This window comes from Passer montanus, unplaced genomic scaffold, assembly GCF_014805655.1.
Source record: "Passer montanus isolate IOZ18808 unplaced genomic scaffold, ASM1480565v1 scaffold1, whole genome shotgun sequence".
In the NCBI taxonomy this organism is placed as follows: Eukaryota; Metazoa; Chordata; class Aves; order Passeriformes; family Passeridae; genus Passer; species Passer montanus.
Window position 1 is genome coordinate 26,661,158 of NW_024356504.1, and position 122,164 is coordinate 26,783,321.

The following is a 122,164-nucleotide window of genomic DNA, read 5'->3' on the forward strand; positions in this document are numbered from 1 at the left end:
ACCATCCCCAAAACCCTTTGGAGCCTTAATGAAAATGGGAAGTAATTTCCTCTGCAGATTGAAAGCTGTACACTTAGCATGGCCTCTTCTCACTACAAAGATCATTTTCAGTGGATCATTTTCAGGGAAAATTGGCCAGAAGATGTCTCTGAGATTGCTGTGTATCTCTGATTTCGTGTAGTCTAATCCTCATCTAATTACTTAAAAAACCTTTAGCTGGAGCTTCAAACTTTTAATGGATTCTGGGAAAATGTGAGGTGCAGAGGAGGATTCCATAAACTCCCAAGGCTCTGCTGGTAAGTGCCAGCTGTGGAATGGCTTTCATTTAAAGGATTAGTGGTGATGAAACCTTCTGTGGAGCAGAACTGGAACAGTCCTTGCAGAGTCTGTGTGCCTCAAGTGCAGGGAAAGGGGAGGAGTGGTGGATGGAAATCTTCATTAAAAAGAAGAAAAAGAGAAAGGGGAGGGATTAGTGCTATAAAATCCTTTGTCCAGCTGGGATTGCCACTGGCTGAGGTGGTTTTGTGCTCTCTGAACATGCTGAGGATATGATGTTCAATTTGAATTCCTTTATTTGTGCATGTCTGCAGCAGGATTGGAATAGGGATTTCTGTTCTGTGTTGGGAATATCTTTCAGGTAAGATTGTGGAATCCTGCCTTGTCTAAGCAATTTATGCTGGACTTCATGAGCAGAGTTTTAAATGTCAGGAACTAGGAAATGCTGGTTCTTTCTCTAATAAGATTTCTATTTCTTTATGGATTGGCTGGAGTTTTGGTGTGTGTTATCCCAACAGGCTCCCCGGATTTGCCTGCAGAGAAAACACTTTCAAAGCTCACTTCCATGTTTCTGCTACTTTGAGGGTTTGCAACATTCACACTTTAATTGGAAAGATTGGGAATAACCTTGGTAAATTAAAGCCAGCAAAGTGCTGCTTGGGAAAGAAGGGAGATGAGGGAGGAGGATTTTTTCCTAAACTGAGTGAGCTGTGAAGTGTTTCCATCTGAACAGAGGAACATGGGAGATAATTCCTGCTGATCCAAGCAGCCAGCTGTGTAGGAAACATTGGATGTGTTCCTTGCAGGACCCAGCAGCAGGGGGGGATGTGGAGGCCCCTGCTCTGCTTGGGTTGTGCCATCCTGCCCAAAATGTCATTCCCTGATGAGAGAACTGAGCAGAGCATTTGCTCCTGGAGTGCCTTCCAGGAGGAAAAGGGAGTTTCAGGAGACATTCCCTGTTTTCTCAGTGACTCGCTTGTCTCAGTCACCTGCTCCATCTCTAAATGCAATCTCTGTGTCCTTTAGATGGTTTTTTTATGGTTTAATCTCAAAAAGTTAATGAGCACACGTGTAAGTTATATTTTGCTATGAATTTAACTCAGTTAATCAGTCTGGTTTGTAACTTAGTAACTCCAGTTTAAATAAAAATAAATTAATGTAGGTTGAATAGGACTAAAATCTGAAACTGACAGGGAATAGAGTAACCCAAATCACTTTTGGGATCCCTGGATCCCAGAATGGTTTATGTTGAAAGGGACCTTAAAACTCACCTGTGCTCACACACAGGGACACCTTCCACTGTCCCAGGCTCCAGGCCCCATCCAGGCTGGCCTTGGACATTCCAGGGATCCAGGGGCAGCCACAGCTGCTCCCCACCCTCCCATCCTGACAAATTTCCTGAAATTAGGATTGTCTTACAACTAAGAATAGTAAAATCTGTTTAGTCCAGCATGCCTTCAATGCACAGAACTCTGGTTGAACTCCAACACAAGTGGAATTACCCAGGGAGGATGATGGAGAAGGATCACAGCCAGGAGCGGAGGGAGGCAATAACCGAGGCAAATTACAGACAATTTGTAACAGATAAAAGATCAGGCTGGTTTATCTGGTGGGAGGCCACACCTGTGTCCCCCCGCTCCATCCCTGGCACGGTGGTGTCACTTTGGGCACGTCAGTGCAGATCACCGTGACGGGAGTGCGGATCCCCCGGAGGGAGCAGAGAGCAGCACGGCCCAGCACGGCTCAGCACGGCCCAGCTGCGCTTCCCAGAGCTCGGCAGCGCCTCGGGCTGTCTGTGGCACAGCAGGAGCTGCCGTGTCCCTCCGCTGTCACTCGCCAGGGCCTGGCTGGTGGCAGCAGTGCTGGCTGTGCCACCAGGGCTGGGCACGCTGCGGTGCCGCTCCCGCATCCCCGCGTGTGGATACCCGGCCTGAGAGAGGGAGCCAGGGAAGCTTTCCCAGGAATTGCTCTGGGGAGTTTGAGAAGCTGAGAGGAAGAATGAAAAACAATCCGCAGCTGGTGTTTTGAGCAGTTGTTTCTCACAACAAGGTGTTTACCAAAGGGCGGTTTCCTAATTAACCAATGGGTGACAGGTGTCATTAAGAACCAGTCGGGTTCTGGGTGAATGATGTTGGTTATAAATATCGGGACATTGTGATAAAGTAAGCTTTTATGCCTTCTGAAAAGCCATGGAGTGTGTCGCCTTTCTTCCCGTTCCTGACTCAACGGTGGCACCCGAACTCACTGAGCGCTGCCCTGGGGAAAGGATACGGCAAACAGCAGCACATCCTGATTCTGATCCTGAATCCTGCCCTGGAAACAAGGACACTGCAAACAGCAGCGCTCCCTGCTCCTGCTCCTGATCCCGAATCCTGCCCTGGGGAAAGGACACGGCAAGCAGCAGCGCATCCTGATCCTGATCCTGAATCCTGCCCTGGAAACAAGGACACTGCAAACAGCAGCGCTCCCTGCTCCTGATCCTGAATCCTGATCCTGAATCCTGCCCTGGAAACAAGGACACTGCAAACAGCAGCGCTCCCTGCTCCTGATCCTGATCCCAAATCCTGCCCTGGGGAAAGGACACAGCAAGCAGCAGCGCATCCTGATCCTAATCCTGAATCCTGCCCTGGGGGAAAAGACACCTCAAACAAAAGCACTCCCTGATCCTGATCCTGAATCCTGCCCTGGGAAAGGACACCACAAACAGCAGCTCTCCCTGCTCCTGATCCTGATCCCGAATCCTGCCCTGGGGAAAGGACACTGCAAACAGCAGCGCTCCCTTCTGATCCTGAATCCTGCCCTGGAGACAAGGACACGGCAACAAGCAGTGCTCCCTGATCCCGAATCCTGCCCTGGGGAAAGGACCCCGAAAACAGTAACACTCCCCTGATTCTGATCCTGAATCCTGCCCTGGGGGAGAAGACACTGCAAACTGTAGCACTCCCTGCTCCTGAAGCTGATCCTGAACCCTGACCCTGAGCCCTGCCCTGGGGAAAGGACACCTCAAACAGCAGCGCTCCTTTCTCCTAGTGCTGATCCTGATCCTGAGCCCTGCCCTGTGGAAAAGGGCCCCGAAAACAGCAGTTCTCCCTCCTCCTGATCCTGAATCCTGCCCTGGAGGAAAGGACATCGAAACCAGCAGCAGTCCCTCCTCCTGATCCTGATCCTGAATCCTGCCCTGGGGAAAGGACGCAAAAACAGCAGTGCTCCTTCCTCCTGATCCTGATGCTCATCCTGATGCTGATTCTGAATCCTGCCCTGGGGAAAAAGTCTTGAAAAAACGGCAGCGCTCCTTCCTCCTGATCCTGATCCTTGCCCTGGGGAAAAGGACACCGCAAATCGCAGCGTTCTCCTCATCCTGATGCTGATCCTGATCCTGATCCTGAATCCTGCCCTGGGGAAAGGACGCAAAAACAGCAGCGCTCCTTCCTCCTGATCCTGATCCTTGCCCTGGGGGAAAGGACACCGCAAATCGCAGCGTTCTCCTCATCCTGATCCTGAATCCTGCACTGGGGAAAGGACACCGCAAACAGCAGCGCTCTCCTCATCCTGATCCTGATCCTGATCCTGAATCCTGCCCTGGGGAAAGGACACGGCAAACAGCAGCACATCCTGATCCTGATCCTGAATCCTGCCCTGGAAACAAGGACACGGCAAACAGCAGCGCTCCCTGCTCCTGATCCTGAATCCTGATCCTGAATCCTGCCCTGGGGAAAGGACACGGCAAACAGCAGCACATCCTGATCCTGATCCTGAATCCTGCCCTGGAAACAAGGACACTGCAAACAGCAGCGCTCCCTGATCCTGATCCTGATCCCGAATCCTGCCCTGGGGAAAGGACACGGCAAACAGCAGCGCATCCTGATCCTGACCCTGAATCCTGCCCTGGAGACAAGGACACTGCAAACAGCAGTGCTCCCTCCTCCTAATCCTGAATCCTGCCCTGGTGGAAAAGACACCTCAAACAAAAGCACTCCCTGATTCTGATCCTGAATCCTGCCCCGGGGAAAGGACTCCGAAAACAGCAGCTCTCCCTCCTAACTGAAGCTGATCCTGATGCTGATCCTGAATCCTGCCCTGGGGAAAGGACACTGCAAACAGCAGCGCTCCCTTCTGATCCTGAATCCTGCCCTGGAGACAAGGACACGGCAACAAGCAGTGCTCCCTGATCCCGAATCCTGCCCTGGGGAAAGGACCCCGAAAACAGTAACACTCCCCTGATTCTGATCCTGAATCCTGCCCTGGGGGAGAAGACACTGCAAACTGTAGCACTCCCTGCTCCTGAAGCTGATCCTGAACCCTGACCCTGAGCCCTGCCCTGGGGAAAGGACACCTCAAACAGCAGCGCTCCTTTCTCCTAGTGCTGATCCTGATCCTGAGCCCTGCCCTGTGGAAAAGGGCCCCGAAAACAGCAGTTCTCCCTCCTCCTGATCCTGAATCCTGCCCTGGAGGAAAGGACATCGAAACCAGCAGCAGTCCCTCCTCCTGATCCTGATCCTGAATCCTGCCCTGGGGAAAGGACGCAAAAACAGCAGCGCTCCCTCCTCCTGATCCTGATGCTGATCCTGAATCCTGCCCTGGGGAAAAAAGTCTCGAAAAAACGGCAGCGCTCCTTCCTCCTGATCCTGATGCTCATCCTGATGCTGATTCTGAATCCTGCCCTGGGGAAAGGACGCAAAAACAGCAGTGCTCCTTCCTCCTGATCCTGATGCTCATCCTGATGCTGATTCTGAATCCTGCCCTGGGGAAAAAGTCTTGAAAAAACGGCAGCGCTCCTTCCTCCTGATCCTGATCCTTGCCCTGGGGAAAAGGACACCGCAAATCGCAGCGTTCTCCTTATCCTGATCCTGATGCTGATCCTGAACCCTGCCCTGGGGAAAGGACACCGCAAACAGCAGCGTTCTCCTCATCCTGATCCTGAATCCTGCACTGGGGAAAGGACACCGCAAACAGCAGCGCTCTCCTCATCCTGATCCTGATCCTGATCCTGAATCCTGCCCTGGGGAAAGGACACCGCAAACAGCAGCGTTCTCCTGATGCTGATCCTGATCCTGATCCTGATCCCGAATCCTGCCCTGAGGAAAGGACACCGCAAACAGCAGCGTTCTCCTCATCCTGATGCTGATCCTGATCCTGAATCCTGCCCTGAGGAAAGGACACCGCAAACAGCAGCGTTCTCCTGATCCTAATCCCGAAGCCTGCCCTGGGGAAAGGACACCGCAAACAGCAGCGTTCTCCTCATCCTGATCCTGATGCTGATAGGTCCCGACTCGCACAGGGGCGTTTAAATCAGCGCTTAAGTGACACCAGAAGATGGCATCAGCTGCCTGCGATGCTCCTTAACTCTTTCTGCAGCTCCATGGAGCCTCTGTGCGTTGGGATTGGGTGTTTTCAGTGCTTTCCTGCCCATTCGGTATTTTTATGGTTGCTTTAAAACTTCCTGTAACATAAAGACAACAGGGTTGTTTTTTTTCCGAGTTACAACCCTTTTATTTAGGTGATTTATTAACCCAAATGTAAAGATGGTAACTTGGAAAAAATGTTTTGTGTACTCAATAATGACCTGAAACGTTTTGCTGTTTTATACAGTGGTAAAATCAATTTATTTATTTTGAGCAGACCCATTTTTTTAGGTGGGTTTACACGAAGTATATGACTGTGCATAACGTGAATAATTTATATGGAGATGGAGATTTATGTGTGTACTTTACATTTTTTTAAGTAAGGGTATATTGAAGTGTCTTGCAAATGAGAAGCAATTCCTGCCAGCACAGCCCCAAGCACTTTCTCATGGAGTATCTTTGGAGTGCCAGTGCTGCATTTCCACATCCAAACTCCTGTGGAGGTCTGAGGAAGGAACCCCTGTGGCCCTGATCCCAAAGAAATCCTCCCCTGCCTGGTCCAAGGAGATGCTGGGTCTGGGATAATCATCCTGAGAGTGTCGGTGCTGCAGATCCTGTTCATTTTGCTGTGGAATTTGTCCCCTGCCTGGCCAAGTGCTCCTGCAGCCCAGTCCCTCCTGAGCTGTGGGTGTTGTCCGTGCCTTTGGTGATCCCTGGGGATGCAGAGCACATAATTCCTGACCTCAGTTCCTCCTGGCCGCCTCCTCAGCAATTTCCAGCTCATTTCTGCCTGTTCTCCAGCCTGCCTTTATTTATTTTTATTCCTGCTAAACACTTTCATGCTCTGCCTTTGCAAACATTCCCTGGCGCACTCTCAGTGTCCGTGGGACATTAACTCCGGGTGACATTTAAAATTGCCTTCTGTCACAGGGATTCCACCCTTTTGGTCCCTCCTGGGAGAAATCCTTTAGCCCCCCTTTCCCCTGAGCCACATCTGAGCACCGATGACACCAGGATATCAGATTTCTGCCCCTGGCCGCTGCCGAGGCCCCGGGATCAATGGGATGTGCATTAACGCTGCTCTGCCTGCTGACAGCTCCCGCCCCTGGCCAGCACCGCTCCTTGCACGGAATTGTTCAGCACAGCAGAAATTCAACCTTGCTGCTTCCTCCTGCGGCTCCCTCCCAAATCCAGAGCTCATTCCTGAAGCCTGGCAGCAGTGAAAGGGAGCAGTGGTAATGCTGAAGTGTGCCCTTGATGCCTCAGGTTCGAATCAATCCCTGCTGTATTCTGGAATACTGTCCAGCCTCTGCTCCATGGCAGCCTCTCAAGGCATCATCCCCATTTCTGTGGGATCACCTCTGTCACAATCCCTGTCCTGATTTGTCACCTGTCCCCTCCCTGGTTTTCCTGCAGCCTCAACACCTTGGCTCCCCTGCAGAGAAATGGAATTTTCTCATTCCTTTATGAACTCCCAGTCCTCAAGGAGTGGATTTGTTATTCCTTTATTATTCCCATTCGTTATTCTGATATCTTGGGTGTTTACTGAGGTGAGGTTGGTTCAGCTGGGGAATTTCTTCAGGAAAAATCAGAACTTGCTGTCAGACCATATCTGATCTGCCAGGGTGAGCTGAGCTGGGGAGCTGGAGAGCTGGGAAAGTGGGAAAAGGAGATAACATCCAGGTTCTCTTTTTGTGGTGCTGGTGTGAAGGCAATTTCCTTTATGAACACCCAATCCTCAAGGAGTGGGTTTGTTATTCCTTTATAATTCCCATTCGTTATTCTGATATCTTGGGTGTTTACTGAGGTGAGGTTGGTTCAGCTGGGGAATTTCTTCAGGAAAAATCAGAACTTGCTGTCAGACCATATCTGATCTGCCAGGGTGAGCTGAGCTGGGGAGCTGGAGAGCTGGGAAAGTGGGAAAAGGAGATAACATCCAGGTTCTCTTTTTGTGGTGCTGGTGTGAAGGCAATTTTCATATGTTCAGGTGTAAGTAAGCTCAGAAAAACATATATCTAAGTGGATTTCTTCTAAGTGCACAGCTGAAAAATGACATGGTTTGAGAGGTGAAAGAAATGAATGAAGGTGAAAACAATGAAGTATTTGAGCTCTGCTTTTCTGTATTTTCATGGTTTTTTATAAAGCAGGTTCCCACCAAACTGTCCATCCCACCTTCGGGCATCCAGCCCAGCTTGGGAGGAGATCCCAGACCCAGGGAGGTGCTGATCACTCCCAAATCTGCCTGAAAATCCATGTTCCTACCAGGCTGCTTCACCTAATCTGGTAATAAGTAGTAAAAATAGCAGCAGCTGGGTGACAATTCAGTATTGTCTGCACTCCAGACAATGTCACGTTGTTTGTGACAAAGCTGCTGAGGAAAGATGGCTCTCTGCATTCTTCCTGATGGCAGATTATACCTGCTCTAATAGAAAAATCGAGTTTTGCTTATCTCACTCCAAAATGAGCGCTCCATAATGGAGGAAAATAAGGATTAATTCATCCAAAGACTCGTCTTTTATGACTAAGCCCCTACTTGTCATGACTAACAAATTTGCTATTCAGGGTAAAAGCTTGAAACATAAGAGAAATAAAAGGGATAATTGGTAATCCAGGGGAATAAATCCCATTATGTAATAATGGCTTATCACATGCTGCACATTGCTGACTCTCCCCCATGGAATTGCTTTTAGGAAGGGTGTGAGAGGCTTTGTTGCCAGCCTGCTCCTCACGTCCACCTCAGGTAATGACTGGAAAAAGGGGAGATTTCCATCAAAATGCTGCATGATCTTCCACCCTCATCTCAATTGTGCAGCTGAGGGTAATTGAATGAAACTCTGGAGGAAAGCAGGAGCTGCTGGAGCTTCTGCAGCTTCCCAGAAGGCATCATGGATGTCTGGATTCTTCTTTAAGCAGAGGTTCTTGTCGGGAGAAGCTGATGGAGGAGGAGGAGGAGACTTCCTGTGGTATTTCAGACTGTTTTGAATCATGTGAGTGCAGGCAAATAAACAAGCCAGGAGGGAGTGGTGCAGGTGGTTTTAGCAGGCAAGGAAGGAGCATTTTTAGGGAAGGAGGACGAGGACAGCACCCTGGTGAGGAGAGCAGGCTCCAGGCTGCTTTTCCCAGATGCTGATTCACCGGCTGCATCGAGACAAACTTTGTGTCAGCCGAGCAAGGTCAAAGCCCAGAGGCACCACTGCTTCTGCTGCTCTTCCCAGGGACGGACACGGAGCGATATTCCAGGAAAAATACCCTTTAACCTGGCCTCAGATCCACCTGTGGCAGAGGCAGAGAGAGAAAAAGCACTGAGGGGAGATGCCAAGGGCAGCTTTGAGCTTGGAGAGGGCTCTGTTGGAGCAAATCCAGAGGATCAACACGAGCTGATGTGGAAAGTGGAACACCTTCCCTGGAGACGGGCTGGGAATGCTGGGGAGAGGGTTGTGGGGAGAAGAGAAGGTTGTGGGGGGAACGTTGTGTGCAGAGCACGCAGCAGGCTTCCAGCATCTGCAACGAGCTGGAGAGGAACTGGGGGAAAAATTTAGTTTAGATAGAATGAAGAAATCCTTCGCTGTGAGGGTGGGGAGACCCTGGCACGGGATGCCCCTGGATCCCTGGAAATATCCCAGGCCAGGCTCGATGGGGCTTGGAGCAGCCTGGGAGAGTGGAAGATGTCCCTGGGCAATGGAAGGTGTCCATGGATAGTGGAAGGTGTCTCTGGGCAGTGGAAGATGTCCTGAGAGAGTGGAAGGTGTTCCTGGGGCAGTGGAAGGTCCCTGGGGCATTGGAAGGTGACCTGAGAGGTAGAAGGTGTCCTGAGAGAGTGGAAGGTGTCCCAGGGCAGTGGAAGGTGTCCCTGGGCAGTGGAAGGTGTCGAACTGGGCTTGGAGCAGCCTGGGAGAATGGAAGGTGTCCATGGACAGTGGAAGGTGTCTCTGGGCAGTGGAAGATGTCCTGAGAGAGAGTGGAAGGTGTTCCTGGGGCAGCGGAAGGTCCCTGGGGCATTGGAAGGTGACCTGAGAGGTAGAAGGTGTCCTGAGAGAGTGGAAGGTGTCCCAGGGCAGTGGAAGGTGTCCCAGGGCAGTGGAAGGTGTCTCTGGGCAGTGGAAGGTGTCCTTGGTGCAGTTGAATGTGTCCTTGGGGCAATGGAAGGTGTCCCTGGGCAGTGAAGGTGAACTGAGAGGGTGGAAGGTCCCTGGAACAGTGGAAGGTGTCCTGTATCAATGGAAGGTGTTCCTGGGGCAGTGAAAGGTGTTCCTTAGCAGTGGAAGCTGTCCTGGGCAGTGGAAGCTATCCTGGGCCAGTGTAAGCTATCCCCGGCAGTGTAAGCTCTCCCGGGGCAGTGGAAGCTGTCCGGGGCAGTGTAAACTATCCCGGGCAGTGGAAGCTGTCCCGGGCCAGTGGAAGCTGTCCCGGGCAGTGGAAGCTATCCCGGGCAGTGGAAGCTGTCCTGGGCCAGTGTAAGCTCTCCCGGGGCAGTGGAAGCTGTCCCGGGCAGTGGAAGCTGCCCGGGGCAGTGTAAGCTGTCCCGGGCAGTGTGAGCTATCCCGGGCAGTGGAAGCTGTCCGGGGCAGTGTAAGCTATCCCGGGCAGTGTAAGCCATCCCCGGCAGTGTAAGCTGTCCCGGGCCGGTGCTCGGGCTCATCCCGGCGCGGCTCGGGTGCTGATCCCGGCGGATGCGGCGGGGGGAGGCCCGGCGGAGGCCGCGCAGCCGCGCCCGAGCGGGGCCGGTGCGGGGCGTGTCCGCGGGCCGCGCAGCCCCGGGCCCGCCGCCGCCATGGCGGACCCCGCCGAGTGCAGCATCAAGGTGATGTGCCGCTTCCGGCCCCTCAACGAGGCCGAGATCCTGCGCGGCGACAAATTCATCCCCAAATTCAAGGGCGACGAGACCGTGGTCATCGGGGTGAGTCTGCTGCATCCCGCATCCCGCTGCGGGCGCGGCGAGCATCCCTCGGCGCGGGGCGAGCATCCCTCCTTTCGCGGCGCTTTTCTTTTTTTTTTTTTGAGCATCCCTCCTTTCGGGGCGAGCATCCCTCCTCTCGGGGCGAGCATCCTCCCGGCGGATCCCCCCATCCCCTCCATCCCCTCCATTGTTCCCGCAGCCGCGGCGCTGCCCCCCACCCCCGCCCGGCTGCCCCCCACCCGCCGGGCGAGCGGCCCCGCGGTGCCCGGGGGAGCCGGGGGTCTCGGGGGAGCCGGGGGGCGCGGGGGAGCCGCGGGCTCGGGCGCTGATGTCATGCCGGGGACTGGGCATGCTCGAGCGGGGCCGCCCGCGCCTCCGCCGCGCCCCTGCGGCAGCGCCGGCACCGCCGGAGCTATCCCGGGCCCGGGAGCGCATCCCGGGAGCGCCATCCCCGTGCCCGGCAGCCCCGCAGAGCGGCGGCGGCACGGCGCTGGGCAGCGCTGCGGGATGACACCCAAGTTTGGGTGGGTTTTTTTTGGTTTTTTGGTTTTTTTTTCCCGGGTTTAAAACGATGAAATGAACCCAAATCGCCTCCCCCCGCCCGGCCCTGCGCGCCCCCCGCGCTCTGCTGGGGCTCGGCTGAGCCGGGGTTTAATGGGAACAAAGGGTCGGGATGCGGCTCCTGCCCAGCCCCGCATCTTCCCTTCCCCTCTCCCTCTTCCTTTCCTTTTCCCTTTCCCTCTCCCTCTGCTTTTTCCTCTCCCTCTCATTTTCTCTTTCCCCTTTCCCTCTCCCTCTCCTTTTCCTCTCCTTTTCCCTCTCTCTCTCCTTTCCCTTTCCCCTCTCCCTCTCCCTTTTCCCCCTTCCCTTTCCCTCTCCCTTCCCCTTTCCCCTCTCCCTTTCCCCCTTTCCCTCTCCTTTCCCCTCTCCCTCTCCCGGAGCAGGTCCCTCAGAGGGCAGCCCTCAGAAACCCCCGGTGTCTCTTTGGGTGAGGGTTCAGGAGCAGATTTTTGGTTTAATGTCCAACCAGCCTGGTCTGTGATGCTTTATTTCATATTTATATATATATATAATATTGTATATAAATATTTCATATACTGGTCATCTGTGGTATCCATTTCATATGCTGCTCATCAATAACATGTTCCATGCTGTGTGGTGATGAAGAGACCCTAAAATTAATTGGCAGCACAACTCCTTGCACAATTCGTTAAAATCCTTACCAAAACCTTGAGGTCACCAGAAACTTTGCTGGTGAAAGTTGCAGAACAGCCTTGAGGGAAAAAAAAAACCACAAAAAAAAAGGTGAATTATGAGCATAACCAGCATGTGATTGTTATTTTTTTTAATAATTTTTTTAATGGCCTCTGTCCTGCCAAATTAATTGTGTTTCTGTGAAGGTTAAAGCCGTGGCACCCCCAGCAGCCTGTTAACAATAGAATAATCAAACTGGTTATCAATCTTGGGCAGCAGCAGAGGGCTGGGTTATATTGGAGAGAAAATGTATCTGTGCCATTGTGATGGCTGAGAAACAAATGTCAGCAAGTTCCCCTCCCCCTAAATAAACAAACCCTCAGACATATTAAAAGCAGATTAAAATACAGCCCCTGTAAATCCTTTACAGTGCTGTGTTTTGAAGGGAATTGGAGTTTGGAATTCTCTTTTGCCACTCATAATGTGTCTTTGTCTACAGAGTATCTGTTGGCTGGGAAAACAGTAACTGTGATGCTTTGGGAAAGGTTTTTTTGTCTTGCAGGCAGGAAATAATTCTTTTGGTGAGGGTAAAAAGAGGAAAAAATAACAGCAACTGGTAATTTCCTACCGTGGAAGTAAAAACAAATAGAGAGAAACAAGGAAAGTGCACGTATTTATTGATATAGATGTGTGTTTTACATGGATGTTCAGGTTGGGGGAGGGTGATTTGCTACCTTGAAAAATCTACTCAGAAGCTTAGAGTTTGCCTTTCCCTTCCTAAGGCGAAAACTGTAATTATTTAGGATTTTAATCAGCTCAACTAATGCGATATGTCCTCAAACCCAGCTCCTGTTTTCCGAGGAGGAGCCATCAGCTGGAGCTCTGTGGGAAGAGCTCCACTTTGGTGGAGTGGAAGTGAGCTCAGAAACCTCCCCTGATTCTTTGTCCTCTTTAATTGCAGCCCTGAGCTCTGGTGGAACTCGGTCCCCAGTGGATCCTGCTGCAGCAGGAGTGGGGAGTGCTGCTGGTTTTTTATTATTTTGGTTGTTTCATTGCTGTGGAGTGGCTGCTTTGCTCCAACAAATAACGCCCGGCAGGGGCAAGGGATCCTGATCTGTGGAAAGGCAGCACCAGAGCAGAGTTCCTTCTAGGAAAAGCAGGATTTCAGCCTTCAAAAGCTCCAGGGAGCAAAAATAAACCAGGACCAACCACTTTTTCTTTTCTTTTTTTTTTTTTTTGTTTTACTATATAGCATTTGAAAACACTGCAATGCAGCTTTTATTTTTGATCCATGGATTGGAAAGAGAAGGGTTCTGTTAAAATTTAAGAATCCAAACAAAACTATCAACTTCCCCTCAGAGGAATTAGGTCATTATGTAAGGGAAAAATAAAATATAACTGATTTAAGGGAAACATCTATTTTTTTTTCTTCTGACTAGTAAGTCTGAATAAATTTATTCCTTCCCAGTAAACACAGGGAAGAGGCTTTCTCCCTGAATTTCCCACTGTCATCTCCTGTTACACTTCCCTGGGGCCTTGGGCAAAAACATTACAGATCATGACTTGGTGTTTCTGGGAAGGAGCAGCAGAGAGGGGAAGTTTAACCACTTAGGCTGAGTTTGCTTAGGCTGGGCTGGGGCTGTGTGAGCAGAGCTGCACCAGGGCAGTGTCCTGAGTCCTTTCCAGCTAAATCCCTGGAACTGGGATTTCACCCTGGATTTTGGGTTTATTTGGTGTCTCCTGTCCAGCTCCGTGAGAAGCGTGGAGGGTGAAAACATTTTCCCTTGAATTCCCTTTGCTTCAACCAGACAAAACCTCCGTGTTTCCATTCTGCCAGGAAGTTTAAAGCACAAAAACCCTTTGAGGTGAGTCTGCCCTGTAAGCAGGGCAGGAAAAGGGGATAAAGGAATAAACCCAGCACTTCCTTCTGCGCTTGGCTGCAGCTTGGATTTACCTCCCTCTGCTCCTCTGCAGCCTCAAGGTGACTCTCTGATGGATTGTGCTGGCTGACAGACCTAAAAATGTGGTTTTCTCCTGGCCTGCTGCTGCTGGGGGAGCGTGGAGCTGTTTGCTGGGGGGGCAGAGCCCAGCAGCTCCCGGCCTGCCCTGTTCCTGCAGGTGCCTTTATCCCTCAGCACCTGGAGGGAAGGATGCAGAGAGCCTCAGCACCTGCTGGGATAATCCCTGGCTTAGGTTTGGGGCTTGGCTTTATCCTTGCAGCCCAGCTCTGATGTAAAATGAATAAGAATTTAGCTGTGGAATGGGTTAAAAAAATTTCTAAGGGATTGTAACCAGGAAATAATTTGGCTTCTGATGGAATGGAGCTGAGTTTTACATCTCTTGTGTCTCACCCTTCATCAAGACTGATAACAGAATAAAACCTTTTCAAACCCCTCCCAGCTGCCCCTGTAGAGCTGGGATTTTCCTACAAGTCCCGAGTGGAAAAGAGGAGCTGGGAAGCAGCAAAAAAAGCAAGGAGCAGCTCCCAGATGGAGGGACCTGCCGGGAGAGCAGCACCTCCCATCCCTGCCAGCCCCTCCAGCGCAGCACCAGGTGTTTCCATGTTTTCACCTCCTTTTTCTCCTGGGCGTGGAGCAGGCAGGACCGGGATGATCCTGGGGTTGTCCAGGCAAACACCTCGTGGTTTTGGGAAGCAGAACCCCCCAAAGCAGCTGGGGAAGCTGGTGCTGTTCCCAGGGGGATCAAAGGCTCTCCTTTGTGCCTGTCAGCTGCTCCTGGCGCTGGGATTTGGAAAGCCGGGCTTAGCGGAGCTGCTGAGCTCTGCAGAGCCTCCCCCTTCCCCTCCCTGCCCATCCCGGGGAAATCCAGGAGAGCCCAGCCATGGCAGCACCCCCAGGTCGGGCTTTACTCCCGGGGTGGAAATTCTGTTGTGTCAGGGGTGAAATATTGCCCATGAATAACTGATGTGGCCCAAGGCAAATAAATCACCCGCCCCTGCCTGCACTGCTGCTCTGCAGGGTCCTGTGCCACGGGAGGCATTCCCAATATTCTGGGAGAGAGAGGAAAACAGGGATTGGGGGCTGATTCCTGTCCCAGCAGGGTTGTGATTCTGTTTTATTTATTTATTTATTTATGTATCTATTTATTTATTTATTTATTGCAATGCTTTCTGCTGTAAGTACTTTTTGGAACGTCTTGTGGAGAGATTCTCGCTTGTTTTCACCCCTAATGTATTTTATTTCATCCCCAAAATATTCTGCTGGCTTCACTGGTGTATATGGTACCTTTTATTCCACATGATACCAGTGAAGTCAGCAGAGTCTGTGCATGCTCTAAAACCCCTCCTGTACAGAGATCTCTGTTTAACACTTGTCACTCTGTGTCTATATTTATATATTATATATCTATATATGTATATATATTATATATCTGTATCTATATTTATGGTTTATTTTATTTATTTATTTATTTATTTATTTATTTATTTATTCTGCCCCACATGGTCCTGCTACAATGCATCTTTCACAGTTCTAACTCTCCAAAATATCTGGTCTTTTTTGCAATGCCACCTTTAGAAACTCGTTTCTGGTTGCATCTCTCTCTCACCAATGCCATCTCTATTCCATTCCCTCCTGAGGCAGCACAGCTTATCTCAGAGTACACAAACATCATTTTTGTACAAACTTTTTTTGTTTTGGGAGCCAGGTTTTGGGAGTCCTTTCCAAACCCATTTCCCACAGGGACTGAGCAGGGTTGGTTCAAAGCAGTGTGAGCTTCCAGCCAGGTTTTGGGAGTCCTTTCCAAACCCATTTCCCACAGGGACTGAGCAGGGTTGGTTTGACAGGAAGCTTTTGCTTTGCTGAGAGGGACTTTTGGGATACAAACACCAATTTTTTTCCCCAATTTCTGGATAATTGGCGTCTCCAGGCAGGTGCCAAAGGCTTTGTGGGAGCTGTGTGTCCCCCAGGTGTCCCCACCCTCCCTGCACTCCCTGGGATTTTCCTGCAGCCTGGAACAGCTCCTGGGTCCTGCTGCTCTCTCTCATTCCATGAATTTCTGTGCTCATCCCCTGTGGCTGTGGTGCTTTCAGGTCAGACTATTTCCAGAGCTCAGGACTGACAGCTCTGCCTCTGCCTGTGCTCCTTCCTCTGGGGTGGTTTTGCTCCCTGGCTTCCTCAGGAAGAGCAGGATCCTTTGGGAAAGAGCAAACACAGGATGGTCCCACTGGCTCTGGATCACTTTTTTTATTTCCTGCACAAAACCAACTCCATTTGCTGAGGAATTGCTGTGGCTGTGCAGGGAGCTGCTCCCAAATTTGAGATTTGAAGCAATTCCTGTGCTCCACACTTGTTCTGTGTGGAAGATTACAACCAGGGGCCTGAGCAGGGTTTGGCTCTGCTTTTGCAGCATCTTGGTAAAGAATGGAACTGTTCTGGGGCTGATTACCAACAAATATATTAATTTCTTGTGGCAGGGAGACTCCCATGAAGTGCTGAAATAAATGTGCCCTCGTGTCAGTGGAAAAATGTCTGTGCTGATAAGGATTTCTCCAAATATTCTCCTTTTCCACCGTGCCTGTGTCTAACCCCAGGACCTCAGGTTTTGGGGTGAGTGGCAGCCACTTCAGCTCCTGGGATTATTCTGCTGGAACTGACCCAGTTTTGGGAGGTGTTCCCAAGGCAGGGATGCTTCCCAATAAATTTTAAAGCAAAATCCTTTTCTGCTTGGCCCGTTCTTGCTGGGTTTAAGGCAGTTCTGTGGTCTGGGGGGTTTTGTTTGATTTTCCTCGGCTGTTCTCCTCCTGGAGTGGGTATTCCTGCTCCTCCAGGCCTGGCTGCCAGAGCTGAGCTGGGATCAGTGTGTGTTTTGTGGATGGAGCTGCTCCTGTGTTTGCTTTGCTGTTCCCTAAAAGAGTGGTGAGAACTCAGGTGTGAAAATGGCTTCTGTTCCTGGCTGGTGCTGCTGGAAAGATGATTTACTCCCAGTGAAATGCACATTTCCTCAGCCAGGCAATTTCCCTCCTGTGTTTTCTCGGGGCATCTTTTGTTCCCTTTTCCCAATCCCCTTTGGGCATCCTTCTCCAAACCCATCCTGTCAGAAATATGGATTCTTACTTAAACCTTCGAAACTTAAAATACAGGTGATGGATTTCAGAGAACTAAATTGTCAAACCACAGGAAAATGGAATTTCAAGCCACTTTGTGTTGTCTTTTCTCTTCTGGAACCTCTTTTTTTTGGGATCAGGAGGTTTAAACATCGAGCATCATTCCTGGTTATCCCAATCCTTTTCCTTCTCCTGGGATGCACCCATCAACCCCTGGGCTTGGATTTCTTTTGGCAAGTGTCTGTTGAGCCTGGTGCACTGAGATTTGGGATTTTTGGGGTTATTTGGGCTGCTTTGTGTGCTCCACTGGAGAGGATTTCCCCCAAGGCTCCCTGCCCCAGGGGAGCTCCCGTGTCTGCTCAGGGTTTCAGACTGAGAATAAAAGGAGGAGAATTTTATTCTCTCTGCCAGGAGAATAAAACCTGTTCAAAAGGAGAAAATTAGGGATGCAATGCCATTTGTGAGGCTTTAATGTTGAACTTTTCTTTTTTTTTTGTAGGAGTTTCTGTGAGGAAACAGGCTTGGGAGGAAAGATGATTTAATTTTGATTTTTGTTGAGGGTTATGACTCTGCTGCTGACACCTTTGGCATGATCCTGGGGGTCTCAAAATGCCTCACTTGGGATTTGTTTCCTTCCAAAATCCCTTGTTCTGTGCTGCCTGAGGTGTCTCCAGGTGTTCCCATATATTCCTAAAACCCCCCCAGGATCCCATTTCCCCCTCAGCTTCCATGCCCTGGGGCTGCTGAGGCGTTCCTGGGGAAATTCTGCCTGGGATGCAGAAGTTTATTTGGAATTTGGAGTGAATCTTTTCCTCGAAAGATCCCTCCTAGACAGGCAGGTTTGCTTGTGGTTTGTTCTATTTTTCTTAACACCTCCAGGGATATTTTTGTGCCTGTTTTTGTTGGGCTCTTCAAGCTTGATGTGTCTTATCTTAAAATCACCCATATTAATCCCAAATATTCTCTTTATTTTCCATTTTTTGCCTGATTTGGTGTTGCTGCATCCTTTTAAAAGCCAGGTGTGGAGGCAGAAAAGGGATTTGGAGCTGCCCAGTCATGGTTTGACTTTGGGTTTGGCTGTGGTGCTGCCAATGTTTGTTTTTCCAGCTCCCCTGGAAGGTGCACGTGGGATAATGGTGCTTGTGTGTGAGCTGAAAAAAATGCCTTAATTCAGTTTTATTGGGTTCTGCAGTGTGGGAACATTGCAGAAGTAATCCTGGCAAAACAAAGCAAATGCAGCAGCAAAAAATTATCTCAAAATATCCAGAATGGGATCCCTCACAGCCTTAAAGGTGTGGGGTCTCTGGCATGGGGTTGCTGGTGGATTTTTGGTTTTGTCCATCCATTTCTATGTATTTATGGCCTCTTTGGCTTTTGGACTTAAAAAAAAAAAATTAATTTTTTTCCATTTTTATGGGAAATGCTTGTGATCATCATCAGATTCCTGTAAAAATATCAATAACTGGTGACAGGACAGCTCCTGAAAATGTCTGTTTTCCAGCTGTGAGGCAGAGCCTCATTGGCACCAAGAATGTGGGATTTTTCTTTTTTCCCCCATGAGAAATGAGTATCCAGAGACACAAACTTAAATATTTAATAGTGTTCTTTGCTGAAAGTGATTCATTTTTATTCTCTCTGCAGGGAGAATTCCCTTTTCCCTGCCTAGTTATGATGATGGACAGGAGGTGCTCTGGGCTGGTGTAAAAACTCCTCTGCTGGCTCAGGGAATGGGGGGAACCTTGGAAAACTGGGCTGGGTCTGAGGCTGCTGCAGAACATTTCTCCTCACGAGGAGGATTTGATACCAAAACCACACGAAATCACCCCAAGGCCTTCAACACCTTCTTTGCAGTACCAGACATCCCCAAATTCCCCGAGACATTCTTGCTGTGGCAGCATTTTCCAGTCAGCAAATACGATTTTGGCAGCTCCTGAGCTGAAAACCTCTGGCTCTGAGGGGTGAAAGTTGAATTTCAAAGCCACCCTGATACCCAGGAATTATCCTGGCTGTGGATTATTCCCTCGTGGAGGAGAGGCTGAGCGGGAGAGCGTTCTGTGAATTGGGGGAACTGGGTTAGGGAGTATTTTTAGCCAGGCTCTTGCAGAAGTTGGGTTTTTCTGCAGCTGTAATCCTTTTTTTTAAATTTTATTTATTTTTTTCTCTGCCTGCACTGCTTCTGTCTCTGCTGGATTTGGAGCAGGGAGATGGGGGTGATGCTGCAGCTTCTCCCAGGGCTGGGGGATCTCATCTCCTTCACTGGGGGAAGATCTGCCAAAAATCCTCCCAGAAAACCACCTGGATTTTTGTTAATGCACCTCCACTCACATCCATCCTCTGCTTCTGTCTCCCATGGCCTTTTACCCCATAACCTCCTTTTGTTTTATATTGCTATTCTCCCTCTCTCCTTTTCTATTGCTTTTCATCTCTTCTTTCCTATCCTTTTTAATTTTCTCCTCTCTCCTTTTCTATTATTTTTTCTCCTCTCCTTTCCTATTACTTTTTACTTTTCTCCTCTCTCCTTTCCTATTACTTTTTACTTTTCTTTTCTATTACTTTTCTCCTCACTCCTTTTCTATTACTTTATTTTTCCCCTCTCTCCTTTCCTATTACTTTTCTTCTCTCTCCTTTTCTATTATTTTTCCTCTCATTTTTTATTACTTTCCCTTCTCTCCTTTCTTCTGTTACTTTTCCTCTCTCCTTTCCTATTACTTTTTACTTTTCTTTTCTATTACTTTTCTCCTCACTCCTTTTCTATTACTTTATTTTTCCCCTCTCTCCTTTCCTATTACTTTTCTTCTCTCTCCTTTTCTATTATTTTTCCTCTCCTCCTTTCCTATTACTTTTTACTTATTTTCTTTTTTATTACTTTTCCTCCTCTCTCCTTTTCTATCTTCCTCTCTCCTGTTCTATTGCTTTTTACTTTTCTCTTCTTTTCTTTTTTATTACTTTTCTCCTCTCTCCTTTTCTATTACTTTATTTTTCCACTCTCTCCTTTCCTATTGCTTTTTACTTTTCTCCTCTCTCCTTTTTTATTATTTTGCCCCTCTCTCTTTTTCTATTACTTTTCCTCTCCTTTTTTATTACTTTTCCCTTCTTTTCTATTACTTTTCTCTCTCTCCTTTCCTATTACTTTTTACTTTTCTCTTCTTTTCTTTTCTATTACTTTTCCTCTCTCCTCTTCTATTACTTTTTACTTTTCTCCTCTCTCCTTTTCTATTACTTTTCTCCTCTCTCCTTTTTTATTATTTTGCCCCTCTCTCTTTTTCTATTACTTTTCCTCTCCTTTTTTATTACTTTTCCCTTCTTTTCTATTACTTTTCTCTCTCTCCTTTCCTATTACTTTTTACTTTTCTCCTCTCTCCTTTTCTATTACTTTTCCTCACTCTTTTTCTATTACTTTTTCTCTCTCCTTTTTTATTACTTTTCCCTTCTCTCCTTTTCTATTACTTTTCCTCTCCTTTTTATTACTTTTCCCTTCTTTTCTATTGCTTTTCTCTCTCTCCTTTCCTATTACTTTTTACTTTTCTCCTCACTCCTTTTCTATTACTTTATTTTTCTCCTCTCTCCTTTTCTATTATTTTTCCTCTCTCCTTTTCTATTACTTTTCTCCTCTCTCTGCTTTTCTATTATTTTTCCTCTCCCTCTCCTTTTTTATTACTTTTCCCTTCTTTTCTATTACTTTTCTCTCTCTCCTTTCCTATTACTTTTTACTTTTCTCCTCTCTCCTTTTCTATTACTTTTCTCCTCTCTCTGCTTTTCTATTATTTTTCCTCTCCTTTTTTATTACTTTACCCTTCTCTCCTTTTCTGTTACTATTCCTCTCTCCTATTACTTTTTACTTTTCCTCTCTCCCTGTCTATTAAATTCCCCCTCTCTCCCCTTTCATCTTGCATTTTACTGATTTTCTCCTCCCAGGCCCTCTCCCTGTTTGTTTTTTGTATTTTCCCCCTTTCTGGGTTTGGTTCTTTCCCCCTCCCTGGCACCTTCCACAATTTAACTTCAAAGCAAGAACGGTTCAGCGCTGCAAACAAACCTAAAAAGCAGAATTAATCCCAGGAGCACGTGGAGAAACATTCCCCTGGATGGAAAAATGTTTGTGTTGGGATGCAGGATTTATTCCCCGTGTGTGCAGCCCAGATTTCCTGAGGATTAGGGGGTAAATTCAGCCCTAAACTTCAAAAAAAAAGCTGCTGGCAGCAGCAAAAACCGATTTCTGTGCCCTGGGTGTGCTGGGGGAAGGTGGGAATGCTGGGAAATGGGGGAAAATCCCAAAATTAGGGGTTTTTGTGGCTGGGTTTGTGCCAGAATGGAGCAGCGAGTCACTAAATCTGGGATATTTGTGTTTTCCTCAAAGTGAGCCATTCTTCCTTTTATTTTATATATATATAAATATATATTTATATATTTTTATATTTTTATATTTATATTTATATATTATATAAATATATGTAGTAACATATATTATTATAATATATGCTATAATATATATATTACTATATTATGATGTTATTATAATGTTATTGTTATATTATATCTATATAATATCTATTATAAATGTGGGATATTCTTGTTTCGCTTAAAATGAGCCACTCTTTATTTTATTTATAATACATATATTTATATATTATATAAATGTATGCAGTTAATAATGTGTATGATTATATGATAATATATGCTATATAATATATATTACTATAATATTATGTTATTATATCTATGCAATATATAGTATAAATATGGGATATACTTGTTTTGCTTAAAATGAGCCATTCTTTAATTTTTATTTATTTTTTATTTTATTTATTTATTTTATTTATAATACATATATTTATATATTATATATTTCTATATTATGTATTTATATAATATATACAATACATATATTTATATATTATATAAATATATATATAGTTAGTAATGTGTATTACTATATTATATGTTATATACTATATAGTATTATAGTATTATGTTATTATAATGTTATTGTTACATATTATTTATATATTTATATCATTTAAATAATTATGTATTTTAATATAATTTATACATATTTAATAATTTAAAATTTAAAAATATTTTAAGGATTTAAAAAATTAAATTCAATAATAACGAAATAATTATTAAATCTCCCTTTTAATGATTATTTCCACCCTGTTAATGATTATTTGCACCCCCTGCTAGTCGCCAGCCCCAGGGTCTTGCAGGTTTGGCTTTGCTTCTGCTGGGGAAAAATCAGATTGAGGTGGGAAAAAAAATGCACAGGGATTACATCAGCACTGCTAAACCTGAATTGTACCAGAATTAATAGAGAATAATTGAATACTGGATAATGGCAGCCTGGGCTGGAGAATTCAGCACCAGCTGGGGCTGGAGCTGCTCCCAGGCTGGGCTCTCTGCAGGCCCCAATGCATTTCTTGCTGCAGCAAGGTTATCAGCCAGAAAATGACTCAATTATTTAAAAATAATTTTTATCATTAAAAGGTATTTTTAATAATTATTTTTTGCTCACAAAGAGCCTCCAAAAATCACCCAGAAAGGCCCAGCAGTGCAGCTCAAAAAGAAAACTCTGCAGCTCTGTGTGCTGTGGGGGTGCACTGGAGGGGGTTGTGGTGTCGGGGGGTTTTGCCAGCTCAGAAATTCCACTTTTATTCACATTTCTTTTTATTTGGGTGTTTGGGCTGTGGGAACACAGCCAGCAGAACCTGGCCCCAGCTGCAGGTGCTCTTCCCACCAAATGCTGCAATTCCCCTCAAATTTTGGTTCAGACTCCAACAAATCTGCATTTCTCGTTCCATTTATGAATCAATTAAATGAATTAATTAATTCAATTTAATTCATTTCATAAACAAAATGAATTAAATGAATGAATTTGCCAGGGATGCAGAACTTGAACACTCTGTGTTCCTCCTGGTGGCTGGTGCAGGAATGGGGGAAGCAGCAACTCTGGTCTGAAATGGTTTTTAAGGGGTTTTTGGTCTCTCTCTGTCTCATTTCCTGGTACAATTTAATTAACTGGGATGGGATTGCTGGGCATCACCAAACCAAGGATGCTCATGGCCCTGCCCCACAAATAAACAGATTTTCCAAACAGCACCGGGCTCTCTGTTCGGGAATTTCCTATTCAGGCTTTCCTAGACCCTGCTCCCTCAGGGAAAGAATCCTTACTTTTAAAAAATATTATTGAAACTTCATTATAATTATAAAAATGATAAGTTTTGTATCATTGACTCTTCCCCACGTGCATGTGCTTGAGGAGGACAGGTGTGTGGGGTGTGGCTTGGGGTGTGAGCAGGTGTTTGGGGTGTGAGCAGGTATTTGGGGGGTGCTATGGGGTTTGAGCAGGTATTTCATGTGGAATGAGATTTGAGCAGGTGTTTTGAATTTGAGAAGGTGTTTGGGGTGTGCTATGGGGTGTGAGCAGGTATTTGGGGTGTGCTGTGGGGTTTGAGCAGGTATTTCATGTGGAATGAGATTTGAGCAGCTATTTTGAATTTGAGAAGGTGTTTGGGGTGTAGCATGGGGTTTGAGCTGGTATTTGGGGTGTGGCATGGGGTGTGAGCAGGTATTTGGGGTGTGCTGTGGGGTTTGAGCAGGTATTTTGGATTTGAGAAGGTGTTTGTGGTGTAGCATGGGATTTGAGCTGGTATTTGGGGTGTGGCTTGGGGTTTGAGCAGGTGTTTGGGGTGTGGCTTGGGGTTTGAGCAGGTATTTTTGGGTTGAGAAGGTAGTTTGGGTGTGGCACAGGGTTTGAGCTGCTGTTTTGGGTGTTCTGTGGGGTTTGAGCAGGTGTTTGGGGTGTGGCTTGGGGTTTGAGCAGATATTTGGGGTTTGAGCAGGTGTTTGGGGTGTGAGCAGGTATTTGGGGTGTGCTGTGGGGTTTGAGCAGGTGTTTGGGGTGTGAGCAGGTATTTGGGGTGTGCTGTGGGGTTTGAGCAGGTATTTCATGTGGAATGAGATTTGAGCAGGTGTTTTTGGTTTGAGAAGGTAATTTGGGTGTGTCACGGAGTTTGAGCAGGTATTTGGGGCGTGGCAGGGGTTTGAGAAGGTAATTTGGGTGTGGCACAGGGTTTGAGCTGCTGTTTTGGGTGTTCTGTGGGGTTTGAGCAGGGTTTTTGGGTGTGGCACAGGGTTTCAGCAGTATTTCATGTGGCATGGGGTTTGAACAGGTATTTTGGGTTTGAGCAGGTATTTGGGGTGTGGCACAGGGTTTCAGCAGTAGTTCATGTGGCATGGGGTTTGAACAGGTATTTTGGGTTTGAGGAGGTATTTGGGTGTGGCACAGGGTGTGAGCAGGTATTTAGGGTGTGAGCTGCTATTTAGGGTGTGGCACAGGGTTTGAGCAGGTATTTGGGGTGTGGCAGGGTCTTGAGAAGGTATTTGGGTGTGGCCTGGGGTTTCACCAGGTATTTGGGTGTGGCACAGGGTTTGAGCAGGGTTTTTGGGCTTGAGCAGGAATTTGGAGTGTCAGTGGTATTTGGGGTGCAGCATGGGGTTTGGGGAGGTATTTTGGGTTTGAGCTGCTATTTTGGGCGTGGCAGGGGGTTTGAACAGGGGTTTTGGGTGTGACATGGGGTTTAAGTGGGTATTTGGGGTTTGAGAAGGTATTTGGGGCGTGGCAGGGGGTTTGAACAGGGGTTTTGGGTGTGACATGGGGTTTAAGTGGGTATTTGGGGTGTGCTGTGGGGTTTGAGTTGGTATTTTGGGTGTGGCACAGGGTCTGAGCAGGTATTTGGGGTGTAGCATGGGGTGTGAGCAGGTATTAGGGGTTTGAGTAGGGTATTTAGGTGTGGCACAGTTTGAGTGTGGCACAGGGTCTGAGCAGGTATTTGGGGTATGAAGAGCTATTATTTGGGTGTGAGCAGGTATTAGGGGTTTGAGTAGGGTATTTAGGTGTGGCACAGGGTGTGAGCAGTTTTTTGGGGTATGAACAGCTATTATTTGGATTTGAGCAGGTATTTGGGGTGTGGCATGAGGTTTGAGCAGGGTTTTTATTTCTGAGCAGGTATTTTGGGTGTGGCACAGGGTGTGAGCAGATATTTTGGGTGTTACAGGTATTTGGGGTGTAGCATGGGGTGGGAGCAGGTATTAGGGGTTTGAGTAGGGTATCTTAGGTGTGGTACAGGGTTTGAGCAGGTATTTTGGGTGTGGCACGGGGTTTGAGCAGGTATTAGGGGTTTGAGTAGGGTATTTGAGTGTGGCACAGGGTGTGAGCAGGTATTTGGGGTGTGAGCTGGTATTTAGGTGTGGCACAGGGTGTGACAGGTATTTGGGGTATGAACAGCTATTATTTGCGTTTGAGCAGGTATTTGGGGTGTGGCATGAGGTTTGAGCAGGTTTTTTATTTCTGAGCAGGTATTTGGGTGTGGCACAGGGTTTGAGCAGGTTTTATTGAGGTTTGAGCAGGTTTTTTATTTCTGAGCAGGTATTTGGGTGTGGCACAGGGTGTGAGCAGGTATTTAGGGTGTGAGCTGCTATTTAGGGTGTGGCACAGGGTGTGAGCAGGTATTTAGGGTGTGAGCTGCTATTTAGGGTGTGGCACAGGGTTTGAGCAGGTATTTGGGTGTGGCACAGGGTTTGAGCAGGTTTTATTTGGGTTTGAGCAGGTATTTGGGGTGTGGCACAGGGTTTGAGCAGGTTTTATTTGGGTTTGAGCAGGTATTTGGGCGTGGCACAGCCCTGGCAGTGCCCAGGGCAGGGCACAGGGCTCAGATCCCCCTGCAGGGATCCCTGTGTCCATCCCTGCAGGGAGGGCTCTGCAGGTGGCTGCTGTCCCCGTGGGGGCTCTGCCACCCCCACCAGGGCTGTCCCTTGGGATGCTGAGCCCAGTTTCACCATGGATTTGGGGGCGCAGACCCTTCCACTGCCATGGAGCTCTTGGCAGGACTTGTCCTGACACGGTGCCACCAAAAGAGCATCCCAGAGCCTGTGAAGGTGCTGTGGTTGTTCTTGTGCTGCATGGAGCTTCAAGAACGACCAAACCTGGCTGTGACAAAACCCCAGCCAGCTCTGTGATTGTAGGAATGAAGGGATGGGGTTATTTTAAAGCTAAAAGTGATTTATTGCTCAGATAAACATCACTCCCAGGGGCTGTGAGATTTTAGAGGAGCAAGGCTTTGGCCATAGCTCAAGAGTAGTCCCAAGTTTTGTTACAGGACAATACAGAACTTTCTAACCCAACAGACAGCTGCCACAGGGTTCATTTTGCTTTTCTAACTTAAGTTTCTATAGTATATTTATTTCCTATGGTGTACTTATAGGGTATGTATAGATTCCATAGTGTATTTAATTTCTATAGTGTATTTATTTTCTACGGTGTATTTATAGTGTGTGTATTTATTTTCTGTAGTGTCGTTATAATGTATGTGTGGTTTCTCTAGTGTATTTATAGTTTATGGCAGAAACTAAGTAAAAGTTCAGGGTTTTAGAGTTTAAAATAGAAAAAAGTAAAGTACAAAGGTAAACAAAGAAATAAGGATGCAGTACTGTAGTTTTTGTGTCATAACTTAATTAGCTAAGAAAAATTACACTCGCATGAGTCCATTAGATGAAGTATTTAAGAACTAAGTCAAAAATATAAATATCCTTGTTGGCAGTGTTTTATTGGTGAATAAATCCTTAAAAGGTTTTGTGAGTGAGAGTCTTGTGACCTTCTGAGCCATGCAGTGAAGATGTGAGCCCAACTCACCCTTCCTGCCTGTGCAAAGAAAAGCAAAACAAACCAAATCCTCAAAACCACTCCAGAAATCCCATCTGCAATTCCTTCCAAGATCCCCACAGGTGAATTATCCCCCCTGGGAGGTGCTCTCAGGGATGTCCCTGTGCCCCCTTGGGGGTGGCCCTGGCCAGGGCTGTCCCCTGAGCCCTCGGTGCTGCTGCCAGGGCCAGCTCTGCCCTGGGGCCTCTCCCGAGCCCCCCCAGGGCCCCAGAGATCTGCCAGGGACAGGCTTAACAAAGCTGAGATTAACTCAGGGCGCAGCTGGGATGGGGCTTGGCTCCCCAGCTCTGCTTTGTGTGGCAACTCCACCTGCTCTGCTTTTTTTGGGGTATCCCAAACCCTGCTCCCCCCGTGACTGCTGACCCTTCTTCCTCTGCTGCTCCAGGGTGGGTTTCATCTCCTGGCTGGGAAATTCTGCTTTTGCCAAAGGAAAACCAGAACATTCCCTAAATAACAGCAAAACCACAGGAGTTTAAAATCAGTTTCCAAGTGTTGAATTTTGACAGAATAAATAAATCATGGGATTTAGGTTGGAAAAGACCTTTAGGATGATTGAAGCCAGCCTTTCCCCAGGGAATCCACAGCTGCCCCACGTCCCCAAATGCCACATCCATGTGGATTTTACATCCCCCCCGGGCTGAGGACTCCAGCACTTTCCTGATCACTTGGTCACCCTTTTTGGGAAGAGACTTTTCCTGATATCTGGGATTTTCCTGATATATGTTCTCTTTTCATTCTCAATTTCTCTCTTGTTAGAGGGGTTTCAGTTGATCAGTTATGACACCTTTCTTTCCCATTTCTTCTACAAAAACTATTTCTCTGCCTTTTTTGTCAAAACTCTTAATTTGCATTGTTTTATAACCAAAAGAAATTCCCAAATTCTCTTCTCCCATTGCTGTTAGGGACTAGGTCTGAAATGCTGGAGCCTGGGAAAAACTGGAGAAAATTTGGATTATTTTGAGCCTGGCAGTGACTTGGTTGCACCAGTGCAAGTCAATAATGATGAGAGCTGCTACTCTGAGTATTGCTGTGTCAGAGCTATGCAAAAATGGTGCTCAAGAGGGTTTTTTAATAGCTGCCTTTGTTTTGGGAGATCTTTACCCTTCCTTCCTGGAAGGGTCTTTTTCCAGGTCGTGCATCAAGGTGGAAATAATTGAATAATTATTTAATTTAAAATAATTCCCAGGCTTTGATTTCCTGAATTGCAGTTCCACACCCAGATAAAATGATGCTTTCTGAGGGGGGGATTTGTTGCACGGAGTTAAAAGTTCCTTCTGCTGGCAGGAAGGAAAGTGGATCACTGGCCACGAGCCAAACTCCAGCAGCTCCACAGAAATATTCCCAAGGGAAATCAATAATTAAGCCCCCTCTGCAAAAGCAATGCTGGGTTTGACTTCAGTTGCTCTGCAGTGCCTGCTCATACAGGCCTGCTGGCTTTCATTTCTTTTCCAAATGAGATTTAGGAATATTACCAAGATTTGAGGATTTGGGCGTTTTTTTGATGTTTTGGTTTGGCTCAGTGTGTTCAGGTTATTCTGGATAAATTTCCTTATTCTTTTTCTTTCCTTATTCTCTGTCTTTCAGGGATGAATTTTCACCCCCTGGGTGATTTGCTGCTGTCCCAATGTTTTTATGGGGCAGAGGAGGGGCTGGGATGGCAGCAGCATTTCCCGAGTCAGTACAGCTGGATTCTCCTGGTTTTTCTGACATGCTTTTATTTTCTCTATTTGTTTTCAAGCATGTTTTCAATTCTCAGCAGGCACAAATGGCTTTGGGAGGATGGGATCCTGTTCATTTCTTGGGCTTCACCAGCAGCAGCAGCCTTGAGCTGCAGCATCCCTGTGAGTGGTGGGGAAAAGAATTCCCTCCATCTAAAAAACTCTGGAATTCCAGGGGGATTTGCAGGGCCAGCAGTTTATTCCACTTGGGAGTGGAGGGAGCTTTCCAAGGGAAAAGGCTTTAATTCCAGCAGCTGCAGGGAAGGAATGGGGCTCATTCCACCTTCCCAGGTGGTGCCTCCACTCCCCAAAAGCACAGGAGAGTTTGCTTTGAGCAATTCCGTCCTCCAGGCCTGCAGGTTTCCATCTTTTATTTATAAACCCTCGCCTGCAAGAGCACTTAGGGTGCTGGGAGGTAATTCCTATTAATTAATCTGCTGCACCTCTCGTTTCCTGGCGGTGGGGCTGAAGGTTTGGGGTGTGGGTGCCACAAATCCCCCTGGGATCCCCCAGCTGCATCCCTGGCCTCAGCACACAGCCACGGGGTGTTCATTTTTTGGGTTTTTGTTTTGGTTGAGGTTGGGATTAAATGAGTGAGGTGGTGTTTTTTGTTGGGACTCAGGTGTTTATTCGTTTTTATTCATGTTACAGTTTTACAAACTGTGAGTTTTGCAGTGCTTTCTTCCAGCAAGGTGAAAATGGAGCTCTGTCTTCCTATGAGGCTTTTTAGGGATAAACTGTCTAATTAAGAAATGGCATTTAAATTGTTTTTGTTTTTAACTTAACAACTGACTACTTGTATTTTTAATTTTTGATTTAATTACACAATATTACTTGAACTTATGAAGAAGAAGGTAAAGAAGGTCTCTGCTTTAAAACCTTGAGATCTTATTTTATATATTATTGTATTCTAAACCTTAAACTCTCAGAGTGGGTGACAATGGCAGGACTCAGCCCAGCCAAGGGAGTCAGGCTGAGCTGGGTGATTTGGTTTGTGCAGCTTCCCTGAGTGATGCAGGGCTCAGGCAGCCCTTCCAGGGGGGGCAGGATTTAAACAATATTTTAAAAATAATTATGAATATAGAAATATATTAATATGGAAATAATATAATAATACATATTAATAATAACATAGAATATATATAATGGAACATAGTCTATTATTATAGAATATATATAGTTATATTAATTAATATTATAGAATATATAATGTAATATTTATTAATATAATGTTATAAATAATAAATTAATATAATACATAGTATATAATATAAAATATTATAGTAATAAATAATATATAACAATATATAATATAATAAAATAAATTATATATAATATGTACAGTATATAGTATAATTTCATAATGCAATATATTATAATATAATAATATATTGATATATGTTATAGTAATATTAACATAATTATATCCTATTTTTATTTATTAATATTTATTAATATTTTAAAAACAATATATTATTTTTATTTATGATTAAAGGGGATGCAGGCAGGGGGGGAAGGAGCCCTCCTGCTGCCTTCCCCAAGCTCCTGGCCCCAGGGGCAGTGTGCACACAGGGCTCGGTGCCCTGGGACACGGGGACCTTGTCACCTTCAGCCCCACTTGGCTGGCTGGCCCTTAGACCCCAAGTGCAAAATGCAAATTTCCTCACCTGGAGGAGGAGTTTGAAGGAATTTTGGGATTGTGCAGGTGCAGTGTGGGGCGTGGCAGAGCACAGGGGCAGCAGCAGCTGCTTCCAGCTGGGGCTTTTGTCCCTTTTGTCCCTTTTGTCCCTGTGGTTCCCCCTCAGGTCAGCCCTGGCTCTCCCTTTCCTTCCCTTTGTCCTCCCCTGGGTGATCCTGAAGTGGCTCAGAGCATCCCGCTCTGCTTTGGGGTTGGAGGGACCTTAAATGCACCCAGTGCCAGCCCTGCCATGGCAGGGACACCTCCCCCTGTGCCAGGCTGCTCCAGCCCCATCCTGGCCTGGGACGTTCCAGGGATCCCGGGGCAGCCACAGCTGCTCTGGGAAACTTTTCAGGGTCCCCCGCCTGCTTTGGTGCTGCTGTGAGAATCTCTAATTTTGGTTTCAGGCTGAAATCCCTCAAATGCCTCCCCCCAGCGCCTCCAAACCAAACAAATCCAGCATTTTTGTCTGCCTGGTCCCTTTCTACTCCAGGATTGTATTTAGGCTGTGTGATGAAGGCTGGAATGATCAATCTGACTCCATCTTCTCAGAAGGCCAATTTATTATTTTGTGATACTGTATTATATTAAATAATATTAACTAAACAATACCAAACAACACAGAAAGGATACTTACAGAAGGCTAAAAAGATAATAATGAAAACTCGTGACTCCTTCCAGAGTCTGACACAGCCTGGCCCTGATTGGCCAAAAAGTCAAAATAATTCACATGAAACCAACGAAACAATCGCCAACCTCATTCCAAAGCAGCAAAACACAGGAGAAGCAATGAGATAATTATTGTTTTCCTTTTCTCTGAGGCTCCTCAGCTTCCCAGGAGAGAAATCCTGGCAAAGGGATTTTTCAAAAAATGTGAGTGTAACACTCCAGCAGCTGGGAATTCTGTTCTGAGCCCATGGTTTTTATAAGGGTTTATTTTGTGGGGTCAGTGCCTGCTGGGGAGGTGTCAGCCCCCCTGGGGATTCAGGGATTCATCCTGGAATTCCAGCAGGGCTTCCCACCCTCAGCAGGAGCTCTGAGCACGGAGCTCTCCTCATTTCCTCTCCCTGGGGAATTCTGGGGAGTTGAGGTGGATTTATTTATCGATCAAACCAGGAAATGTGCTTGGTTATTTTTAATTTCTTTAATTGAGGCTGCATTAGCCTCTGCTAGCTCTGCTCTGTTTCCTGGGTAAATTCAGGTTTTATGTTGAAAATCCTTTTTTGTGCTTGTGAAATCCTCTTTGGTTTGTTATTTTTTTAATGCCTTTAAACCCAACAGGAAACCAAAGAAGTGAAATAATAATTGTCAACGTGTCTGAGCAGAATTGCTGTTGGTATCCAGGGCCAGAGCAGAGTCTCAGCACTGAGCAGGAATCGTGTGGGTGGCTCGGAGCACTTATCCCAGCCATTAAGCAGCAGTGGCACAAGCTAATGGAGCAGATTGGCAGGGGGGCTGCAGGAAGGCAGGGAAATGTGATTTATGGATGGCAGATAGCACACTGCATGCCACGAGAAACTTTGGAAAATAATACATGGAGGTGCACAGGCAAAATCCTTGGCGTGGCTCAGAAAACAACATTTTCTGTCTGGCTGCTTATTTGCTGGAATTGCTGCCTGATTTTGGTATTGAATTGCTGCCTGGTTTTGGTATTTAATGCAGGATGAGTTACATCTGAAACAAGAAGAAAAAGAAAGCAGTTGTGCCACTTGTGAAGTGACAATAGGGAGGAAAGGGCTGAAAATCGGGATTTTCACGGTTGCTCGTTCTCCCTCCTGCTTTGGGGCAAACCCCTTGGATCTGGAGGCTGCTGCCTTTGTAGGGTGGACGTGGCTTTTGTTGCCTTCGAGGAAAACCTGTCAGGAAGGAAGAGATTACAACAATAACCCAGATTACAACAATAACCCAGATTACAACAACAACCAGCCCCACAGGGCTGGGTGGATGTGGCAGCCAGGAGCTGAGGGAGTAGAAGGAAGGCTCAGGAAGTTCCCAACATTTCTCCAACACCACAGACCCATCCGGGAACTCCTGGAGGAAAAAAAAAAAGAGGGTTTTTGTGGGTTTAGAGCACAAAAACCCTCCCCAAACCCCCCCAGCTGCTCTCATTGTGTGCACTCAGTGGAGATGCTCTGTCATCCCCCACGTTCCTTTATTTCCTTCAGATTTTTCCAGCCTTTCAGCTTCCCAAAAAAACTCCTGAAGAGGAAACATGACCTGTGGAGCACATTTATGGGCTGATGTTTTACATTTGCAGCTTTTCAGCCTGGGCAGATAAATCCCATTTGCAGGCAGAGCCTCTTCCAGCTGTGCGGGGCACAATTAGGATAAAAATTGCCTTTTTTTTTTTTTTTTTTGAGGCTATCTGACATTCCAGGTGTGGGATGCTCTGTGGAATGAATGGATGTTTGAGGTTGTGTATTAGTGGGATTTTTGGCCTGGAGCTTGGGGTGAGCAAAATGGGGGAAAAGGAGGTAAAATTCTGAGAATCTGGGAAGTGGTTTTGGAATATTTGAGCCCTGCTCCTGCTGGGAGCGCAGAGCTTTGCCTGGCTGGGAGCATCCCAGTGTGGGAAGGTGTGGAGAGCCAGAATTTGGGGTGGGTGCTGGCTGCTCCCCCAATTTCCTGGGAATGGGGGAGGTCTGGAACCAGGAGTCGCCTCTTGTGTCCTACGGGGGGGTCCTTGGGTGGCCCCAAAGCTGGGAATTATCTCCTGAACTGCTTGGAAATCCCTCCTCATCCTGGAACCCCAAAGCCCCAGGCTGGAACGGGGTCCCTGAGGGAGCAGAAGCTCCTGATGGGATCTCTGGGACAAAAAGGGTGAGTTGAGCAGGGCCTTGCTGCCAGCACCTCTTTGTGCACCTCCCTCAGCCGAGGCTGGGTTCCAGCCTCCTCCTCAGCCTTGAAGGGGTTAATTTGTCTTGGTTTCCACCCCATCACCTCCTTGGGGGTGCCCTGGCAGAGGGGGGACACCAGCAGCTGTGATGGGAGATGAGGAGGATGCTGCACATCCCCTTTGGATGAGGGATTTGTGTTTCAAATGGAAATGTCGTGCTGGGAGTGGGGCTGGGGGAGCAGAGCTGGCTCGGGAGGGTTGAAAAGCCTTTGAAGTGTCACAGAAATCTGGTTTTAGGGCTGGCTGTGCCTTGTAAGCAGTGACAGTGGCTGCAAGGAGGATCAAGCTTTCCTGGGAGCGCGACGCCGTGTATCCGTGTGGGAATGTCAGTCCTGGTGTCACCTGGGACAGGGAGCTCAGGGTGCCACCAGCCCCTCAAAAAATGGAATTGTGGAGCTCAGGGTGACACCAGCCCCTCCCAAAATGGAATTGTGGAGCTCAGGGTGCCACCAGCCCCTCAAAAAATGGAATTGTGGAGCTCAGGGTGCCTCCCAGAATGGAATTGTGGAGCTCAGGGTGACACCAGCCCCTCAAAAATGGATTTGTGGAGCTCAGAGTGACACCAGCCCCTCAAAAATGGAATTGTGGAGCTCAGGGTGCCACCAGCCCCTCCCAAAATGGAATTGTGGAGCTCAGAGTGACACCAGCCCCTCAAAAATGGAATTGTGGAGCCCTTCCCACAGTGTGGGAAGTGGTTTGTTGGTGCTGGGGGTGAAAATCACAGCAATTCCTGAATAAAATTAGCAATTCCTGAACAAATCCAGCAATTCCTGAATAAATCCAGCAATTCCTGAATAAAATCCCAGCTGAGGGTGCCGTGGCTGGGATGGGCTCCTGGTTTGGGTCGGAGCTGTGCTCTTGGTGACACATTTGTGTTTCCAGCATGGAAATTAAACCAGTGGGGTGTTGGGACAGTGCTGGGACAGTTCTGGGTCACCTTGGGCTCAGCAGAGCTTGGGACAGCAAATTCCAGTTTCTCTCTGGGCTGTTCCCACAGCACAACTTTCACTGCTTTGTAGGAGAGAACAGCAAAACTTCTGCAAATATTTGCAGGGCTATTGCCCCAATATTTGCAGGATTATTCCCCCAATATTTACTGGTTTAATCGCAGGATTATTCCCTTGACATTTATGGGGTTATTGCCCCAGTATTTACAGGATGTTTCCTTTGTTATTTACAGGATTATACCCCAAATATTTACAGGTTTATTTCCCCAGTACTTACACAACTATTCCCCCAGTATTTACAGGTTTATTTCCCCGAGATTTACAGGAATATTCCCCTGATATTTACAGGATTATTCCCCCAATATTTATGGGATGATTCCCTTGATATTTACCGGGTTATTCCCCCAATATTTATGGGATGATTCCCTTGATATTTACAGGGTTATTCCCCCAATATTTATGAGATGATTCCCGTGATATTTACAGGTTATTCCCCCAATATTTATGGGATGATTCCCTTGATATTTACAGGTTATTGCCCCAATATTTATAGGATTTCCCCTTTGATATTTACAGGATTATTTCCCCAAAACTTACATGGCTATTTCCCTGTATTTACAGGGTTACTGTCCCAATATTTGGGGGGATTATTCCCCCCATATTTACAGGTTTATTCCCCCAAAAGTTACATGGCTATTTCCCCCAATCTTTTCAGGATTATTCTCCCAATATTTACAGGATTAATCCCTTGATATTTACAGGATTCTTCCCTTGATATTTACAGGGTTATAGCCCCAATTATTACAGGGTTTGTCCTTTGATATTTACAGGATTATTTACAAAATTTACACGGCTATTTCCCTGTATTTACGGGGTTACTGTCCCAATATTTACAGGATTATTCCCCCCATATTTACAGGTTTATTGCCCCAATGTTTACAGGTTATTCCCCCAATATTTTCAGGATTATTCTCCCTATATTTACAGGTTTAATCCCTTGATATTTACAGCATTATTCCCTTGCTATTTTCAGGGTTATTGCCCCAATATTTACTGGGTTTTTCCTTTGATATTTACAGGTTTATTTCCCCAATATTTACATGGCTATTTCCTCAATACTTACATAACTATTCCCCAATATTTACAAGATTATTCCCCTGATATTAACAGGATTATTCCTCCAATATTTACAGGATTATTCCCCCAATATTTACCCCAATATTTACAGGTTTATTGCCCCAATATTTGCAGGAATATTCTTCCAATATTTACAGGACTATTCCCTTGATATTTTCAGGGTTATAGCCCAAATATTTACTTGGTTTTTCCTTTGATATTTACAAGGTTATTCCCTTAATATTTACATGGATATTTCTTCAATACTTATATGACTATTCCCCCAATATTTACAGTGTCATTCCCCCAATATTTACAGGTTATTCCCCCAGTATTTACATGGCTCTTTTCCCAGTACTTACAGTGTCATTCCCCCAATATTTACAGGTTATTCCCCCAGTATTTACATGGCTTTTTTCCCAGTACTTACAGTGTTATTCCCCCAATATTTACAGGATTTTTCCCCCAGTATTGACAGGGTTGATACCTTGATACTTACAGGATTATTCCCCCACATTTTCCCCCCAGTATTGACAGGGTTGAAACCTTGATACTTACAGGATTATTCCCCCACTATTCACAGGTTTATTGCCCCAATATTTACACGTTCATTTATTCCCATGATATTTACACGATTATTTCCCCAAAACTAACATGGCTATATTCAATATTTACAGGGTTATTCTCCCAGTATTTACAGGATTATTCTCCTGATGTTTGCAGGATTATTCCCTTGATATTTACCATGTTTTCCTTTGATATTTCAGGATTATTCCCCCAATATTTACAGGTTTATTCCCCCAATATTTATATGTAATGAATGGCCATTCCCCCTGAATTCCCAGGAGGGGAAGGAAACCCCCAGCTCCTGCTGTTCCAGCTGATCGTGTCCCACATCCACGGCTGTGAGCACGCAGGGAACATCTGCCACCTTTTATTTCCCAGCCACAGGGAAAAAATGGCACTGGAGCACCCAAAATGTCACATCTGTTCAGCCCTTAAAACATTCCTCTGTGACACAGCTTCCTCTGTGGGAAATTCTGCATTCCAGCCTGGGAAACTGGGATGGTAAAGTGCCGGAAATGTTCTTTATCTCATGGAGTTTCTCCTTTTTTTTTTTCTTTTTTTTGCAGCAAGGGAAGCCCTACGTGTTTGACAGGGTGTTACCTCCCAACACAACCCAGGAACAAGTTTATAATGCCTGTGCCAAGCAGATTGTCAAAGGTAGGTGATGCCCTTGGTCATTGTCCCTCCTTAGGGCAGGGGGAAGGATGTCTCTGTGCCCCAAGCTGCTTAAACACTGGATAATCAATGGTTGGAGAGTTGAGCAGCAGTAATTCCAAGGCTTTCCATTTTTAAAGGGGTTGTCTGAGTGAAAAAAAAAAAAAAAACCAAAAAAAAAAAACCACAAAAATGTCAGTAATTCCAGGGTTTTCCTTTTTTTAAGGGGTTTTCTGGGTAAAAACAAAAACAACAACAACAACAACAAAAACCCAACAACAAAAAAACAAACCACAAAAACAAAAAAAACCCAAAAGAACTGAAGGAATTGCAGCAGTCGTTCTGTGTTCTCTCCTTGATATTCCACACAAATCTGGTTTTTGGGATATAAGGGGCAAAAAGTGTGGTTTTGCTGCAGTTCAGTGCGGGATGAGCATGAAATATCTGCAAAATTGAGTGTGAGGAAGGGCCAGTGCAGGGCCTGGCGTGGGAGCTGCTCTGCAGGCAGAGTTTGCATTTCAGACTGAGTGAGAGCACAGCACCTTGTGGGAAACACCCTGGTTCTGGGACCAAAACCTTCAGGAACTGGGGAAATGTCAAGGCTTTCACTTGACAATCCAATTTTTTGGGGTGCATTTTAATCACAGGCTGTACTCCCCCATAATTAAAAAAAATATATAATATTTTATATAATATTTGAATTAATATTTAATAAAATAATTGAAATAATGTTTAATATAATAATTGAAATAATGTTTAATATAATAATTGAAATAATATTCAATATACTCATTGAAATAATATTCAATATACTCATTGAAATAATATTTATGTAATAATTGAAATAATATATCATATTATATAATAATATAAAAATAACAATCATCCTCACACTTGGTTCTGGTGCTGGATGATCCATCCTTGGTGACATTGATAAAAAAGATGCTGAGCTGCAGAGTACCCACAGCACCCTCACTCCAGCCCCTGGCCCTGCACAGGACACCCCAAAAATCCCACCAGGAGTTTGGGGTTTTTATTATTTTTCAGTCCAAACAATAATAAAATAATAAATTAGTAAAACAAAAACTGACAAAACGCCAGTTTTTATCTCCTCAATCCACCCAGCTGGATTTGTGTGCCTGAATTTTGCATTTTTCCTGCAATTCCATGGATGGGGGGAAAGTCTGGAGCCCGTTTGTGTGGCCTGGGAGGAAGAAAAATGCCTTAAAATGATTTTTTTGGGTGCTGGGCTGCTCTCCCATTTAACACATGACTTTTCTGGTCACAGATCTGGGCTCTAAACACTGAGTTGTAGAACTGGGGAGATGAGGGGTGAAAAAGAGAAATACAGAGCTAAGAACGTGCCCATGAGTTTGTGGTGCTGCCCAGGGAAAAAAAGACAGCAGAGAAAAAATGTGGGGAAAAAATGGAAATCACTGAGGGGAGAGTTTGGATTGAGAAAAATACTTGGAGTTTTTTTTTTAATGATGTAAAAATCCCACCTGATCTTGCTTCGGTGTCTTTTTTAATCTGATTATTTTCCTCCCCTCCCTCTGGAGTTTTGTGCAGGATTTTTTGTCTGTTTTTTTTTTTCTTTCTGGGTTCAGTGCACAGATGGTCTGTAAACGACTAAAGGTGGAAAACCTTCCACCAAAAATCACCTCAGAGCTGACACTTCTGACTTGTTTTCACTGCAGCTGATGCAGAGGGCTATTTTAAATTTATTTTTTATTTATTTTTTTAATAGGAGAAGGTGGGTTTTGCTAATTGGGAAGGTAAATTGCTGATCTCTGCTTCCTCCAGCAGAAAATGCAAATATTGATGCAAATTCGGAGCAATTTTCCTACACAGCAGTTCATTAATCAGGTTATTTCCCCCTGGCTATGAGCTCAGCTGGTACCTTGCCTTCACCTGGACATAAAAATCCTTTTTTCCCTTTTCCCCCCATTTTTTCTCCCTCTTTTTCCCTGCTTTTCCTTCTTTTTCACCATTTTGCCTCAGATTTTTCCCCTATTTCCTCCCCTCGTTTTCATCCTTTCCCCTATTATTTTTCTCCTATTTTTCCCCCTATTTTCCCCTATTATTTTTCCCGTTTTTCCCCTTTCTCCCCCCTTCCCCCCTTTTTTCTCCCTTTCTCCCACTTTTTTCCATTTTTGTTTTTAATTCAAGCTATTTTTTCAATTTAACCAAGTCTGGCACGAAGATGAAATATTAATAATAAACCTTTATGGAATACTACAACTGGATTTTTTAAATCCATTGAAGTGTTGTTTATTGTCAGTTATTTTAAACTTTGTTTCCTTAAAGCAAGGATAAGCAGTGTCTCTGTGAGCAGATGAGGATGCTGAATTAATTAAAAATGAATTGTTAATTCCAGAAGAGCAGCAATTATGGCCTCTAACTTTGTCACTCTCTGCAAGATCCCTTTTATATTTTTCTGATGTATCTTCCTTCCTGTCTGGAGCACCTACATGGAGAGGCAAATAAGGAGATTATTTGTGTATTTATGTAAATTATATAATTTAATTAGTATAAAATTCATATATAATTTAATTTAATACGTGTCATATATGATATAAAATAGAATTTAATTTAATATAATTTAATTATTTTAATATAATGTGTTGCTATATAGGTAATATATTTTATGCATATTATATATGCTATATATATTCTATATATAATATAGAATATACATAGTGTAGATATTATATTATATTATATATTATATTATATATTATATTATATAGCATGACATATATTATATAAAATGTAATTTAATATAATTTAATTATTTTAATTTAATATAATGTATTGCTATATAGTTAATGTATTTTATGTATATTATATATACTCTATATATAATATAGAATATATATAGTGTATATATGTGCATTACATAAAATATGTAATGTAATATAATCTAATATAAAATATTATATAACATTATAAAGTATTATAGATCATATAAAATAATTGATTTAATATTTAATTAATTCAAATTTTTTGCTTGGAAACCTCTATTAATTGAGATCCAGAGGATGGGAAACATCACAAAATACAATTTACAGTCCCCCAGCCTGCTGGAACTGGGCATTAACCCCTGCAAAGTCAATATTTTTCTCTCTGAAATATCAAATTATTCACTGCCCTGAGAGAAGCTGAGTTCCCAATTCCTCTTCACTTGGCTTTCCCCTGGCTTTGCAGAGGGTTGGGAATTAATGAGGTGAGCTGCAGAAGTGGAGAACAGGGGGTGGGGTTTGTAATGAGGAATGGGTTTTTTTTAATTTGTTGGGTTTTCTCCAGGGTTTAAATGCAGCCCAGCTTTGGTTTAAATTCTGGTTTTAAATGCAGCCCAGCTTTGGTTTAAATGCTGGTTTTAAATGCAGTCCAACTTTGGGTTTAAGTGCTGGTTTTAGTTGCAGTCCAGCTTGGCTTTAAATTCTGGTTTTAGTTGCAGTCCAGCTTTGGGTTTAAATGCTGGTTTTAGATGCAGTTCACTTTGGTTTTAAATACTGGTTTTAAATGCAGTTCAACTTTGTTTTTAAATTCTGGCTTTAAATGCAGTCCAGCTTTGGGGTTAAATACTGATTTTAAATGCAGTCCAGCTTTGGCTTTAAATACTGGTTTTAGATGCAGTGCAGCTTGGTTTTAAATTCTGGTGTTAAATACAGTCCAGTTTTGGTTTTAAATACTGGTTTTAAATGCAGTCCAGCTTGGTTTAAAATACTGGTTTTAAATGCAGTCGAGCTTTGGGTTTAAATGCAGTCCAGCCTGATTTTAAATACTGGTTTTAGATGCAGTCCAGCTTTGGGTTTAAATACTGGTTTTAAATGCAGTCCAGCTTGGTTTAAAATACTGGTTTTAAATGCAGTCGAGCTTTGGGTTTAAATGCAGTCCAGCCTGATTTTAAATACTGGTTTTAGATGCAGTCCAGCTTTGGGTTTAAATACTGATTTTAAATGCAGTCCAGCTTGGTTTTAAATGCTGGTTTTCAATGCAGTCCAGCTTTTTCTTCCCCATGTTCCACAGATTTATTGCCTCATCTCTGATGTCCAGAGATATTTTTCTCCCCAAAAAAGGGACATATTCCAATAATCCTGTAATTCTAGAATATTGATTTTATGATGCTTTTTTTGGCCCAAAATGAGCTCAATATCTCGTATTTTCCCCATTTTTTATTGCACAAACTGCTCCCCATTTCAGCTTCAGCACTGCAAAGACTTGGGGAATGCAGATTGTTCCTCTAACAACCTGCATTAAAGAGGTTTCATTGTTTTCCTTCCTCTTGCAGATGTTCTGGAAGGCTACAACGGCACCATCTTTGCCTATGGACAGACCTCGTCAGGAAAAACCCACACCATGGAGGTACAGCAGCAGGAAATTACACCAGTCTGGGGCAAGGAGCTGAATAAAACACACATTTGTCTAAATAAATCAAAATTTATCTAAATAAATAGCAAATTTGTCTGAATAAATGACATTTTTTCTAAATAAATCAAAATTTATCTAAGTAAATCACAAATTTGTCGAAATAAATCAAAAATTTGTCAAATAAATCAAAATTTATCCAAACAAATCACATTTTTTCTAAATAAATCAAGATTTATCTAAATAAATCACAAATTTGTCTAAATAAGCCACACATTTTTCTAAATAAATCACAAATTTGTGTAAACCACAAATGTATCTAAATGAATCTCAGATGTATCTAAATAAATGAGAAGCTTGTCTAAATAAATAAGAAATTTATTTAAATAAATCAGAAATGTGTCTAAATAAATCAGAAATTCATCTAAATAAACCATAAATTTTTCTAAATCAATAAAAATAACAATAATTATAAATATAGTACATAAAAGTAATATAGATAATATTGTCTCCTATATATTACATATGTAATTATATTTAATAATAAAATCTAATAAAATATACTGCTACTACTATTGCTACTACTAAATTATTATTTTAAATAAAAAATCCACAGACATTTATGCTGATTTAAACAGTGGCAGCTGTGGCTGAGTGTCCCTCACACTTCAGGATTTACACCTGGAGTTCCTTAAATCCAGTCTAAAATCCAGATTTTTGTATCTATATAAAAATATAAAAATTGTATTTAAAAAATTAAAATCTGTAAGGCCCTCCCATTCCCGAGTCACCTTTGGGGTTTGTGTCCCAGGGGAAGCTCCACGACCCTCAGCTGATGGGAATCATCCCCAGGATCGCCCACGACATCTTCGACCACATCTACTCCATGGATGAGAACCTTTTCAGCTTTACACCTGGCTTTCCTTAACTCCAGTCTAAAATATAGATTTTTATATCTATAAAATCCAGAAGGCCCTCCTATATATTTAATAACAAAATGAAAATGAGGCAGCAGGAGGATTCCCGTGTCACCTTTGGGGTTTGTGTCCCAGGGGAAGCTCCACGACCCTCAGCTGATGGGAATCATCCCCAGGAGTGCCCATGATTTACACCTGGATTTCTTTAAATACAGTCTAAAATATTGATTTTTTTTATATATACATACATATATATATATATAAATTATATATAAAATTTAAAAAAATTATTTTAAATAAAAATCCACAGAGATTTCTGCTGATTTAAGCAGTGGCAGCTGTGGCTGAGTGTCCCTCACATTTCAGCTTTACACCTGGCTTTCCTTAACTCCAGTCTAAAATATAGATTTTTATATCTATAAAATCCAGAAGGCCCTCCTATATATTTAATAACAAAATGAAAATGAGGCAGCAGGAGGATTCCCGTGTCACCTTTGGGGTTTGTGTCCCAGGGGAAGCTCCACGACCCTCAGCTGATGGGAATCATCCCCAGGATCGCCCACGACATCTTCGACCACATCTACTCCATGGATGAGAACCTGGAGTTCCACATCAAGGTGAATTTACATGGAATTTTGTGTGCAGTTTTTATGGAGTCACCCCTTTTGTGGGATGGCTTGGTTGGGATAAATCCATGGGGAATCTGCCTTGTCATCTTCTGTGGGTTTTTTTTTCCCTCTCCTCCATCCCTTTCACAACACAAATTCCAAGATTTATTAGTGATGTTGCTCCTGGTTGTTTTTTTTCTGGAGGGTTTGTCCAGCTCAGGTTTGCTGGAAGCAAAAATTGATTTTTGCAGCTCCTCCAGAGATTGGACCCTGCTGGTTCTGACCATAAACACCACGAACATTTGGGGAAAATCCTGACATCCTGTCTCCAGGATGTGGGATTCACAGTGGGGAGAGCTTGGGCAATCCATGGAAACGTGTTCAGAAGGGATTTTTGGATTCTTTCTGATGTTTTTCCATGTCCTTTCCCTGATCCCAGCCGTGTGAGCTCCCAAATTCTTGGGAGTGACCTTGAATTCCCAGGGCCCATCTGGGGTCCTGGGGAGCTCCCAGCTCTGGCCCAGCTGCAGAGCTGGGGTCAGGCTGCAGCTCCTGTCCAAGCAGACACCAGAAAAATGGGAATATCACTAAAACTGCCATGGATTGCAGGGAAAAGGAATTTTCTGTGTCATCCCTGCCCCAGAACTAAGCCAGACCTAAAATCTGCAGGAGCTGAGCACAGGAGGGTGTGAAGCCACTGTCCCTTCTCCTGCTGCTCACCGAGAGTTTTCTGCACCTAAAACTTAGAGATAAGATTAAAAGCCACACTTTTTTGTGCTATTTGCATTAAATCCCTTGAAGTGGCTCCAGAGGAATATTTGTGAAGTTACTCAGTGTGAGGACAGAAATGTCAGTCTATAAATTAATATTTTAATAATTTTGTACCTCTGAACCAGCTTCTGGAAGGGCTTGGTCATGCATTGGGAACCTTCTCAGCAGTGAGGCACAGACAGAAAAAATATTCCAAAATGAAACTGAAAATATTCCTAATAAACATGAAATACTTACAGAGACCTTGGATAGTAAAATGAGAGGAAAGGAGACTTGATGAAATACCAGGGGTTTATTGATACCTAGAATGCAGCCATGTGCTGTTCCAGCTAAATAATCTGGAAAAACCCTCATTAGGGAAGGGTTAGGCCCCTCTCCCCTCACATATTTTTGTTTCTTTCTGTGGGTCAAATCCCCTTTTATTAAGAAACTCATTCATTCCATCATTTTCCTCTCTTTTTTTTTTTTTTTTGAGGACAATTGTGTCTCTTTGTTACAGCAAAGCTCATTTTCATTCTCTCCTTTGGATTTCATTCAAGGCAGAAGCACCACACGTGCTTCATTTGAAAGTTTAATTCAATATGTGTTGCTGAGGCTTATGGAAATGGAATGGTGAAGGTGCTCTCTGTTTTTTGGGGCGGTGAAAATCAATGTATAGTTTTTACAATCCCCAAACCTGCAGCTGCACAGATATGGCAGGAGCTGCATTGGTTTGATTCCATTCAATATTTTTTGTCAATTTTGCCTATGTTAAAAAAAAAAAAAGAAAAAGAAGAAGATAAGGTTTGCCTGCAGGTTTTTTTGTGTACTTTTCCATTGATAAATGGAGGGAGATCAATGGCTTGTAAACCATTCAAGGTACAAATGTGTTCCCATGAAAGATGGAATTCAAACTGAGTGGGAGGTTGGGTTTTTATTTTTAGTTTGGTGCTTTGACAGGGATGGAAACACAGAGGCAGCAAGACATTAAATCAGCAACGTTTAAACCTGTGATGTTTGTGATTATTTAATTAGGTTTCCTACTTTGAGATATATTTGGACAAAATAAGGGACCTGCTTGATGGTAAGTTCTGTGTTTATTTTACTGAGTGCCTCGGCTTCATCCAGAGCTTTGCACCAAAGCCTGAGGGGGAGCAGTGACTTTATTTGGGAGGGGATTAAATTTAAACTGGAGAATTTGGCAGTTTCAGCCATCTGATCTGTGCACCTGCCTCTGCAGAGCTTTGCTGTGGATCTGAGAGCTCTGAGGATCCCACGAGGCAGGGCTGGGGCTCCTTGGCAAGGGGTGTTCTTCAAGGAAAAATGATTAAAAAAATAGATTTCAAAATGCAGGGAGTGGTTGAGAATTATCCCTCGCTTCTGGCAGGCAGTGTGGTGGGAGCATCTGCTCCTCTCACAGCTCGTGTCTCTGCCTCTGCAGCTTGTGTGTTAATAAAGTGAGTTTTGTTCATCAGTGTGAGCACAGAAAGCGCTGCAAATGTGGAAATATGTGTAATTATAGAAATGGCTGCAAAGGTAGAAATGGCTGTAAAGGAAGAAATGTCTGCAAAGGTAGAAATGGCTGTAAATGTAGAAATGGCTGCAAAGGTAGAAATGTCTGTAAATGTAGAAATGGCTGTAAAGGTAGACATTTCTTAAAGATAGAAATGTCTGCAAAGGTAGAAATGTCTGCAAAGGTAGAAATACCTGCAAATGTAGAAATGGCTGTAAAGGAAGATATTTCTGAAAAGGTAGAAATGGCTGCAAAGGTAGCTCTGAGCTGCTCTGAATTCCAGGCTGCTCTCCTGTCTCCTCTGCTTTGCCAAAGCCCAGCTTAGTCTGGGTTGATTTCATTCACCCAAGCAATAAACAAAAGGTTTGTGCCCCAAAGTGAAATTTAAATGAGCAGGTACAAGATTGACAGAGCAGGAAATGATTCCTGCGTGTGGGAAATAGTGGAGGTTCAGAAGGAGTGGGGAATGACTGCAGATCTCAGATACAAATTTCCATCCTCAAAATGTGTCTGTCATGCCTGGAGCTGACACTTTTATGTATTTATTACTCCTGGAATATTCCTGATGATCTCCACGTCTCTCTCCAGTGTCAAAGACAAACCTCGCTGTACATGAAGATAAAAACAGAGTCCCCTATGTCAAGGTAAAAGAATAATTTAACCCTCAGCTTTTCATTCTTTCCCACAAATGCATTTATTTACACATTTCCATTTGCATCCAGTGTTATTTGCTGAAATAATTCAACTCCTGTTTGAAGCCTTGAAGGTTCGGGTTGTGTTGGTTCCTGGGTTTAAACAAGTTTCCTGAAATATTCATGGGCTCGAATCATGTTTGTTTTATTCTCCTGACTTTGAACATTGCCATTTTGTTAGGATGCTGTTAAATTTTAAGTATTCAGATTCTCCTTTCATGTCAGATATGAAAGAGAACAACTTGAGCAATTTTGTTCTTTAATATTTTGCTGCATGGGTGCTGTAATCTCGCAATAGTTCAGTAGATTGGTTGGGGTAGGGATTTGTTTTATGACTTTCTAGGCCCTCACTTGATTGCAATATGCTTGACACGAACATATGTGAGCCTAAATAATGTCTATCTAACATTTTCCTGTTTATTCTCAGCTTGAGGAGCAAAAAGAAATTGATAAAATAATTTATTGCATTGAGAGAGAAGGACTTGCACTTTGTATTGTCGCTTGAGGGAGAAAAATTAACTTGGGGTTGATTAAATTAAATTAACTTGGGTATGAAATCTAACCCAAATTAGGAATATATGTTGTTATTGAAAATTTTCCACAGAAAACATGTTATTCTGTGTTTTCTGTGGAAAATATCATGCTGTGTGTCTGGATTTCACTGAGTCTTTAATCTGTGGGAAAAATTGGTCCCAAATTTCCCTGGAAGTCACCTTGAGGTGGGGTCAGGTCCGTGGGATCCTGGGGGCTGCTGATGCTTCTCCTAATTACTGTGTGCTCATTAGTGCTAAAGGAGCATTGCTGACTGCCACCTCGTGTCCCCAGGGCTGCACAGAGAGGTTTGTGTCCAGCCCTGAGGAAGTTCTGGATGTCATCGACGAGGGGAAGGCCAACAGGCACGTGGCTGTGACAAGTGAGTGTCCCCAAATCCTGCAATTCCCCGGGAGGGGCTGGGGCTGCTCCCAGGGGATTTATGGATCCTCCCTTGCAGGCTGTGAGCTCTCCACTCAGTCTTGGTTCTTGGGTTATTTTGTTCCTCTCAAGGTTGGGGTTGAAAGTGTTTGAAATGCTATTTCGTGTTTAGAATCAGAGGTTTATTTTAAAATATATTTTATTTTCAAACAATTTTTTAAATTTTAAATATATATAATATATTATATATATTATATATGATATATATTTATTTTAAATATATAATTTATATATATAATTTTATATATTTATATATAAAATATATTATTTATATATAAAAATAATTTATATAAACAAATAATTTATATAAATACATTATATATTATTAATATTACAATATATTAATATATATAAATATAGTGTATCATTGTATATGTTTATATAAATATATTATATATATATATTGCAGTTTTCCAAGCTGTGAGTTCTACAGTATTTTACTAACCAAATCCTGCAATTCCCCGGGAGGGGCTGGGGCTGCTCCCAGGGGATTTATGGATCCTCCCTTGCAGGCTGTGAGCTCTCCACTCAGTCTTGATTCTTGGGTTATTTTGTTCCTCTCAAGGTTGGGGTTGAAAGTGTTTGAAATGCTATTTCGTGTTTAGAATCAGAGGTTTATTTTAAAATATATTTTATTTTCAAACAATTTTTTAAATTTTAAATATATATAATATATTATATATATTATATATGATATATATTTATTTTAAATATATAATTTATATATATAATTTTATATATTTATATATAAAATATATTATTTATATATAAAAATAATTTATATAAACAAATAATTTATATAAATACATTATATATTATTAATATTACAATATATTAATATATATAAATATAGTGTATCATTGTATATGTTTATATAAATATATTATATATATATATTGCAGTTTTCCAAGCTGTGAGTTCTACAGTATTTTACTAAGTAGAATACTGTACAATAATGAAGTATATAAATAAATAAACAAATATAGTATGTTATTAAAGCAAATAAATTCTCCATAAGAGAATGCAAAACGATGAGTATTTACAGGAAAGCGTGTGAGAAAGTTTGTTACAAGGATGTAAACATCAGAAGGGTTAGAAAACCTTGAAAAATCAGGGTGGCAATGAGGAGTGCAGCATCCAGCTGGGTCAGGCACCAGGGGTCAGCTCTGTTCAGTGTTTTATTGATGACATGGAGGAGAGATTGAGATTTTAATTGGTAAATATGCAGATGACACCAAGCTGGGAGCTGTGTCCATCTGCTGGAGGGCAGGAGGGCTCTGCAGGGAGGCCTGGAATGCTTGGAGGGATGGGCAGGGCCCGGTGGGATGGAGTTTAATAAATCCAAGTGCCCAGTCCTGCATTTTGGCCACAGTGACCCCTGCAGTGCCACAGGTGGGGACGGTGTGGCTGCACAGTGCCAGGCAGAGAGGGGCCTGGGGGTGTTGGGTGACACGGACACGAGCCAGCAGAGTGCCCTGGTGGCCAAGAATCCCAATGGCTCCTGGCCTGGAGCAGGAATGGGGTGGCAGCAGGAGCAGGGAGGTCACTCTGCCCTGTCCCTGAAGTGATGAGGGCACACCTGGAGTGCTGGGCCCAGCCCTGCCCCTCAGCTTGGGAAGGACCGGGGACACTGAGCACATCCAGAGGAGGCTGGAGAGGAACTGGGAACACAAACCCTGAGAGGAACCCCTGAGGGGCCTGGGGGTGTTGGGTGACACGGACACAAACCAGCAGAGTGCCCTGGTGGCCAAGAATCCCAATGGCTCCTGGCCTGGAACAGGAATGGGGTGGCAGCAGGAGCAGGGAGGTCACTCTGCCGTGTCCCTGAAGTGATGAGGGCACACCTGGAGTGCTGGGCCCAGCCCTGCCCCTCAGCTTGGGAAGGACCTGGGGACACTGAGCACATCCAGTGGAGGCTGGAGAGGGGCTGGGAACACAAACCCTGAGGGAGCTGGGGGGGCTCAGCCTGGAGAAAAGGAGACTCAGGGGTGCCCTCATCACTGCACAGCTCCTGAAAGGTGCCTGTGCTCAGCTGGGGCTGGGCTCTGTCTGCAGAGCACACAGCCTGCAGCTGCACCAAGAGAAATACAGGCTGGATAGTAGGGAAAAGTTTTTCATGGAAAGAGTGATAAAGTTCTGGAATGTTCTGCCCAGGAGGTGGTGCAGTCCCCATCCCTGGGTGTGTTTAACACAGCCTGGATGTGGCACTGGGGGCCAGGGTTGAGTTGAGGTGCTGGGGCTGGGCTGGACTCCATGATCCTGGAGGTCTCTTCCAACCTGGGCATTCCGTGATTCTGTGAATCCTCTGGATCCTGTGAGTTACACCGAGACCTGCCCAGATTCTCTGGGATTTGGGAATTCGGTGGGGCCGGCTCGGATGGGATGGAATTCCCTGCCAGGTTTGGAGGGCATTTTTAACAGCAGCCGTGCCCTGTGATTTCAGACATGAACGAGCACAGCTCGAGGAGCCACAGCATCTTCCTCATCAACATCAAACAGGAGAACGTGGAGACGGAGAAGAAGCTCAGTGGGAAGCTCTACCTGGTGGACTTGGCTGGCAGTGAGAAGGTCAATTCTCCTTTTTCCTCCCCTGGACCCCGCAGTGAGGATGGGAGGGTGTCTCACTGATTATAATGAAAAAGGATATTTTAATTTTCATTTTTGAATGTGGGATGGAGAAAAGGAGTAGATCAGAATTATTGGCATGAAGGACAACCCTCCCAAAACCTGCGTGTATAGTGGAGTGAGTTGAAGCAGTGTATTTTTATTCACATTTACATCTGTGTAGCTGAAAAAAGGAATGTAATTTTAATATAATTTAGATATAATAATATGAAATTTATGTATATATTAATATAGAAATAATGTTTTATATAATTTAATATAATTTAAAAAATAATTTATCAAATGAGACATATTTTAACTTGCTTACATTGTCATGTCCTGTTTCTAGGTTTTTTGGTAATTATTCCACATATTAAATGAATGATATCCCAGCAGTTAATGCAATTTTCAATTCTACTCAAAGTTCCCTGAATCTTGATTGTGGTGACTATTTCTGCTTTCCAATGTAGAAAAAATAAACCCCAGAAAATTACTTTTATCTATTTACCAAAAGAGTAATGGTTTGGAACAGTGCTGCAATGCAAAAATGTTTCCCAGTTCTCATTCTGGTGTCTTCTGGAGTGTTTAAAATCAGCTTTATTGGGATTTTGGGTTGCTCATTGGGACACGTTCATTGATAGCCCATGGGTACAATGAAAAAGTGATTTGTCAGAGTAATTAATCATGTTAATGTCTATGATTGCACAGATTTGTTAAATTAAAAGCTCTTTATGATGTTTACAAAATGAGGGCCTGGGAAGTCACTCCTCTCCTCTGGAAAATCAACTTTTGTGGTTTGTTTTGGTACAGAAAATCTGAAATATGGATTTCTTGGGTAGGTTGTCTTCTTAAAAGACACAACTGCTTTTCCTTCATGTCATGGGGCATTTTTAGGTGAGAGTACAGATAGTTTTATTGTAGAGAAAAAAAATGGATTTATCCTGTATTTGGACACATTAGATAATCCAAATTTTGTTTTATTTGTGTAGTAGCAGAAAGGAAAAATACCAGCAAGTTAGGACTGTGTAAAATAAAACTTAGCAGTGTGGAACACAATACATTTGTCTTGCTGTGAAAATTGGGTTGTTTTCCACTACGTCTTGTTTTTTGCCTTTTAAAGGAGGCAGTGGCCAGTAACAAAATCTATGATTTTTGATGTTTTTGGGTCCATGCAAGGATAAAAAGACAAGATGCTCATTTTGGGGGCACTGGGGTGGTGCTCCCTGTCTGTAAGGAGAGCTTGGCCTTGGGAGGGGTTCCCAAACGCCCTCAGGTGAGCACAGACTTCTCCCTGAATACAATTCTCCCTGAATTAAATAAAATTACAGCTTGCTCTTGGAGTAGGAGAAAAATGGAATTATTCCAGGTTTGCACTAGCAAAAAATTTATAAGAGTTGGTATAAAAATGGGATGTAAAAGTTGGTGTAAAATTCTCCTGAATTTTAAAAAGCTAAGCCAGGCTTTGCTCCTCCAGGAGCATCTTTAGGCGCAGCTTTGCAGGGCTGGAGCTTTGTGCTGGAGCAGAACCTGACTCTTTCCTGCTCTCTTTGCAGGTCAGCAAAACTGGAGCAGAGGGGGCAGTTCTGGATGAAGCTAAAAATATCAATAAGTCTCTGTCTGCTCTGGGCAATGTGATCTCGGCCTTGGCAGAGGGAACTGTAAGTAATCCTGCCTGGGGGTGAGGAGGGGTTTTTGTTTACCTGCTTTTTGCCATCCTCAGGGAATAACAGGAAAGGAGTAAAAGGAGCTAACATTTCAGCTCTGGAGGGAGAACATACTGGCTGTTAATAAAATATCAACAAACAAAATATTGTCACAAAGCAGTGGCACTTTGGCTGTTTGAGATGAGGAATTAATGCTCAGTGATGGCGCTGGAGCAGCTCCCAAATCTGGGCACAGTCACAACAAACTGTGACTCCTGCCAGCGTGGACTCACCTCCTCCCTCACCCCACTGGTTTAAAGAATTGCTCTTTTGCTTGTGTTTGGATTAGAAAACCCACGTTCCCTACCGAGACAGCAAAATGACCAGGATCCTGCAGGATTCCCTGGGGGGGAACTGCAGGACCACCATCGTCATCTGCTGCTCCCCCTCCGTCTTCAACGAGGCCGAGACCAAATCCACCCTGATGTTTGGCCAGAGGTGAGTCCCATGGGCATCCCTCCTCCCTTGGAATCCAGAGGGTTTTTTTATTGGTAAAAAAATCTGGAGAACTTCAGAGAGCTAGCTCTTTATTCCCAGTGATTGCAGGAAAATCCTCCAGGAAAATCGAGGTTAATGCTGGCCAGGAGCTGCTTCTAGACATCCATGGAAGGATGTCTAGAAGGATTCCTTCCTGGTTGATTTTCCTGCAGGAAGTACAAAGTGTTATCTCAATTCCTTGAAATTTTGTGGGAAAGGTAAAGGCATTGAGCAGTTTCCTGTGGAAAAATTCAGTCTTGCTTTATTTGAGACTTCAGAAAATCTAAATTTTGTTTTAGTTGTGTAGTAGCAGAAAGGAAAAATAGCAGCAAGTTAGGACTGTGCAAAATAAAATTTAGCAATTGCACAACACAATACAATCCCTCATCCTTTGGAATCCAGAGATTTTTTTTTGGTAAAACATCTGGAGAACTTCAGAGAGCTTGGTCTTTATTCCCAGTGATTGCAGGAAAATCCTCCAGGAAAATCGAGGTTAATGCTGGCCAGCAGCTGCTCTGCTTGGGAGCAGAGTGGGGTTGAAAAGTGGGAAAGGGTTGGGAAATCCATGGAAGGATGTCTAGAAGGAATTCTTGGATTCCTTCCTGGTTGATTTTCCTGCAGGAAGTACAAAGTGTTATCTCAATTCCTTGAAATTTTATGGGAAAGGTAAAGGCATTGAGCAGTTTTCTGTGGAAAAATTCAGTCTTGCTTTATTGGAGACTTCAGAAAATCTAAATTTTGTTTTAGTTGTGTAGTAGCAGAAAGGAAAAATAGCAGCAAGTTAGGACTGTGCAAAATAAAATTTAGCAGTTGTAGAACACAATACATTTGTCTTGCTGTGAAAATGTTGGTTTTTTTTTCCACCACATGTTGTTTTTGGCCTGCTAAGGAAGATAAAGGCACTGGGCAGTTTTCTGTGGAAAAAATCAGTTTTGCTTTATCTAACAGTGCTGTTGATGCTTTTCAGAGGTGTCTTCTTCAATTCCACCTCAGGGATGATTAAAAAATATCTCTAAAAAGTAGGAAAATTAAAGAGTGTGGGCTCTGTAATATTGACAACTTTGAGAGCTTGCCATGGTAACTCATGGATCTGATGTTTGGAGGATCTGGACAATTGAGGAATAAGAAGTGTGGAAGGATCCAGAAAGAAAATATCTCCTCCATGTGTGTTTATTGACAAGAGTGATATGAAATGCATTGGGAAGGTTTGCAGAAATAGGTCAGGCTCATTATGCAATTACTGCTTTTGTGGTAATTGAGGAGAACTGGGATCCTTTGGAAAATTACTCGTTTTGTTTGATTTGTGTAGTAGCAGAAAGGAAAAATACTAGCAAGTTAGGAGTGTTTAAAGAGAGTTGAACAGTTTGAGGATACAATAGCTTTGTCTTTGTTAAAAATTGGGCTGTTTTCCACCACGTGCAGCTTCTGGACTGCAAAAAGAGGCAGTGGCCATGAGCAAAATCAGGTTAAAGAGTTGCTTTGTAGGTTTTTTTCCCCATTGTGAGCTGAAGATGATTTTTAGCTATTGAAGATCCAAACTTGCACTGATCAGATCATGTGTTGAGCAAAACCTGCATCCTGAGATGCAGGAATGAAATCAAGAGCATGAACAGCTCTGAACTCCAGCTGCCAAGTTCAGTTTCAATTTACATTCCCCCTGGTTTCATTCCTCTTTCCAGCAATGAGCAAAATTTGCCTTCTTTTGGGGCAAGGCAGTTTTCTGGCTGACTCTGCACATCCTGGCTAAATATTCAACACTTTCCTGGGAGGAGGAACATTTTGGGGGTGATCCTCACTGAGGACCAGGATGGCAGTGCAAGAGCTGGGAAAACAGGGAAATATTTGTGACAGAATCCTCATGGACAGCAATTGAATTTGTAGGAATTCGGAACAGTCAGGAAGGAAATAATTTGTATTTCCCTGGGAGGACTGGTTTCTCTGGCAGGATTTTGGGTGGGAATTTTGGGAGTGGGGGTTTTTTCCCAGGCTTTTGGGTTGTTGTGTCTCATTTTTCTGATGTGGCACAACTGAGGAGCTGAATGGCATTGCAGGGAAGGTCCATGACTCATGGCTGATTGCTGATTTTTCCTGGGAAAAGAAAGAGTTATGTCACCATTAAAATAAATGTCAGGAATGAAATCCATCTTCAGAGGAGCTCTTGTACCAATCAAACTGTACAAGTGCTCCTCTGATAGTAGTGAATCAGCTTTTTCTTTTTCTACTCCATCTTGTCTCATGTTTTTATCTCATTTTTAACTCTAGTTGTCAGTGAGGGCTTCATCCATCATCAGGAGAAACTTCCTGGTGTGGTGATTTGTTTCTTTTTTTTTCCCTGGTACAGTTAAAAGAGTGGAAACTTGAGCTGTGCTTTTAGCAGAGACAAAGTGTAAACCCTGACCATTAGGAAATGATTTTAAAAGCACGTGGTTATTTAAAAAATACTTTTAAGGTAATAAAAGTCCTGCTTGCCACAGAGTACAAATGACTGGAGCTTTATAAACTGCTGAGGGTTTATCTGTTATCCTTTTCCTTATCCTCTGCTTTATTCAACAGCACTGGAGGCATTTGAAGGGACTCAGTGTCTGAGCAGTGAAGGGCAAAGATCTGAGGCTTTCTTAATTCATTCTGATTGCTTTGGTTTCCCTTTTCAGTGTGGACTTGCTGGAGTAGGTGCTGGGCATTGTTTTCTGCTTGCTTTGCATTTCCTGGCACAGTTGGTTGGGTTGGGCTGGAGCTGAGCACTTTGAGAATAATGAAGTAGTGGTGGTTGTTAGGAGGCTTGAAATTTGGGATATTTTTGCCTAGGGAGGCAGGAACTCCTTCCCCTTTCCCCTTTCCCCTCTCCCCTTTCCCCTTTCCCCTCTCCCCTTTCCCCTTTCCCCTTTCCTTTCCCTTTTCCTCCCCTTTCCCCCTTTCCTTTCCTCTGGACACTTCCAGGGATGGGGAATCCACAATTCCCCCACTCATTCCCCTCTGTATGATGGAAAAATCCCCAATCCCCATGGCTGCACTGGGAAAAAACCCCCAAAGCAGCTGCCCTGGGATTTGTTTGCAGGGCCAAGACCATCAAGAACACGGTGTCTGTGAACCTGGAGCTGACAGCAGAGGAGTGGAAGAAGAAGTACGAGAAGGAGAAGGACAAAAACAAGAGTTTAAAGAATGTTATCCAGCACCTGGAGCTGGAGCTGAACAGGTGGAGGAATGGTAGGTGCCAAAAACTGGGAGCTGGATGTGGCTGTGTTGAATTCTTGCCCTAAATCACAATTTTTATTAATTGTGTCTGGCCACTGAATCTAAATTCACATTATAACTCACACTTCATAATAATAATGAAAAGTGGAGAAGCAAAAAGCAGACAAAGCAGCAGCCGTGTGTGGGAGAAACCAGTGAAAATGCCAAAATTGGTGAGCACAAGCAGGCATCACTAAAGTTAATATTGTTAATGATAGTAATAAAAAAAAGGAAAGATGTCATTATAGATTTTTTTAATAACTCTTCTCCTCAGGCATGAGAATCCTTGTGCTTTAAGGTAATTGGACCTTGGGTTTGGGGATTTTTTATAATTGAATTTCACATTAGAATAATTAATTAGTCCTTTAGTACAATGACAGGGAGTGGCATCTGCTTAGAAGAATCACCATTTGTCTGCTCCTGTGGCTTCTAAATGAAGTTTTTTGTTGAGATCAGCCAATTTTCTGGTTAGAAAAGGGGGGAATTGCTGTTCAGGGTAGGTTGTAACATCAGCTGTAGGATGGTACAGGAGGCAGAATATGGATACACACAAATGAAAGAATTTTTATTGAAAACCAAATTTTAAAAATGTAAGTTAGTCTGGAACACTGGCAGATAATTTTAGCAAACAACTTTAGTTTGAATTGTTATTTCTTATTTTAAAAATCAACCAGCAAAAAAAAAAATTAAAAAAATTCAAAGCCTATTTTATTTTCTTTTTAGAAAAGCTTGGATGGATCCTTTTGTTTAAACACCCTCCTCCCCTCCCTGGGTGCTGCTGTTACCCAGCTCTTAATTTGAATTGTTTATTTCATATTTTAAAAATCAAACAGCAAAAAAAAAAAAAAAATTTAAAAAATTCAAAGCCTATTTTATTTTCTTTTTAGAAAAGCTTGGATGGATCCTTTTGTTTAAACACCCTCCTCCCCTCCCTGGGTGCTGCTGTTACCCAGCAATGCATTCAAAAGATTATTGATTTCTTGTCTGACCTTGTGCACTCCCATCCTCTGGAAGGATGGAGGCTTTTTACAAAGGGAATGTCCCAGCAATCCCATCTTGGATAACATTCCACCAGCACAGCTGATTCCAGGAATTAAGGATTTATCCTACAAAAGAAAAGGATGGCAGGGAATGGGTGAGCTGAGCATTTCAGCTTCCAGGTGCTCAGTTTTTCTGTGTTTTACAGGCAGGAGGTTCTCATCCAATGAATGAGAAATTACACATTCCTTTTGGGAATATTTAATCCCAAACTGTTTGTCCTGGTGGATCCTCCACAGCCTGAGGAACATTCTAACCAAACCCACCTTTCCTTCCCTGCTCCAAGAGCAAAAAATCAATTCCCATTTCCCTCATTAATAATAGAAAATACCATCAAGCCTTCAGAAATAGGGCAGAAAATCTTTGGAGTCAAGTGCCTTGATAGAGTTGATGCTGCTTGATTTCAAATTCCACTTTTTCCATGGTTTAAGGTGGGGGAAAAAAAATCATCTGCTTAGTTGGCTGTGCTGTTTCTTGCCCTTTTTGTTTTGCTCTGGGGCCTCACTCAGCCTCTCTGGGCTTTGATCTGTTGGTCCTGCTGACCTGTTCCCCTGCCAGTGAGATAAATTGGCAAGAGGAATGGCTGGTGAAGCTTTCAGGAGCTAAAATATTGGAGTTTTTTTCCTGGAAAAGGAAATAACCTTTACCCTTCCCACCCCCTGAGCAATGTGTGCAGCATCCAGGGCCTTCCCCGGCCTCTGGTGAGGGTGGATTTAATTTCTGCCATGAGCAGCTCACCCATCCCTCTTCTCTGAGCCTGTAATTGTAGCCCAGGGCTGTTCCTGAAGGAAATATTCCTTGGGGACAGGGATTTTGTAGGGAATGTGTCTGCTGTGCACAGAAAAACCTCTGGAAGCTGGTGTTTGTGCTGGAATGTGCAAGGTAAAAGTTGAATGTTGTTTTAAAGACGGCTGTGCTGGTCCATCCTGGAGCTGGAAATCCCTGGAGGAAGAGATATTTAAATGGCAGCAGATTTTAGGCTGGAATTTGGGGGGTTTCCCTCCTTTTCTACACCTCTGCTGCAGTCTTTACACCACCACCTTTTTTTCAACCTGCTGCTGGATTTTATTCTTCCAAAACTCCTAAGTTTACACTTTACTTGTTGGTCATGAGACACAAAGAAAATGCTCATTGGAATAGGCAGCTGCAGGTTTTTCTTATTTGTCCTCCTTTTTTTCTTGCTTTCTATGTCAACAACCTTGAAAATTCGTTCAGGGGTAAAAATGGATCCTCTTGTCAAACCTCTATGGCTGACAGAAGTTGCTGTAAAACATTTTCCACAGTTGTGTGTGCTCCTGGGCTGGGATTGAGATCATTTGTCCTTGGTGCCCAGCTGGAGCAGGAATTGTTTTGTGTCCCTGCTCTGTGCACAGAGCTCAGCAACCCTTCATGTGAAGCTCAGAACTGCACACTGAAGCAGCACAGAGCCTGAAACATGGAAAAGATAAACCTGAGGCATCACATGGAGTTTGAATTTCCATGGGATCATCACCCTCATGAGGGTGGCCACCTCCCCACTCCTTTTCCTTGTCATTTGGAGTGGCACAAAGCCCTTCCTTGACCAGGAATGCCCATCCCTGGATTTGGGATTGTAGCATTTTCACGAGCTGTGTCCCTGCAGGAGAAGCTGTGCCCGAGGAGGAGCAGATCAGTGCCAAGGACCAGAAGAACCTGGAGCCTTGTGATAACACCCCAATCATTGACAACATCACCCCCGTGGTCGCCAGCATCTCCACGGAGGAGAAGCAGAAATACGATGAGGAGATCGCCAGTCTCTACAGGCAGCTGGATGATAAGGTGGGAATGTTGGGTTCCGGGTGGGAATGTTGGGTTCCGGGTGGGAATGTTGGGTTCCGGGTGGGAATGTTGGGTTCCAGGTGGGAATGTTGGGTTTGTTGGGTTCCGTGTGGGAATGTTGGGTTCCGGGTGGAAATATTAGATTTCAGGTGGGAGTGTTGGTTTCCAGGTGGGAATGTTGGGTTCCAGGTAGAAATGGACAATTATCACCAAGATTTTTGTATTTTTTGCTCCATTTCCTCTATTTGTGTATTTTCACTCTATTTCCTTTTTTGCTCTGTTCGTGTATTTTTGCTTCTGTTTCTATTGGGAGCTGGAAACCGTTGGAAAATTCCAAATACTGCACAAAAGCAGATCCTGTCAGCTCTCCACACCTTTCCCTGTGCAGACAGTGTTTGGGAGCATTCTCCAGGAAATCAGAACAAAGTTCTCTGATAGTTTTAAGTCCAGGCTTTCCCTTTTCTGAAGTGATTTGTGTGAAATCCCTCAGCAAACTGTAATGTCATCTTGGAGTTACCAGGGGAAAAAAAATCCTAGATTTTTAAGGAAAATACATCCCCTTTTGTTGGTGTGGTTGGAGCTGCAAACACAGCCCAGAGGGGTCATTTATTTATTTCTTTGCACAGCTTGAGGGACATCAGTGGCACTTAAAGCTCTCAGCAATTCCCTTCTCCAGCCATTAAGAGCTTTGGCTTGTGGGAAGAGGAAAAGTGGGGGAGAAAAAGGCCAGAAAAAGCCCATTCACCACCCTGGATGAGAGCAGCAAAAAAAGAAAGGGCAGCTCTCATCATGAATCAATACTCAATTTTAAATTCAGTTGTAATTAGCAGGAAAAAAGCAGAAAAAGCCCAGTGTGTCCTTGCCTGTTAATATGGAGGTTTGGCTGTTTGTGGACACAGAGGAATTGTGTTTAAACCTGAATTTTGATCTCCCTGCTATTGAAAAGAGCAGTTTTCTGTGTGAAATGACAGCTTTTCTCTGATTGCCATCTCCAGCTTTTCCACATTGATCAGGAAAAGGAAAAAAATTCAAAAAAATTCAGTCATTCTTTCACTTTGCTCATCAAAAGCAGCAAAACCCAGTAAATTGTTCTGGAGGGAACTAGCAGCAGGTTTGGGTTTTTCCCTACAAAACATGGGAATAATTTGACACAGGAAATTAGAAGATATTTGATCCCAACAACAGGGATCCCAAACTCAAAACATCATAATTTATAGCAGTGTTGACAGCTTTTACAGCAGAGCTCCATTTATATATATTTTTTATGGTATATTTATGTATATTTACTTATGTCCATTTATTTTTCTTTCCCCTCATACCACTCAAACATACACAAAGTTTTATTCCCCTTTCTTTCCTAGAAAGAGGAAATAAAAAGAGATCAAATGAGAGCTGTGAACAGAAATTAAAGATCTCCACCCCTGTTTCATTGCAGGATGATGAAATCAACCAGCAGAGCCAGCTGGCTGAAAAGTTAAAGCAGCAAATGTTGGATCAAGAGGAGGTAAGAAGCTAAAATAAATAAACCACCCTAAAAAAATCCCTTTATATTCTGCTCCTGAGCCCCTTGTTTAATGATTCTGTCCCAGCTGTTCATATTAACTGGCTAAAATTCAAGTGGAAAAGGTGTCAGCCAGGCTTCAACTTGAAATTTCATCATATTCTCATTAAGCCTTGATAAAAGTCCTTGCAATAACAGTCCCTCCTGCTGGGAAGTGATGCTGGAGGTCCAAGGTAGCAGTGGGGCCAGGATTTTTCACTCCAAATGTGATTTTTGATGTGGCTCTGCCCATTCAGGTTTCCAGACACGATGGACTACAGGCAATTAGAGATTTCCTGATATTAGATTACTAATTATCATTATTTTGGCAATTAGAGACAGCAATCTGTGAGATGGAAAAACCTGATAATTGGTGCTGCCCCAGATTTGCTGTAAAATCTTGGATTGCTCACTTCAAGCTTTAATTGCATCATTTCTGTCCCTAAAATTGGTTTTTGTTGGGTTTAGGATGGGGAACGGGAGCACTAAACTCAGTCATTCCCTTCTGTGAGGAGTTCTGAGGATGCAAAATGGGGCAATAACACCAAATTCCCCAAATGTTGCTGTGGTATTTCTCAGGAATTGCTTTTAGTGTGTATCCAGGCCCTCAGTGAGGGTTTCCAGGGTGTTATTGGAGAAAAAAACAACTATTCATGAACATGTCTGGTATTCATCACTCAGAGTTCACCTGCCCCTCTGGGGACCTGTCCTGGCCAGGGGAATCTCCTGCTTAATTATTTTATTTCATTTCATTTCATTTTATTTTAAGGTGAAGCTCCTCATTCTTTTGCCAAAACTTGATTTGATTTTGATTGCCCTGCACTGCACAGTGCTGCTTGTGACTACATAATAAAATAATAAAATAATAATAATAATAATAATAATAATAATAATAATAATAATAATAATAATAATGTCCTGCTTAATTATTTTATTTTATTTCATTTCATTTCATTTTATTTTAAGGTGAAGCTCCTCATTCTTTTGCCAAAACTTGATTTGATTTTGATTGCCCTGCACTGCACAGTGCTGCTTGTGACTACATAATAAAATAATAAAATAATAATAATAATAATAATAATAATAATAATAATAATAATAATAATAGTAAATGATGCACTTAAAGTGCACTATAATAATAATGGACTTGAAGTGCATTATTATTACATATTTGTAATAATATAATATAATATACACATATTCTATTAATGTGTAAGATTTATTATTACATAACAGTAATAGATGTTATTTTATTATATAATACTACATTACTGTATATACATATATATTATATACTGTATATAATTATAATATTATAATATAAATAATATTATTTTATTACATAATACATTACTGTATTATAATACATTATTGTATTATAATATACAACATGATTATAATGTATTATTGTTATACAATAATATATTATTGTATTATAATGTATTATTATAATGATTTATTTCCTGATGTGCATTATGAGTTTATTGGTGTCACCTCACTTCTCCCCTCCTTTTCCCATCCCTTTTCTCACCCGAGGCTGATTTCCCTCGCAGCTGTGCCTTGGTTTTGGGGTGATCTCCCTCCCTCCTGTTTGGGGCACAATTATTCCTCACCCTCTCTGTTCCAGGGCCACCTCTGGAAGATCAATCAGGTTTTCAGTGCCCATTTCCCCCTTTTTTTTTGCACATTCCTCGTCCAGCTTTGCTAAACTCCAAAATGTCTGCAGCTGGTGCTGTCCAGAGCCCTTTTCTGCCTGGTCCCAGCTCTTGTGCAGCCCTTCCCTGGCAAGGAGAAGGTTTAATAATATTGATATTATAATCAAATTTTATTATTCAAGGTGTTTCCCCACATCAGCTGTCCCTGCTCTCCCCTGGAGATGTGATGAGCTCACTGATCCACCAGCAGCTGCCTCCCTCTGCTCCCCCTAATTAACCAACCCTTGTTTGATGAAGCTTGATGAAGCCAGCAGGTTAATTATAAACCTGAGGCTGATTTTGGGGGTTTTTGGTGCCTTTTCACCTCTGGCTGCTGCATCAGGTGGGTGTTCTGGGGGATTCTGGAGATTCCATCCCAGGTGGAACAGATCCATGGAGGGCTGCAGCTGTGGGCCTTTTCCCCTTGCTCACAGCTCATCTTTATTGGTTTTTTGGTGGTTTTTGAAAGCCTTGCTCCATTTTCCCACACAATATCAGCCAGAATCTCCTTGTTCATGCTGCAGGTGATGCTCAGCACTTCTTGAGGGCATGGCGACGTTCACACAGAACATTTCTGAAGTAAATGTAAACAATAGCTCCATCTGTGTTTAGCAGGAAGATGATTTGAAGCTATTTTGTTGGTTAAATATTTACATGCCATCTGGCTGTGGCAATCCAATGGCTTTTTCCATACCGTGAGTGCACTTCTGAGGCTGCAGCATTACCAGGCAGATAAATTTCCTTTACATCTGAGTCCTCCCTGGGCACGTGCCAGCCTCCAGAGCTGCCTGCCTGCTTTCCTGCTTTCCACAAGCACTCTGAGCCAAAAAAAGGCTATTTCTTCTGGGACATTCTGCTTTTTGGGTGGTCTGCTTGAGAGAAGTGGGGTTTTTTTCGCTGGGGTCTCACTGAGCTGCTGGGTGGGCAGATCAGGAGAAATCCACTCTGAACACTTCAGCAGAGAAGGTTTTATTCCACTGTCTTCAATATTAAACCAATCCATAATCCATATTTCTTGGGAAGGAGTGAATTCTGTGAAAGAATGCCCAAACTTTGCTGTTGGGATGAGCATGAGGCCCTCCCACATCTCCTGCACTGGTTTTATCTGTTGCAATTCCCTGTCTGATGTTTTTGTGCCATGTCAAGGCCTGGTTTTGTTATGGTTCTTGAAAGTGCAGTATTAGCAATAAATGTTAGGTGTCACTTTTATTTATTTCCACATCATCCTGCAGTGCAGGGCTGCTGGTGGGGCTGGGGTTGTGCTGAGGACACCACAGCTGCATTTTCAAAGCTTTAACATCTCACTGAGCATTGCTTCAAGGGCAAGGGACAGTGACCTCCCACAATCACTGAAACCTCGGCAGCAAGCAAACAGTAAATTTCAGAAGTTTTCCAGCTTGAAAACACTCACTAAAGTGTGTGTGAAGTCAGTATTTTCTTCTGAGATTAATATTTTCCCTCAGCAAACAGGAGCAGCTAATCTGTCCTCAGCATCGTCCTTCAGATGATAACAGAGAATAATCGTCTTAGGTTTGCTTATCAAACTATTTCTGAGAAGCCACGAGGTCTTTGAGGCTGCCTCAGAGAGCTCTTTTCCCCCAGCTCAGCTCAGAGCCCTGAGCCTCTGGTGGAACATTTGACTTTGTGGGATTTTTATTTTTTTTTTTGGTCTGGGCTGCAGCACTGGATTGAGGGCAGCAAATGTCTTTGGAGCTCTGATACTGCTTAAAGTCAGTTTCTCTGCCTCGGTCTTGGGTCATAATGGGATTTGATGAAGATTTTTCTCATTGAAGTTCAGAGCTTCTTTTTGTGCTTCCTTCAAATGCTTTTATGCTGGAACTGCTGCTGTTTCCAGGATTTCTCCCCTCCTGCACGCACGATTTGTGCTCACTCTTTTTTCCCCTCTTTGCCTGTTTTTCCCCTCTTTGCCTGTTTTTCTCCCTTTCAACATTGCCTTTTGAAGGAGTTTTTGGGTCACTTAATGCCGCTGTGATATTCCTCCCCAGCTTTTGGCCTCCACGAGGAGGGATTACGAGAAGATCCAGGAGGAGCTGACCCGACTCCAGATCGAGAACGAGGCGGCCAAGGATGAAGTGAAGGAGGTGCTCCAAGCCCTGGAAGAGCTGGCTGTCAATTATGACCAGAAATCCCAGGAGGTGGAGGACAAAACCAGGACCAACGAGCAGCTGGCAGATGAGCTGGCCCAGAAGAGTGTAAGAGCAACTTGTTCATCCTCTTGGTTCTCTCCTTGCACCCCAAATATTCCCAAAGGGCTTCCCAGAAACCTGCTGGAGTCACCATCTCTTCCCTGTCTTAATTAAACAACGAAATTAAGGGAATTCAGAAGCTGCTCTGAGGAAGTTGGTGGCAGATTGTGGCTCTTGCAGCAAGAGACTGGATGTGAGAAGTGGCCATCCTGTGTTTTGGGTATTTAAAAGCTGTATTTTGCCAAGAGAGCTGTGAAAATCTGCCTCATGCAAATGGCAGAGTTTTGTGGTTTGCTGGACGCTGTGCTGTGGAGCTGGGATTTTACAGGGAGCCAGGGGATCTCAAGGAAGGAATCAGGAAAAAAAAAATTAATCGGCTTTTTCAGCTCTGATGTGTCCTGATCTTAAGCAAAAAATGGGATCTGAGCAAAATCAAGACTGGTTTAGTAGCTTAAAACATCTTTTTCCCTTAATTCATTACACCAACTTAAGGAGCTGTTGTTAACAGATCTGTTTCATTAAAGACTTTGTTATCTCCCCCAGTAAACCAGATTACCACAAAATCCATTGGAAAAAATTGAATTTTCTATCCCTCTCTACCTATTTCTCTGTGATTATCCTCCTTTGATGTATTATGCAAATCAGATTCTTAGCGGATTTGCTACATTTAATAGATCTAAAGTAGCCTTTGGTGGCAAGTGAGTTGTGAAAGTGGATTATGCCAAGGTGGAAGTGGATGTGTCACTACATTGTGCCAGCAAGCATGAGGAAAATGCCCCATGAAAACTGCCCAGCCTGCAGGGGGGAGGGTAATTCTTGTTTTTAAACTTTTCCAGAGTGCCCTGACAGCGACCCAGAGGGAGCTGGGCCAGCTGCAGGAGCTCAGCAACCACCAGAAGAAGAGAGCCACAGAAATCCTGAACCTGCTGCTGAAGGACCTGGGGGAGATCGGGGGAATCATCGGCACCAACGACGTGAAAACTGTGCGTGGGCTTTGTGCTTTGTGCTTTGTGCTTTCCCAGCTCCTCCCGCAGGGAATCACCCCAGCAAAGCAGGGAGTCCCACAGGGGCTTTGCCTTGGGAGGGGCTTAAAGCTCTTCTGGTTCCAAATCCCCTGCCTGGGACAGGGACACCTTCCCCTTTCCCAGGTTATTCCACCCTGTTCTGAGCACTGCCAGGGATCCAGGGGCAGCCCCAGCTGCTCTGGCAATTCCAGCCCAGCCAGGAATTCCCAGTTCCCAATGTCCCACCCATCCCTGCCCTCTGGCAGTGGGAGCCATTCCCTGGCTCCTGTCCCTCCATCCTTGTCCCCAGTCCCTCTGCAGCTCTCCTGGAGCCCCTTCAGGCCCTGCCAGGGGCTCTGAGCTCTGCCTGGAGCCTTCCCTTCTCCAGGGGAGCATTCCCAGCTCTCCCAGCCTGGCTCCAGCCCTGGGAGCATCACAGATGTGGAATATGAGGATCCAGCAGTTCTTGTCCCAGGACATTCTGTGTAAATCCTGGCTGAGCACACAGGGGGACACTGCAGAGCTTTTTGTCTGGCTGGGAGTGATGCCCAGTAAAGGCTGACCTAGAACAGAGACCAGACAGAGCTAAAGAATACAGCAGGGATTGCTCCAAGGATCTCCTCCATGGATGCACCTCGGGCAGCACCAGAGCCCAGCCAGGGCTGCCCCCAGGATGAACCCAAATGGCCCCAAAATGCACGAGCGCTGCCGGGGTCTCTCCCTGGGCTCAGCTCTGCTCCATGTGCACATTGCAGTTCAGTGGCCAACCCCAGCTGCAGCCCCTGCAGTCCCACCCTGCTTGTTTTTCTCTCTGCAGCCCACGGGCTTTGTGCTCCTGGCCTGGGATTGGGATCATTTGTCCTTGGTGCCCAGCTGGAGCAGGAATTGTTTTGTGTCCCTGCTCTGTGCACAGAGCTCAGCAACCCTTCATGTGAAGCTCAGAACTGCACACCAAAGCAGCACAGAGCCTGAACAATAGAAAAGATAAACCTGAGGCATCAGGAGAGGCTCAGTGCCTGAGCTCACAGCCCCCACAGTTATTCCCAGCTCAGTTTTTGGGGCCAGAGCCCATCTAGGAGTCACTGAACTGATTAATGGGAGGTCTGAATTCCCCCCAAAACTACACACACATAGCCCAACTCCTTCCCTCGCTGGCATGACCCAGAATTCCCAGCATATGAAAATACTGGCTTCTGAGGTGGCCAATTTTTGATCTGAATTTTGGTGCACATTTTGGCTAGCCCTGCTTTGAGGTTTGCCTTTGGCTCTGTGTGGTTTGAGGATACAGTAGAGGAGGTGGCTGCTCACTTTGTCACGTTTGCAGAAGAACAAAATGATGATTTCAGAGAAAATATTTGTATTGTCATTGTTAAATGGCAGCGATGGAAGCTTTCCATGGCCTGGAAAAATCTCCTTGGTGGTGTTAATGCCATCCTTGTCTGTTTAAATCCACATGAAAAAATAGCAGTGGTTGAAAAGTGGCTAATTACATTTTTGAGATGTACGAACATTTTTGTTACTTTTAGTTCACTTTTTGTTGAGGTCCTGCCAAGGCTCTCAGGCCAGCAGCAGCTCCAGCCTGTCCTGCTGCAGAGGACACAATCCCTGCTGTCCCTGTGGTGCTGCAGCCTGCAGCCTTTGGAGATGTCACAGCAGCCTCTGGTGGCCGTAGGAGCAGGGACTGGGAGAGGGAATCTTTGAGATGGAGGCAGAGGCAGTTTGGTACAGGTTTTTGTAGGAACTGAGATGTCAGCACTTCAGGGGACAGCTGCCAGTGGAAATCAGGCCAGACTGAGGAGCGTTTGAGAATAATTTCAAATTTGTTGGCAATTAGCATCTTCTCCAAATGTGTCTAAGCTCAGAGCAGACTGAACATTTTGGAAGATGTGTCATTTTTCAGGATTTTGGGGAGAAGAAGCAGCACATGTTCCCTTCCCCTTGGCAGTGCTGGGAAAAAAGGGGAAGCAGATGAAGTTGAGCTGTGTTACTGTTCAGGGAGAACCTGCACAGCTCCTCAGCTGGAAGGGACCCACAGGATCGTGGATCCAGCTCCTGGTCCCACACAGACACCCCAAAATCCCACCCTGAGCATCCCTGGAGCACTGTCCAAACCCTCCTGGAGCTCTTGGGAATGTGCCCATTCCCTGGGGAGCCTGGGCAGTGCCAGTACCCTTTGGGGAAGAGCCTTTTTCTGATTTCCATCCTAATGCCTGGGTATGATATCCATTCACACAAATGTGAAATATACAAATAAGTAAAAATAAAATACGTAAGATAAAAGGACAAATCAAGCCAAAAATTCTGAAGGAAGATGTCTCCTTGATATAATAAGCACTCATTGCTTTGTGAAGGGTCCCAATTCTGATTTTTTTGTCTTTCAAATATGAGTTTTAAGTTTTCAGAAGCGACTTATGCTCTTCTCCCCTGCTCCAAACTCTCTTTCTAAAATGACCCCTGGCCTGTAAAACCATGCCAAACCCCAGGCCCAGCCGCCGGGCTGGCTCCCAGGGCAGGAGAAGCTCTGGGTGCGAGCAGCCGTGTGCTCAGTTGGCAGATGTGAACGGCGTGATCGAGGAGGAGTTCACCATGGCCCGGCTCTACATCAGCAAGATGAAGTCGGAGGTGAAGTCGCTGGTGAACCGCAGCAAGCAGCTGGAGAGCGCCCAGATGAACTCCAACAGGAAGATGAACGCCAGCGAGAGGGAGCTGGCGGCCTGCCAGCTCCTCATCTCCCAGGTGGGTCTGCTCCTGCCTTCTGCAGGCCCTGCTGGCCCTGCCAGCCTCCTTCCCCATGGAATGTGCGTGCCAGCAGGGAGGAACGGGCCTTGTGGAGCGCAGCAGCGTGGCCTCGTGGGTCTTGTGTTGTCTGCTCTCTTTGCTCCCTGTCATAGTTGAGGCTGGGACAATACGAAGAAACACGCTTTGTTTTCAGAATGGAGCTGTTCAAACTGTTTTTGTTATGTATTTTTTATTATTTATATTTTGTACATTCTTACGAAGCTCCTAAGTTTAGTCGTTGGCCACAAGAAACAAAGTGCTCACTGGAATAGGCAGCTGCAGGTTTCTCTTATTTATCCTTCTTTCTTTCTTGGTTTCTGTGTCAATGACCTTGGTAGAAAATTCTTTTAGGGGTAAACATGGATCCTCTTGTCAGTCTTCTCCGTGGCTCACAGAAGTTGCTGTAAAACATCTTCCACACCTCTCTGTCCTGGTTTAGGGCAAATCTGGGAGAAAAACTCCAAAGGGGTTCCTTTAGAAAGTAGATTTAAGTGGTCCCTCCCCCACGTGGTTTGGGAAAAGATTTCCTTGGAGAAAAGTGGAAAAAACCTGTTCATTTAACAGGCAAAGCATTGACCAGCACAAAAAATCAACACTATTAAACAATAAAACCTCTTGCCACTCCAAAAGAGATGACAAACTCAGAAAGTCCCCTTGGTGGGCTGTAGCTTGGCTCACTCAATCTCTTATCAGAAAATGTTCTACTCAATCTTTTTAATTAAGATGCAATCATCCAGACTATCTTAATTTTTATCCTCAATTGGGATCCAGCTCTATCTGTCACAGGTGGAGCTGTGCAAGTATTTCCTGGGTGAATAAACAGGGGAAATAAGAGAGGATTGGTGTAAAACCAGTGGCATTTGTGGCCAAGCCCTGGGTTTCCATGGGGTACTTTTTGAAAGAAAATGAGTCAAAATTGTAGTGTGTCTGTTGCTAAAAACATTTTAATCTCAAGCTCTGTCAAGGGAAATATAGGCTGGATATTAGGAAAAAGCTTTTACGGAGTGATAAAGTTCTGGAATGGTTTGCCTGGGGGAGATGGTGGAGTCACCATCCCTGGATGTGTTTAACAGAGCCTGGATGTGGCACTGGGTGCCAGGTTTAGTTGAGGTGTCAGGAAACAGGTTGAACTCGATGATCTTGAAGGTCTCTTCCAACCTTGTGATTCTGTGTGTGTGATTTTGGGTGTTTTCACTACAAACTTTGCTGTTTTCTATTTACCCATAAGCCCTTCTAGTTCAAGGTTGTTGGCCAGAACCAAACCAGCAGGATGGCTGGGGAGAGTCCATCTGAGCTTTTGCAGGCTGAAGATCCCAAAGCCACCTCGAGGCTGGTGCTTTTAAAAACCTGCTGTGCTGCTGGTTTAACACCAATCAGGAGCTTCCAGGGATGTTCTGGGATTACTGCCTGAATTCCAAATTAGGCTACTAAGTGAAACTCTGAAAACACAGCCTGCTTTGACCTCTTAGCTCCTTCCCAGCCATTCTGCTGTGAGTTCTCCCAGTCATCCCCTCTGGATGTGGAAGTTCTGTTTCCTCCCCTTTTCGGTGGGACAGCTGTCCCTGAGCTGCCAGGGCACGGCCGTGCTGCTCCCCTCTCACTGCTGTTCCTTGTCTTTTGAAGCACGAAGCAAAGATCAAATCCCTGACAGACTACATGCAGAACATGGAGCAGAAGAGGAGGCAGCTGGAGGAGTCCCAGGACTCCCTCAACGAGGAGCTGGCCAAGTTACGTGCTCAAGGTACAGCCCTGGGGCTTGGCATTCCTGTCTTGGGAGACTCAGTTTTGTGTCTTAGAGAAAAACTATAAAACCCCACACAGATCCTTTACCAAACAGCACCAATCACTCTTGCTGAATGTTCTGTAAAATATACAAAAATATTTCTGTAAAATAAGGATTTGTCTAAATTTCAGTGGTCCCTCATTCCAAACAAAACTGCTTCCCTCAGATGGGCACAAGTTGTGTCTTTCCCAGCTGACTTCATTTTTAAGGTTTGCTTGGCTTTCCCCGCCCAATTTAATGTGGAAAATGTGCAGGTATCAAAAGGAGCTCTTGTAGCTTTGCTAAGCTCCTGGGTTATATCAATTTATAACAGCCTTAAAATCATTCTGGATTTCTGCACGAGGGATTTTCCCTCTCTGAGGGAGCAGCAGGTGGGGACAAGACTTTGTAATTTTTAAAAAATTTTTTATCATCTCCTGCATTGTTAGAACAGAATCTTTACTCCATCTCCTGGAATAAATTAAATTTATTGAAAAATCTAAAATATAAAATAAAAACTGTCTCCATCTTTAAACAGAAAAAATGCACGAAGTCAGCTTCAAGGACAAGGAGAAGGAGCACCTGACACGACTCCAGGATGCCGAGGAGATGAAGGTAGCTTGGCACAGTGGAAATTTTGAGGGAATTTCTTGGTGAGATTGTTCATTGGGGTGGAATTTTGTCTTCCTGTTCACGTGGCAAAAAATTAAATTGATTCACCTCTGTGTTACACTAATTTTTTGCTGCTGGAGCTGTGCTGAAGTCAATTTGCTCAGTAGTGAATGAGGCTGCTGGGGTTAATATCATTTAGGTACTTATAAATTTGATTTTAAAAGAGGCTACTTCCCCAGTGTTTGGCTGGAATTCGGATTATCTCCTGGAAATAATAATAAAATATATAAATGTGTTTTCTGGTATTTTTCCTTCGGAATGCCAGGAAATGTTTGCAATAATGAGTCGTGCTGATGGGGTTGCACGTTGCAGACAAGGAAAAATACAGTTTTACAAGGACAGTGATAGAAGTTTGCCAGCTGCAGAACTTTTCCCTCCATCATAAACATTTTAAGCAGTTGTAAAGTGATTAAAGCAGTTGTGATTAAAGTGCTTGTACTTTACAGCTCCAAGGAAAAAAGCAGTTTGTGTTAGCAGTCTAAAGACATAAATTGAGTTTTTCCTGTTGCTTGAGGCGTATTTACTCCTAGAGTTTAAATTTAAATAACAATTTCAATAGCAGGGCTGTGGATAAACAATTCTCAGAGGTTTGGGTTTTATTTCTGTCACAGGTAGAGCTGTGCAAGTATTTCCTGGGTGAATAAACAGGGGAAATAAGAGAGGATTGGTGTAGAATCAGTGGCATTTGTGGCCAAGCCACAAATAGGTTTTCATGGGGTACTTTTTGCAAGAAAATGAGTCAAAATTGTTGTACATCTGTTGCTGAAAAGGTTGGATGAGCAGGCCCAGAGTTCGGTGATGACAGAAGGAAATGCCAGGCAGACTCCTGACTGGATTTTGTGGTTCCCCTCAAATGCAGAGGCTGGGGAGGAGGGAGCTGTGTGTCCCTGGGTGGCTCTGATTCCCTGCTCTGTGCTTGCAGAAGGCTCTGGAGCAGCAGATGGAGAGCCACAGGGAAGCCCACCAGAAGCAGCTGTCCAGGCTGAGGGATGAGATCGAAGAGAAGCAGAAAATAATTGACGAAATCAGGGAGTAAGTTCACCCTCCCCGTCCCTCCTCTGGCCTGGGATGTTTGGGCTTGGCTTTGTTAGGTTTGATTGATGCTTCTTTGCAAGTTCTGTCCTTACACGCAGCAGCCAACCCTGTAATTATTTTGCAGGCTGGATTACAGTGCCTTATTCTTTATTGGGGAGCTTTAACAAGGCCATAAAAATTATAGAGTTTTGAAAAAAGGGTGATGTTGCACCTGCAGGTCAGGAGGTGAGAGGAGCTTGGGGCAGAGCAGGTTTTAAAGGATCGTGGGATCATTTGGGTTGGAAAATCCTTTAAGGTCATTGAGTTCACCACTGAACCACATCCCCAGGAAGGTTTTGAGATTCTCACAGCAGCCAGTCCTGCCCCGACCATCGGAGAGTGACTCCAACAGCTCCTATTTTCACACATTTCTATATTTTTTCCTCACACACCAATGTGACTCTGCTAGGCTTTCCTCCTGTGTTCTTCCTTTTCTAAAATCTAGGCATTATTTTATCATATTTATTGTGTACGGACAAAGATTAATTGTAGGGAAATGAGGAAGCAAGGCAGAAAGATGCCAATAACAATTTGGGTCCTCCTCTAAGGCAAACAAAACAAACCACTGAATTTAGCTCTCCAATATTTTAAAATAATGTCCTCCAGGTTCTTCATGCTTCATTTCTTCCAGAGTTATTCAGTAGAGAGTTACAGCTTTACTTTTCCTCTGCCCAATCCCATTTTGTTTGTGGAGATTTTCCCTCCCTTCCTCCTGAGCTGGGCTGACTTTTCCTTTCACATTTCCAGCATGAACCAGAAGCTGCAGCTGGAACAGGAGAAGCTGAGTGCTGATTATGATAAATTAAAAATTGAGGACCAAGAAAGAGAAATGAAACTGGAAAAGCTCATGTAAGTGCACAGTTTGGTATCCCTGAACCTCTTCACGTGTGGAAAATGTGCTAGGGAGAGGGATTTGTGTCAGAGTATTCACACTGAAAATATAATTTTAGTAGCAAAGTCAGCAGGAGCTACTAATAAATAATTACCAATTACTTTCTATTTTTATATCACAGGCTTTTCAATAGTGGCTTTGATCACTACCAAAAAGAGATCATTAGAGCTCTGATTTTATGAAATATCCCAGCAAACCTTAAATCTCTAATTCCTTAATACACAGCAAAACAAGCATGAAAGAAGTTGGGAATTTGTTGTGGAGTTTCTTGACTTTTTTTGGGGTTTTAAATCAGATGTTTGAGTAAAAGCCTTTCCTGGAAACGAGAGAGAAAAATCCCAAGTGTGGACACAAAGATGGAAGTGGTGACTCAGTCTTTCCAAGTGATAAAATTGGATATTTGGGGCAGTGAAAAGCATAATTAGAGATGTGCAATTTGCTGCCACCTGCAGATGTGCTGCTCCAGGTGGATGCTGTTGATTCTCCTTTGTTTTTTGTGATTGATTTTTGTTTCATGTTGTGATCTTTCCAGCCTCCTTAATGATAAAAGGGAACAAGCAAGAGAAGACCTTAAAGGGCTGGAGGAAACAGTGGTAGGCCTTAATTACACTTTATTCAGCTTTTCCCTCTCTATCTGTACACCCTGGTGATACATATTTTAATTTTTGAGTAAACAGCTTTGAACTACCTAAATTAAAATTTAAAAAGGTTGGTTTTACCAGGTTGGATAAATTGTTCTCTTCAGTGTGGTTTTGGGGCTGGGTGGGGTTTATTTTGTGCATTCACAGTGATTCATAGAGAGAAAATCCAAAGTTCTTTTCTCCTCTTACCAACTCAAACCCAAGGAGAACTTTTACACCAGAGCATCTACTGTGTCCTAGTCATTTGTGCTTTTCTAAAAATTATTGTTTTGTTATTTTTATTCCAGGCAAGAGAGCTCCAGACTCTTCACAATCTGCGCAAGCTGTTTGTCCAGGATCTTACCACCCGTGTTAAAAAAGTAAAGCTCTGCTCTTTTAAACCCAAATCTTCTCTTTTTCCCCAGTATTCTTGTGATTTGCTGGAAGCCTTTAGTGCATGCATTTACAAAATGGGATAATGTCTTTTTAGTATCAGTGAGAAACAAGATTAAAGATGTTGTGATGTTTATCAGCTTTTATTTGGTCCTAATTTGATAAGGAAAATGTTGGTGGGTGAGGGAAGTGAATTTATCCAGTGCAGTTCAGCTACAAAATTCTCAAAGATGATGACCTTCAGAAATTATTTAGTATAACTTGATTTTCCTATTCAAGATCCCCCCATAATTGTTCAGTAAAAATAGATTGGGGTTTTTTTTGTGTAAGGTGAAATGCAATTCTTAAAAATCAAACAAAGACTTAAAATAATTTCTCTTAAATCTGGGGCTCTGTAAGACTTTTTTGCCTTTGGGGAGCTCAAATTTCCAAGGAGCTGAACTTCCCCTTGAGTTAGTGCCTGGCTTTGCTGAGTGTTGCAATTTTGTGTGCAGAGTGTTGAACTGGATAGTGATGATGGAGGTGGAAGCGCGGCGCAGAAGCAGAAAATTTCCTTTCTTGAGAACAACCTGGAACAACTTACAAAGGTTCACAAACAGGTAAAGGTTCTTTTCTCCTCCTTTCCCCTCCTTTCCCTTCCTCCATCAAAAAATGCACTTTTTTAATATTTACAAGGGTAATTTTGGAAGGTAACTTGTCTGAGGAAAAGCTACCCACTAAACTCCTTGGAACTGGGAGCTAGAGCTGCTCTTCCCACTCTCTGTACTTCTAGGAATGTGGTAAATAAGGAAGTTTTTTCCTATGAAAATAGATCGGTTTTGGCACTAGGAAATACATAAAAATAGCTGTTTTCTGGATGGATTGTGCATCCCCAATTTGACTCGTGGCCTGAAGCTGCTCAGAGGCACCCTGGAGGTGGTTGGAGTGGATTCAACCAGCAGAGTTTTCAGTGAAAACAATGGAATTGGGGTTTTCTGTGCAGCTGAAGGGCTGGTGCCTCCCTGGGGTGCCAAGGTTGGTCATTTCTGGGCTGGTCCATTTGTGTGTCGTCCCTCCTTCATGGAATTCCAGTTTCATACAATCCCAGATCTGGAATTAAAGCTCATCCAGTCCTATCCCACGTGGGAATCCAGTCCAGCCCATCCAGTCCCATGTCCCACACCTTCCACTGTCCCAGGCTGCTCCAAGCCCTGTCCAGCCTGGCCTTGGATACTTCCAGGGATCCAGGGCCTCCCCACCTTCACAGGGAAGGATTTCTCCCTGAAATCCCTCTCCCACTATGCTGAAGCTGTGTGCCACTGTTCAGGTGCACAACACAAAGCACTAAAGCTGTTTTGATTTCTTTTTTGAGCAGTGGCATGACAGTGTGCACTGCACTCTCCTGAACTGTATTAGTGACCCACACTCCCAGATTTGCTTTAATTATTTCTGTGGAAGTGCCCAAAGAGCAGGAAGTGCTGGACTGTGACAAGTGTCTGCTAAGGTTTGGGGTTTTCAGATTCCCAGGGAACAGATGGTTTCAAGACCTACTTTCTAAATGTGGAAACTGGGACATGTTCGGAGTGGTTTTTCTTTTACCATTTTGCCTTTTTTTTGCACTCGTTTCATGCATCTGCTGGCTTTCAAATGTGGATTTTTATAGCTCTCATTAGCGTGTATTTACTCAAAATCAACTTGGAATCCACATCTTGTAGGAAACTTTCAGAGAAAAGTGACATTGGACTTGATACCATCCTGCTTGAATTTTGTATCACAGCTATTTCACACAACAAGGGTTCAGCACTTGCAGAAAAAGCACATTGTGACAATGTTTTTTTAGCTTGTTTGTGTTTTTCTCCAGCACTAAGCCTGGCCCAGCAGGTGTAAAATGCTCTGATTGTTAAACAACGTGTGAATGTCAGGACATGCTGTTGCTTTGCTGCATTATTAATGTGGTTGTTAATCCACTTTTAGCTCGAGAAAAAGGAGAATCACTCCTTTGGAGCAGATTTCTGTTGACTTCCAGCAGTGGTGTAATCTGTTCAGTAGAAATTGTGCTGGCTTTTCTGCCCATTTGGATCAGTTTTGTGTTTATTAAAAATCAATCCTCTCTTGGCTGTTGCTGCATGGGAGGTCAGATGTGATTTGTATCATTGATAGACCTTGCTCAGGTTCATGTTAAACTGAGGAGGTGCACGAATTCAAAGTTGCCTATAATCATTATATTTGTAGTTGCAGGCCTAAAAGTGATTTCTTAGTGAAGTTCCCAGTTTTCCCACATGGCTGAGTAGGGAACACAGAGGTGAACACATCAGAACCACTGGAAATTATGCACTTGGGGTGATCCCTGGTGTTGTCTGTAAAACTATTATTTTAAAATAATGAGGTGATCGAGGATTTGCAAAATCCTGGAAATTTCTCTGTTCTGCTGCAGTTTTGGATGTGTAGAGAAGCAAATCTGGCTGTCAAGTGCTTTGCAGTAGCAGGGCTGGTCCTGGAGTCCTCATCTTTCAGGATCAGCTCTGTGGAATCTTGCTGAATGGAATAAACTCTATTTTTCTTTGCTCTTTCTGGACAGTTTAAATGAATATCACTCCTCAGCCAGAGAAGTGAATTTTATGAGTAAAACTGAGCTTGGATGATGCTCTCAGGCACAGGGTGGGATTGTTGGGGTGCCCTGTGTGGGGTAAGGAGCTGGACTTGATCCTTGTGAGTCCATTCCAGCTCAGGACATTCTAAATTTCTATTTAACCTAGGATTTTTACATAAATTTCTGGAATAAACCTGTTTTATTTTAGTACATGACATATGGAGAGCATGGTGGTGTTTTCTCTCTCCTCATGAGGGGACTTTTCCTGCCATTTTTCTGAGGAGATTTTTGTCGCTTTCTTTTGAACTTGTGGGTCCATTCCAGCTCAGGACATTCTAAATTTCTCTTTAAACTAAGATTTTTTACATTAATTTCTAGAAGGAATTGATTTAATTTTAGTACATGGGACATGGAGAGCAACCAGTGGCATTTCCACTCTCCTCATGAGGGGAGTCCTCCCGCCATTTCTCTGAGGAGATTTTTGCTGCTTTCTTTTGACCTTGTGGGTCCATTCCAGCTCAGGACATTATAAATTCCTCTTTAAACTAATATTTTTACATTAATTTCTAGAGGAAACCTGTTTAATTTTAGTACACGAGGTGTGTAGAGCAACCAGTGGCGTTTTCTCTCTTGTCATGAGGGGACTTTTCCCGCCATTTCTCTGAGGAGATTTTTGCCACTTTCTTTTCACCTTGTGGGTCCATTCCAGCTCAGGACATTCTAAATTTCTCTTTAAACTAAGATTTTACATTGATTTCTAGAATAAATCTGTTTCATTTTAGTACATGACGTATGGAGAGCATGGTGGCGTTTCCTCTCTGTGAGGCAGCTTTCCCGCCATTTCTCTGAGGAGATTTTCTCCCCTTTCTTTTGACCTCCTTTAATTTTGCCTGGCTTTCCCCCACAGCTGGTACGTGATAATGCAGATCTTCGTTGCGAGCTTCCTAAGCTGGAGAAACGCCTTCGAGCTACGGCAGAGAGAGTTAAGGCCCTGGAGAGTGCACTGAAGGAGGCCAAGGAAAACGCCATGCGCGACCGCAAGCGCTACCAGCAGGAGGTGGATCGCATTAAGGAGGCCGTGAGAGCCAAAAACATGGCCCGGAGAGCACACTCTGCCCAAATTGGTGAGGACATGGAGCTAAAGGGGCTGCCCACGTGCTTCAGGCTCGGGTGGTTGCTGGGGGTTGAGGGGAGGGAGTAAAACATAGGGGTTGCTTCTCCCCTGCTGCACAGGAATCTTCAAAGGCCTCGCTTTTTCATGGAATTTGCCCCACCTCGAGTTTAAAGAGGCTCTGCTGTTCCACTGGGTAAATAAAGGGCATAATGGGTCTTGTGTGCCCTTCTAGTGACCTGAAAACTTGTCTCCTTAAATTAGTCTCTGACTTTCTTCCTCCTCCTCCCCCTGCACGCTCCCTCTCTGCTTTCATTCTTTCCTTGCCTTGCTGAACCTTGTCCATTTCTCTTTTTTCCCCCTGATTACTCCTCCATGTGATTTAATTCCAAAAAATCTTCCTTTGTACTCCAGATATTGATATATCTCCCAGGCACAATGTAAAGCGTGCGCACAACAGAAGCATGGGGCAATTCTTGGAATGATTTCTTGGGATTAAAAAGGATAATGGTTTAGATGGAGATGACAATATTGGGATATTAAATCTTGAGGGGGAATCACACAGCACAAAGTGTCACCTCCTGAATGCTTCCTCTTGTAGGAAACCATCCAAGCTTTTTCATGACATCTTCTGGAATGGTGTAAATTAGACATAAAAACTGCCTCACTGCCCACCAAGTGACTTCCCTCTGTTGTTGGACAGTCCAGAATCTTTGCAGATCCAACGCATGGGAAGGTGGAAGGGCTTTGCCAGCAGGAAAAAGGATCTGCTAGCAGGAAAAAGGATGTGCCAGCAGGAAAATGGGTGTATTTGTTGTTGGCCAAAGCAGGGAGTGCTGTGTTCTGCACAGCTGGATCAGAAACCACTGAGTTGGGAAACAGTGGGGTTTCCCTTGGAGGAGAAGGGGAGGTGGGAAGCTAAAATGGGAAAGGTAAAATGTCTTGTTTGGTGCCTCCTTCCCCTGTGCAGCCAAGCCCATCCGCCCTGGTCACTACCCAGCGTCCTCTCCGACGGCCGTCCACGCCATCCGAGGGGGAGGGATGTCCAACTCCAGCTACTACCACAACACCAAATAAACGAGAGGTAAGGCCCGAGTAACTTACTCACCTCTTCTCCCACTGATCACGCAGTTCCCTTATATTTCATCTTGCTTTTAGGAGATCCACAGTAATTTTTTTTCTATTTTTAGTAGTTGTTTGCTGATAATTACAATACTCGTTAATTGAGTGCCTGTTAAGAGGCTTTGCCAGCTGCTGAGGAGAGGTTTTATTTTAATGACTTAGCACTTAAAAGTTTTTTAAAAACTGCTCTGGTAAATCTGGACCAAAATTCACACACAGAGGTATGAAACTCATGTAGTAAAAATACAGATCCAGAGGTTCCTTCTGCCAGCATCATCTTCTGCTTTCTGTACCATGGATGTGTTTCTATGTTGGGATATTCTAGCCTGGGATAGGGGTAGAGCAGCTGTCAGTGGCAACAAGCAACATCTCCAAATTTGAGTGTCACCATTTGGCACACTTTGCACTCTTAGTTCTCTTCATTAAAATAAAAAAAAAAATCCCTAAATATTTTACTTTAATTGCCAGGGCTTGAGAGTTTCTCCTAAGCAAAAGATGAGCAGCATATTCCCAGGAGACTGTTCCATGGACTCCATCCTGCCATTTCTTTCTTTACATGCTCATTATTGGAGAGATTTTTTATCTGCATTATTTTACATGATCACTTTATGCCACAGACATGCCAAGAGCCGGATGGCAGCGGGTGGCTGAGAAAAGCAGCCTGGGGACAGCAAACTTGTCCCTCCAAGTTTGGCTTTCTGCCCTCCTTGAGGATTAATTCTGTCTCACAACTCTCTTTATGGTCTGTGGTCTCCTTGAGGCATTCTTGGTTGTTTTTAGCTTTTTTTGGGGAGTGTTTCATGTCAGGCTTGCATGCCAAGCATCCATCACGCCACACTCAAGCTGTTATTGTGCTGGGGGATTGTTCCTGCTCATTGTGTTTGCCATGAGCTTCCAGCAACAAATATTTCCTCTGTGGATAAATTAGGGCAAGGCTTTGCTGAGTGGTTTTGTCCATTCTGGTCTGAAATTGGCTTTTCCACCTCAGGAGTGAGGTGCCTCTGCCCATCTGCTTCATTGCATTCCCACCTCTGTGACCTGGCAAAAAGTGGGATACAGAGCCTTGTCAAGGATTTCTAAACATTTCTTGTAACAGCTACTCTGAGGGGGAAAAGCTGCCACCTGCCTCAAGTAAATGCACCTTTAATTTGCCAGCTGCAGTGAAATGAAGAGTCAGACTCAAACAGGCCACACGTGTCAGGTGAACAACTGTAGATTAATGAAAGGTATTAATGAAATAACCACACTTCAAACTAGATGGGTTTGTAATAACAAGGCAGGACTGTGGAAGCCAAGAAAAAGCAATCAGGAGGCATAAAATACCAGATATTTCAGATGTTGAGGTTTAAATTTGAGGGCTATGGAGATGAGCAGGTTCAGGCCATGTTGCAGAGGAGCACCAGGGAAAATGAGGCTGGAGTAAAAGAAGATGGAACATACCAGGAGAAACTGGATAAAGTTACAGCTTGGGGTTTCTGGAAAAAACAGGAAAAATTTGGAAACCAAATGGCAGCCCTAGAGGTTGGAAAGAAACCATTTCAACAATGTGTTCTAGATTTTTTGCTCACATCCAGAAATAAGTGTGGAAGGTGTAGTCCAGGAGGCTGCAGCGTGATTGGAGAAGGTCAGTTCTCCTCAGTTTTGGTCCTTTGGTTAAGAATTTTATTGGCAAATTCCAAGTATTTGGCTGCCAAAATTGGGAGTATCTGAGCAACCTGAATTCTGAGCCTGGATGGAAACCCAGGGGTTGGAGTAAGGGTGTTAGTAAAGGTGCTGCCAGTGCAGGGAGAACTTCATCCAGATTTTTTCCTGATTATTGTTCAGACATTCCTAGGCTCTGCAGAAAGTGCTTTGGAATGGGGCAGCTCTACCCAGCTGGCACTAGAACAAAACTCTCTTTTGTAGTCATTTAACAGCAGAGAAATAAAATTGAAGTTCCTGTTTCAACATTTGCTGAGGAGAGATTTATCTTGTGTTCATTCATTATTCACCATAAAGATAAAAGACACTTAGTGCTGTTAGACTGGTCGGTGGTTATGATTGATTAACCCAGCAGATGGAAGAGAAAGAAATGTGGGTTTTAATAAAATGTGCTTGTATAATGTGCATATATAAAATTATAGAGTATATTTTTATAATATTATCATGATATTATATATGAGATATTTCAGGTTTTTCTGTAAACACTTATTTTATATATGTGTATATATATCAGGAAAATATTTCTGTCAGGAGACAGAGAACAGAAGGATTGGTTTGAATTTGTATTTTTTCATCCTTTTGATTTTATAATTTTCAAATTCTGCTGCTGTTACTTTCCCCCCTCCCACCTTATTACATGAGATAAAAACACACCAGCTCTTCAGCACATCCAATGAGCCAAGAGAAAAATCCCATGAAAGGAAGAGAAAATTAAAGGGGAAAAAAAAGTTGGAGTGTTTGTGGGAAATGGATTTGTAGAAAATTCTTAAAACTTGATAGAAGGTTCACATAGTGTGTATCTGTATGTAAACTTTGAGATAAGAAATGTTGATTTAGAAATACCATGGAATAGGACAGACATTGTTGAGAGAGAAATGGAACTAGAAATAAATTTCAAGGGATGGTTTTGTAAAAAAAGACTGGATACTTTGGAGAAACAGAACTATGAAAGATGTATTGTAGCAGGACTCATGAGGGGTAATTTTATATTATTGGCTTTAAGGCATTTGTAGTATGATGTGGTAAAAGCTGATAGGCTAAGAAAGGTTTATATTGTTTTGTAATTAGGAAATAGTTGGGTTTTGATTGTGATGGTGTGAATTTTAACACATGTTGAGAATTTTTTACAAATCCATTTCCCACAGTGTTTGGGTGAGACATAACTCCAGGCTGCAGAGGTGGCAGGGAGTGAATTCCATCAGGATCACTGGCTCATTTTGTGAGACCCAAATTCCATAACTTTTTAAAACGTGATTGCAGATCTTTGTTTGCTGCCCATCCCATTTGGGCGCTCTGCTTTCCAACCCCCCAAACCCACTAATTTCCCTTCCCTTTCTCGCTCTCTCTGGCAGGTCAGTTCCACTTAGCATGTTAAGGACTGTCATTAAGTCACATTAGTTTCTTTTTTGCCCCTCTCCAACCCGGCCCACGTCCTGCCCATCCTGCGCTTCCCACGGCCGGCGGCGACGCCCCGCTCCAGGTACTCCGAGCTTCGTAGGATCTCCACGTGTACAGAAGTGTCCAGCTCAGCTCCTCCAGATCCTTGTACAGTGTCTGGAACATCCCCACCTCAGTAAGGATGATAGGGAGTCTGCCACTCCGAATTCCACCACCCCTTGGCGCTGCTTAGGTTGGGGCTTCTCCACTCAGAGTGATGCTTTTGGTTTGTTTTTTTTCCGAGTCCTCCGTTGGCATCGGTAATTCCCGACTTCTGGCATCAAGGAATTAATTACTCAATGACCAAGTGCCATCAAAGGCAGGTGATTGTGCTCTGTCATGACTGATTTCCTGTATAATATACATATTATTTTATATTTTTAGGGGATGAAAATGTGCTGCTATGTGGTTTAATTTTACTGCTTAACATTTTCAGAAGGAAATTTCCCCAAAGAACCATTTGTAATATCCTGATTTAAAAAAAAAAATATCTTTGGACTGTATAAAATAACCTTTATTGCAGTACCTGGTAAAGAACAAATGGGATGCAGAGAAATCTGTTAGTATAGATGTAGGATTTGAAGTTTGGTAGTTCCATGAATTTATCTGTGTGACCTGTTTCAAAATTCAGCTCCTATTCCCTTGTAGTTCTCCCTACAGTGGTGGGTTTTCCTGGAGTGGGACGGCTTAGCCACGTGTTTGTAAGAGTTGTTCCCTAGGAGTTTTTGAAGGATTTCAGAATGCTGTGGAAATCTTGCCTTGGAAAATCCGACCAGCATCTCCCCCCTCCTCCTTTCCCCAGACAAGCCCTGATCTGTTCACACCGGAATTCAGATCCCGGAGGGAACAGTCCCCTACCAGAACAAAGGAAAATAAAATCCCCCAAACCTTTCCTTAGAAAAAATCCTAAAGGAGGTGAGAGTTGTACACTCGAACTGTCCTTTGTAGAACAAATTTGGGAATTTTTTTTGCTGGGATGTGAGGAGCCCGTTTCCAGGGGAAGGGAATGTCTTTCTAAGCCATTATATCCACACATCCTGTGGAAGATCCAGAGGGAAGGAAAAGCCTTCCCTGGATCTCTCAGACAGCAAATTTCCATCTTCCCAGCAAGGGGGCACTGGAATTGCTCTGGGAAGGTTCTGCTGGCAGGCAGAAGGTGCTGCTCCTCCTTTTCCTCCTCCTCCTCCTCCTCCCTCCCTCCCCATCTCCTGGGGCAGGTGGGACTCCAGGAAGCCGGGATTCCAGGAAGGCTCCAGGAAGCTGGAATTCCAGGAAAGCTCCAGCCGAGCGTAGCCCTCTGGTCTTCTTTTGCAGACGTTTGCTCTTTTTTAATTTGAGATTGATTGGGATTTTTTTTTAATTTCTGAATGTGTAGGTGTAGAGCTCTTCAGTTCCGTAGAGCGTTTTGGAAGATTGTGAGTTGACTTTAGGTATTTTTTTCTACTGAAATTAGGGTGTTGCAAAGTAAGTTAAACTTAATTTAACTGGTTTTTGTTTTTTGTTTTTTGAGGTGTGTTTTTTTTTAATGTTGCACTATTTTGGGGGAGCATTTTGCTAAACATATTTAATGAAGTTGCAGATTTGCATGTATTTAATTTATTTTGTATTTTCCAAAGTTTTATATTTTCTTTCGTTACGTGCATGTGCACTGCCAGAAGAATGAACTGTGAACTTGCCATATGCAATCTTTAATAAAATCACTAACTCAGAACTCCTCTGTGCTATCTTACCAGCTGGTCAGAGCTGAGCTTTCTACTAGGAATTAATAATCCTCTTGTTTTGGTTCTAGGAAAAGATCCCAAGCTTATTTGCTGTCGAAGATTTTTGTACTGTAGGCAAACTTTTTGTTGTGTCTCTCAGAGTTCGGTACAGAATTCTATTGTAAATGCAGCATTCATGACAACAAAAAGGTCTGGATTCCTCAAGGCATCACCAGGAATTTTTGGGGACAGTTCTGCCAGCTCCCTGCAGCTTGAGGGAGAAGTGAACTTGGACATCTCTTCCTCGTGCTGGTGCTGATCAGCCAGTCAGTGCCACCAGCAGCAAAACGACGAAGTTTCTCCAAGTTCCCTTTTACACCAACACTGCAGGAGGACTTTCAGCAGTGCCCCAAAGATGCCTTGGCCTAAAATCCTCAAAATTAAATACCCGAGATATCTGATAGTTGGAAATTACAAATTCTCACTTGAACATACTCTGCTTGTATCAATTTTTATTTTTGAAGCCTATTTTAATTAGGCAACTTCAGTTTGTACCGCGTGTTGTATATTCAACTTTTGTACCATTTCTAAGGCTTTCACATTTTATATCTGGAAAGGAAAACCACACATCTGCTCTGCAGAGATCAGAACCTGTCTCTTGCTGTTTCCTGACCCCATCTTCCTTTCTTTGCTCTTTGAGTGTTGTGTTCTATTTATTCCAGGCTCATTTTTAAAGTTGTGGTTTGTACAGCGCAAATGAAATTTCACATCCAAAAATGTCATGCATGGGACAAACTGGGATGGAAATACCATTCCCAAATGGAAAACGGATTTCAGATGGAACTAAAGTGCATATTGTTCTTTTTGCTAGTAATTGAAAAGTATTTCTGGCTCACTTGAGCTTCTCTTATTGATATGTTCAAATATCCTGTGTTTGTCCTTGAGTTTACGTTTCATCGACTTGTTTTCTGGAAAGCAAGGAAAGTTTTAAGCTTGGAAAGACCTTGGCTGATGCATTTTTAAGTTTTGTATTAAACTCAACAAGGGTGAGAGCTGGATTATCCTGAAGATGCTGAAAACTTAAAAATAAGTCACCAAAAAAATTTTGCTACAACAATTCGCGCCCACAGAGCCTTGAGTAGCTTTTCAGTTTCACTTTATAAAGCCTAACGGACTAAGATGCACATTTGTCTGAAATCTTTATAAATTATAGAATCATGGAACAGTTTGGTTGGAAGGGATTTTATAGAACAGCTGATGGCAGGGACACCTTCCACTGTCCCAGGCTGCTCCAAGCCCTGCCCAGCCTGGCCTTGGACCCTTCCAGGGATCCAGGGGCAGCCACAGCTGCTCTGGGCACCCTGTGCCAGGGCCTGCCCCCCCTCACAGGATTCCTTCCCAATATCCTGTCTAACCCTGCCCTAAGGCTGGAAAATAAACGAAATCAAGATTTCTAATTTGAGCATGGTTTTATTGGAAGAACTGTTTAAACAACAGCGACGCAGGTCCGAAAGAAAAGGGCTCACCAGATTCCCCTCGCTGGAGGAGAAATACCTCACATAACCATGCCTGAAGTACTCCTCCACGGGGGGACACAGAGGGAAAGGAGTGGGCAGGATAATCTGGATCTCCCCTTGCTTTGGTTTTGTCCTCTGTGTGCCTGCAGGAGCCGTCCATCCGCTGTGCGGGATGGAGGCCCCCGGGCTGAGGCACTGCGTAGAGTTAGCCCTGTCTAGTCTGTAAAGTGTGTAACGTGTACTGCAGATGTGTATTCTCTGGGCTCTATGTATCTTTACAGTAGTGTTCAATTTAGGAGAAAAAAAAAAAGAAGAGAAAAACAAAACAAAAAAAAAAGATAAATAAATGGTGGACACGTTTTGCTGGTAACAAGGGGAAATTTTTTTATTTTTTTTTTTTGCCATTGCATCAAATGATGCTGAACTGTATTAAACTCTTGATAGCAGACCTGAACCCTCCTCCTCCCCCCAGCCCGTGGAGAGAAGTCTTTTATCTTCGTGCTGAAGTTCTGTCGGAGATGGATGGATACACTGGCAGACTGCATGATGTATCATTCGAAATCCGTTACAGTGGAAAATAAAACTGAACTGAACTCTGCCGTGTGGGCCTGGTGTGACACGGGACAGGGCACTCCGTGCAGCAGCGACAGCTCCCTGTGACAGGGACAGGGCTGAGGGCATGCCTGGAGCTGTGTCCGGGCATGTTTAGGGTGGGTGTCAGGGCAAGGCTCTTCCCCATGGGGTGCTGGCACTGCCCAGGCTCCCAGGGAATGGGCACAGCCCCAGAGCTCCTGGAGAATTTAGAGATCGCTCCCAGGGATGCTCAGGGTGGGATTTTGGGGTGCCTGTGCCGGGACAGGGGCTGGATCCATGATCCTGTGGGTCCCTCCCAGCTGTGGATGTTCCCAGATTCCATTCAGTGGAACCACACTCCAAAGTGGGCTGAGTCCCCGCTGGATTTCAGCTTTCCTTCTGAACCTGTAGAAAGGAATTCACAAAATGATAAAATCCCAGACTGGTTTGGGTTGGAATGGACCTTAAAGCTCATCCCATTCCACCACTGCCATGGGCAGGGACTCCTTCCACTGTCCCAGGTTGCTCCAAGCCCTGTCCAATCTGGATTTGGACACTGACAGGGATCCAGGGGCACTAATTAAAAGATTTGGGTGACTGGAGAATGAACACAGCAGAGTTTTAATTTTTTTTTTTTAATAAATAATTTCATCCTCTGTACTACCTCTCCATGGATATATTCCTTCTTCCTCCTCTTTTTCATTAGCCTGGAGGATGACAGGGAGACTCTTCCCTTGTGCATGTATTTCCATTTTTATAGGAATATTACACTCACTTTATGTAAAAATTTGTGTGTCCCTGCCACTTCCCTAAAGTCATACTTGGGAGCTTTAGAAACAGCTTATTTCCAGTAATTATTACTCTGAGCATTTCACAATTAAATCATTACTTTTCTTCTCAGCAATGCAAATTCTGGGTGCTCCAAGGTTTCTGTAGGAATGGATTGCTCACGTCTTTTTTTTTTTTTTTGCTGCTGAGTAGACTCGAATTATGTGGTTTTTGCACCATAAAAACATAAACAGACTTAGAAATTAGTCCAGTAAAATTTGGGGTCGATTGTTAAAAATGCTGAATAAATTTTGGATTGTGACAAATGTTGGTTTCAATGCACAAGAGGCACTTCCTCCCCCTCTGAGAAGCTCCAGCAGGATGAGGATGGCTCCACCTGGGTAAAAGAGGCTTTCCAGTGGAGATGGTTTATATTAAGGACAGCAGGTGGGAAGTCCAAACATTCCCCAAAAGTCCTGCAGAGGAAGGCAAACACTGCAGGGTGCCAGAGCTCCTTCCATGAGTCAAAAAATATTCACCCTTCAAGATCTCCTCGATAAAGCTCATGCCTGGAGGACGAACTCAATTAGAGAGCAGACTGCTTGCAAGTGTATCCCTACAATTTCGTTTTCGGAATGTGGGATTGCAGCTGTTAATTAACGCTATGAAAACAGCACTAATTACTGTATCCATTTCCAAGATCCACCTTTCGCAAGAGCGCAGGGAAAACAAAGGAATGGGAGTTGCATCCCTAGAAAAAGACCCACCGCAAGGCTGCCGCTGATTCAAACACTTAGCTCAAACTGAAACACTTTAAATTTACTTTCCAGCAGAGCCGATCCCTAGGGAAGCTGCATTTATCCTAAAATGAGGATATTCGGTAGTTCGGGATCCGGATCCCTGATGCTCACCTTGATGCGCTCTGATGGAAAACAGATGCGCGGGTCCAGGGATGGGGGTGTCGGGGGGGTTTCAGCTCCAGGGACCCCCGGGAGGGTTGGGGAGCCGCCCCCTCTCCCCGCAGGTGTCGGGGTCCCGCCCTGCCCGCAGGTGCCACCGCCCCGGGGGCGGGCACGGCGTGTCCGAGCCGCCGCTCCGCCCCGGCGCCTCCTGCGCCCGCTCCGCCCGCACGGCCGGGGCGAGCACCCCGCTGTCCTGCTGTCCTGCCGCTCCCTGTCCTGCTGTCCCCGTGTCCCGGCACGGAGGGTGAGTGCGGGGAAGGGCCCGGGAGGGGAGCGCGGAGCGGGGCGGGCTCGGGGCTCGGGGTCCCGCTCCGCCGCCCCCGCTGATGCTGAGCCGCGTCCGTGCCCCGGCGGCGGCGGCACAGCGAGGTGGCACCGGAGTCCGGCTGTCCCCAGCCCCACGGGGACTGGACGGTGGCACCGGAGTCCGGGTGTCCCCAGCTCCCGGGGACTGGGAGGTGGCACCGGAATCTGGGTGTCCCCAGCTCCACGGGGACTGGAGGTGGCACCGGAGTCTGGGTGTCCCCAGCCCCATGGGGATTGGAGGGTGGCACCGGAGTCCGGGTGTCCCCAGCTCCCGGGCACAGCGAGGTGGCACTGGAATCTGGGTGTCCCCAGCCCCACGGGGACTGCAGGGCGGCACCGGAGTCCGGGTGTCCCCAGCTCCCGGGCACAGCGAGGTGGCACTGGAATCTGGGTGTCCCCAGCCCCACGGGGACTGCAGGGCGGCACCGGAGTCCGGGTGTCCCCAGCTCCTGGGGACTGGGAGGTGCCACCAAAATCTGGGTCTCCCCAGCCCCACCGGAGGGCAAAGTGGCACCAAAATCTGGGTGTCCCCAACCCCACCGGAGCGTGAAGTGGCACCAAAATCTGGGTGTCCCCAGCTCCCGGGGAGTGGGAGGTGGCACTGAAATCAGGGCGTTTCCAGCCCCCTCGGGGAGCAAGAGGTAGCACCGAAATCAGGGCGTCCTCAGCCCCACTGGAGGGCAAAGTGGCACCAAAATGTGGGTGGCCTCAGTCCCATCAGAGCACGAAATGGCACCAAAATCTGGGTGTCCCCAGCTCCCGGGGAGTGGGAGGTGGCACTGAAATCAGGATGCCTCCAGCCCCAGTGGTTTGGGGAGTGGGAGGTGACACCAAAAGGGGGTGTCCCCAGGTTTTGGGGAACGGGAGGGAGCACCAAAATCAGCGTGTCAGCAGCTCTGGTGGTTGTGGGGAGAAGGAGGTGGCACTGAAAACAGGTGTCCAGCCCTGGCAGTCTTGGGGAGCAGATTGTGGCACCTGAATGAGGTTGTCCCCAGCCACACAGCAAGCAGGAGGTGTCACCAAAGCCAGGGTGTCCCCAGCAGCTGTGGCACTGGCAGGAAGGAGCCAGGCTGTGGGAAGCGCTGGGTGTGCAGCGTCAAGTGCCTGGGACCCAGTTCACAGCCTGTGTTTAACAGGTCCCTTGTAAAAGTGCAGTTATTACACATCTCCTGATGATTATAGAGCTGTAAAAAGAACTGAGCTCCGTGTTCCACAGGTGTGGACGCCAACCTCGGGCTCTTCAGCAGTGGGGCTCCACTGTAGGAAGTGACAGAACACCATAAAAATGTACTTAGAGCAGCAAAAGCTGTGAGTGAAAAATACAAGCTGCCCACCATGAAGCCTGCAGAGGGATTTTGGATAAGGGCCTGGAGTGGCAGGATGAAGGGGAAGGGCTTCTCACTGCCAGAGGGCAGGGATGGATGGGATTTTGGGAAGGAATTCCTGGCTGGGAGGGTGGGCAGGCCCTGGCACAGGGTGCCCAGAGAAGCTGGGGCTGCCCCTGGATCCCTGGAAGGGTCCAAGGCCAGGCTGGAGCAGCCTGGGGTAATGGAAGGTGTCCCTGCCCATGGCAGGGGGTGGACTGGGATGTGTTTAAGGTCTGCCCAACCCAAACCATCCCGTGATCCTATAAAAGCACAGTGGCAGGTGCTGGGGTGACTCTGGCAGCTTGGAAAAGTGGTGTTTTTCTTCAGAATGGACACAAACTTCAGGTTCCTATTCCCTACATCCAGGTGCATATCCTTGTGCTGAATCAGGCTGTAAATCCCTTGGAACAGCACCCAGCACTGGTGTGGGGGACTGTGGGGATCATGGGCGCCGAGGGCTCGGTTCTGCACGAGGCCCTGGGTGCCCTGCTGATGCAGGGAGTGAAAACAGTTCTGAAAACACGTGGTTCACGCAGATAGAGCTGGTTTGCAAGACCCAGCTGGTTGATTCCTGAGGGCAGCCTCAGGAAAGTGGGATTGTGTGATTCCCCATCTGTCGGAGGGAAAGGCAGCGAGCCGCCAAGGCAGAGATCAGAGCAGCTTGCAGAGCCATGTGCTGCAGCCCCCTCCAGAAACGCCGTGCTGGTAATCCCAGATGCTCAGAGAATGAGTCAAGTTTCTCTCCCTCAATCAGCATGTTTTTGTTTAAAATCATAAAATATTAAGTGTTGAGATCCCTGTTTCTCAGGTCAGTTTTGAACCTCTACGTTTTCAAGCTTCCTCTGTGACTTTGAACCTCCCCGTTGTCGCTCCTCTGCTTGGATGAGTTTCTAAGGAAAGGCCAAAAAGATTAAAATGTTTGTGATGACAGAGAATAAAGTGTGAGAAGACAAAAATCAGCTCAGAAAATGAGAATTCAGAGCTGCCTGTCCCTGTTTTGTGTGTCCCCTTGCCCAGCCAGGCCCTGTACCTGCAGCGCAGGTGAATTCCAGAGGTAATTGCAGAGGGATGTTTTATGGCGCGGAGCAGGGGAGTTGTCCAGGTTGTTCCACAGCTTGGTGATTCATCAACCTTTGCATGGTGATATTTTACTCTTCAGTCAGCCCACAATTAACTCCCTTACCAGAGCTCCCCCTCTTCCCGCCGTGCCTTCCTTGCTTTAAGCCAATTAGTGCTTCCCAGCGTGATAATTGCTCTGCTCCCGCCAGTGCCATCCTCTCGGTGACATCCCTTCCCGAGGGATAATCTGCAGCCTTTAGCCTCAGCCTGGCTCTGCAGGGCTCTCTCTGAGCTTTGACATCTGGGTGATGCTGGCTGTCAGGAGCGGGAGATCCGTAATCGGCTTACACGGGATGGATCCCGCCTGCTGATCCTCTTGGGATCAATTCCCTTTGTCTGGCAGGAGGAGGAGGAGGAGGGAAAGCACGGCCAAGGTGCGGGAGATGTGGTCTGTAGGTCAGGGAGGTCATTGCCATTGGCATCCTGAGGTACTGCAAGGAAAATAATCCCATTTTTTTCCTTTTCCTGTGCCCTTGAGAGCTCTGTAGGAGAGACACCCGTGCCTTGTTAGCTCAAGGTTGAGGCAGGCTATCCCAATCTCTTCCTGCCTGGTTTTCCATTTTCCCAAGTTTCAGTTGTGGGAGAAGAAAGAGGGAGTATTTCCTTTTATCCTGTTTGTGTGATTGTGGTAGTTACGTAGGAGAACCCTGTCCAGAACCAGGAGTTACAAACTCCGAAGTCCCCAAGTGGAAGATTCCCAGCCCATGGAAGATTCCCAGCCCATGGAAGATTCCCTTCCCATGGCAGGGGCTTGCAACAAGTTGAGCTTTAAGGTCCCTTCCAACCCAAACCCATTCTGCGATTAAAAATTTTTCAAAACAATAATTTTGCTGCATGAAGTCTGATACTTCTGAAAATTCCCCTCTTTATTTTTTTTTCCCTAAGTCTGTGTTCCTCAATAGTTTAATTCCTTTCCTCAGATCTATTGGCTGGATCTTGTGGACTCAAAGGAAAGGAATGTTCGGTTATTCCTGTGTGTGCCTCAAAGGCCTCCTGGATGAGCTGCATGTCCAACAGCTCAGAAGTGGTGAAAGGGCACCTTTGATAGTTCCATGCCAATGAACTTCAGAAGGAATTTCAGGTGGCAGCTTTCCTGAGGGATTGAGGCGGATTGAGTGATGCATGAGATGCTGGCGGGGATTTTTCCAGTAATTGCTGGGAGAATCTCTTAGCCTAAATAAGGAGGTTTCACCTGAGCTTTGCATGTGCTTCCTGCAGATGTTTGATCCCAGGATGGTCATTCCAAGGGCCAGGTGCTGGAGGCCAGCTTGGACAGGGCTTGGAGCAGCCTGGGACAGTGGAAGGTGTCCCTGCCCATGGCAGGGGGTGCAGTGGGGTTAGTTTAAGGTCCCTCCCAACCCAAACCATCCTGGGATTTTGCCATTTTCATTGAAGGCTCAGGATAACTGTTGGCATTCCTTGTTTCCTTGCTGTGCCCATGAGCAGGGAGCACAAGCTACGATCCAACAAAATGACATTGGGATTTCTTGCCTGAAGCCTGAGGCTTTTTGATGTGCCTGGGTTGAACTACAGGCTTTGGACCAAACTGGGGGTAAAATGGTTTTTATTTGGGTTTTGCTTTGATGTTCAAACAAATCTGAACTGTTGTGTGAAAGTTGCTTGGAATAAACTTACAAACCCCATTGTTGATATCATCTTATAGGTCTGGAAACGGGGCAGTAAAGGATCAGAACCTCAGAGTTTGTGTTAAAAAAACCCCAAAGAATCATCCTGGAATGGTTTGGGTTGGAAGGGCCCTTAAAGCTCATCCCAATCCCAGCAATTCTCCCGAGGCTTGTACAGGTGACAGAGGCAGAACCCAGTCCTGCCCTCAGTGCTCTGCAGGGAAAATTGTGGTTTTTTAAATTCAGTGTTTTCATTCCCCAGCTCTCAATCCAGGCGAAGGCCCACTCCATCCTTATTTTCATCCTGCATTATCCTGCATTTTGTGTAACAGGAGTACATGCTAGAAAACAAAGTGGGAAGAGATCCTTGCAACAAGGGGGTGAAAAATCAGGTGTATAAATAGATTGGACATTCTGCTTCTTCAAAATGTTGAAATAGAGTTGTTCTCACACTCTTAATTAGTTTTGCCCATAAATTAGTGTGTCTGTGAGAACAATTGTCTTTCCTATGTCAAAATGTCTGTGTTTTCCCATAGAGAAATGTGTTTTCCTTCCTTGTAGCCCAGTTACACGATTATTTCCAAATGTTAGGGAAGCTAAGACTGAAATCCTTCAGCCTACCTTGATTTATATGGATAAAGAGTTAACAAGTTGTAGGAGCAGCCTTGTCTTAGGTTTAAGTGCAAGATATTGTAATTTTTGTCTGTCCTTTCAAATGTAACAGGCAAAAATCCTGTGTGAAACACCATCTTTAGTGGTATCACAACAATTCCTTCCGTGGTGGCCCCATGGAACTTTTCACCCCTTCAATCCCTGCCAGAGTGCAGGGTTGCTGTTGGAATTATGGTTACTGAGAATTTTAGCTTTTTTGTGTTGATAGGTATTGATTTTTAAGAGAATATTGTGTTTGATTTGAGGCTGTAGAGAAACCATTATTGAGAAAACTTTTAAAAATAGACATGTATGTGTTAATTATCACCATAATTATCATAGTATTTATACGTGGTCTATTTCAGTGTGTCTGACAGAGGTTTAACAAAGCTCTCAGAACAGTGTTCATAATTCAAACTGGAGGGGTTCTGTGGGAACCCTGGCGTTGGATATTGGGTTAAAGTGAAAATAGTTAAGGTGTCATTTCTTAATGGGACAATTTCTCCTTAAAAGGCCTTGGAGAGAGAGACACACAGCTCCATTTTTAGTTTCTTAGAGTGAAGTGCTGCAGAACTCAGGGTTTGTGAGACTGTGACACAGATAAGAACTAATAAACATCTGAGTCCCAACAAGAAATATCATCTCACACATTTACCAAAAACAAGCCCCAAAGAATCCAGGCAGGCTGAAGCTGTTTGGGGCTGGAAGGAGCTGCCATCCCAGCCTGGCTCCTCCAGGAGCTGCCTCTGGCTCTGGAGAGTTCCTGGTGCTCCAGGGCTCTTTTCCACCCTCCCTTCCTCACCTCCCCACCCGGGCCAGTCAGAAGCAGCAAGGCAGACACCAGATAATCTCCCAGCCCTGGGGATGTGCCCTGGAGGGTGGTGATTACCTGCTCAGGAGTCTAAACACGCAGATGGGAGCACTTAGCACTTAGCGTCATCTAATCCTTTTTTTTTTTTTTTTTTTTGGGAAAAATGCTGCCCTGGTTTTGTCCTGATGTGAAGAAACCTGTTGTGGCAAATTGCACTAATTCAGAGCTCGGCTTAGCAGACTGAAATGGATCTAAAAGCTTAGAGAGAAGCACAGCCAGGGGGCTCGTGTGCCTCCAGAGCGCCTCAAACCTTGTTTTCAGGGGCTGGTTGGGTTTAAATGTCATTTAAGGCTGGGCTTGGGGCGTTTTGGTGCTTGGGATGTGAAGAGGTTTCATGGGGTGAGTGTGGGGGCTTGGGGACTGTGGCTGCTCCTTTTTTCAGCTGGCAGCTAAGAAAATCCATTTTATGGAATATCCAGAGCTGGGAGGGACCCACAGGATCGTGGATCCAGCAACTGATCCTGCAAAATCCCACCCTGAGCATCCCTGGGAGCAGTGTCCAAACCCTCCTGGAGCTCTTGGGAATGTGCCCATTCCCTGGGGAGCCTGGGCAGTGCCAGCACCCTCTGGGGGAGAACCTTGCCCTAAAATCCACCCTAAATCTGCCCTGGCTGCTCCCTGGGTCACGAGATGGGAGCTGTCCCTCGGGAGGAGGCTCCAGGCTGGGGTGAGTCTCTGTCCTCTCAGTCTTTTCCCCAGGCTCTTTGTGTTTGGTCTGATAACATTCCAAATCCACAGCACAGAAGGGAAAAATTCTTTCCGTTTCAGGAAGGACTTTTGCTGTGGGTTTTCAATGGTTTTTTATGGCTTTTCCTTGGCTTTTCCTTTCAGAGCATCAGGTGCATGCTCAGGTCCCAGCACTGTTTGGGCTGGGATCATCCTTTTCCCCTTGGAAGTTCACTGTCTCCATCTGTTGTGCCTGGCTGGAGAAATGAAACATCTTCCCAGGCTCATCCTTGTTCCTGTAATTCCCACCTTGGACTCTGTGGGATAATCCCCTCCTTGGCTGTTTCATTAGCAGCTGCTGGATCCCAGCTGTCCAGGAAAACGTGGCTGCTCCAAAACTGGAGTTTGCTCCCAGGGCAGCTCCTGTGCCCATCCTTTAAAACCAAGCTCACACATCAAAACCCCAAAAATTAAGATTACAGTGGTACCTCCCTCTTTGGGAAGGTTCAGGGCAGCTCATCCGCCTCACGTGGATGTAGAGTCAAATCCAAGGGTGTTTATATAAATACATAAAAATTAATTTCAAGTTTATGAATAAGACCCAGCAGCAGAGATTCTGCAGAAGTCAAGGAAGCAGAATGTCCAAGCAAACCCAGGAGATCCTGGCAGTGCAGCTGCTCCTCTGGGATATCAGTTTTTGGGGCTGGGGAATCTCCCCGTGCAGAGCTAATTCCAGCCTGGGGCTGCTTTCTGTTCCTCATAATTATTTTATTTTTCTGAGATTCTTGCGACACTGCCTGATATCAATCTAGTCTGATAACATTGAAAATCCACAGCACAGAGGGGAAAAATTCTTTCTGTTTCAGGAAGGACTTTTGCTGTGGGTTTTCATGTTTCATTTTCTTGTTTCTTTATTTCAGCTTTTATTTATTTGTGTGTGTATATATATATATATAAATGAATTGTCTCTATAACATTTCAGAATTTTCTATTTAGCTTCATTTCTTCAAATGAAGAAACAGAAATTCCTATCTTTCCTATCCTTCCCTGTAATAATTCTCACATTTGGAGAGATTTGTGAAACCATGGCTAAAAACCTAACCCTGGCACCAATGATCTCTAGTGGAGAAAACCTTAAAATAGATGTTTCTAAAATTCATGATATCAAAGAGCTGCAGATTTACAGCTGATCTGCACAGACTTGAAAATCTCTTTTCTGTGAAGCAATAAGAGAAGTTAATAATTACAGTCTAATTAGACCAGGAGAGTGATGTGTGGAGCCAGGTAGGATTTCTCCTCCACTGGTTACAGGAAATGAGAGATTTGGGGTGCAGGGCTGTGAGTGTCCTTTGACCTGCACTCTCTACTACAGGTGGACAAAATACTCGGAGTAGTGAGGTTTTGGTGGAACCATCCTGCTCATTTAGCTGAAATCTGCATTTTTTTTTCCTTTAGGAGGCAGAGGTGAAGGGCTGTCATTGCCTCCTGAGTGCCCCAGGCTCTGTGAACTCTGTGCTAAATCAAACTGGAATTTGGGGCATTCACCACCCGGGAGTGGCCAGGGCTGGAAGGGACCTTCAAGATGATCCCATCCCAGCCCTGCCATGGGCAGGGACACCTCCTGATGCCTCAGGTTTATCTTTTTCCCCATCCCAGGCTGCTCCAGCCTGGTCTTGGGCACTGCCAGGGATCCAGGGGCAGCCACAGCTGCTCTGGGAATTCCAGCCCAGCCAGAAGTTCCTTCCCAATCTCCCATCCATCCCTGCCCTCTGGCAGTGGGAGCCATTCCCTGGCTCCTGTCCCTCCATCCCATGGAAATCATCTCTCTCCATCTTTCCTGCAGCTCCTTCAGGTGCTGGGAGGCCACAGTGAGGTCACCCCAAAGCTTCTCCTCTCCAGGCTGAGCATTCCCAACTCCCTCAGCCTTTCCTCGTGGGAGAGGTGCAGGATGGTCCTTGTGGATCCCTTCCAAGTCAGGATACTGTAACCAAACAGAGGAAATTTTCAAAATCAGGGCACAGCAGTTTATATTATTTATGGATTAGTCTTGTAGGGAATCAAACCACAGCTCCTTTGTTTTTATTGTTTTTGTCCCTTTGTGTCCCTCCTTGCCAGCTGCAGTCACTCCTGGCTGTGGCCTTGATTGTTTTGAACCAACTCCTCACATTTATTTATCCCTCCCACCCACCTGCCAGCACTGGGAGCCTCAGCTCCCGAGCTATTGTGAATTCCCCAGGGAATGCTGGAGCAGCCTTGACTCCCTTTCCTGACCAGCCCTGACTCAGAAATGCCCTGGTGCTTTGACAAATGGTGGCTGGCTGGTGGCAAACTATTGTTTGCTGTGGTTTGAAGCCACGTTTCAGAGGTAGGGAAAAATATATCACTTAAAATTCCCAGCAGAGGAGGAAAGGCCTTTGTTCACTTATTTCAGTGCCACGGGATTTATTTTCCCCTGGCAGAACTTGGTGAGCCCACCGAGAGCAAGCTCTAAAAAAGGGTAATAATGAGATGTGGATTTTTGATACAGAGAAGTTTCTTTCCTCTTCTTCTTTTTACCAAAAGGCACACGGGGTAACTGAAGTCACATCAGATACTATAAATGCATTTTTGCTGGGTTATGCAACAAATGAAAGGAGCAGAATTTGTCTTTCTGCATCAGAATTTGGTTCTGTGCATCGACTGGAGCCAGCTGGGACAGCAGATCTGATCTGATCAAAGGCATTTTCCACTTCATTTCCATACCTTATCATGCCTTCCTCAGCAATAAAACCTGAGGATTTGGTCTTTCCAAAGAGGGCTTTTACTCAGGGAATGGTCAGGCATTGATGTGCTGGTGGGAGAGGATGAGTGATTGCCTTTGCATCACTTATTAAACTGCTTTTGCTCTTTTTTTATTTTAAATATCTTTTTTTAAGTGCCTTCTGCAATGGGATATTTTTGTCCCATAATAACTGATCACCCGAACCTCTTGCTTTGTATTTAGGCTACTCTTGGGTTTTCAGACCTCAAACTCTCACCCCTTCCTTGCAAAAGGCCTTTCAAGGCTTCAGGAATTGCAGCTGTAGGGTGGGACGGTGCCTCCCCAGAAGCTGGATGACAGAGCAGCCCTGGGATTGAAAGGAGCCGTGTTTTCCCTTCTTTTGCAAAAAGCCCAGGGCAAACAGCAGCTCCTCTGATGCCTGAATTCCATGAAAAAATACCAGAAGAGCTGCAGCGTGGCTCAGGTTTTAACCTCAGGTCAGCAGCTGGAGTCAGAGCTCTGTAAAATCCGTGCAGGAATATCCCAGGAGTGGGAGCAGAGAGCCAGCAAGGACCAGGACCACTTGGAGCTGGTTTTAGGGTTGTTCTTCCTTGAAAAATCCTGTTCTGTGGTGTCCAAACCCCAGAAAATGTCACTGGACACGTGAATTTATTGATGAACACCCTTTGTGTGCCAGGGGAAGCACAATTAGGGACAAGCTGGGATTTGAAGGCTGGGTGGTGTCACTGATGGAGACAGGTGATCAGAATCCAAATTTATTGTGCACTACCAATGCTGATACACTGTTTGGGGAGATGGTAATGGTCACTGCAATGACTGGGTTAAAATCACATACACAAACTTGTGCATTTAAACATCTCTTGCTTGCAGAGTTTAATGATTTTTTTTTTTTCTGGTACACCAGTCTGGTTTAATCTTACTGTGATCTTGATCTAATTCTCCAAGTTCTGTTTGCTCCTGCCAAGGCATTTTTTCTGTTAAATCTCTGATGTTGACCAGGTCCAAAGTCCATCATCTCTCTTGTGTATCCCAATATCCCACCAGAGTGGAACAGATTTTACACTCAATTTTTACATAAATTTTAAACCATTTTTCACTCTATAGACACAGACACATATTTACACTTGGAGCTGCTTCTCAGGGTGGTTCTGCCTAGGGAAAAAAAATCCTGTCCTGTGGTGTCTAAACAGCAGAAAACGTCCTTGGACAAAGGAATTTATTGATGAACACCCTTTGTGTGCCAGGGGAGGCACAATTAGGGACAACCCTGGGATTCTGAAGGCTGGGTGGATGCACTGTGGACAGCCCAGAGGTGCCCTGCAGATGGTTGTTTTGGTATCATTTTTTTGGGATGAGGAAGAGTTTCCTCTCCTTTCTTTGCTTGGAGCAGCCCTGCTTTAATTCTGGGACAGCTCTGAGAGGAGAATTTGGGAATGAGGGGGAAAATTGGCTTTGGGGTCTTGGGAAGGACCAAGTGGGGTTGTTCCAGTTTGTTATCAGGTTGTGTTTAATCCAAAAATCCAGCATATTTCAGGATCTATTTGAGAAATCACTCAGACTTGTGGTACAAAATATTGCCAGTCTGCTTTTTATCTGATTTTATGAATGGTGGTAGAATTTTCCACCTGGGTACTTTAATTGTGGAGTTCTGTGGGTGCTTGGTGACTTTTCAAAATAGATAATGCCATTTCTAGGGTTTGGGGATTTCAAACCCATAGCCCCATTTTCTTTAATATTGCCAAAAATGTGGTGTTGCCTCTGTGAGGAGGAGAAAATCCAATTTGTAGCTCTCTGCCCACAGAAAGTTTCCTTTATTCTGTGTGGATAGAAACCAGTTTTTTTCTTCTCAGTTAATACCCAGCTAAGTGCAAAGTACATATTTATTAAAAATAGAAAAAGTATATAAAAGCAAAAAAATATAAAAGAAATGTATAAAAATATATAAGTACGTATTTATTAAAATATATAAAGCATATAAACATATAAAAGTATGTTATGTATTATATTAAATATATTATTTCTATACCTAATATAGATTTATTAGTAAATATTATATATATTTATTAAAAATATATTTCTCTGTGTGGCTTTGTGAGTGGTTTAACCACCACAGTGAATCAATTACACAATAAACTCTTCTGAGAAGAACGTTTAATTGCCAAAGGAATTTTTACTTGTGTGCTTAGCTGCCAAAATAAAGGGAGCCGAGATCTTCCCTGCATTGACAGGATTGTCTTAACTGGTTAAATCCATGTTTACAGCCCTGCCTGTGGTTAACCACCCTAGATAAGATCATGGACTGTCTCCCTGCGCCTGTAACAGGTGAGGGGTTGATGCTGCAATTCACATTTAAATCGCTTTGTGCTTTTGGGTTTTTTTTTTTTTTTTTTTTTTTTTTTTTTTTTTTTGTTTTGTTTTTGTTTTTTTCCCTGTGCCTTTGAGCGGGGTTTGCTGTGCCTGAGGAATGTTACCAGTTTATGAAGAGTTTCCCCAGATAATCCATTGTGGCTGGGGAGGGAATGCTTTGCCTTCCCTGCCACCGCTCTGCCCCGTTTTTCCTGCGGTGCTTCCCAAAAAAAAAAAAAGGCTGCAGTGGTTGGGGATAATGTGCTAAACCACATGTCCGGGCACATGCGGGAGGTGAAACCTGAAACTTGGCACTTCAGACACGTTTAAAGTCAACACAGCTAAAAGCAGCCACAGCACAACTCTTGAGCTGTTCCTCTTAGTTATACAGAAAAGCAGGGAAAAAAATCCTTTCAAGCCCTGCTTTCAGCCCAGGTGTTGCTGCAAAGCTGCTTCAGTTTTCTCTGGAATGATCAGCTAAAAATGAGATTTGAGGCTTTTGGGCTTTGCCACCAGGGTTGTGTTTTAGTGCTGCTGGTTGCACACCAGAGCAATCCCTGAATTCATTCCGCAATTCTCCTCTCTGCCCCAAGCAAGGAAAGGAGAGGAAACTCTTCCCCCTCCCTCTGTGCTGCCAAAAAAAAATCATCTGCAGGGCACCTCTGGGCTGTCCACAGTGCATCCACCCAGCCTTCAGAATCCCTAATTGTGCCTCCCCTGGCATACAAAGGGTGTTCATCAATAAATTCCTTTGTCCAAGGACATTTTCTGCTGTTTGGACACCACAGGACAGGTTTTTCCAAGGCACAACAACCCCTAAAACCAGCTCCAAGTGTAAATATATGTCTGTGTCTATAGACTGGAAAATGGTTTAAAATTTATGTAGAAATTGAGTATAAAATCTGTTAAAAATTAATTACCAGCACCCAGATTAGGTAGGCAGATGAGGAGTTTGTCCTCCACCAGAATGGAGCCCATTGCAGGTTGTTCTGCAGAAGAAATCTGAAAAATAATAAACTTTGCAGCTGTGGAGTAAAGTTCTGATGTATTTCAATTTGAAACTAACATTTAAATCAAGGATTTTCTTCTGAGCACCTGCAGGATTTGATCCTTCCCCCAAACAAAGGCAGGAATTAGAATTGTGTGGATTGTGGCAAGTGTCTTTCGCTTTCATCCCTCCACTTGCTTGCAGCTTTTTGATGTTTTTTTCATGTACTTTGCCAGATAATTTGATTCAGGATTTGCATTTCTTTGGTCGGCCTCAGCACCTGATTTCTAGACAGAGGAGGAACAGCTGGGCTGGGATCTGTTCCAAAATCCCTGGATGGAGAATTCTCCCTCCCATGGCATGGGGATGATTTTGGGATTGTCTTTGTTTTTAAAGGTGCTGCCCCACTGGAAACTCAAGGTTCAGACCTGCAGAAAATTGAATTATTTGGAGCTACTGAATGAGGAGGTCCAGCTCTCCTGGCTGAAGCAAAATTCATTTATTTCTGTATTAGTATGGGATAAAGCAATCCAAAAAGCACAAATCTTGTGAGGAGCGGATGGGGACTGAGCTGGGAAGGGGCTGGGGAATCCCTGAAAGCACAGAGAATGGGATGAAGAATCCCTGAGGGAGCTGGGAAGGGGCTGGGGAATCCCTGAGGGAGCCGGGAAGGGGCTGGGGAATCCCTGAGGGAGCTGGGAAGGGGCTGGGGAATCCCTGAGGGAGCCGGGAAGGGGCTCAGCCTGGAGCAGAGGAGGATCCTCAGGGATCTTTTCCCTCTCTGGAATTCCCTGCCAGGAGGGCACAGCCGGGGGTCGGGCTCTGCTCCCAGGGAACAGGGACAGGAGCAGAGGGAACGGCCTCAAACTTCACCAGGAAAGGTTTAAATTGGATTTTGGGGAAATTCCTTCATGGAAAGGGTGCTCAGGTGGAGTGCCCATCCCTGCGGGGATTTCACAGCCCTGTGGATGTGACTTGGGGACATGGGCAGTGCTGGGAATGGTTGGACTCGATGCTCTGAGAGGGATTTTCCATCCTCAACAATTCCAATCTTTGTTCCACATCACTAAAATGATCCTGGAGCAGCATTCCCTTGGTGCTTTCTCTGCTGTGCCTCATTCCCATCGTATTTTATTTCCCTCCATGATGGATTTGGACCCAGTCCTTGTGGGATTTGGCTCCCTGCTGGGAGCATTCCTGATGGGAGATGCCTGGCGAATTCCCAGCTCCTGCTGTTCCCACAGGCAGCCTGGAAATGGGTGGGGCTGAGCAGAGGAGAAGCACCAGAGGTGCAAAACTGAGATTGCCTGCTGGAATGGCAGCTCATCAAAGGGAAATCTATAAAATGAGCAGTAAAGTTCCTTTGAAAGTTTCAGGTTTACTCATTTTACTACTGCAGGAAGATGTGATGTAGATACAAGGAAAACATGGGTTTGTGTGGGGAGAATGGGATTTATTCTCTGGAAAAGGAGATAAGGGGAAATCCCTTCAGGATCCTTCTGTCAACTGTGCTCCTACAAATGGGTTGTTTTCTTCTGGGAGAATTTTAAACTCGTGTTTATTTGGGTTTCTTTACCTGAGTTGTTTCCTTTCTGCATCAAGGATGCAGTGGTTAATCAGCTTCTGAGTCTGATTGGAGGAGGGTTAATTGTTAATCAGCATCAGAAGTGCCTGGACTCATTTGGTGAAATGCATTTTCCCTGCGTGTCTTCAACGATCTGCTCTGATAGACATTGATTATCCAGCTCTGCCACGTGCCTGAATCCATGAAAACTCTGGTACATTTTGAAAGCAGCCCTTAAAACAGCAGTGAAATCCAGGAAATGCCACGTGGGACCCTAAAATCAGTGTTTGGGATTCTTTACTGCCAGCAGGGAATCCACAGCAGCTGTCAGGGGCCTCCTTCTACCTGTGGGAAGCTGCCTGGGGCTGTGGAGAGGGAGGAGAGGGAAAGAACTTTTAAAAGCACCTCTCTCTGGAAATAGGGAGCTTTATTCTGCTTTACCAGAGGCGTTGGTGCTGACTGGGAATGCAGATGTTTTATATGCCACTGGATAAAAGGGTTGATAAAGGGAAACAAAGCCTGGAATGCAGGTCCTCCTCCTCCTCCTCCTCCCAGGTGATGCTGGGGTCTCTGTGGAGTGTGGAGGCTTTTTGTGTGAATGTGGTGTTTTCCTGTATGTGTGTGAGCGTGGAATCTTTTTTGGGGTGTGTGTGAAGCCTTTCTGTGTGTCTTTCTCTGTGTGAGTGTGATTTCTGTGTGTGTTTGAGTGTGATTTCTGTGTGTGTTTGAGTGTGATTTCTGTGTGTGTTTGAGTGTGATTTCTGTGTGTGTGTTTGTGTGTGTGATTTCTGTGTGTGTTTATGTGTGATTTCTGTGTGTGTGTGATTTCTCTGTGTGACTTCTGTGTGTGAGAGTCAGAGTGTGGTTGTCATTCTCTGAGTCTTTGTGAGTGAGAGGTTTTCTCTGTGGTCATTCTGTGTGTGTCTTTATGTGTATCTCTGTGCCTTTGTGTGTTTCTTTCTCTGTTTTTCTCAGTGGAGCTTTGTGTGGATCAGGGCTGGCCTTGGCAGTGCTGGGAATGGTTGGACTCAGTGGTCTGAGAAGGATTTTCCATCCTTAACGATTCCAATCTTTATTCCACATCACTAAAATTAGTCTGGATTTCCTGGAGCAACATTCCCTTGGTGGCTTCTCTGCTGTACCTTATTCCCATCTGTATGTTTGACTTCCTTTTTTGTGTGTATCTTTTGTGTGACTTTCTGTGGGTCTTTCTTTTTGCATGAATTTTTCTGTGTGTGATTCTCTCTGTGTTTCTGGACCCTTCCTGTTTGCAGGATGGATCTTTGTTGTTGTCTACAAGTTGTCTCAGCTTCCCTAAATGAATTCCTATAATTATATTATTTATTTATATTCCCATAACTAGGAATTTATTCCATGGTGTTTGATAGAACACTTCCTTGGAGAAACCATGTAAATCCAGCAGGAATTCCCTCACATCTCCCACACCTGAGTGTTGTTTAACTCCTTTGAGTGGAGCTCCTAGGAGGGGCAGAGCCCCTTCACCAGTAATTCCCTCCCCTCCTGATGCCTCAGGTTTTAGCTTTTCTATTTTTCAGACTCTGTGCTGCTTTAGTGTAACAGGGATAATGTTTAAGGGATGGTGAGCTCTGTGCACAGAGCAGGGACACAAAACAATTCCTGCTCCAGCTGGGCACCAAGGACAAATGATCCCAATCTCAGCCCAGGAGCACAAAGCCCGTGGGCTGCAGAGAGAAAAACAAGCAGGGTGGGACTGCAGGGGCTGCAGCTGGGGTTGGCCACTGAACTGCAATGTGCACATGGAGCAGAGCTGAGCCCAGGGAGAGACCCCGGCAGCGCTCGTGCATTTTGGGGCCATTTGGGTTCATCCTGGGGGCAGCCCTGGCTGGGCTCTGGTGCTGCCCGAGGTGCATCCATGGAGGAGATCCTTGAATCAATCCCTGCTCTATTCTGGAGCTCTGGCCAGCCCCTGCTCCAGCTCAGCCTCCCAAGGCATCTCTCCAGACTGGATCTGTCCCGGGGCCGTCGGGATCAGCCCCTCGGATGGAGCCTGTGAGTACAGGCAGGAGGCTGGGCTGGGAGAGGGGTGGGAGCTGCTCAGACCTGCCAGCTCTGGGTGTGCCTGGGATCTGAATTTTGTGTGATTACAGCATGGAAAACTTCGAGGTGCCTGGGGAATCCTGGTAGCAGCTGAGAGGGTGAATGTGAAGTTTGCGCTTATTCATTGCTCTGATGTTTCTCCTATTTTTAAAAAACCATAAATTCCTTTAGTGGATATAAAATCAGGTGCTTCTAAAGAATTGCTGCTTAATATCTGTAAAAAACCCATCATGTCATTGTGGGTCACTCACTTAAGAGCTGGGCTTGGGGGTCCTGGCAGGTCCCTTCCAACTCAGAATATTCTGTGCTCTCAAGGTCAGCTCCACTCTCCAAGGTCCAATCCCAGCAATAATTTCTGGTGGTGGATTGATGTGTAGGAATGCCATGGAGTTCATGACTCCATCAGGAGTGCTTCCACTGGAGTTTAGGGTTTTCTTCAGCCTCTCTGAAGGCTGGTGGGCAAGGACTGCAATGGGAAGGATTGGCAGGTTGTGCTTGGCTGCATTTTGCCTTCCTGGGTGTGCATGAAACCCCCAAACCCCTCCCTGCCAGAGGACTGACCTGTCACTGCAGTGACCAGTGGTTTAGAGAGCTGGAATTGTTATTTTCTGTGTTAATGGGAAAGCCTGAGGCTGTGGATGTGCATCGTGCAGTGCAATCCCCCGAGTGCACCAGGCAGAGAAAATTCCCTGTGCCTGTAGCTATATCAGGATGTTAAATACCAGGGTTATTAATCTTTCCTCACCTCAGCAACTCTTAGGCCAGGCATTAATGTGTTTTTTTGTGTGAGATTTAATTGCTCAGGCTTGTAACAACTCAAAACCTTAAGATCCTGTTTCCCCCCATGACTTCAGTGCTGGGAAATTGGCTCTCTGGAAAAGCAGCAAATGGTTGTTTGGATTGTGCTCCATTTTCCACGGCATATGGAGGCTCATCTGTGGGTTATGGATCAGTGGAGAGCAAGGCTCCGACTGGGGCAGGGATTTTCCAAAAGTAAACAGCAGCCAGGAGTGATGCTGGGAAGGGAATTCCAGAGTCAGGGCTTGCTGCACTCAACTTGAGTTGTGTCAGCTCCATATTTGCTGTCTTGGAGAAATTGCCACAATAAAACACCTGAATGTTTACATTAACTTAATAAAAAAAGGTGTTTCCATAAATTAAATATGATTAGACCCGTGAAATAAGAAATTAGAGTTGCTAAATAAACCTCAGATGAGGGCCAAGTGGATTTTTTATTCCAGGGCTTTGGCTTTCACATTGCATAAGATCCAGGCAGCCAAGCTTATTTTTAAGAGTTTAAAAAAAATTAAATAGTTAGAAAAAAAAATTTAAAAGGTCTTGACATCCAATCTGTCATCGTTGTCTTCTCAAGAATGTTCAACAAAAAAAGGCAAAAGGTTTTGTTGAATGACATTGATCTTTGGAGTTCTTGTTTGGTTTTCTGCTCATTAAGCTCCTGACATGGAAACAGACTTGAAAAGGCCAAGAACTGTGACACTGGATGCAGAATTTAGCATGTCAGCAGCTCAGTAATAAAATATACCCCGAACTTGATTTTATTACCTTTTCTTTTAACAGCAGGAACCAATATTTGAAAATGATAGACCTCAGTGCAGTGATGGGAGAGACAGCACAGGAGACATAAATCAAACCCTGTGTATTTTCCTGTTTACAAAAGGGCACTTTTGGAAGCATTTGGGGATTCCATTTGTGAATTCCAGGCCTTAATTTGTATTATGGGTATGGGAGCAAATTGGGGCAATTAAAATATTTTCAATGTGCACCTGCTTATTTTTTTGGAGGGCAGGGAAAAAACCCAAACCAAACCACCACCACAAACTTCTTTTTGTTTGGAAAATCTGGCAAATCTTTGGCAGAAATGAAATTCTAGGAGATTTTTATTCTGTGACAGAGTGAGACCCAGCCAATGTGTTTGTAGTGAAATTTATTTCAGAGCAAAGGAAGGACCAGGAGAATTCCCTGGAAGTTGCCAAGGGCAGATGTGCCTCAGCAAATGCCTGGATGGAGACTGGGAAATTAGAAGAGACATCTGAAAATATGAGAGGTTGAAACCCCCCTTTTTTTTTTTAATTAACTTGTACCAAGTGTAAAGCTTCAGCCCATGTTAGAATTAGAGTTTTGGTTTTGGTCATAAATCCAAGTATGGCAGCTCCTGGAAAAAAAATAACCAGAGCAGTCCCAGGACAACCCTGCTTGAATCTGCTGATGTTTCTTTTGGGTTTCTGTTAATCTCAACACATTTTCCCCTCTGCTTTCATCGCTTTAAACCCCAACCAAACATGTGTTCTTTTTGCTGGGTAACACTGCTTTGAGAAAAGGCTTTTTTATTGATCTCCTTCGCTTCAAAACATGGTTCCACATCTGAAACCCAAAGCAATCTTTCCCCAGGGATTAGCTCTCCTCCAAAGACTTTTCACATTCTTTAAGCTGCAGTTTCTTCAAGTGTCAGGAATTGATGTGGAGCATGGGCTTGCTTATTGTCTCTGTCATCGAGAAATAGAGAAGTTGTTTATTTTAATGTGTGGGGTTTTCTCCAGGCCAGGCCCAAGCAGTTGTTTGCCTGAAGTGAGCATTAAACCCAGTTTTACCTCACATAAAACCCTGAAGCTGAGCATTAAACCCTGTTTTACTTCACATTAAACAACTCTGTGGTGTCTTCCACTGCACAGAAGGAAACAATTCTTCTTGAATTCTCATTATATTCTCCCTGTTTCTAAATAAACCCCAGGCACTTGTCTGAAATGATCCCCAATTAAAAACTGGGCTTCAAACGAGCTGGGGTTTGTGTGAAAGGGGGGAAAAGAGGGGCTCCATGTGCCAAGTGGTGACCTCCAGGTGGGGAATCCTCAGTAATGCCCTTGGCTCCAGGCCACGGAGCCAGCCACCCCACTTTCTTCAGCGGGCTGGGAAAATTGCAAATGCCAGCTTTGTGTCTCCTTGGCACTCAGGAGTTTCTCAGGAATTGATTCCGAGGGGATTCCAGACAGAGTCCCTTTGTTTGTCCCCACACTGTGCCAGGAGTTCTGTGGAATTAATGAGCCCCCTTCTCTCGGGGGTGCTGCTGACAATTCTGGGCTTTCATCCTGTGGTAGCCACCTCAAAGGAGGGAAAAAACTCCATTTTTAATGGTTTTAATTGTTGTGTGGGGGTCATTAGCTGGGCTTTGGTGTGGGGCAGGTGATGATTCCTCACCCTCAGTGTTGCATTTCCCAGGTGCTGTGGGTTGGGGGTTGTGCCTTTCTCTGCCTCCAGCGCTGCAGGGACAAACTTGGTAAGAAAACTGATCCAGCTAAAAAACCAGGAAAAATACAACAAGGAAAAAATCCTTCAAGCATGAGTCTGGTAGTAAAATATACCCTGAACTTGATTTTATTGCTTTTTCTTTTAACAGCAGGAACCAATATTTGGAAATGATAACCTCGGTGTGGTGATGGGAGAGACAGCATAGGAGACAAAAATCAAATCCTGTGAATTTTTCTGTTTAAAAAATGCACTTTTGGAAGTGTTCCCCTGCCCTCTGATTCCTCTTTCCCCCTTTATTCCACTCTGTCCATCTCCTTTTCCCTCCACATCCCTGTCCTGCCCAGAAAACATCAGGGCCATGGGGTTGCTCCTCCAGCTGAGGAAATTCTTGGATCTCCCAGCAATTCCACATGGTGGTGGCCAAGAAATCCTCTGGGATTTCCCTGACTCCATGGCCTGTTCCAAAAAACCAGTGGGGAATTGGGAAAAAAATTCAGTTTATAACAGGCTGGGAAAGGCCTTGATGCAAGCAGCACCTCGAGGTGATGCTGGGACGGGCTGTGATCCTTTCAAATGGCAACTTTGGATATTTCTGCCCAGAAATATCAGAATTCAGAGTTTCACCCCATTGCCCAGGCTGCGCTGAGCTTAGAAATTAGATTAATTAATTAGAAATTTGATGAATTAATGTAGAAATTAGATTTTTTAATCATCTTTCAAAGATTCCTCCCGCTGACACAATTAGAAGAAATTTCCAAGATTTTGAATGAATGTCTTCTTGAAGTGTAACAATTAAATTTTCTCTGTTTTCTCTAAAATGCAGTAAAAGAGGATTTCAAATCCCAATTTGAGGCTCTGGGCTGAGGGAAGGTGTCCCTGCCCGTGGCAGGAGGTTGGAGTTAATTGAGTTTTAACCCCAAACCATTCTGGGATTTTTTAAAAGCCCATCCTGGATGTTATTTTTGGTTTCCTATAAGAAACATTATTTAGGAGTCTTTGAAATTTCTGTATTTTGCTGTGAAACTTTGTAAATTTATTTATTAAAAAGAGATAGGAGGGGATTAGGAAAGATAAAATAAAATCAAGCAACCTTTGTATCCACTTAGAAAAATATTTGAAGGTGTAGCTCCTTTCAGAGAAACCCTGATTAATGAGCCCTGAGCAAAGAACATTAATCTAGAGTGATAAAAACCTCTTTGGTCACATCACCTGAATTAATTCCTCTGAAAACCAGTGCTGGGATGCAGCAAGAGGACTCAGAGCCAGGATAATCACATTGAAGAGATTCTGTAAATGTTAAAAATGGAAATGCGGCATTTTTTTGCTCCAGAGCTTCTTGGGTCACTTTTCTGTGGACTCCAAATTTGTGGAAAAGCACAGAAATCTAAAAAAAAAAAGAAAAAAATAGAAATTCATCTCTGTTTCTGTGCTAATCTGGTCCATGGGAATCCAGTTCAGTTTTTATGGACATAAATCCATATAAATACAGATATTTTTATGGATATTTGAAGGTTTTTAAGGTAATTGTGGAAAATCGTCTGATTTTATCAGTATTTATAGTTACCTTTCCACTTTAAATCACTTTTTAATGGTGACTTGCAGCCTTCTCCTCTATGGGAATATTTCTTCCATGCTCTTTGTGGAGTACCATGGAAAAAACAAATTTTAAAATGTTATTTTTAATGTCAGAATAAGAAAAGAAGTGATCAGAACGACTTAATCATCTGCATTTAAGTAAATTTATCTAAATGAATTTAGGTTGGAAAAGAAATCACTCCTTTCCCTAGAATTCTTTTTCTCAAGTTCATTTCTGGCCCTAGAGAGGTTGATGGGAAATTTTGTTGTTTCTTTCACTGATCAGGAATTAGGTTATTGTTAAACTCTTTTTGTTGTTCTTATAGTAGAGCAAAAATAAGATTTTAAATTTTTTCCCCCAGTTTCTCTCTTCCCTGATTTTCTGGGGTTTAATTCTTAACTCCTCTCTGCTTCATTCTCATTTCAGCCTCAGCGAGCTGATTTAATAATTAACTTTTTTAGTAATTTCTGTGGAAATTCTGCTTTTATTTTTTTTTCCACATGGTGCAAGACAGATCACGAGTCCTCAGGGGGACAGGGTCAGTTCCAGGCACTGGAGCAGGAGCCAGCGAGTGGCTCTTGGGTCAAACTAAAACCACATCAAAATGGTTTGTGGTGCAAGAGGAAAGGCTTTGAGTGATGTTTCCACTTAGAGAGAGAGACTGAGAACAAAAAGAGGTAAAATAAGTTGGAAAGGATAATGTAATCTTCAAATGAGTCAGTCAGACCTGAAAATATGTTATATATTTGATATATTAGATATGATACATTATACATTATGTAGGGTGTATTTTATATTCTATATTTTAAATATGTATTTATATATGTTAGATATATTATATAGTATACATTTTATATGTATATTACATTTTGTAATATAATTATAATTTATAATGTGTATTTTATGTTATATATATATTACATGTGCAGCCAGGATTTTTGAGTGGTTTATTTGGTTGTGTTTTGTTGTGCTTGAAGATTCCAATGCAGGATTTCACCTCCAGCTTCCAACTGGGCAGCTCTGCCTTCACCTTCTGGGTAATCCCACCAAAGATTAATTAAAGACGCAAGGAAGGAGTTTATGGAATCCCAGGGAAAGGTTGGGAAAGCCCTCCCAGCCCATGGAGTCCGAGCTGTGCCCATCCCCAGCCCAGAGCCCCGAGTGCCACCTCCAGGAATTCCTGGGACACCTCCTGGGATGGGCACTGCAACCCTCCCTTGAATCCCTTTTCCTGGATTAAATCCACAGTAAAATGTGAATTATGAATTCTGATAACTCTCTAAATCTGAGAGCCCAGGGTGGGAATGTCAGAATTCCTTACTCCTCGCAGTACTCCAGGCCTGGTTCTTCCCGAATTCCCTTCTCCTGAGGCACAGCCTCTCCTCCTGGATTTTCTCTTTCCACGTGTCTCGCTTTTCCAAATCTCTGAGTTCCCGAACTGTTTGATTGCTCTGTTCCTCACCAGTTTCTGCTTTTCCTTTGTCTGAAGAGAATCACGGAATTCCAGCCAGGTTTGGGTTGGGAAGGACCTTAAATCCCATCCCATCCCACCCCTGCCATGGCAGGGACCCCTCCTGATGTCCCAGGCTGCTCCAGCCTGGCCTGGGACACTCCAGGGATCCAGGGGCAGCCCCAGCTGCTCTGGGAATTCCAGCCCAGCCAGGAATTCCCAATTCCCAATGTCCCACCCATCCCTGCCCTCTGGCAGTGGGGGTCTCCCGCTGTCCCAGGGTGTTCCAGCCTGGCCTGGGACATTCCAGGGATCCAGGGGCAGCCCCAGCTGCTCTGGCAATCCCAGCCCAGCCAGGAATTCCCAATTCCCAATGTCCCACCCATCCCTGCCCTCTGGCAGTGGGGGCCATTCCCTGGCTCCTGTCCCTCCATCCTTGTCCCCAAATCTCCAGTTCTCCTGGAGTGTCACCAGCTCAAACCCAGCAGCCTGTGCCTCCCAAAATTGGGGTGTTTTTTTGGGACAGTCCCCACCCTTCCCTGACTCTGCTGCCAGAACCCCTGGGGCTTTGCCTGCAGCAGGGGCTGGATTTTAGGATTCCAGCTGGGCTGGGTGGCTGAGGTTCCCTGAGGCAGCCCCAAAACACGTCAGGAATGCGAGGCAGCTCCCCAGCAAGGCCTGGGAGCGGCAGGGAAAGGCCAGGCTTGGTTTTAGGGCAAGCTGGAGTTCAGCTCTGTGACCACACAAAGCCTGAGCTGCTCCCGAGCTCCTGCTCAGGGCAGGCTCTGTTTGCTCAGGCAGCTGGGGGAAAATGGGGTTGGGAAAGTGGGATTTCCTGGGATTTTCACCTGCCACCCTCCTGCTGCCTCCTCCCCAAAGCCTCTTCGCACTCCTCACACCCCCAGCTCCTCCTGGCCCTGTCCAAGGCTTTTGGGGATGCTGAGTTGCTGGATCAGTGCTTCAGTTCTGCCCTAAATAATTCCCCATCCCGCCACTTTTTAGGTAAAATTTCATTGTGCAGATCTTTAGGAATTTGTGTGTGATTCAGTTCTTGCATTTCCTGTGGGAGAAGCTTGGGGGTTTGCCCCTGCACTGTTAAAAATGTTGTTAAAAACGTTGTGGAAAGACAGAGGTTTTGAATTTGGTTTTTCTTTCTGTCTTCTTCCTAAATCATGGAATAGTCTGGGTTAAAAGGGACCTCATGGATCCTCTGATTTGAACGCCCTGCCCCTATCCCAGGGTGCTCCAGCCTGGCCTGGGACATTCCAGGGATCCCGGGCCAGCCACAGCTCCTCTGGGCAGCCTCCCTCACATTAAATCATTGCCCTGGGTTTGTATTTGAATTTGTTAGAAAATGCAACACAAGAACCATTTGGTTTTTTATTAAGACAAATTGGTTAAAAAATAAAATCCCAAGTAGAAAAGTGCGGTGAGATTTTTGGGAATGTGGGGATTTCTAAGAAATAAAATCCCAAACTGGTGAGATTTGTGGGAATGTGGGGATTTCTAAGAAGTAAAATCCCAAACAGAAAAGCATGGCATTTGTGGGATTGTAGAGGATTTCTAAGTAAAATCCCAAACAGAAAAGTGTGACAACACGTAGAGGATTCCTAAAAAGTAAAATCCTAAAGGAAAAAGTGTGATGATGTTTGTGGGAATGTAGAGGATTTCGAAGTAAAATCCCAAAGGGAAAAGTGTGACATTTGTGGGATTGTAGAGGATTTCTAAGTAAAATCCCAAACAGAAAAGTGTGACAACATGTAGAGGATTCCTAAAAAGTAAAATCCAAAAGAGAAAAGTGTGATGATGTTTGTGGGAGTGTGGAAGATTTCTAAGAAGTAAAATCCCAAACAGAAAATTGTGACAACGTGTAGAGGATTTCTAAGAAGTAAAATCCCAAAGAGAAAAGTGTGATGATGTTTGTGGGAATGTGGCGGATTTTTAAGAAGTAAAATCCCAAACAAAAAAGTGTGACTATATTTGTGGGAATATAGAGATTTCTAGGAAGTAAAATCCCAAACAGAAAAGTGTGACAACGTGTAGAGGATTTCTAAGTAAAATCCCAAACAGAAAAGCGTGATGATGTTTGTGGGAATGTGGAGGATTTCTAAGAAGTAAAATCCCAAACAGAAAAGTGTGATGATGTTTGTGGGAACGTAGGAATTTCTAGGAAGTAAAATCCCAAACAGAAAAGTGTGATGATGTTTGTGGGAATGTGGAGGATTTCTAAGTAAAATCCCAAAGAGAAAAGCGTGGTGATGGTTGTGGGAATGTGGAGGATTTCTAAGAAGTAAAATCCCAAACAGAAAAGCGTGGTGATGTTTGTGGGAATGTTGAGGATTTCTAAGTAAAATCCCAAAGAGAAAAGTGTGATGATGTTTGTGGGAATGTGGCGGATTTTTAAGAAGTAAAATCCCAAACAAAAAAGTGTGACTATATTTGTGGGAATATAGAGATTTCTAGGAAGTAAAATCCCAAACAGAAAAGTGTGACAACGTGTAGAGGATTTCTAAGTAAAATCCCAAACAGAAAAGCGTGATGATGTTTGTGGGAATGTGGAGGATCTCTTTGGGGTTTTTGTACAGTGGATGTAAAAACCCAACCCCTTTTCAGCACTGTGGGAGGCAGTGTCCCACACCCAGCACAGGGGGATGTTTGCCAGCAGCTGGGACATTTCTTGTGACAACTGAAGCCCTGAAATGTCTGTTGAGCATTTTCACAAGCAAAGCACAGCTCTGTAAGGACAGGGATGATGGAGCAGCACAGTTGGGTTCTGATTTCCCAGCCAGCGTCCAGCCTGGCTAAGCACAGGCAGAGCAGGTTTATTCTTTGTGCCCAGGATTAAGCCTGGCTTACAGTGGGAGCTGTGTGGGATGTGTTTCTGACAGGGATTTGTCAGAAAGCCTCGCCACCTTTGGGTCCAGCAGCAGTCTGGTGTGCTCGGATCCACCTTGCCCCCAAAAGTGAGAATGTTTGATCTCCCCCCGTGTGTGAATCCTGGAGAACTCCGGATTTCACACTCGGTGCTTTCAGACACTTCATAGAATATTGCAGTGTCTTCACTCAAGCAGCAGTTGCTTTCAGTCCAATCCAAAATATCCAGAAAAGGGTTTTTTGGGGGGTTTATTGACAGTTGTGTCACAGGCAGTGTAAGTTCAGCACTTTATTGGTGCTATTTGTGACTGTTCTCAATGTTGGAGTAGCTGACATTTCAAGGAGGAATTTTATACATAGATATTTTTATATATTTTTATATTTTTATATATTTTTATATATTTTTATATATTTTTATGTATCTTTATATATCTTTATACATTTTTATACATTTTTATACAATTTTATATACTTTTTTATATTTTTATATATTTTTATATTTTCTATATTTTTCTATATTTTTCTATATTTTTCTATATTTTTATATTTTTATATTTTTCATATATTTATATATAAAAGTATATATGTGTATATATATAAAATTTAATATATCTATTTAATATATACATTTAATATATAAATTTAATATATCTATATATTATATATAGTCATATTTTATTTTAATATGTATTTTATTAATATCTCTAACTATATATTATCTAGATTTCTATATAAATATATAATTATATATGAAAATATATTTAAAAATTATTTTAATATATTTTTTAAGTAAATGCAGCTTATATATTATATCTATTTTAATATTTTATTTTAATATGTATTCATATATATGCTTAATATATATTTTTAATATATTTTTTAAGTAAAGGCAGCTTTGTCCCGCACCTTTAGCTGCTCCTCTGTTTTGTAGAGTGATCTTTGCTCTTTATTCCGTGTTCCATTTATTAATTTTTTGTTTTCTTGCTGAGATGTCAGGGGTCATGCTAAACCTTAGATGTGGCTGGAATAGGAGTTATAAAATCAGAGAATAATAGGGAAAATAATAATTAATAATAATAATAATAATGGTAGGGAATTATAACATTTTTGCAGCTCAGAAAAAAAAGGGAACGGAGAGGCACAAAATGATTCCTGGATCTGCAGGGAAGTCCAGGAGTTTTTTGTTTGGCTCTGGGAGTGAGATTTGAAGAGTTCAGTGCAAGGACATCTCTGCTGGGATTTGTGCCCTCTCAAGGCTCAGCTTTTGGGTTTTGCTTCTCTTCCACCCCTCGTTTCTGCTCCTCCCTCTCACTGTTTGCTAAAGGAGGGGGTAAAACGTTCCGATTTCCCAGGAATAATGAGGAGAGCAAGGAGAATAAAGAGAAATTATGGATGAGCCCAAAACCCACAAATCAAGTAGGAAAAGGAGGAAGTTTTTTGGGAGCACACAGCCACGGCTCCATCTCCCTGCCTTGTCCCAGCCCCAGAACCTCCAGCCTGGAGCAGAGTAACAAAAAATAGAGCAAAATAACAAAATATATATAAAAAAAAAGGAACAAAACAACAAAAAATAGCAAAAAATGGAGTGAAATAACAAGAAAACCCCAAAAAATGGAGGAAAATACCAAAAGATTCCCCCAGCTGGGAGAGGAGGAGCGTCCTGGAGGTGCTGAGGATCCCTGTCCCAGTTTTCCAGGCCCGGGAGGCACCTGTGGCACAGAGCTGCAGGATTCCACCGGGATGGGAATTAAATAATTCAATTGGGATTATTTTCTTTCCGCCGCACCCTGCTTTGCCCGGCCTTTGAAGAGGGGCCAGAGGTGTCCCAGGGCTGCTGCTGGAGCCATCCCGGGCTCAGGGAGCTCTGCCAGCTCGGGGCAGTTTATCAGGTGGGGCAGGAGATGATCCCAACACCAAAATTGCTGCTCCCTGGGGTGGCACAGCGAGGGGGCTTGTGGAGATGACATTTGTTTTCTAAAGTTTGGATTCAGGATGGTTGTAAGGATGGAGAAAGAGCCGGGTTTGGGCTCCCAGCTCCACACCGGATTTACACCTGGGTGTAAATCCAGCCCTAAGTGGATTTAATTCATCCTGGTTTGTCAGTAAAGGTCCTTGTGGTCATCACCTGGAGGCTTTTCCTTCTGCCCTGCAGGAATTCCTGTGGCTCTCCATTTTTCATGGACAAAATGTTCCTTTTTCCTTGAATTCCAGCACTGGTGGGATAAATCCTGGCTGTTTCTCTTCTTTGGGAATGGACATAATCCCATTAAATTAGATATTGGATTTTGAAATGCAATATATAATTTATATATTTAAAAATATATTTATTGATATATTTTGAAATGCAATATATAATTTATATATTTAAAAATATGTTTATTGATATATTTTGACATGCAATATATAATTTATATATTTAAAAATATGTTTATTGATATATTTTGAAATGCAATATATAATTTATATATTCTTAAAATATCTTCATTTATAAATTTCTATATCATGTTATATATAATATTATATATCATATGTGATGTAATATATAATATTATATCATATATCATGTTATATCAAATAATATATATAATATTACTTATATATTCTATTTAGAATATGTATTTATATAGAAATTTACATTTGTACATTACATACTTCTATTTATATATTGTATTTATAATATCTTTCTATAAAAATATATACTTAAATTATATGAAATATAAAAAAATATATTTATTTATCTATAATTATATATATTATATATACTGGGCATATCTATTTTTTTGGGGGCCTGGTACTTAGGGTTTGACTTTTTTCCCAACAAATCTGCTTCTTTTATTTTTTGAGGTTACAAATTATAAAATAAATTTTTTGAGGTTACAAATAATAAAATAAATTTTATTTATTGAGGTTACAAATTCTAAATTTCCATCTGTGTCTATAAAAACACATTTCTGGCTGCCTGCAAATAGCTCCCAGTCTGTCAAGGATTAAATAATGCTTAAAGAGTGCAGTTATTCCTTAATATTGGAAAACTGGGAGTGCTGGGGGGTTGCTTTGGATGGGAGAGGTTTGCAGGTTGGAAATTGGACCCTTCCAAGTCTTAACCTGATAAATGGATATTTTAATGTCAATTTGTTAGGTTTTATTAGGTTTTATTTCTTATATGTCTTAACGTAATAAATTGTCTTTTTCCCTTGCTTGGTATTGGCTTTTGGGAGATCACTTAAACCTTATTATGAATAATGCTAATTACTCATTTGGAATCATTTCTGTGGAGGCTGCTCCAGCAGTTAATTAATTTTCCTGTGCCTGGTTATTGATTATTCAGATTATTTCCATTAATCTGCTCTGGGTCCAGCCCTTTCCATATCTCAGCTCTTGTGCCCCTTTTTTCTCTCCAAATCTGGCTTGGTTTAAAGGGCTTAGGCCATAAAACCCTGCCTGAGTGAACTTTTTGACCCCGTTTTTGATAACAGCAGCTGGAGAACTTTATCTGTGCCAGCACTTTGTGCTGTTTCTGCAGTGTCTGATAAGAGCTGCAGGAATTCTGCCCCAGCATCTCCTCACCCTGCTCCAGGAAAAATGGTATTTTTGTGCTTAGATGGCTGCAAAAAGCAAAATGTCCTCACTCTGATCCGGCAAAAATTGGTATTTTTATGCTTGGATGGCTGCAAAAAGCAAAATATACATAAATTTTTAACATTTCTAGATTCATTCTTTGTCCTGTGAGAAAAAGTGGAATTTTTTACTCTCTTCTTGGCCAAGGAGTTTCTTTTTTGGTCTAAAAATCCTTCCTGCCATAATTATATATAGATTATTTTTGGGATTTGAGTTCTGTGGGATAAGCTGATGAATATTTTAATGGGATTTTTGATTTCAGGGCAGTTTTGAATCCATCAGATGATGGGTTTCATCCATAGATTTTATTGTTCATCCTGCTGTAGGTTTTTACAGGGAGAACTGAAGGGTGGCTGTGCAGTTGGTGGGGTGATAATTGCTGTGTCCTCATGGATGAGTTTTGTAAATTCAATTTTTCTTTCTGCATAAAAAAAAAAAGCGGTGGTTTCATGGTTGAATTTTGTAAATTCATTTTTTTCTCTTGCATAAAAAAGCTGTGTGTTTCATGGTTGAATTCTGCAAATTGAATTCTTCCTTCCGCATACAAAAGCTGTGGTTGAATTTTGTAAATTGAATTTTTCCTTCTGCATACAAAAGCTGTGTTGTCATGGTTCCATTTTGTAAATTGAATTTTTTATTCTGCATAAAACCTGCAGAAATGTGGGATTTGCCTGGCTGGAGGGGGCTTGGAGCAGCCTGGGACAGTGGGAGGTGGCAGGGCTGGGCTGGGCTGAGCTTTGAGGTTTCTCAACCCAAATCCCAGGATTTATTCCAAGCCTAGAGGAGGAAATTCCCAGTTCTCTCCCAAGCATCTGAGTTGAGATCCAACATCCCAAAATCCTAAAATTTAGCAAAGCACAAACCCTTTTCCCTTTTCCCTTTTCCCTTTTCCCTTTTCCCTTTTCCCTTTTCCCTTTTCCCTTTTCCCTTTTCCCTTTTCCCTTTTCCCTTTTCCCTTTTCCCTTTTCCCTTTTCCCTTTTCCCTTTTCCCTTTTCCCTTTTTTCCCTTTTTTCCCTTTTCCCCCTTTTCCCCCTTTTCCCCCTTTTTCCCCTTTTTCCCCTTTTTCCCCTTTTTCCCCTTTTTCTCCTGCTCTTTCCTTGGGAGCTCTGGCATTTCTGGCACCTCCACCCCTCCCCTGCTTTCCCTGCCCTCTCCCACGTCCCTGCTCCTTTTCCCAAGCTGAGGAATTTTTAATTTTTCCATAAAGTTGCAGCTCTTCATCTTTAAGGTCTTCTCCGTGGTTTTTTTTGTTCCTGTAAATCCTGAAATCAAGGGGAAAGCAGCAAAATACACACAAAAATATTGATTTATTTTGGAGTTCTGTACCCCAAACTAATCAGGCTTTGTATTGAAACTGAGGAGAAAGGTAAATTTTCATTATTACTAATAATATATTCAATTTCCTTTTGTTAACTCTATTAATTTTCATTAATTACCCCCATTAGCCCCAGGTCAGAAATTCCTTCCATTAATGAACTGAAGCAGTCAAGGATTTTGGGAGATGATGAGTGAGACAGGGCAGGCTGAATTATATCTTAAATTATGCGAATGGATATATTTTTTAATATATATATATATATATATGAATATATTCTATTATTTTCGAAGATGGAGTGAATCTATGTCTATTATATATATAATTATATACGTGTGAATATATTCTATTCTTTTAAAAGACTGAATGAATATGTGTATTATATATTTATATTTGTGAATATATTATTTACAAAGATGGACTGAATACATATATTATACATATAATTATATATATAAATTCCATTCTTTTAAAAGATTGAATGAATATGTGTATTATATATTTATATTTGTGAATATATTATTTACAAAGATGGACTGAATACATATATTATACATATAATTATATATATAAATTCCATTCTTTTAAAAGATTGAATGAATATGTGTATTATATATTTATATTTGTGAATATATTATTTACAAAGATGGACTGAATACATATATTATACATATAATTATATATATAAATTCCATTCTTTTAAAAGATTGAATGAATATGTGTATTATATATTTATATTTGTGAATATATTATTTACAAAGATGGACTGAATACATATATTATACATATAATTATATATATAAATTCCATTCTTTTAAAAGATTGAATGAATATGTGTATTATATATTTATATTTGTGAATATATTATTTACAAAGATGGACTGAATACATATATTATACATATAATTATATATATAAATTCCATTCTTTTAAAAGATTGAATGAATATGTGTATTATATATTTATATTTGTGAATATATTATTTACAAAGATGGACTGAATACATATATTATACATATAATTATATATATAAATTCCATTCTTTTAAAAGATTGAATGAATATGTGTATTATATATTTATATATATGTGAATATATTATTTTCAAAGATGGACTGAATATATATTTTATATATATATAATTATATATATAAATTCCATTCTTTTAAAAGATTGAATGAATATGTGTATTATATATTTTATGTATATATATGAATATATTATTTTCAAAGGTGGACTGAATATATATTTTATATGTATAATTCTATATAAAAATTGTATTCTTTTAAAAGACTGAATGAATATGTGTATTATATATTTTTATATATGTGAATATATTATTTTCAAATATGGACTGAATACATATTTTATATATATAATTATATATATAAATTCTATTCTTTTAAAAGATTGAATGAATATGTGTATTATATATTTATATATAAGTGAATATATTATTTTCAAATTTTATATATATGAATATATTATATTATTTTCAAAGATGGAATTCCCTTCTGGCAGGGGCAGAGGAAGGGACCAGATGCACAATTTTCCACACTGTTCCCTTCAGCTCCTGCATCCATTTCTTTGTAGGTATTGCAATACTTAGAACATTTTAAGTGTTTATTTAGAATATTTCAGTTCCTGCAGGCACTGAGGAGGTTTTTTGGAGCAGCATCCCTTTACCCTGGCAATGAAAGATCCCTGAATTGGCCAGGAATGTTGGCTCTGCTTTATTTCCCCTTTCAGCCCCAAAGTCCTTTCGTGGTGGGTAAGTGAGAGCCCAGAATTGCAGCAGAAACTTCTCTTATTTCAAAAGCTTGTTGAGCCTTTTTTCCCCCTGTAATAAAGTTTATTGCTTCCTCTGTCTTACCCTGGCATTCTGGAAGGGGGACATTTCCCCTGGCTGCGTCATTTTCTCTGTAGAATTTTCTAGGCTTAAAAAAAAACCTAAAAAAGGCCTTAAAGCTCTAAAATGTGCTGATTCAGCTCATTCTTTATATTCTGCACTGATTAATTTGCCCTCACCCTTGTCTCCATATTTTATATTATTATTATATTTTGTTTTAAATTTATTATATTATTATATATTGTATATTGTGTCCATGGTTTATTATTATTTTATTGTCCATATTTATTTGTAGGATTATTTTTAAATTTTTATTTATCCATTTTTATTTTTCAAATATATATTTATATAATATAATTCCAGGCAAATGCCAAATTTCTGCAGGTTTTTATTTCTGCAGAAGAAAAAATTCAATTTACAGAACTCAACCGTGAGAATACAACAATTATTACCCCACCCTTCAGCTCTCCCTGTAAAAACCTACAGCAGAGAAGAAACTCGTTGGCCAAGAAGAGAATAAAAAATTCTGCTTTTCCAGGAGGAGGGGCTGGCTCTGGAAGGGTTCAAACCCTGTCAGGAGTCACCCCTGGACAGCTCAATTAACCTCAATTAACCACGGCAGCTAATTAAACAGCAACATCTGCATCTGCTGTACCCCAGGAATTGCAGATTTTGGGGTAGGAATATCCACAGGAGGAATTCTCACTGCAATAATTGATTTTTTTCTCCATGGAATCACTCATTGCTGCTGGTTTTGGGATTAAAAAAGAGCTCCTGACACCACTTCCACCTTCCCAGGGAAGGAGCCTGAGAGGAAAAAACTTTGGAAAATTTATTTTCTCATGAGAGAAAATCAGGAGAAAAATCCACTCTCATCCATTAAGGGCAAGTAGTGACAATCAACTTGAAATATTTAGTTATTTTCAGGTTCTTAATTAATAAAATCAACCCAAATCCTTCAAATCCTCCAAAATGGAATGACCTGAATTCCCTGAATTTTATTTTTTTTTCCCTTTCCCTATGATATATCTCTAAGCGCTGAGGGAAATCTGTGTAACCTGGTCAACATAGACCTGAAAATTTAGTAGTAGTAATAGTAATAATAACAATAGTAAATAATTAGAAGAAAAAGAAGTGTTTTTTTATGTTGGGTTTTTTGTTTGGTTTTAGTTTTTTTGGTTTATTTTTTGGGTTTTTTTGCATCTCTTTTTCCTCCTAAACAGCTGGAAAAACCCCCCAAGTTCCCAAGGTGACAACCACGAGTAAAGAAGTGAAGGGTGATGTCACTGCAGACATCAGAACTGGGTTCAAAAAGCAGCTTTTCAGCTTCAGGAGCTCAGCCCTTGTCCCTTAAATCTGAATTTCAGCTGAACGTGAAGAATATCCTCAGTGACCTTTGGATTTCCGGGTCCCAGGGTGGGGCTGCTTCAGGCTCCAGCAGATTTTGGTGGATTTAGAATTTAAATTTTAGGATTTTAAGTAGATCTGCCTGCCAGCCCTCCCAGCAAATCTTTCTGGCGTTGGGTCTTGATCCTGAAATTGGATTTGGAAGGAAGGTGGCATTCCTGGACAAGGGGAAATCGTGCAGGTTTGTCATTCACATTTCCTGAAAAATCCCTTCACCCAGGATTTCTCTCCTGGGAAGCTGAGGAGCCTCAGAGAAAAGGAAAACAATAATTATCTCGTTGCTTCTCCTGCGTTTTGCTGCTTTGGAATGAGGTTGGCGATTGTTTCGTTGGATTCATGTGAATTATTTTGACTTTTTGGCCAATCAGGGCCAAGCTGTGTTGAGGTTCTGGAGAGAATCACAAGTTTTCATTATTATCTTTTTAGCCTCCTGTAAGTATCCTTTCTGTGTTCTTTAGTTTAGTTTAGCATTCTTTAATATAATATAGTATCACAAAATAATAAATTAGCCTTCTGAGAAGATGGAGTCAGACTCATCATTCCTGCCTTCACCAGGGCACCCTGGTTCTTGTTGGGGCTGTCTGGAGTGGCTCCTCCTGTGCTGGCTGGAATGAGAAATGGAATTCTGTGACATCTGTGCCCGTGTGCACTGGGCAGAGTTTGTTTTAGAAATGGGATTTCACTGGGAAATAAAACCCAGGGGTATTTCTGAGGTTGAATTGAACTGCCTGCAAACTTTTGTTTTCTATTAATAATACCAAAATATACATTCTGTTTATGGATTCTATCCATTATTAAATTAGTCTGGTAATAATAGAGAAATATAATATTTTATTAATAATATAGAACAGTACAGAATATACAGCAATATAATATTGCTTGATTTTGTTGGAGCAGTGTTGTTTTGTCCCACCTTTTTCCGGTTGGGAAATAGGCCTGGAGTGTGCAGGAATATCTGGAGTGCTGCTGAAAATGAGTAATGTGGCAGGATTAAATAGGTCTTTTATTGATGTGGTCTGGAGCTAAACTTGGAGAAGAAAACCACTGAAAATCAGAATTTTCTCTCCTGTGGTGGTGTTCACTCTCAGGTTACTAATGGCCGGATCCACTGAGGTATTTGATTGAATATTCTGTGCATTCTATATTGTTAAACCTTAATTATCTGTACATTTAATTTTTTGAAAACAAGTCTCAAGGAAAAAAAAAAAATTATTCCTGTAATCTCTTTTCTCCAGAGCCATATTAAATTCCAGTTTCCAGCCTTGCACAGGTGAGGGGGAGATTTAAGCCAGTTGCAGGAGATGTATAAAATTCCAAACTCAACTTCTGCACATCCAGAGCTTTGGCAGAGCACACTTCTTTGAGGAAGTGGAAAACTGGCAGAAATTTAATCTCATTCATGGATTTTTAGACAAAATAAATTATTTTCCACACGGGCCAAATCCATCCACCCACGATGGGGGATTCTGGATTTTAACCTGAATGTCAGTTTGAGCTGTGAAAGGAATGACGCGCTTTTCATTCCGTGTTTTCAGCTCCCAAATCCTTCACTGCAGTGATGCTTCCCAGCTTTATCGTGCTCATCAGGGATTATTTTCTTTCTGAAATCACCTGGTGATTTCTTTCTGAAATCACTCAGACACCTCCCATGCCAACATCCTCCCCCGAGCTAAACCATGTTGTGCTTCACTTTTACAAGATCTCAGATAAAGAACTCGGTAATTTCTTGTAATCAAGGCCAAATTTTAGTTCCAAGTGGGGCTGCGGGTGCAGCCAAAGGAAATTTGTGGTGGTTGGAGATCCGGGGGATGAGTTCACTTTGATTCTGTCACTGCTGCTCCTTGCAGATGTCTGTCAGTGTGATGTAAAATCCGTTTTTCTGGGGTGTGTTGTGCTAATAATAACATGCTGTGAGGCAAAAAGTGAAAAAATACAGACTTAACTCAGCGGGGAAAAAAAAGATAAAACTTCCACGGCAAAGAGTTTTAAATTTGCAGGCCTGCAATAATTTTTGGGCTGCTTTAACCTGCAAAATATTCACTTTTCCCCACCTTTTCATTTTAAATGTGTCTGCTTGTTTCCTGAAGAAAATTCTGGGGTTTTTAAAGATTTATTCTGCCACTTCCTCACTGGCTGAGTTTTGCAGGAATTAAATGGTGTCAGAGAACAGGAGAAGGGGGCAGCCAGGGAGCTCTTTTTGCCCTTTGGGCCAAGCTGAATTTCCTTCGTGGCCCTTGGGATTGGTGGCAGGTGTTGGGTTTTACCTTTCCAGCCCCGAACAGAAAAATTCCTTTCTGCCCGTGGGTCTCCCGTGTCCCGAAGAGCAATTTAACAAGCTTAACAGAAGCACTTGCAATTATCTAATAGCACCTGAAAATTGCTTGCTCAATGACAGCAGGAAGCTTCATTTGCATTCCATATCTGATGTTCCATCTGCTAATCCTCCACCGAGCCTGCCAGGAAAAACAATGTCAACAGACTGGAATTTTATTAAAAATCAGAGAGCAGGGATGCTGCTTCCCCACTTTTCCATCGCACCCTGCAAGGTTCCAGCCTCCTGGAATATTTGAATTCCTTCAGCCATTGTGTTCCTGGCTGTTTTCTTGAAATGGGGTTTAGTCACAGGGTTTTTTATAGCACTCAGCCCTTCCCTTTTGGGTTGTCTTCCCTCCCCCAGGAAAGCTGGAGCTCCCTGTTTGCTCCTGTTTATATAAGTTAATCTTCCATGTTGTGACATTTTTCCCCCCCTCGTTAATGAGCGCTCCTAATTGGGCCTAATGAAACATTTACTCGCTCTGCTAGACAATATTATCTGCCAGCTCCACAGAGATAAGGCTCTGTGAAGCAAACAAGCTTTTGAAAGATGCTGGGTGAGATATGAAAGCCGTTTTTGGGCCAATATTTTCTCGTTTGGTCGGAGAACGCCCTGGTGGTGCAGCTGTGTAACCAAGCCATGGCAAACAACATCCATTATTTATTGGCCTGCTTGGCAAACAAGGACACCTTTGACTGCATCAGGTTGGGAGGTCGGTTTACTGAGCCAGAGTCACCTTTTTTGTGTTTCTATTCCCTCAGATTTTCCATTTGGCGCGGGGGAAAGCCAGGGGAGCCTCGGGAGGGGAGCAGGGGGGAGCCTGGCTCTGCAGCAAACTGGCACAAGTGGAATTGTGCCTTTTATTTCTGCCCAGGTGCTTCAGATCCAGTTACAGCCCATAAAAGGCAGAGTTTCCCTCAGCCAGCAGCAAATACAGGACAAGGAGAGGAGTCCTGGAAATGTTGGAATGATTCAATTCCCTCCCTTCCTGTAGAGTTAAATGGAAATAATTTAAAAATTATTGAATTTTGTAATTTTCACTGTAATTTTGTGAAACTCTTGATCAAAACTGGGTTGCTTGAGCTATTCCAAGGATATAATAAGGATATTCCAAGGATTTAAACGTCCCAGGTCAGGTTGGAAGGGCTTGGAGCAAACTGAAGGCGTGGAAGTGGAACTGGATGAGCTTTAAATTCCCTTCCAACACAAACCCTCCTGGAATTCCAGGATAAACAGTTATTTGCAAGGGATTCAGGAAGGAGAGTGAAGACTTGAGGCACAGAAAAGACTCCTCTCATCTCATTACCAACATCCCTGAAGC

At 43.6% G+C, this 122,164-nt stretch overlaps 1 protein-coding gene and 1 long non-coding RNA gene across 2 annotated transcripts; one reads left to right on the plus strand and one right to left on the minus strand.

Moving 5' to 3' along the window:
- Positions 1-10,368: 10,368 nt before the first annotated feature.
- KIF5C (kinesin family member 5C) lies at positions 10,369-83,124 on the plus strand. Its single transcript, XM_039700032.1, has 26 exons — positions 10,369-10,515; positions 35,978-36,068; positions 40,360-40,433; positions 41,866-41,970; positions 43,747-43,795; positions 44,813-44,868; positions 45,742-45,829; positions 48,332-48,456; positions 50,046-50,150; positions 50,485-50,633; positions 53,728-53,876; positions 56,563-56,738; positions 58,174-58,242; positions 61,979-62,185; positions 63,016-63,162; positions 65,731-65,919; positions 67,585-67,702; positions 68,262-68,338; positions 69,318-69,427; positions 70,217-70,318; positions 70,894-70,954; positions 71,290-71,361; positions 71,869-71,973; positions 74,851-75,067; positions 76,025-76,138; positions 79,230-83,124. Exons 1-25 carry the CDS (start codon positions 10,390-10,392, stop codon positions 76,129-76,131), a joined length of 2,874 nt encoding a protein of 957 aa, XP_039555966.1. The 5' UTR covers positions 10,369-10,389; the 3' UTR covers positions 76,132-76,138; positions 79,230-83,124.
- On the minus strand, positions 81,687-84,912 carry LOC120497925. Its single transcript, XR_005626593.1, has 2 exons — positions 84,784-84,912; positions 81,687-83,509 (listed from the first exon to the last, which is right to left on the minus strand). It is a non-coding gene; the product is annotated as an uncharacterized LOC120497925 (long non-coding RNA).
- Between the last annotated feature and the right edge of the window lie 37,252 nt (positions 84,913-122,164).

Bases quoted from the DNA above. Each gene is read 5' to 3' on its own strand.
- KIF5C (XM_039700032.1), top strand. From the start codon at position 10,390: ATGGCGGACCCCGCCGAGTGCAGCATCAAGGTGATGTGCCGCTTCCGG. The intron at 36,069-40,359 runs GTAGGTGATGCC...TTCCTCTTGCAG, and splicing joins TGCCAAGCAGATTGTCAAAG to ATGTTCTGGAAGGCTACAAC. The intron at 63,163-65,730 runs GTGCGTGGGCTT...CCGTGTGCTCAG, and splicing joins GCACCAACGACGTGAAAACT to TTGGCAGATGTGAACGGCGT.